Source organism: Nematostella vectensis, chromosome 11 (assembly GCF_932526225.1).
Source record: "Nematostella vectensis chromosome 11, jaNemVect1.1, whole genome shotgun sequence".
Taxonomy (NCBI): domain Eukaryota; kingdom Metazoa; phylum Cnidaria; class Anthozoa; order Actiniaria; family Edwardsiidae; genus Nematostella; species Nematostella vectensis.
The window spans coordinates 3,793,596-3,928,042 of NC_064044.1; the positions used below are offsets into that span (position 1 = coordinate 3,793,596).

Sequence of the window (134,447 nt, forward strand, 5' to 3'; positions counted from 1 at the left end):
CCTACAAAACACCCAAAAAGCTGACCACTTCACTGCCATAAGATGGTCATGTGTACCTACAAACACCCGAAAAGCCGACCACTTCACTGCCATAAGATGGTCATGTGTACCTACAAAACACCCGAAAAGCTGACCACTTCACTGCCATAAGATGGTCATGTGTACCTACAAACACCCGAAAAGCCGACCACTTCACTGCCATAAGATGGTCATGTGTACCTACAAACACCCGAAAAGCTGACCACTTCACTGCCATAAGATGGTCATGTGTACCTACAAACACCCGAAAAGCCGACCACTTCACTGCCATAAGATGGTCATGTGTACCTACAAAACACCCAAAAAGCTGACCACTTCACTGCCATAAGATGGTCATGTGTACCTACAAACACCCGAAAAGCTGACCACTTCACTGCCATAAGATGGTCATGTGTACCTACAAAACACCCGAAAAGCCGACCACTTCACTGCCATAAGATGGTCATGTGTACTTACAAAACACCCAAAAAGCTGACCACTTCACTGCCATAAGATGGTCATGTGTACCTACAAAACACCCGAAAAGCTGACCACTTCACTGCCATAAGATGGTCATGTGTACCTACAAAACACCCGAAAAGCCGACCACTTCACTGCCATAAGATGGTCATGTGTACCTACAAAACACCCGAAAAGCCGACCACTTCACTGCCATAAGATGGTCATGTGTACCTACAAAACACCCGAAAAGCCGACCACTTCACTGCCATAAGATGGTCATGTGTACCTACAAACACCCAAAAAGCCGACCACTTCACTGCCATAAGATGGTCATGTGTACCTACAAAACACCCGAAAAGCCGACCACTTCACTGCCATAAGATGGTCATGTGTACCTACAAAACACCCGAAAAGCCGACCACTTCACTGCCATAAGATGGTCATGTGTACCTACAAACACCCAAAAAGCTGACCACTTCACTGCCATAAGATGGTCATGTGTACCTACAAACGCCCGAAAAGCCGACCACTTCACTGCCATAAGATGGTCATGTGTACCTACAAAACGCCCGAAAAGCCGACCACTTCACTGCCATAAGATGGTCATGTGTACCTACAAAACACCCGAAAAGCCGACCACTTCACTGCCATAAGATGGTCATGTGTACCTACAAACACCCGAAAAGCCGACCACTTCACTGCCATAAGATGGTCATGTGTACCTACAAAACACCCGAAAAGCCGACCACTTCCCTGCCATAAGATGGTCATGTGTACCTACAAACACCCAAAAAGCTGACCACTTCACTGCCATAAGATGGTCATGTGTACCTACAAAACACCCGAAAAGCCGACCACTTCACTGCCATAAGATGGTCATGTGTACCTACAAACACCCGAAAAGCTGACCACTTCACTGCCATAAGATGGTCATGTGTACCTACAAACACCCGAAAAGCTGACCACTTCACTGCCATAAGATGGTCATGTGTACCTACAAAACACCCAAAAAGCCGACCACTTCACTGCCATAAGATGGTCATGTGTACCTACAAACGCCCGAAAAGCCGACCACTTCACTGCCATAAGATGGTCATGTGTACCTACAAAACACCCGAAAAGCCGACCACTTCACTGCCATAAGATGGTCATGTGTACCTACAAAACACCCGAAAAGCCGACCACTTCACTGCCATAAGATGGTCATGTGTACCTACAAAACACCCGAAAAGCCGACCACTTCACTGCCATAAGATGGTCATGTGTACCTACAAAACACCCGAAAAGCTTACCACTTCACTGCCATAAGATGGTCATGTGTACCTACAAACACCCGAAAAGCCGACCACTTCACTGCCATAAGATGGTCATGTGTACCTACAAACGCCCGAAAAGCTGACCACTTCACTGCCATAAGATGGTCATGTGTACCTACAAAACGCCCGAAAAGCCGACCACTTCACTGCCATAGGATGGTCATGTGTACCTACAAACACCCGAAAAGCTGACCACTTCACTGCCATAAGATGGTCATGTGTACCTACAAAACACCCGAAAAGCTGACCACTTCACTGCCATAAGATGGTCATGTGTACCTACAAACACCCGAAAAGCCGACCACTTCACTGCCATAAGATGGTCATGTGTACCTACAAACACCCGAAAAGCCGACCACTTCACTGCCATAAGATGGTCATGTGTACCTACAAACGCCCGAAAAGCTGACCACTTCACTGCCATAAGATGGTCATGTGTACCTACAAAACACCCGAAAAGCCGACCACTTCACTGCCATAAGATGGTCATGTGTACCTACAAACACCCGAAAAGCCGACCACTTCACTGCCATAAGATGGTCATGTGTATCTACAAAACACCCGAAAAGCCGACCACTTCACTGCCATAAGATGGTCATGTGTACCTACAAACACCCGAAAAGCCGACCACTTCACTGCCATAAGATGGTCATGTGTACCTACAAACACCCAAAAAGCTGACCACTTCACTGCCATAAGATGGTCATGTGTACCTACAAACACCCGAAAAGCCGACCACTTCACTGCCATAAGATGGTCATGTGTATCTACAAAACACCCGAAAAGCCGACCACTTCACTGCCATAAGATGGTCATGTGTACCTACAAACACCCAAAAAGCCGACCACTTCACTGCCATAAGATGGTCATGTGTACCTACAAACACCCGAAAAGCCGACCACTTCACTGCCATAAGATGGTCATGTGTACCTACAAAACACCCGAAAAGCCGACCACTTCACTGCCATAAGATGGTCATGTGTACCTACAAACACCCGAAAAGCTGACCACTTCACTGCCATAAGATGGTCATGTGTACCTACAAACACCCAAAAAGCCGACCACTTCACTGCCATAAGATGGTCATGTGTACCTACAAACACCCAAAAAGCTGACCACTTCACTGCCATAAGATGGTCATGTGTACCTACAAACACCCGAAAAGCCGACCACTTCACTGCCATAAGATGGTCATGTGTATCTACAAAACACCCGAAAAGCCGACCACTTCACTGCCATAAGATGGTCATGTGTACCTACAAACACCCAAAAAGCTGACCACTTCACTGCCATAAGATGGTCATGTGTACCTACAAACACCCGAAAAGCCGACCACTTCACTGCCATAAGATGGTCATGTGTATCTACAAAACACCCGAAAAGCCGACCACTTCACTGCCATAAGATGGTCATGTGTACCTACAAACACCCAAAAAGCCGACCACTTCACTGCCATAAGATGGTCATGTGTACCTACAAACACCCGAAAAGCCGACCACTTCACTGCCATAAGATGGTCATGTGTACCTACAAAACACCCGAAAAGCCGACCACTTCACTGCCATAAGATGGTCATGTGTACCTACAAACACCCGAAAAGCTGACCACTTCACTGCCATAAGATGGTCATGTGTACCTACAAACACCCAAAAAGCCGACCACTTCACTGCCATAAGATGGTCATGTGTACCTACAAACACCCAAAAAGCTGACCACTTCACTGCCATAAGATGGTCATGTGTACCTACAAACACCCGAAAAGCCGACCACTTCACTGCCATAAGATGGTCATGTGTATCTACAAAACACCCGAAAAGCCGACCACTTCACTGCCATAAGATGGTCATGTGTACCTACAAACACCCGAAAAGCTGACCACTTCACTGCCATAAGATGGTCATGTGTACCTACAAACGCCCGAAAAGCCGACCACTTCACTGCCATAAGATGGTCATGTGTACCTACAAAACGCCCGAAAAGCCGACCACTTCACTGCCATAAGATGGTCATGTGTACCTACAAAACACCCGAAAAGCCGACCACTTCACTGCCATAAGATGGTCATGTGTATCTACAAACACCCGAAAAGCTGACCACTTCACTGCCATAAGATGGTCATGTGTACCTACAAACACCCGAAAAGCCGACCACTTCACTGCCATAAGATGGTCATGTGTACCTACAAAACACCCGAAAAGCCGACCACTTCACTGCCATAAGATGGTCATGTGTACCTACAAACACCCAAAAAGCTGACCACTTCACTGCCATAAGATGGTCATGTGTACCTACAAAACACCCGAAAAGCCGACCACTTCACTGCCATAAGATGGTCATGTGTACCTACAAACACCCGAAAAGCTGACCACTTCACTGCCATAAGATGGTCATGTGTACCTACAAAACACCCAAAAAGCCGACCACTTCACTGCCATAAGATGGTCATGTGTACCTACAAACGCCCGAAAAGCCGACCACTTCACTGCCATAAGATGGTCATGTGTACCTACAAAACACCCGAAAAGCCGACCACTTCACTGCCATAAGATGGTCATGTGTACCTACAAAACACCCGAAAAGCCGACCACTTCACTGCCATAAGATGGTCATGTGTACCTACAAAACACCCGAAAAGCCGACCACTTCACTGCCATAAGATGGTCATGTGTACCTACAAAACACCCGAAAAGCTGACCACTTCACTGCCATAAGATGGTCATGTGTACCTACAAACACCCGAAAAGCCGACCACTTCACTGCCATAAGATGGTCATGTGTACCTACAAACGCCCGAAAAGCTGACCACTTCACTGCCATAAGATGGTCATGTGTACCTACAAAACGCCCGAAAAGCCGACCACTTCACTGCCATAGGATGGTCATGTGTACCTACAAACACCCGAAAAGCTGACCACTTCACTGCCATAAGATGGTCATGTGTACCTACAAAACACCCGAAAAGCTGACCACTTCACTGCCATAAGATGGTCATGTGTACCTACAAACACCCGAAAAGCCGACCACTTCACTGCCATAAGATGGTCATGTGTACCTACAAACACCCGAAAAGCCGACCACTTCACTGCCATAAGATGGTCATGTGTACCTACAAACACCCGAAAAGCTGACCACTTCACTGCCATAAGATGGTCATGTGTACCTACAAAACACCCGAAAAGCCGACCACTTCACTGCCATAAGATGGTCATGTGTACCTACAAACACCCGAAAAGCCGACCACTTCACTGCCATAAGATGGTCATGTGTACCTACAAAACACCCGAAAAGCTGACCACTTCACTGCCATAAGATGGTCATGTGTACCTACAAACACCCAAAAAGCTGACCACTTCACTGCCATAAGATGGTCATGTGTACCTACAAAACACCCGAAAAGCCGACCACTTCACTGCCATAAGATGGTCATGTGTACCTACAAAACACCCGAAAAGCTGACCACTTCACTGCCATAAGATGGTCATGTGTACCTACAAACACCCGAAAAGCTGACCACTTCACTGCCATAAGATGGTTATGTGTACCTACAAACACCCGAAAAGCCGACCACTTCACTGCCATAAGATGGTCATGTGTACCTACAAAACACCCGAAAAGCCGACCACTTCACTGCCATAAGATGGTCATGTGTACCTACAAACACCCAAAAAGCTGACCACTTCACTGCCATAAGATGGTCATGTGTACCTACAAACACCCGAAAAGCCGACCACTTCACTGCCATAAGATGGTCATGTGTACCTACAAACACCCGAAAAGCTGACCACTTCACTGCCATAAGATGGTCATGTGTACCTACAAACACCCGAAAAGCCGACCACTTCACTGCCATAAGATGGTCATGTGTATCTACAAAACACCCGAAAAGCCGACCACTTCACTGCCATAAGATGGTCATGTGTACCTACAAACACCCAAAAAGCCGACCACTTCACTGCCATAAGATGGTCATGTGTACCTACAAAACACCCGAAAAGCTGACCACTTCACTGCCATAAGATGGTCATGTGTACCTACAAAACACCCGAAAAGCCGACCACTTAACTGCCAGAAAGTCATGTGTACCTACAAAACACCCGAAAAGCCGACCGCAAATAGAAGCCAGCGAAGTGCAACCCAAATGTCCCACAAAAGTCCCACAAATTGTACATTGTACAATGTATGTCGGATGCGCACCGTGAAACTCTCGTCAACTATTATCAACTTTTCGCCGTCTTGCTGCCGTCATTCAGCAAACGAACGGAATTAATTGATTGATCGATAATATAAATTTGACCTTTTATTACGACTTTTTACGAGTGCTTTGTCTTATCTCTAATAGGATCTTTTTTTTCTCGTCCGCATTCTTGTGGGCTGTAGTTAAGATGTACCTGTTGTCCAAGTCTTTCTTAGTATAAAGCAGCTTTGGGTGCACAGGTAACTAAATTCTTGGCCTTAATGAACTTCTCCAGAGCATAAATGAATTGTTTCAATCAATTCGGAACAGTATTTAAAAAAAAAACACAATAACATCATGTCGGCTCCCAAGCAATAATGCTAACGATAGGAATACTTGAATTTTTTCTATTTTTAAATTAAAAAAAGTTCAAAGAGTAAATGGAAAACGAACAGCTAACTTGTCCTGATATGGGGCTTTGGTCGTATTATTTTTGCAAAAAAATAATAGTAAAAATCAACGCCGACTTTCGGCGCCAAGTGGATTCGCGAATGACTAGAGCACTTGAGGTCTCCAGGGCACCCAACGACCATTTTCGGTCAAAGATCTGTTCGGAAGCAAGGTCACCTACGAATTTCGGGGTCGGCCTAGAAATGTCTACTTTTTTCGGAATTTGTATTTCTAGATCATCTATGTTTCCCGGGAAGAGAACTGAATCACCTATGTTTTTCGGAGTTGCTTTTGTTACCACCATCATCAACACTTTTCGGAGACTGAGAAGTCTAGTTTGTCGATTTCGTTAATCGTAGCGAGCAGAAGCGGGGTTGGTTTTTGTTTGTCGATTACTTATTATTTCTTGGGAGGGGTGGTGGTTTCAGAGGGATGGGTGGGTGGTGGTTTCGAATTCCTAAGCGCTGTTTATAAGAACGCGATGGGCCACCTAGTTTTTATGCACGGGATTTTAAACTGCTCAGCAAATTTGTATCGCTAGAAACCCTTTGGTTTAGAAAAATGTTCATATATAAAGATAATATTCGCTGAGAGAAATGTGTGGGCGGGGGGGGGGGGGGGGGGGGGAGGCGACCCCTGCTCCTCCCCTTCCACCGCCCCTGAAACTAGACTCGGCGTTAGAAGATCGCGTGTGGTCGGACACAGTTGTTATTATTTTTCTTCTATGTAATTTATCAGATATAACAGAAAAGTTTGATTTTTGCAATTGATTTTATCGTGGACAAACCGAGACACAGTCTGGCTTGAAGCCAGACCCTTTTTTTGGATAACGGACGTAGTCTATTTGTCAGTTTCTTATCATACACATTTCTAAATAGGGTGTTTTACAATGTCGCACACGCAGCATGAATTGCTGCTCCGACTCTTTCTGATGATGAAATCTTTTATTATTCAAAACAGGCAAGCATTGTTCTTATCTCAGTTATGCTGCGTGCACAACATTGCGAAATTCGGCTACGTAGTTGTAGGTCATATTATATTGATGACCAGGAACTGCGCCAGGTCCTGCATAATTCAGTAAGGCGCACCGCGTCTGAAACTGACGGTTTTCCAATCCTATTTTCAAGAACGAAAAGAATCGCTTCATGGTCCCATTTCTGAGCGCAATATCCCAAAGGACCTCATTCAGATGACGAGAGCTCTCGAAAAAAGGTTCATGGTCTCGTTAGGTACGGACAATTTGATAGTTGATGGGGGGGGGGGGGGGGGGGAGGCTTATTCCCCCAAAAATATATAGGGCAAAAAAAGCAAGGCTGGCACATCCTTGTAAAAGAAAACGAGCAACCAAACAGTCTGGGGAAAATTTTCGAGCAAAAATTTAGCCACCCACTCCACAGTTCTAGCCGACAGGAACACCCTGTCAGCGATACAGTGAACCCGAACGATCAGCATCAACAGATGTGACATTTGAAAAAACACAGTGAACCCGAACGGTCAGCATCAACAGATGAGAGATTTGAAAAAACACAGTGAACCCGAACGATCAGCATCAACAGATGTGACATTTGAAAAAATGTGAACTTTAGAAGCACACTAGCATACACTAGCATACACTAGCATACACTAGCATACAATGTGTGTATGCTAGTGTGCTTCTAAAAGTTCACATTTATGTATACATACTCGCAAGGATAGTTTGGCTATCCGACGGAGTTTTAGACTAGCAAAGGTCGCATGCGTGATCCGCACAATTGGCATCACGCTAGCCCGGTCGCAGCTCTAGATCCCACATGGATCTGAGCTGTGGCTTAAAGCACTTCGTTCGAGTCGAAGTCGCCCTGCAGTTTTTTTGCCGATGAAGTTTAACTGAGGCAAACCGGCTATGCCATGCTGACGAGTCCTAATAATGACGAAACAGCTGTCCATGGTTGCCGAACTGCACGGGTAATAGACTGTGCTAGCGTCCCGTCTTGGCCCGACTGGTGCCAATGTGTGTATGCTAGTGTGCTTCTAAAAGTTCACATTTGAAAAAACACAGTGAACCCGAACGATCAGCATCAAAAGATGTGACATTTGAAATAACACAGTGAACCCGAACGATCAGCATCAACAGATATGACATTTGAAAAAAACACAGTGAGCCCGAACGATCAGCATCAACAGATATGACTTTTGAAAAAAACACAGTGAGCCCGAACGATCAGCATCAACAGATGTGACATTTGAAAAAACACAGTGAACCCGAACGATCAGCATCAACAGATATGACATTTGAAAAAACACAGTGAACCCGAACGATCAGAATCAACAGATATGACATTTGAAAAAACACAGTGAACCCGAACGATCAGCATCAACAGATATGACATTTGAAAAAACACAGTGAACCCGAACGATCAGCATCAACAGATATGACATTTGAAAAAAGTATACGTCCCATTGATCAAAGTTTATTTATTTATTTTTAAATATGTGAAGCTTTCGTAGCCCTAACACCCAGTGCCCTACCGCTGTACGGGCATGATGCTAAAAAGGTTAAAAAGCTGAGTTGTTTACTGCTGTGTGGTATATATAATAGTTTAAATTGTAGTTTATTTTCAGTTGAACAGTATAATTGTTTTTTTTATGTACGCATCCTAAAATTCGCTCATTTTGAATGGAGGGCGCGAAAGGCGAACGCATAGAGACTTTTATAGGGTTAGGGCTATAGTGTTTGGCATGTAGTTTAGGGTTAATTGAGGTACTAAGGATAAGCGACATTCTGGCCGAGTTTCTTATTGGCGGGAATTGGCATTTTCGACCTGTTTTCTCATATATGCTATATATCCAAGGCAGTAAAAAGGCCTCAATTTATAGGTACAATATTAAATATGGTATAGATATAGGTATAATATAGGTACAATATTAAATATGGTATAGATATAGGTATAATATAGGTACAATATTAAATATGGTTTACATCCTCAAAAACAGGCTGATGAAGTGAGAGCAGCGCTTTCTCCAAGTATATTAGGTGCGTAGCGGGATTTGCTTAGGAGGGGGGTAGGGAGGGGTGATCCTTCAATAAGGAATGTCCAACGTTTGGGCGATCGATGCGGGGGAGGGTGCGCCCCACCCCCACCCCCTTAGTCGCCAAAATACGGTTATTTTTTAATGAAGGATCTTCCATACATACCTACCTACCTACCTACCTACCTACCTACCTACCTACCTACATACGTACATACCTACATACCTACATACCTACATACCTACATACCTACATACCTACATACATACATACATACATACCTACCTACCTACCTACCTACCTACCTACCTACCTACCTACCTACCTACCTACCTACCTACCTACCTACCTACCTACCTACCTACCTACATACCTACATACCTACATACATACATACATACGTACATACATACATACGTACATACATACTTTTTATTTGGTACTTATACAGATTGTGTACATGAGATGAGTTCAAAAAAAAATTATAATACTTTCACATGCGATGAAGGACTACAACGTTATTGTGCTTCGTAACGAAGTGATTTTGGCAAAACATTTTGCTATCATTCTTTGAGTACTGTCGGTGGATTAATGAGGAGGAGGAAGAAGTCATTTCCTGACGTTCGATAAATATTAATGTTTATTGCCATTTGTATGTTTGTGAAAAGTTCGGCTCTTTTATCACAAAATTTGGGGCATCTCCTCAGAAAATGAACCTGGTACCTATTGGCTGCATACCCCTCCCCCCTGCCTCAGCTCAACCTGGGTACGCGACTGAGTCGAGGGTTTGTTTCCCCATTAATTGGTATCTCCAACGGCAACCATCGCTGGAATAATCGGTAATCGCCATTATATAGGCAAAAACCCTGTCACAACACCAACAATAAAACAATCTATGGTTTAATGACGTGCGCGTGGGTTATGGATCATTAGAGTCAATGCAAGTGTGTTTTTACTAACTTTTTAATTACACATTAGCGTTACGATATGTCCAAGAGACTCTTTTTGTATACATCTAATGTTCAGTCGAGGCTGGAGCATTTTAAGGCTGAAAATGTTCTTATGGATGTCCTTTAATTTCAGCGACATTGCATCCTGAAATATACACACCAACTATTTCATAAGACAATACCAATTTGAATGCAGAGTATCAAAACGTACGCATAATAGAAATAACAATAGTATTCTCAGAGAAGGATTAAGTTGTATCCTGTAACGATGTTTTTATAAATTGATCCAACCTTTTAGCCAATTTTTAAAAAACTAAAACGAAATCTTATCAGTAGTCACGTCCCTTTGAGAGAGCGCATCGTGCTTTATCTTCTGATAATACTGAATTACATTTTGCACTCGTTTTGACCATGAAAATTCAATTGCATAAACAAAGGTTAACTTGTGTACGGTGATACGAGCAACGAAATCATAAAATCTGGGTCTAGCATCAGAGATGCGGGTTGAGACAGTGGGATGAGTTTGCTGCTCGTATAACAGTACCGTTAAAGAATGTCGTTCAACAACTCCTTTGTTATTGTCGATGATTGAAATCATCGTTCATTTGCAAGAAAACTTAGCCATCCACGAATCAATCAGATACTTTATTAATGATATTTCATTAGTAATTTCTCAGTTACTTACTTAAATTAGCCGATTTAACTGGATGCTTTGGGTGACTCAGTATTGTGCGGGAGCCTCGAATGGCGGCGTGATTGGCTTTGTTTAGCAAGGGGCGTGGCAATTTGTTCTATCTATAAATGTGGCACAACAGTAAAGGTTTTTAGTCTCCTATGTTGTTGTTTTGACTTCCGTCACGCGATGCGCGTGGCCTAAACAACAGGGCTGAGTAACGGTGATCATCAAGCGCATTGCGTGACATTCTGTCCTTTGTCACGTTATGTACGTGAGCTAAGTAACTGGGCTGAGTAACGGTGATCAAGCGCATTGCGTGACATTCTGTCCTCCGTCACGCGATGCGCGTGGCCTAAACAACTGGGCTGAGTAACGGTGTTCAAGCGCATTGCTCGACATTCTGTCCTCCGTCACGTTATGTACGTGAGCTAAGTAACTGGGCTGAGTAACGGTCATCAAGCACATTCCGTGACAGAGGTCAAAATGAATGCGTAGGAAGTTTTAGCATATTGGAGCTAGTCGGTGTTGAATGTACCACCTGTTCTTAACCTTTGTAATGATATTCGATTTGTTTGACTGAGCTCGGCTGAATCCTCAGGGATACTGGACTTTGACCGTAGTGCTTACAGGGAACACAATCTATGGCCGATTAACGCGCCTATTTGACGGGGCGATGTTTTGTGTTGGCCCGACTTTTTAAAAATCGCTGCTACGGCTTTCGTCCCGAAAAATAGCGACCGTAAATGCTCTGGCCAGCAAACCAAAAGGTGCAAACTCGATGACGGTGCAATCTCTTACTCAGCGGTGGTTTCTTGAGGGCTTGTGGAGGGAAGGGGGGGGAGTCAGGGGGGAAGGGGGAGGGTGTTGGGGAGGTGGTGTCTGGCTTGACAAACCGTTCAAAACCATTTTAGCAGTTCCGACATTTCCGAGTTTGCATCACGCTATTCCGGCACCTGTGATCGCTTTCTTGAAAGAAAATATCACGTACGCGCTATTGTCATTCTTTCCCCCTGCGGCAAATGTTTTGGCGCGAAAAATCAAATGGACAGGCACGAGGTTACAAATGTGACGGGCGTAAAATTGAAAATACTACTAAATAGAAATACTCCACTCCGCACAAATGTACACTAGTGTGAAGTATGCGCCTGGCCTGTCAATTATCTATGTGGTGTGAGAACTTCTTGCACCCGAACTACTAAGCCCTTTGCATGATAAAATCAGAGCATTTAAGTATTACCGCGAGTTGATTTTTAAGTACTGTCTGAATACCAGTCGCGTCACAAAGACAAGAACAATTACGCACCTGCCACCTCCTTTTTTGGTGCTGAGGGGCGCAACCTTGCTGAAGACTATCTCTACTGATCTAGCAGAAAAAAACCCAGAAATAATCTCTTTCGCTTTTGTAGCGCGACGCGCGATAACTACCAGGCACCAAGACTATGTTACCCAATACATCTTTATCACACTAGAAACTGCAAACGCATCAATATAAGTAGAATTCAACGATGTATAAAATTGCACGGGCTTTTATTACCGTTCATACAGCCTCATCTTGGTGATTTTCCAACATCATTTCTTTGTAAAAAAAAATAATAATAAAGACTAATAAAGAAAAAATCGTAAAAAGCCATATTTCAGTCTCTTGTGGCATTTTTACTTTCGAAATTTTGAAGTTTTACTAATTATGACAAATGCAATTTGGGGTTTACAAAAATGAAATATTTTCAAGTACTTTTAACGTGATAGTGGCCTATTAGCATGTTAGAATCACAATTTAAAGATAGTAACTTTATAAATACGAGTCTTCGTTGGCGTCTCATGCGATTTTTGGGTTCGATAGTTATTAATTATGTCAATCAGGTATCACGTTTTTAGTACCCTTATTGACCATTCTCTCAATGACGGGGCTGAAATTTTTCAAAGGTCCTTCAATTTATAAAAACTAAAACAATGTTCTCCAAGCACCCAGTTGTCTGCCCCTAAGCATACATTCATCAATTTTTTTTAAGCAAAAGGCGGTTCTTTTGGATCCACGGAACCATCCCTCGGTAAGAATTATGATGATGACGAGGGGCTAGGGGGGGGGGGGGAGGTGGACTATCAGTTTCTTTTTTTTATTTTATGGTCCCAGAATGGTTCTCTGAAACTCCTACGACTGCTCAAATGTCAGAATTTGCAAATGCCTGTCATTCTTTTATAGGAAATTGCTCTTGGGATACTTTGAAAAGGAAAAACAAAAACAGGGAGAGAAATAAGCGCTTGTTTGTTAACATTCAAAATAAAGTGTCTTGCGTTTCGTGTTTTTGTGGCAAGATTGTGTGTGCTCGCTAGAAGGTTCGGTCTCGTTTCAAGGTCGTATAGTGGACTCCCTCATCAGCGTGGTTGAACGCCACCGCTGCGGTGCCGGGTTGAAATATTAGACCACTGCCGAAAGGCCGCGTCCACTTTACTTTAATGGTCCTTTTAGAAGCCACAACCACAATTAGCGCCTCAAATGAAGCCGCATGTCGAGTTTAATAACAATGAATGGAGATCTTAGGAGATACTTCCTAAAGTATCATCTATCATTTTCTGTTTACAATAAAAAAATAACGATTCTTTTCGTTGCTTCTTTATATGGTGCAAACTGAAATTGTGCTTTGCAACTTAAAGAAGTTGAATTTAATGTAGAAGCAGTGCTGAATAAAATCAAACGCGGATGGTTGGCTCAAAGTTTTAGATTTTGCGTGGTAAACAGGTCTTTGCGCGCGCAAGCATGTCCGCGCGCTGGTTTTTGCACGCTACATCTCGATTTCTTGATCTTTTAATCGTTCAAAGTGATTTTACCAGGAATTACTTTTAGTGATTGTTAGGCAGAGGAAAAATAACATATACACTTTGTTCAAATCTTCTTTTTATATATGTTTTGAAAATATCGTTGGCTTTTGATGATTTTGTACCGTATCTTCTAAACTGTTTACGACAACATATTCATATTTAGACCGCTTTGTGATGCGCTCTGTGTTCGCTAGCTTTTTGTTCTAGTTTTGCAGTTTGCAAACATCACCACCTGATAATAATCAAGTAGGCAGAAAGAAAAACTAAAGGTAGTCAACCAAGACAGTCACAACAATCCAGCATGCATTTGATATTTGCTTGGCGTGTGTCTCGGCGTACAAATGTCTTCTTGTTTAAGCAGGGTAGGTTTTTCACAGGCAATTTTATGCTATTCGCGCCGTTCACAAAGAGTCCATTGTATGAAACGGTTTATTCATATCCAACACAAAGTCAACAAACACTCCAGATTTGGTGTGAAACCGAAGCCACTCTGTTGTATGATATTTACGCGCGCAAAATACACAATCGTTAGTGACTCGAGATTAATTTGACAGAACCACGTGGACCTTCTAAAAATAAAAATAAAACGGGCGCCTTTATCATTAATATCTACATTTGCCAGAAAAAAGAAAATAATATCACTGTAAATGCAAAAAACGAGCTAAAGAAACATTGTTTTTATCTCAAGCTAAGGTAGTGGAGAGATTTGGAATTTTGAAGTCTACTTTTACTAGTTCGTCTAGAAATTCAATAATTTAAAACTATAAATCAATTAATTACTAGACCTTTCAGGTCCCTTGGGAATAGGGACTTTATAATGCATGCCTATTCCAGATAATAATCATATCCAAAAAAGATATATTTTTTAACGGATTACTCGGAAAACTAGCGAAATTATTTAACAAAACCCTTTGGTTATGTTGCAAATGTTATCCAACATTAATCAGTGCTAAGGAGTTCTACACTAAGCAGTATATGGGTCCTTAGCTTTTGATTTACAGAAAAACCCTTAAGTCATTTACCGATAGAGTGGTTATCCATAGCGTTCTATAAAATACATATAACACAAAGATGAGAGTTGTTTTTAGTATCGGTGGGCAGATATGCAGTATCGAAGTCAATTCGCACGCGTCTTGGTCAATGGGTAGTGAGTTTGTGAAAATTTTTTTTGTGTTTTCGATTCTCTAGGGTATAGAGGGGGTTGAATGGTTTGAATAAAAGCCTTGACGGGTTTACCGTTAACGTATGGTAGGTAATAACTAAGTCTATTTAAGCTGGAACAATAGCAGAGAGTCAATGGAGAACGATTGGGGGTGATTGGAGCAGCTTAGACTAGCACGCGTCCAACGCTAGCTAAGTCAACATAAGAGATGATCTATTGTTATGATAAATAGAGCGGACAGACATAGCACGCGCTCATACCCGAGGCTCGCATTCATACAAAGGCTGTCAAGCCAACAACGAGCGGTAGTATCGCGCGAATCAAGAAAACTCACCGGCTCTCAGCTGCTACTAGTATTCAACTATCATGACAAAAGGCGAAGGTACAGAAACTGTGATCGCTTGCAGCAGCGGTGAATGCACCGGGAAAGAAAAAGAAGACAGTACGAGATATCGCAAATGGGCTCTTTTGGATCGAAGCCGTCGGCTAAAAGCAAGCGCAAGAGAGCGAAAACGGCGGCATGTTTTAAACAACGCATTGGAATTACTGCGAAAGAAGGTGCCCTGCGTCGACCAGAATCCCCAGAAGTTATCAAAGATTGAAGTGCTACGATTGGCGATTGATTATATTGCAATGCTCAGTTGTTATCTGAACAACAGCCAGTCTGCAGCTGTGTGCTCTCAGCCCGCGCTCTCCGCATCTATAGGATCGCAAGCTGCTGCCATGCTCCTAGACCACGGAAATTCGTTCAACGCAGCTACGGCAGCTTTCTTCAACGGAGTCCCAACTAAGACCGAACCAAATGCTGCTATGATGATGGACGACTGCTCAAAAAGAGTAAGTCATTTATTTATCAAAACTTAAAAAGTTTAGCGAACTTTTTGAAACTTTTAATTTCCGAGAGAATACATTATATAAAGGCGGGCTGCTCAATTAATAATATCATGCACGAAATATAAAAGTTTAGCGAAACTAGGCTTTTACAGAAAAGAATGACTTTAGAAAGTTGTCTACTACTAACTTAGATGTCGTCTAGAGATTTAACCCAAATCATTTTTTTTCTTAGCAGGTTGCAGAGCACTATGGAATCACAACAACAGAGTTAGACGTTTACCTGCACGGCTATCAAGAACAGTGAATACCACATCTAGGCTTTTATTAACGAATTGTAAAAAAAAGACTACCTCGAAATGTAAATATGAACACGCTTTTATAGATATTAATATTTTATACTAAAGATTGTAATTTTTGAAAAAATAATATTATGGAAATGGTTTTGTTTCTATGGTGGAAAAATATCTTTCTATTTTGAACATTTTCGTGAACGCCCAGAACATTTGAACAAATAGCGGATCTTTTTTTCTTATAAAATGATTTCTCACTCTTTCTTTAATATTGTACATAAAACGTATTATAGTTTGTATAAAAGAAATAAAATCAATTATGAAGAGTTTTTAAACAAAAGTGTCCATTTTTTTTAGTTTCGTTTGATAGAAACGCCCGAGTTTGTTGGCGTGAAATGCGTGCGTGATTCAACCCACCAATAGACCAAGCGAATTTGTAACTCGATCAGGCCTACTTACAAATTTAGGATATATCACTTAAACCAGTTCACGCAAAGGATTTACATTGCTGCGGTCATTCTAGCAGTACACTATGCTAGGGAATTTAGCATTTTAACGACGAACAAGTGCGGACAACGGTGTTTAACAACAATGCGACGAGAGATCACACAGGCGTAACTGAAAATCGCTTACGATATAAATGAACTATATAAATAAATTTGTGGCTAAGTTCTCTTCAATGGAAAAGTTAAACGACGCCCAGTTTTTAAGACGATTGAATTTATCTAATGACTTGTCTAAATGGGGTAATAAAAGCGTAGATAAATACAAATTTACAATCAACGCACATGGGACTAGTAAGCCGTATTGTAATAAAAAAAAACTCTATTATCGAAGCGGGAATCTTTTATGTATAAAGACTATTAGCATACTAGAAGAGCATTTTCGCGGCAAACCGAGTGGTCTTGAGTATAGTATCAGGGCCACCAGCAAAGCATCTTAAAAGCCACCAATATTCAGACACAATTGTGAGGCTTTGACACAATGAAGATACCTGTTTTGTAGGCTGAAATTAGCGTGATTGAATTAGCGTACCGATTAATGCCGAAAACCTCAGCATAGAACAGACAGAACAAGAAACGATGAATGAAAGTCTATATCAATTTAGCTTTAAAGCATGTATGGTAATCTATTTGAAGTTTTGAGAGGGTTGCAAAGTTTAATAATGTTTGGCAAACTTTCAACGGTTAAATCACCACGTGGAAGTTTTGGCGGTATTGTTACAATGGGCTTTGTAACATCGTTGGAGACAGCGTTGTTGTTTCGCCGTAACTAAGCAACTTTCACGAAAAATGTTCCTTTAAAATAAACTATCAAGATAAAGAAAGTGTGAAAGCGATCAATCCACGACGCGCTTGTGCGTTGGTATTTTGCTCACTGGTTTGCGTGGAAGTTAAGGCGCCCTGGGGGTAGAGTAAAACAGGTAGGTATGGTTAAGCAGAGTTTGGCTTTAATTGGTTGGGTTCAGCGAGAGAAATAAGTCTATAGGGGAGTTTATTGACAAATGCATACACGTGTAGTAAAGAATGGGAAGTTATCCATTCACGCCATCACACAACACTTCAAAACAATGAGCGTAAAACCGGGGACGCGTCTCACAATGGTCTATTGATCTGGCTTGAATTCCGTATACTTTTTCAAATTTTCAATTTCTCCAAGTAAACAGCAAAATTAAAAATAATAACACACGAAAATTATTTGTGAGTTTAGGTTTTTTTAACGAACACCAAAATCAATGTTCTCTTTTGTTTGCTTTTTTTGTCTTTCTGAAAAAAAGGAAAGGAAAAAGAACGCACTAGCATCCATGTACACTTGCTGTGGATAAAAATGTATATTAAAACATCTATTGTAGGATATCAAAGTACATGGACGACGGTTACGAAGCAAAAGTTAGAGTGTAAAAGGAAAGTTTTGACTTATATAATGACAAATATTGTCTTTTGCGAAATCAGAACTAACAATTCGAAGTGTAGGCTTTAAAGAAACTCGACCATTGCGTGTTTTTGCACACTTCCCTGGTTTTTCTCGGAATTTTTTCCCTAGAACATTACAGCCTGCGCTTTATATAAAAAAATACTTCATTCATGCTTGAAATAACCTTTCTGGCAAGATGAGAACAATTTTTAGAGGGAAAGAAAGTTTTTTTTAATATTTGTGTAATTTGTTAAGGGACATCATTTTATAAAGCAGTTTAAAAATGTGCTTATTTTGTCAATTAAACAATGTTTTGGCTTTGAATTTGGCTTAATCGCTCTTGGAATTTGGCTTCTTGGTTTGTGGAAAGGTTTCAGAAAAGATCAGCGTTAAATGCAATTTTGGGTTTATTCATAACAATGAGTTTTTTGTGGTCCATGGATTACTAGATGATTAACACATAATTTTGAGGCTCTCTATGTCATCCGCTTATAATAGTGAACTTTTACGTGAACTTTGAAAATATACATGCGATAAAAAGGTGCACAACTGATGACGCATATTGAAAGACGTTTATGTCATTTTATATATTAATCACATAAACCCATTTGAAGAACGCGCGCCGAATGGGGTCCTTTTCCCAGGGATAAAGTCTTTAAAAAATGCATCAAACTACAGCCCGCATAAGCATTAGGTAGGAGCGAGGTTTGTGAGCGCGTAATTCTAGCATTACATGGATATAAGTACTCTATAATAGACATCAAAGGCAACAATAGCGCTCTTGCTCACAGTTTCCCGGTTTTACTGACGAAACAAATTCAAAGCCTATAATATTCTACTTTTCCCTTCTAAAAGTTTACACTTTTCAAACGCTGTTCATAATCACACTCGCAGTTTCGAAAAATGATTCAACCCAAACATTTAATCATATCAATAACCAATAAAATAAAGGAATATCGGGAATGGCTTAATACAGGCATATAAAAATACTTTTTATTCCTGTGATTTTGTTTTTTGGGTGACAAAAATTAAAATGACTTGTCTATGGAAGGGCGAAATAAGTGCGAGTTTTGTTTAGCTTTTGTACGAGATTGATCCTAATATTGTCTTTAAAGGTAGTTCACAGAACAATGCTTCAGTACATTAAAACAATAACGATTGATGTAAAAAAAAAGCACTAGAACCAGGTGGCGCGTGTTGTATAAGCATTAACAATGCAAGTAAGAATATTTTAAATGGCGGATCCTCTAAAGAAAAAAAAAACAAGGCCGACAAAATTATGTAAAGAAACATTTTGGCGGCCTTAATCAGGTTATTTTTACGGTGTCTGCTTTTGGCAAATTGGCAAGGAATCCATTCTAGTGCTAATTGTCGGGAAACCCTTTCAGTGCTTATGGCGGAAAACCCTAAGAATGTACTTCGACGCACGCTTTTGCAATGACACGCGTACAGAACCATTCAAAGTGTCAGGTTGTCTACCGCTTAAACAATATAGTAGACGACAAAAAGTCTCCATGGGATTATTAATAAGGTATTTCCAATCGGATCTTGAAATGTGTATAAACCTCTTTAAGTTGCACAAAACGTGTATAGTGCTAACGTTGGGTTATTTCATTATTTCTCGTCTGATTCCCGGATAATTCGTCAGGCAAAGCATTTCGGGTAAAGGGGGAGGGGGTGTAACGCGGGCTCAATCACCCAGAGTGGCAGGTGCCCCACAGTCGCCAACTTAACTTCAGTCTTCGAAAACTATAATTCTCTCGAAAAATGATGGTCTTGCGACAATCTAATTCTAAATGGCAGGTAACAGAATAACAGGCAGATCACCTATTGCAGACACCAATTATATTCTTTTGTATTTAAAAAACGTTTGCATGTTTTTTTTTTCATGCAATTGACCGTTCGTTTATACACCTATTTCAAATAAGATCGCAAATATCAAATTTTTATTTGCTTATATATTTGATACCTTTTTAGAAAGCAGGCGCATTGTATTTTCAGGTCCAGTTTTCAAACCTGTTTTTTCTACAGCATATGTATTTTATTGAAAGAAATCTCCCTCGTGCCGCTAAGTCAGGAATTTGGTTCAAAATATCTTTGCAAATATACTACAAAAAAATCCAAAGAAGCGGAAGAAGATTCCACGAAGATGTTTAATTCGAGATTCCAGATGACAATAAATCTGTGATACACTTCTGCTCAGCGTAGGAATGGAAAATATTTGCTGGTCAAATGTTCGATCCAATGTATGTTGCTGGCTGGGTTCCTAGAAAGCAGGTTAACATTATTCCATCCCAGGAATGAATGCCCCTTTTATCCAATCAAACGTCAAGATAGCCGTATTTATCTGTGGTTAGCACTACACTGCTATCTAGGAACCGGCCCGTGGGTATTGCTCAATAAGATATCCTAAAAAATGGCATTTAGCCGGTGTTTTTATAGCGAAAAACCGCCTTGTTATTGTTCACAATTGAAAATACAGCGGCTCATCTCTAAAATAACCATAAACGATCGAAAAGTCTGATACTTTATTAATGATATTCGATTTAAAGTTTTACAGTTACCTGCTTGAATTAACCGATGGAAATGTATTCTTTGAGTCAATCGGTGTTGTGTGGGTGGTAGCAGCTTGACTGAATGAAAATAGCGGTTATGGTGAGGTTTGCATTATTTGGGTAAGGATTATTCTCTAAATAGTTAGGAGTTTATCATCGAGAACAATAATTTGCCATTTTGAAATATATGAACTGCTAATTATTGTTAACCTAAATAGAAAACAACATCATTACCTCCTTCCTAGCTGAAAACTTATTTACATATGTTTTCATACCACCAATCTGAAAAGTTAGTAGGGGGGGGGGACATTAACATGAATTGAAATTTGTGAATTCAGTAATGGAAGTGTTAATAAAACAACTGAAAAAGATTCAAATAGTAGAAGCTACATCTTAGGGGATATAATGATTTTCAATGCCAGCCAAATGAAAATTTAGAACATTTTGAAATTCCAGAATTGTAGGAGGCTCGGAAATTGATCAGAATACCTGTTAAAAAATAAAGCCCTCTCCTAAACCCTGCATCAAAATTTGAGGCCCTCCCCAAAATCGACGCTCAAAAAATAGCAACCCTCCCCCAAACATAGCAGCTTAATTCTAGTGATTTAGTACTATGCTATATGCTTCAACCCTTGATATCAGTGAGATCTGGCTTCAGACACTATATGGGTTATGATATAAAAAGAGCTCAAAATCTTCTTCGAAAATTTTTAAAACAGCTTGAATAAGCGACAGTGGTAGCTGCGAAAGCAGGTCGGCGGTGCTTGGCATATGGCGCGCTTTCTCTATATACACGCTCTGTTTTCGCGGGTACTTTACGATCTCGCTCAAATTAAGTCGTCGAAGAATCTCGTCCGCATCCTCCTTTAGATTCTCGATTTTCCCTATGAAATCGTAGTCGATAGCACATGGCTGGCAAAGATTTTTGAAAGGCATCCAGTGGTTATCCATATCGGCCGGATCTCTTGTTGATAAAAACTTGAAAAACTCTTCCAAAGTCGCACCTTTTGAACCGTTGGCACGTTGATTTTCGGCGCGAAATTTATCTATGATCCAGTTTACACGGTAGGCTTGATAATAGTCATTATCTCCGGTGAGTTTGTCCTTGTAGGCCGAGATAATTCGGTCGAGTGGGTTCCTAACGAACATAAACTTCTTGTAATACTTAAGTCTGTACTCTACTTGCTCGTTTGAGAACTTGGTCAGCCTTATGGGGAGAACATCGAGTGGCTTCCCGCTAACAGTTTCTGCAAGACAAAACAATTATTAATTCTATCGCTATAGTCAAATAAGTCTACATCATATTATTTGCATTACAATCTGCATTTTCATTACAATCTTTTCTTTTCATATTTTAGGTCCAGAGTTTTTTTTTGTAGCGGCCGTTTGTTTTGCCTTTTTCCTCGGTGTTTCTTAGAATCCTGAATTTGGCCAGGTCCCCACTTTTTTTAAAAAAGCCGCTATTAGTACAGGAATGTCATTTCATCAGACACACTCCTTCTACGAGATGGTGTCCCTTACGAGAGGGGGTCCACTTACGAGAGGGTGTCCCTTACGAGAGGGAGTCCCCTTACGAGAGGGGGTCCCCTTACGGGAGGATGTCCCTTACGAGAGGGTGTCCCCTTACGGGAGGGTGTCCCTTACGAGAGGGGGTCCCCTTACGAGTGGGCGTCCCCTTACGAGAGGGCGTCCCCTTACGAGAGGGCGTCCCCTTACGAGTGGGCGTCACCATATGGGAGTATGGCAACTTACAAGAGAATGTCTGGGAGCGTATAGATTGATATCGAAATTTCAAGGCAACCAAGCTAAAAATGGCTAAAGAAAAGGTTGCATTTAGTTTTTTACAGGCGCATAGCCCTTGTCAACGGGTCTGGTTTTCGTATGCAATGGATACGTTTTTAAGCGCTTTTTTACCAGGATCATCGACCCAGCCATCTAGTACCATTATAACTCGTTTCCAGTTGGAGCAGCCGACTTTGGGCACATAGCAGAATAAAATACCGTAGTCGTCATTGACAAGCATGTGATGCAATACTTCTTGGCGTGCTCTATCGGACAGGTTCGCAAAGGGCGGATTCTCCCTTCGCTGACATGCAGCTTGTAGGGCTCTTCTTCTTTCATCGATGCTCTCTATAGGCACCTGTAATAAAGTATTTTAGCCAGGCAGACGGACAGAGGGACGGACGGATAGGCAGATAGACGGACATAGGTACGGACGGATAGGCAGATAGACAGACAGAGGGACGGACGGATAGGCAGATAGACGGACAGAGGGACGGACGGATAGGCAGATAGACGGACATAGGGACGGACGGATAGGCAGATAGATAGACAGATCGGCAGATAGACGGATAGAGGGACGGACGGATAGGCAGATAGACAGAGGGACGGACAGATCGGCAGATAAACGGATAGAGGGACGGACGAATAGGCAGATAGACGGACATAGGGACGGACGGATAGGCAGATAGACGGACAGAGGGACGGACGGATAGGTAGATAGACAGACAGAGGGACGGACGGATAGGTAGATAGAGGAACGGACGGATAGGCAGATAGACGGACAGAGAAACGGACGGATAGGTAGATAGACGGAAAGAGGGACGGACGGATAGGTAGATAGACGGACAGAGGGACGGACGGATAGGTAAATAGACAGACAGAGGGACGGACGGATAGGTAGATAGAGGGACGGACGGATAGGCAGATAGACGGACAGAGGGACGGACGGATAGGTAGATAGACAGACAGAGGGACGGACGGATAGGTAGATAGAGGGACGGACGGATAGGCAGATAGACGGACAGAGGGACGTACGGATAGGTAGATAGACGGACACAGGGACGGACGGATAGGTAGATAGACGGACAGAGGGACGGACGGATAGGTAGATAGACGGACAGAGGGACGGACGGATAGGTAGATAGACGGACAGAGGGACGGACGGATAGGCAGATAGACGGACAGAGGGACGGACGGATAGGTAGATAGACGGACAGAGGGACGGACGGATAGGTAGATAGACAGACAGAGGGACGGACGGATAGGTAGATAGAGGAACGGACGGATAGGCAGATAGACGGACAGAGGGACGGACGGATAGGTAGATAGACAGACAGAGGGACGGACGGATAGGTAGATAGAGGGACGGACGGATAGGCAGATAGACGGACAGAGGGACGGACGGATAGGCAGATAGACAGACAGAGGGATGGACGGATAGGCAGATAGACGGATAGAGGGATGGACAGATCGGCAGATAGACGGATAGAGGGACGGACGGATAGGTAGAAAGACTGACAGAGGGACGGACGGATAGGTAGATAGACGGACAGAGGGATAGACGGATAGATAGATAGACAGACAGAGGGAGGGACGGATAGGCAGATAGACAGAGGGACGAACGGATAGGCAGATATACGGACAGAGGGATAGACGGACAGAGAGACGGACGGATAGGCAGATAGAAGGACAGAGGGATGGACGGATAGGCAGATAGAGGGGCGGACGGATAGGCAGATAGACGGACAGGGGTACGGACGGATAGGCAGATAGACAGACAGAGGGAGGGACGGATAGGCAGATAGAGAGACAGAGGGACGAACGGATAGGCAGATAGACGGACAGAGGGATAGACGGACAGAGATACGGACGGATAGGCAGATAGACGGACAGAGGGATGGACGGATAGGCAGATAGAGGGGCGGACGGATAGGCAGATAGACGGACATAGGGACGGTCGGATAGGCAGATAGACGGACAGGGGTACGGTCGGATAGGCAGATAGACGGACAGGGGTACGGTCGGATAGGCAGATAGACGGACAGGGGGACGGACAGGCGGATGGACGGACAGAGGGACGGGCAGATAGGCAGATAGACAAGCTGTTGGACGCATACAAAATTATTGACAGACATTGACAGGCAAACGCATGAACAATGGTAGAGAGACGGTCAGACAGAACTGGAGACAGACAAACGTACGAAAAGAAATAAAGACAGATAGACTGATAGCGACAGACTGTCAGATAGACGGTTTCTCAGACGGACAGACGATCGGAGGAGATACGAGCAAGGAAAGAAAACAGACGGACGAACGGTAAAAGGACAGAGTGTAAGACGGGCGGATAGTTGAACGCTTGGTCGAGAATGTTAGACAACAAATTTATCCTCTTTGTCAATATCTCCTTACCTTTTTTACTCGCTTGGTTTTGAAAATCTCAGACATCTGCAGATTTGTCTCATTAGAAATAGATCTGATTTCAAACCAAACTGAAATATGAATACGACAATACAACTTAGCTTGGGACGCGCCTTTTTTATGATCCTAATTGTGTACTCGTTGTCGATGATAATGTACTTATCCTTTATCCCTTCCACCATTGTGTATTTTGTTCGATGGTTTAAAAGCAGTATCTACTATGCCCATAGTTTCTCTAGCATGACACAGTTCGATGGTGTTCTAATGTTTACATTGGGTTACATTGTTATCCATATGATCGCAAGCAATCGTTTACATTTATTATGGAAACCCACTCTGCGATCGTGTGCGATTATATGGTAACACACTCTGCGATCGCGTGCGATCATATGGAGACCACTTTGTTATCGTGTGCGATCGCACCAGTCAAATTCGCTGCGATTTATTGTGATCATATGGAAACCACTTTGGTATCGTGTGCGATCGCACCAGTCAAATTAGCTGCGATTTATTGTGGTCATATTGAAACCACTTTGCTATCGTGTGCGACCGCACCAGTCAAATTAGCTGCGATTTATTGTGATCATATGGAAACCACTTTGCTATCGTGTGCGATCGCACCAGTCAAATTAGATACGATTTATTGTGGTCATATGGAAACCACTTTGCTATCGTGTGCGACCGCACCAGTTAAATTAGCTGCGATTTATTGTGATCATATGGAAACCACTTTGCTATCGTGTGCGATCGCACCAGTCAAATTAGCTGCGATTTATTGTGATCATATGGAAACCACTTTGCTATCGTGTGCGATCGCACCAGTCAAATTAGCTGCGATTTATTGTGATCATATGGAAACCACTTTGTTATCGTGTGCGATCGCACCAGTCAAATTAGCTGCGGTCGTATGGAAACCAGGCTTTAGCCTCCACAGCGGGAATCTCAATAGAAAAGAGCAAAGAAAAAAGAAAAAAACAAGATAGCACGAGAAAGGAAAAAAAAGTACAGAAAAGGCTTAGCCATTCTTATATGAGCCTTCCTTTTGTCATTTTTCCACAGGTAGCCCTCAGTTCTCTCCTCTCTTTTCTCCTCCAGATTAACATGCATGAGTGGAGGCTAAAGTGCTCTCGTGAATGAAGACCTATTTGCTGTCATGGTGACATCAATCATACCATTGTTTTAGACGCTGACTCAGGCTCTGGGTTATGCTTGAAGCCCACAGACAAAATAATAAAATGCTTCATGCGTGAATATGGTGACCGGGCAACACATGAGAAGAAACTTAAATAAATGAATGAGTGAAATAAACCAACAAATTAAAAGTACCCAAAGGAAAAAAATGAAGTGAAAATGAAATGTATATAGTGAAATGTCTACAGTATAGCGCAAATAAACACTGCGAATTATGATCAAATGTGAGTCATCTGCGAATGACTTTATAAATACGGACTGTTCCTCTATACTCTCGTTGGGGTAGAGGAGGGGTGGGTTGTGCGCCGTCATGGATGTCATTTGGAGAAATAGATCGCGTCTGATGATCCTCATCAAGAACATGACGCGTGTTGATGCCACATTTGTAATAACGGCCAAATTTGTAATAACGAGAGAGAGAGAGAGAGAGAGAGAGAGAGAGAGAGAGAGAGAGAGAGAGAGAGAGAGAGAGAGAGAGAGAGAGAGAGAGAGAGAGAGAGAGAGAGAGAGAGAGAATTTGATTTCAAGCTCATGTTATGATTCCTATGTCTGCGTCACGGGCGCCAATAAAGGTTACATTTGTTTGATAGTTTGCCTTAGGTTCCTCGTGTAATATAAAACAAAATAAAGCTTTAGTATTTTTTGGTAGATGATCCGTTCTTGAAATATGATTGAGCGAAGTTGCCATAGATCATGACAAAGCAATAATTTTTGCCCAAATTGCAGCAAATTCAGACAAGAGTCTTCAATTTTCAAAATCTCAAGAACGGATTATCTACCAATTATCAACCTCTAGGGAAAAAATAAACAAATGTAAGTTAATACAACTTTACTATTTGAACTTGCCATTTTTGCTTCTGTCCTTTTGAGTAGCTTTGGTGTGTTACCTTTCTTTTTTCTATTTCTACTTCTACTAAAGTCTGAAAATTTGCCTGCAACCTGCCGTTTCAATGCGGTCGACTGCAGGCGAATTTCAAAACTTTTTAAATGTCTTCTTCTTCATTCCAAAGCGAAAAGTGAATCGTTTTGAAAGTGAAGGTTTTTTTCATTTTCCCTGTAGTTCTTTGTGATATGTACTCTCACACTTCACCCTCTCGTCCCGTGCTGACTCCACAATTTGTCAAATAGAATGATTAGAATAGAAAAAGCGCGCGTTCGTTAATCCCGCGTTTCCATTCCCATTCCACCCATTCCGCTATAGCATTATGCTGTAGCAGAATGACTCGAATGCCATACTGAACATTCTCTACCAAATTCCCATTACAGAATGATAGTGAAAAAACGCGCCCTAAGAGTGCAAGGAAAAATATAAGAATTTGTTAAATGGCACTGCACTATTTATCACGTACTACGAGACTTATTTTTAAAACAGCACGGATGTCCGCAAGACGTCTATGGTTCCTAAAAGTCACAGCACCGGATATCGAAGAGGAACAATCGATGTGTACAACTTACCAAAGAGACATAATAGCGCAAAGACCGCGATAAGCCAAGGACACGATTTTCCCTTTCTGAAGCCAGCCATTAGTGAAATGTTGTATGTCTCGGATTGAATGTGTTTAGAGTTTGTTGACAAAGTTCAATCAGTAATTGCATGTAAATAGAACTTTGTTTGACGAGCGCTCGTCACGTAACCGATAGTTTTGTTAAAAGTATATAAATATAAAATAAAAAATAAATACCATAATAGTGGCACTAGGGGCATGCGTATCAATCAATGGCTGTCGTTTTTCTAAATGGTCTAAAGGAGCCTGGGGCGGGAGAGATGTGATATTCTAAAACGTTAGGGACTAGGCTCCATTTCCAAGATGGGTGCCAGCAAAAGCGTAGTAAACACGAATTCCTGCAAGTTTACGTGGAAAATATCGACTTACAAATTTCTAGAGCGATAAAAATGTGAAAAAATCACTCCCAAATATGGTATGTAATGCCTAATAAGGAAATGACCGAGCGAGCTAGAAAAAACGAAAGTTTTTAAAACAAGATTGACTGATGTGTCCCCCCGAACATTTTCAAAAATTATAATGAAAAGACCACTAGGGGCGTGGCTTCCCCCCCAATATTTTCTACATGTTTCTGTATCCTACTAACAAGTGGCCTGCTATGGCTCTGCTATGAAAATGCTTTCTCGCACTTGGTATGTTGCTAGGATAACAAAATGGTGCAATAAGCGTCGGGCTCATTTTAGTAGGCTAACGATGAACAGAACAGGTCTGTCACAAGGCAACTGAGTGGTTGTATTTAATTTGTCCTTGCTTTAAAACTGCTACGGGCTATATACAATTTTTTGGCGTTAGTGAAACAGGGTTTTTTTTTTTATAACTGGTTGGCAAGATGACATAAGCAGATTAGAATTAGTTGTCAGAGGTGGAGACATTTTGCTCTTATCTTACCAAACCAGTGAAGGATATTTTCATAATTAAAGAAACTTGTGCGGCATTTGCATATTCGAACTCGAATTTATCAAATACAACATAATGAAAAAAAAAATTAACAAAAAAAATGTTAGCGCAAACGGCAAGATGCGATTGACAAACGGTAGTTCTACGACTGAAAGGAAACTCATCAATTTTTTACTCTCGCTTCGCGGTGCTTTACCAATAACCCTCATCCTTACAAACAGGGGCGTACGCAGGATTTTAACAAGTTGCAGTCAAAGCATTCAGAAGCTTAATAAAGGCGTGGCCCCTTATCCCACATCTCCGTTAAGAATTCATAAATCCCGCTTTTGGGTTTGAAATTGGCGTCAATGCGTCAGACTTTTCAGAATATTACAGGATCCTCTGTCATCCTCGATCTGAAATAGGACTTTATTCGTCGCGTGGCACCGAACGACATAACATTGTTTGGAAATCATCTGCAGACTAACATGATTAAGAAAATTATAATTTTTATCCTCATCATATATGTAAAACTACGTACATAAAAATGAATAAGCATTTGATTTTTTCCCCTCTTAATGCAAATGAGATCGCCAAATTCTTTTGCAGTCCAGTGACTGCAGGCTTATAGGCTGCGTACAAACAACAAACAACAGACACCATAAGCACCTAACACATGCGACTTTACAGGCGATGTTTGCAGGGAGAACTTTCAAAAAAAGGTGCATATATTTCATGCCCCGCGGCTGCAAAGATTCACGCAAATGTATTCTAAAGCAGACCAGTTTATTACAGAAAAAATAGGAGATGTATTCTGAAGTAAATCAAGTCTGTGACTAAAAAACACCGATATTTGTTTCGATATTTGTATGATATTTGTTTCGATATTTGTATGATATTTGTATGATATTTGTATGATATTTGTTTGATATTTGTATGATATTTGTTTGATATTTGTATGATATTTGTATGATATTTGTTTGATATTTGTATGATATTTGTATGATATTTGTATATTTGTATGATATTTGTTTGATATTTGTATGATATTTGTATGATATTTTTATGATGTTTGTATGATATTTGTTTGATATTTCTCAAATCATCGGGTAGGTTTAACATAAGAAGTACCATTGGAACGGTTCACATTGATGACAATTTTATATTAAACCTGTTGGGAAATTGTTTATATTTGAAGCAAAGGTACTGATAGACTGAAGCTAAGTACAAAATGTATTGAAAGTATTTGCTGACATGATACGGGAAAGATGTCTCATTCACACTTTTCTCAAGGACCCATAAAGAAGTTTGATGTTTAGTTCACATTCACACTTCTCTTGTCCAATATCTCAAGGCGTTTCCTCGATGTTTGGGTATTTTTCCCACATCTAACCGTAGCCTTGGTGTTTAAGTCTCATTCACACTTGTCTCTAATGGCCCATGGACCCATGAAGACATAACCTTTATGTAAGTCTCATTCATACTTGTCTCTATAATATAGGCCAATAACCAGTGGCCTTTATGTTAAAGTCTCATTCACATTTCTCTCTCCAATGGCCCAATGACGCATGAAGACGTAATCTAGGTGTTTAAATATTATCCACACTTGTCTGTCTAGTTGCCCATGGACCCATGACGTCTCATTCACACTTGTCTCTAATGGCCCATGGAACCATGAAGACGTGGCCTTGATGTTTAAGTATCATTCTTACTTGTCTCTAATGGCCCAATGACCCATGAAGACGTGGCCTTGGTGTTTAAATTTCATTCACACTTGTCTCTAAAGGCCCATAGAACCATGAAGACGTAGCCTTGATGTTTAAGTCTCATTCACACTTGTCTCTAATAGGCCATGGACCCATGAAGACGTAGCCTTGGATAGGATACCTAGCAGCACATCGACCTTTATTTGTACATGTTATGCTACATGTGGGAAGGTAAAAAAAAATCTGTTTAGATACCTTCATGGCAAAATGAATTGCGGTACAATCGTGCAAAAACGGTCGCTTGAGACCATCGTCTTGGTAACGGAGTGCAGTGACCATGGAAACCAGACTCAATGAGCCTATTGTCGGAAACCTGTCATGTCGAGTTTGTTGCCGGGTCGTCAAAATGGATCACCGGATCTAGTGGTCAGCGGTTCTCTCAAACTATGGAGTAATAACAAGGGTAGGGAAAGGGGCTTGAAACCGAGAAAAACAAAGTGACCTTGTCGGCCTGCGGGCTCGTGCAATTATTTATAATTTTTGAAAAACCCGCACTCGTACAATTAATTCCAAATTGAACTCAAAGTCGCATGATTACCTATACTAATGGTGTGTCTGGCTAGGGTCCTTCAGAATATTGAAAACAATAGCAAAGTTGTTGCTGACTATGGTCCTTTAGAGAAAAAGGGATGTGTGGTGGCTGTACTTACCGATGCCAGCTAGTCTACTTGTAGGCTTTGATAGTTTTCCGGCACGAAAACCCCGAAAACACGAAGTTCGCATACCACGGCCGCCATCTTGGATTGGTATGCGAACTTCGTGTTTTCAAGGTTTTCGTGCCGGAAAAACTATCAAAGCCTACAAGTACGCCACAATGGCGCTGTTCGTAGGGCACTGTACACACACACGGCACGTTTATTGGCTGCTGGACCATTCAGTGCGACGCCTGCTACCGTGGCCACCTTTACAATTTCGTGAAGCCAATGAGAAAGCGAGAAACGTGCTGATTAACATCAAAGCCACTAGCCACAAACCAGAATAGCAAAGAATGGTTTCAGTGAACATCAGAGCACGATGGCATTCTCCTAGTTATGACGTGTCAGGCAAAACTATGATTCTCGCAAGCTAATTTACCCATTTTTTATGCATTTTAAAACTTTTATCGATAGCCACGATGGCTTGCCTCGGTCATTACAGGGATTTTGCCTTCCAAGAAAAGTTCTTTCGCCGGAGTTTTTAAGAGCTTCTGGCTTCCAGGGAGGCCTCGGGGAACTGAGAAGCACGAGAACCCGTACCTTGAGAGCAATGAGTTCTGCCAGCAGCATCACGTGACGCACATCAATACTCCTTCCGTGGTTTTTCATGGTGTAGATGATCTCATTGATAATGGTTTACCTGTCACACAACAAGTCAGGCGATGTCACGTCATCACTTCAAGTCACACAAAAAGGGCAAGCTATGTCATGCAATCACGCCTAGTCACATAACATAACAAGCAATGTCACGCAATCACTTCAGGTCACACAACACGACTAGCTATGACACGCAATCACGCTTAGTCACACAACAAGACAAGCAATGTCAGGTTATCACATCCAGTCACACAACAAGACAAGCAATGTCAGGTAATCACTTCAAGTCAAACAACACGACAAGCAATGTCACGCAACCACATCCAGTCACACAAGAAGATCATATCGCGTACTAGAACTTCTACCATGCAGCTTCTATTTTCAACAAACTCTTAGTGTATAAACACATGTTCTACAACTTCTAACAGGCAGCTTCTATTTGCAGCACTCTATCTGTGTATAAACACATGTTGTACAAATGTTACCTTGCAGCTTCATGTCACACACAGTTTATTATTACATCCCTACACTTCACCGTCTCCTCTAACTTGATCTCTATTTTCCCCATTTTCTTCTTTTATAAATTTCGAATATGCTTTTCTTTTACATCTGGCTAGATCGTAAACTCTTGTTCAAGAGGTAGCCCCCCCCCCCCCCCCCCCCCCCCCCGTAATAGTTCTAGTTTTGAAAGTTCCAGCCCTTTTCTTTAAAACCATACAGGTACTGGTATCAATTCAATAACGTTTCTTTCTAAAGAGTGATCGTTGTTTCGAAAATAAAATTATAGCCCATTTGTGGAATTACGCTTTAAATCGAGGATCTGGTGCCATACATTTACTGTATTTTTAGCACAAGGCCTCGATTTGAAGCTCTTCTTTAAACAAGGACCCGCACTATAAAATGGCCTGGACCAGGTCTATGAAAGGCTCAGTTGTCAGTAAAATGCGGAGCTCGCCGGAGTTCAGCAAATTTGTAAAGAATATTTGCTTCTCGATAATAATAAACTGTCGAGTGCCTTTCACTCCAAAGTCCAATATAAAACAAAAGGGCCTTTCTATGAACACAAAAGAAATCACAAGTATGAATTCGATTACGTAAAAGATAATAAAATACTAGATAAGATAATAAAATACTACTATACTAGAAACCCGAAAAAGCGAGACCGACTTTCCCAGGGACTTTCCTATAAAAAATCTGACCACCCCCGAAAGAACAAAAAAGGATTTTCTACGCCATTGCAGTATCTCCACGGGACGTTTATTAATTTTATCTAATTCGCTGATGCCTTATAGACTTGTCTACAAATAGCACGTCTATTGCGAACCGAAAGTGGACTTCCGCCGTCGTGGGAGGGGGGGGGGGGGGGGGGGGCAAACCTAGGGCCTTGATTCGGCTGCATCTCCCCAACTAATTGGGCTGTTTGCACGAAAACATTTGTTTTTTTCTGTTTTCAGAACGTGCGTTTTACTTCGGCTATCCGAGCAAGGAGATGCTACGACAATGCAGTTCACACAGGCGGCCTCGACCCGTACACGGTTGGCTCTCAAGTTTTGATAGATATCCTATTAATGTCGAAGTGTGACCTGTTTTTACACGCGGAGTCCAGCGTGGCGGCTCTGGTTACGTATTACAACCCTGATCTACCGACACACTTCCTGAAAATTACCCAGGTATGTACAATGGCGGTATGAAGGTGTGGTTGAACATACAAACTCTCACGGAGGCATGTTTTGTAAGGTGGTTAAACACAAACAACCAGGGGCCGGTTCCTAGAGAGCAGGTTAACGCTAACCCAGGGATAAATATGGCTATGGTGACATTTGATTGGATAAAAATCACCCCCAGCAAGTAAAGCCCCCCCCGAAATACACCTATTTCAAAAAAGGTTGCACTTTGGTTATCGCGGATGTGTGTAGTAACCCGAGGAGCACCATGGGAGAAATTAACTTTGTTCCAAACAGTGCTAAAAATGCCAGCTTCGTAGTCCCAATATCTTAGGTAGCGGGTTATTTGGATGAGATTTTTTATAGGCTTTTCTATTGATGAAGTGTGGTTTTATTCGGGAGGGTCAAAGTGAACACTGTGGCGATATTCGCAAAATTTGGTAGCATCGATTCACTCTGAATTTGCTCTATCCTCAGTCCATTACTACTTTTAAGTAAAAAACTTAAAAAAACTTAAACTTTAAAAAGTTTACGTGGTATCTGTAATTTTAGTCATTTGGAGTTTACTTGCAAAATATTTTAATTAATTCTATCAAATTTTGGATTAGACAGATAAAAAGACGAGAAGAACTGAGGGCGGATTACTGGGCAAATATCCTTATGTTTGACCCAGATATGCTGATGTTTTTGGACGAATCTGGTTTCGTTTTTAGTTTTTACTTAACACTTCGAAAATCGCGCGTTTACATACATTTAAATGGCTTCTCTCGTCAACACTATAATAATCAATTTTGTTTTGTTTTTCGTTATCGCTCAAAAATGCTAACTAACACTCAGTTGTTCTTTCGTTTAAGAACGTGGTTTAATATAATTATTATCTTCTAGGACAAAACGAATCAAAATAAATTAAGCCACAGTTTCATCGGTCTTTCCAGGATTCCAGTAAAAAACAAGTTTTCTTCCGCCAATAATCCGCTGTGTTGCGAAAGTAGAATTTTTTTTCCACTCACTAGCATTTTTGGACGTTTTCACATCCATAAATCTATAGCTGTCAATCTCAGACATTTGTCAGCCAAAAGAACTTATAAATCTATAGCTGTCAATCACAGACCTTTTGTCAGCCAAAAGAACTTTGAAGCAAATGTTGACAGATGCAATATTTTTAATCTCCCACCTGTCTGAAATTAGATCCCGTGATCCACCGCGGGTTACGACACACACATCCGCGATAAGTGCAACCTTTTTTGAAATAGGTGTATATTTCCCCTTGAAGCGGTTAGAATACCCAGTCCGGGGGTGGATGGAGTTTTTCGAAATTCATAAGGAGCAAAAAAATGTCTGCAAATAACCCACACGAGCCTTCGCCGGTCGCTTGGGCTCGAGACCGTTTCGCCCCAAATGGTAATTTTTTTTTACAATTCTCAGGCGGAATCTACCGTGACCTCGAGCACGACGCAGAGCGATGACGATGACGAAGAAGACCAGATTATTTTGAAAAAGACGTCCTTTAGTGTGTGTCCCATAACGGAGGAAACAAGATGGCTGGATACCGAAGAGGTTTACGAATTTATGAAGAGCATTAAAGGTCCATAGTGAGCCACGCATTTGGAAGACACATTTAGTGAAAGGATTCGGAAATAACAAGGCACTATAAGACGTCCCAGAGTATTTTCTCTTAATGATACTGTATTGGGTTAATTTCCCACCCTTCCCACCCCACTTCTTACCCCTATTAGGACCATTCCTTCTCCACCCTTCTAGGGTCGAGCCCTCCTTACAGCATTTCCCTTGCCGCCAATATTGCAGTTAGTCGAACCTAGATCTTAGGTTATGCCTCGGGGAAAAGAAAATGTTTCGTAAAATCGAGGTATAGTTAAAAAGATGTAGCGAGTTTGGGTTAATTATCAACTTTTATAAAATAATAATTTGCAACTGCACTCTGTGAAAGACTGTTCAGCTACTCTTTTTTACCAAATGTAGCGCTTTTTCCTTTCGTAGCAACGGTGTTTCGTAGCAACGACATAGTACCAAAGGCCCTTAAAGTTCATCAATTTCTTACTCTCGCTTCGCAGGCCTCCACCAATTACTCTTATCCTTATGCGACTTCACAGGCGATTTGCAGGGAGGGCTTTCAAAAAAAAGGTGCAAATATTTCATAATGCCCCACGGCTGAAAAGATTCACGCAAAAAGATGTTCTCTAAAGCAGATCAGTTTATTACAGAAAAAATAGGAAGTAAATATAAAGTAGATAAATATAAAGTAGATCAAGTCTGTGACTTAAGGTTGGTTCTCACCTGGACGTAAGCGCAAGCGCAACGCACGCTTTTTTCCGATTCTCATTGGAACGTAAGCGCAAGAGAACAAAACTTGATTTTTTTGCGTTTTCGCTTAAGGTTGGTTCTCACTAGGACGCTAGCGCAAGCGCAAACGGAAGCGCAACACAAGTGAGAATCAAGCAGTTGCGTTCTCTTGCGCTTATGTTCTAGTGAGAATCGGAAAACTACGTGCGTTCCGCTTGCGCTTACGTCCAAGTGAGAACCAACCATTATCTTTGACCGATTCTCACTTGTGTAGCGCTTCCGTTTGCGCTTTCGCTTGCGTCCTAGAGAAAAAAAACCTTTAAAAAACATCCATTATTTTCTTTTCGATATTTGTATGATATTCCACATATCATCGGGTAGGTTTTACATAAAAAGGTCCATTTGATCGGGTCACATTGAGTTTATATCAAACCATGTCGGGAAATTGTTTATCTTTGATGTACTGTTACACTGTAGCTAACTAGGTACAAAATGTATTGAAAGCATTTGCTGACATGACTCGGTCAATGTCACAGTGGAAAAGATGTCTCATTCACTCTCAAGGATCCATGAAGAAGTTTGATGTTCAGGTCGCATCCACACTTCTCTCGTCTCATAACTTAAAGAGCCATTAAGGCGTTGCTTGATGATGTGAAGTCTCATTTACGTCCTTTCGTCTTATGGCTCAAAAGCCCATAAACTCGTAACCGTGTCTCGTCTAATAATTCAAGGGCCCATGAAGACGTATCATTTATATTAAGTCTCATCCACACTTGTATTTCTAATAGCCCATGGACCCATAAAGACGTAACCTAAGTGTTTAAGTCTCACTCACACTTGTCTCTCTAATAGCCCATGTACCCATGAAGATGTAGCCTTGGTGTTTAAGTCTTATCCACACTTGTCTCTCTAATGGCCCAATGACCCATAAAGACGTAACCTTGATGTTTAAGTCTCACTCACACTTGTCTCTAATGACCAATGAAGACGTAACCTTGATGTTTGAGTCTCATTCATACTTGTCTCTGTAATGGCCCGATGACCCATGAAGACGTAGCCTTGGTGTTTAAGTCTCATCCACACTTATCTCTGTAATGGCCCAATGAACCATGAAGACGTAACCTTTGTGTTTGTTTAAGTCTCATTCACACTTGTCTCTAATGGCCCAATGACCCATGAAGGCGTAACCTTGATGTTGTCTCATTCATACATGTCTCTCTCATGGCCTAATGATCCATGAAGACGTAACCTTTGTATTTAAGTCTCATTCACACTTGTTTATAATGGCCCAAGGGCCCCTGAAGAAGTAGCCTTGGTGTTTAAGTCTCATTCACACTTGTCTCTAATGGGCCATGGACCTACGAAGACGTGGATAGGATACCTAGCAGCACATCGACCTTCATTTGTACATGTCAGGCTACATGTTGGATGGTCATAAAACTGCTGTTTAGATACATTCACGCAAAAATAGAGACCGAACATTTTGGCCCATTGTCTTCATGGCAAAATGGAAAGAATTCGTGCAAAAACGGTCACTTGAGACCATCGTTATCGACAGTGGAAACAGGCCACGATGAGCCTACTGTCTTGGTAACGGATCGCCATAGAAACCAGTATTAAATTGTCTGATATAGTACCGTAACCATGGAAACCTGTCATGTCGAGCTTGTTGCCGGGACGACCGGAAGATGGAAGTTGTTGTTGTCAAATATTAGGGGACGTCTCGATGGATCACCGGATCTAGTGGGCATGCGCAGAGTTAAGGATACCGCTGTCTGTGCTATTTTCAGAGGATGAGTTTAAACACCGTGTATAGAGTACTCAGACAAAAGTAAGCATTTGACACTTGATACTAGGACTATATGATATCAGGACCATATGATATTAGGACCATATGATATCAGCACTATATGATATAAGGACCACATGATATCAGGACCACATGATATCAGGACCATATGACATTAGGACCACATGATATCAGGACCACATGATATCAGGACCATATGATATCAGGACCATATGATATCAGGACCATATGATATCAGGACCATATGATATTAGGAGCATATGATCACAGGACCATATGATATTAGGAGCATATTATATTAGGACCATATGATATCAGGACCATATGATATCAGCACTATATGATATCAGCACTTTATGATCACAGGACCATATGATATCAGGACCATATGATCACAGGACCATATGATATTAGGAGCATATGATATCGGAACCACATGATATTAGGAGCAATTATATCAGAACGATATGGTATTAGGACCATTTGATATCAGGATCATATGATATTAGGACAATATGATCACAGGACCATATTATATTAGAACCATATGATATTAGGACCATATGATATCAGGACCATATGATATCAGAACCATATTATATTAGAACCATATGATATTAGGAACATATAATATTAGGGCCATATGATATCAGCACTATATGATATCAGCACTTTATGATCACAGGACCATATGATATTAGGACCATATGATATCAGGACCATATGATATTAGGAGCATATGATATTAGGAGCATATGATATCGGAACCACATGATATTAGGACCATATAATATCAGAACCATATGGTATTAGCACCATCTGATATCAGGACCATATAATATTAGGACCATATGATATTAGGACAATATGATCACAGGACCATATGATATCAGGACCATATGATATCAGGACCATATGATATTAGGACTATATGATATTAGGACCATATGAAATCAGGACCATATGATATTAGGACTATATGATATTAGGACCATATGATATCAGGACCATATGATATTAGAACCATATTAGGACCATATGATATCAGGACTATATTATATTAGAACCATATGATATTAGGACCATATGATATCAGGACCATATGATATCAGGACCATATGATATTAGGACTATATGATATTAGGACCATATGAAATCAGGACCATATAATATTAGGACTATATGATATTAGGACCATATGATATCAGGACCATATTATATTAGAACCATATTAGGACCATATGATATCAGGACTATATTATATTAGAACCATATGATATTAGGACCATATGATATCAGGACCATATGATATCAGGACCATATGATATTAGGACTATATGATATTAGGACCATATGAAATCAGGACCATATGATATTAGGACTATATGATATTAGGACCATATGATATCAGGACCATATTATATTAGAACCATATGATATTAGGACCATATGATATCAGGACCATATGATATCAGGACCATATTATATTAGAACCATAATAGGACCATATGATATTAGGACCATATGATATCAGGACCATATTATATTAGAACCATATGATATTAGGACCATATGATATTAGGACCATATGATATCAGGACGATATGATATCAGTGCCATATGATATCAGGACCATATGATATCAGTACCATATGATATCAGGACCATATGATATCAGGACCATATGATATCAGGACCATATGATATTAGGACCATATGATATCAGGACCATATGATATCAGGACCATATGATATCAGGACCATATGATATCAGGACCATATGATATCAGGACCATATGATATTAGGACCATATGATATCAGTACCATATGATATCAGGACCATATGATATCAGTACCATATGATATCAGTACCATATGATATCAGGACCATATGATATCAGTACCATATGATATCAGTACCATATGATATCAGGACCATATGATATCAGTACCATATGATATCAGGACCATATGATATCAGTACCATATGATATCAGGACCATATGATATCAGGACCATATGATATCAGTACCATATGATATCAGGACCATATGATATTAGTACCATATGATATCAGTACCATATGATATCAGGACCATATGATATCAGTACCATATGATATCAGGACCATATGATATCAGGACCATATGATATCAGGACCATATGATATCAGGACCATATGATATCAGGACCATATGATATTAGGACCATATGATATCAGTACCATATGATATCAGTACTATATGATATCAGTGCCATATGATATCAGTACCATATGATATTAGTACCATATGATATCAGTACTATATGATATCAGTGCCATATTGCACCAGCATTGTTGAGTCAGCGGCTCTCGACAGGTGGTGCAGTTTGCAAGGAGCTTTACACTTACACAAAAATATCTCAAACAATCATTAGTTCTGTCTAATTTCATATTATGTAAAGGATATTTATGAAGCAGTTTGAACATTCCTGTCCCTATATTCATCGGCATTCCCATAATGATGCACTCACTCACACCTGAAAACAAACAAAGTCACTCAAAGATGGCAAATCTCGCCACCATCAGGTCACAAATAGTACCCACTTCCATTGGCTCATTCACGAAAGTAACTGAGTAAGTTTCAATCACATATCGTTATAGCCAAATTCCTTTCTTCGTTTGGGAATAGCGCGTAGTCAATCAAACCAAACAATGAAAACCAGACAAACCGCCCCCAAGGTTGTGTCTGACTACGTGCTTTACCCAAACAAGACATGGATTTTGGATTCGTCGAGGTCGCGCAACAACGAATTTGGCTGTAATTTAACAGATTCCCACAGTTTCCCGTGGTATATTGAGGTATATCGTACTCGACTTATACACCACGATATTCGTCACGAGGTGCGGCGACACCACGATATTCGTCACGAGGTGCGGCGACTGATTCCGCAGTAAATTATGATAATGATGTGACAAACATAAAATGAGATATTCGTTAACAATGAAACTATGCCCGAATATTCCATTCTACAACTGTTAATTTAGATTTATAGTGTTTTAAAGTTTCCCTAGCTTTTAGAGATATGTCCCAATACCCTCAAGGTGGTGAATAATTGTGTTAAAATATACTTTGTCGAGCTCCTACGCATATAACTTTATGCAATGTTTTATATTATTTTGCTTCATTAAAAGCCGGACACTACAGCCTACAACAGTATATTGTACTTTCTCGTGAGTTACGAAAATAGCAAAAACATGGCCAGAATAAAAAAACATACGGGACACAAAGGCACTGATGTTACTACTTGAACGTGATCGACTTGCGTGACATATGAATCCATTGAATGAATGACTGTGTAACGCGTTCTTACCGTCAATGGGATCTTTACGTCCGTGAAGCGCGGCTTCAAACAAGTGGTCAGCGGTTCTCTCAAACTATGGAGTAATAACAAGGGTAGGGAAAGGGGCTTGAAATCGAGAAAAACAACTCTTTAGCGGGAGGGGGGGGGGGGTGGCTTGCAACCGAGACAAAAACATATTTGATGTCAGAGGGAGGAATTTTGTATTTGTGCAATATAAAGAGTTCAATTTCCTTAAGATGGAAGATAAAATGTTATGATATTGTCGTGACCAACTACTGATCCTGCATGCATATTTTGCGATCTTTATTGACGTATGGTCTAAACACGTGAAACATGATAAAAAAAAATCACCACTTCTCTAAAAAAAAAAAAAGAAAAATAAATAAGCGTATTTGACTTCACGATTTCAAGGTTTGCAAGAAAGTTTTACAAGTGACAACATTTCGCAAACATCGAGGATTTGTTTCAACATAAAAATAATGCGGGCAGCCTAAGGAGACACACGGAGAAAAGAAAAATGTTTACAGGTAGTTTGGCAGACAAGGGGGGGGGGGCATTCCATCTCAGTGACCTGCCTAAATTAGCCGATAGAAATATACACTTTGCGTGACTTGGTGTTGTTTTTGAGAGTAAATGGGTTTTGCCATCTCAGCAAAATACCAAATGTTAGAAAGCATCCACTCCCGTTGGCTGATTGGGGAAAGCTCTTCTATATTTTAGACTGAATTCGGTCACGAGCATTTCTTGATTTGGTCAATAAAGTGACCGGGCACGACAAGTTATTGGATATTGGATGAAAACAATAAAAATGGTTTGGCTGACAAGGGTTCTTTGAAAAATTGAAACAATAACAAAGTTGTGGCTGGCTATGACTCTTTAAGATATAAATGGATGCGTGGTGGGTGTACTCACTGATGCCAACATAAGTACACTCTCTTTCATCTTGGCCAAGCCATGCCTTGTTATACCGAGAATCTCACCCTAGGGAGATAATACAAGCAGAAATAAATACTGATTGATTGTGCCATGTCTTGCCATGTCTTGATATTAGCAATAACAATAAATACTTGCGAAATAAAACTGAATGAATCAAAATATTGTATCGTTAGGTGGCGCTCTTCGTTAGTTCGGTCATACAGGGAATGCCTTTCTAGGATAGTTCTTTACCCGGATTTTTTAAGAGCTTCTGGCTTCCAGGGAGGCCTTGGGGAACTGAAAAGCACAGGGAACCCGTACCTTGAAGGCCATGAGTTCTGCCAGCAGCATCACGTGACGCACATCAATACTCATGCCGTGGTTTTTCATGGTGTAGATGATCTCATTCATAATGGTTTGCCTGTCACACAACAAGACAGGCGATGTCACGTAATCACTTTAAGTCACACAACACGACAAGCTATGTCACGCAATCACGCCTAGTCACACTGTAACAAGACAAGCAATGTCAGGTAATTGAATCCAGTCACACAACAAAACAAGCAATGTCAGGTTATCGAATCCAGTCACACAACAAAACAAGCAATGTCAGGTTATCAAATCCAGTCACACAACAAAACAAGCAATGTCAGGTAATCACTTCAACTCACACAACACGACAAGCTTTGTCACGCAATCACATCCAGTCACACAACAAGACAAGCAATGTCATGTAATCACTTCAAGTCACGCAACATGACAAGCTACGTCACGTAACCACTTCCAGTCACACAATACGACAAGCAATGTCAGGCAATAACTTCCCAACACTCTATCTGTGTATAAACACATGTTGTACAAATGTTACCTTGCAGCTTCTATTCCCAACACTCTCTCAACTTCTATGGTGTTATTTGACGTGGTTCCATTTCCCTTGACGCCTGAGAAATAAGAGACGTTTGATGTAGCACACAGTTTATATTTTTAGCCGATACTTCGCCAAATCACCCTGGGTACCAGAGGCTCCAAGCTTCATCCAAAAGCGACCACGTTGTCGCCGCTTCTCGAGTCTTTGAAGTGAAGCTTGCGGAGCCTCTTATACCTAGGGTATCCGTAAATGAGAGAAATAAGAGGCATTAGATGTCACACACAGTCTATTATTTTATCCCAAAACTTCCCCATCTCCTCTTACTAGATCTCTATCTTCCCCTTATCCTTCTTTTATCACTTTTCGTGTCGGGATAAAATAATAAACTATGTCTGACATCAAAACGTAGCCCCCCCCCGTCGGAGTTCGAGTTTTGAAAGTTACAGCCCTTTTCTTTAAAACAGTAGAGTCACTGGTATCCATTCAATAGAGTATTTTCAATTAATCCGTGCAACAGTTAGTCCAATATAAAACAAAAGGGCCTTTCTATGAACACAAAAGAAATCACAAGTATGAATTCGATTACGTAAAAAGATAATACAATACTATTATAAGTAGGCAAAACGGCACTCTCATTCTCATGCGGAGAGTTGTTTCGCTATGAAGAGTATGGCTTTTAGGGGTTGTATGCACTAACACTGATCCACTGATTGACAAGTTTCCGGATCCGTTTTGCTGAAGACGCATCAGTTTATTCGCGTCCACACTATCGCTTTCGTAGCGTTTTTGCCTGGCTTCACACTAACACGGGTCTAATTTGTTTAAACTACTAGAGGGACTTGATTCACTGAAAACAAAGTATCACGTAAGAACTGGATAAAAGCTCTGAGAGCAATGAAAATAACTTCAAGTTGGCCTAAATCTATCAGAAACTATCTGTTGATTTACTGTTTGATAACTTTTATTCTTCTGTGGACACTCATAGAAATTATAACAGATGCACCCAAAGGCGCTGTAGTCAAACAACTAGCTATGGAAGGAATACAGGAGCGGATATTTGCAAGGGTCAACGACCTTGAGCCAGAAGCATGCGTCAATTCCACGTTTTGCGCAGCTGAACCTTGGTTGGCGACGAGAGACACTGGCTTAGCAGCTTTCCTCTTGGAAACCCTGGATCATTTTAGCGTATGTTATATCTTGGGAGGAATTCCGACGGTCTCGTGGAGGGCCTGTAAAACAATCTGTTCACCGAATGCGAGCGTGGATTCCTGGTCGTGGTACTTTGAGCCAGTTAATCCAGGAATTGAATTAAAAGTGGAAAGAGGTGTTTGTATAGGAGCGGCATTGCCTGCAGCCTTTTATGGAGCCAACTTTTGGAGGGAATTTGAAAAAAGAAAATATATTATTCCAAAATTGCTGGATTTGAGTTTTCAGAAAAGGAACCTGCCGCAATACATGAGGTCATCCGTTATTACAGAAAGGGATAAACACTGGGCACATTTCTTAATTTCGAAACACGTCAAGGTTCGCAAGAGCACTAAAGACACCGTGGATGCATTTTATAACAAAAACTTGAAAAGTTATCGCGTGTTAGCAGTTCATATTCGAAGAACCGATCACTATTTTGAGACCGACAACGGGAAGTTGCCCGCGTTACAAACGTGGATTACCAATGCAAAGGAGATTTGGACGAGTCTAGCGTCGCCAAAAAGAATTTTTGTTGCAAGTGACAACAGTGAGGCTGTAAACATCTTTGTAAATCACTTTGGATCCAAGGTATTGTAGATTTGAGGCGTCGGTATTAACCGGAAAAAGTATATCTCCCAGGTGATCTCCGGTTTTGATAAAAGGTGCCAATATTGCTGTCCCCACCCCTCTCAGGTGGCCACAAGACAAAGTAAATACTGACCTCTTCTCATCGTGAAGAAAAACAGTTTTGTCGATGCGGGGCTCCTGTGGCGAATAGAGGGGAAAATACCAATCTCTCGCGTCCTAAAATCACAAACACAGGTATCCCGAATCTGAATAAAGGCCATTACCACCGAGTAGAGTTGCCTGCGGAGGAGGGTAGACCAACTACCACCCAGCACTGTGTACAAACAGCACCGGGCCCCGCGCGCGTCTCGGCAGCTATTCGACAAGAATACCGGTACTGGCACCAGAAATAAAACAAAAAACAAGGGTGAACTAAAGCCGTGTGGTTTTTATATCGGGAAGCATAGCAGGTCCGTACCATCGGATTTTTCTTGGGGGGGGGGGGGGGGGGTGCGAAACCCGAAAAAGCGAGACCGATTTTTCAAGGGGACTTTCCTTCAAAAAATCTGACCACCCCCGAAAGAACAAAAAAGGATTTTCTACGCCATTGCAGTATCTCCACGGGACGTTTATTATTTTGATCAAATTCGCTGATGCCTTATAGACTTGTCTACAAATAGCACGTCTATTGCGAACCGAAAGTGGACTTCCGCCGTTGTGAGGGTGGGGGGGGGGGGGGCAAACCTAGGGCCTTGCTTCGGCTGCATCTCCCCAACAATAATTGGGCTGTTTGCATGAAAACATTTTTTTCTGCTTTTAGAACGTGCGTTTTACTTCGGCCATCCGAGCAAGGAGATACTACGACAATGCAGTTCACACAGGCGGCCTGGACCCGTACACGGTTGGCTCTCAAGTTTTGATAGATATCCTATTAATGTCGAAGTGTGACCTGTTTTTACGCGGAGTCCAGCGTGGCGGCTCTGGTTACGTATTTCAACCCTGATCTACCGACACACTTCCTTAAAATTACCCAGGTATGTACAATGGCGGTATGAAGGTGTGGTTAAATTTACAAACTTTTAAATCCTCCTCTCGCGGAGGCATGTTTTGTGAGGTGGTGAAACACAGACAACCAGATCTTTATCAGAGGCTTTTTACGGGACAACGAAAAGCTTTTATTCCAGAAAAAATCACCCCCAGCAAGTAAAGCCCCCCAAAATATATATCCCCTTGAAGAGGTTAGAATACCCCGTCCGGGGGTGGGTTTTTTTTTTGAAATTCATATAGGAGCAAAAAAATGTCTGCAAATAACCCACACGAGCCTCCGCCGGCCGCTTGGGCTAGAGACCGTTTCGCCCCAAATGGTAATAATTTTCCAAACTTTTCAGGCAGAAGGTACCGTGACTGCGAACCCGACGCAGAAAGATGGCGATGACGAAGAAGACCTGATTATTTTGAAAAAAACGTCCTTTAGTGTGTGTCCCATAACGGAGGAAACAAGATGGCTGGATACCGAAGAGGTTCACGAATTTATGAAGAGCATTAAAGGACCATAGTGAGCAACGCATTTGGAAGAGACATTTAGTGAAAGGATTCGGAGATAACAAGGCACTATACGACGTCCCAGAGTATTTTCTCTCAAAGATAATGTATTGAGTATATTCCCCTCACTTCCCACCCACTACGCACCTCTACTGGGACCAATCCTTCTCCACCCTTCTAGGGTCGAGCACTTCTTTCTGCTATATATTCCCCTCCCCGCCAGTTACAGTGGAACCTAGATTTTAGGTTATGCCTCGGGAAAAAGAAAATGTTTCGTTAAATCGAGGTATCGTTGCAAATAGGTCCTCGACTTTACGATATAAAGAAAAATCTACTGAAAATATCGTTGTAGCGAGCTTGGGTTAATTATCAACTTTTATCAAATAATAATTTGCAACTGTACTCTGTGAAAGACTGTTCAGTTACTCTCTATAAGACTGTAATCCTGTACTTAACAAGATCTCCCATGTCAAAAATAGAATAACTGTACTGTACGTGTGTGGTGTATTGAGTTTTCTCTCTATTTTGATAGACAGAATCAGTAATATGATTGTATGGAGGTCAAAATTGCGCTTGGAGAACAGATTTGTATCGTCAAATCGAGAAAATCGTTTTATCCAATATCGTCACATCCTATATCCCCTCCCAGACCCTATAGGGTTCATACCCACCCTACCCCTCTAGGGATCATATCCATCCTACCCCTACAGGGACCATACCTACCCTACCCCTATAGGAATCATATCCACCCTACCCCTATAGGAATCGTATCCATCCTCCCCCTATAGGAATCATATCCACCCTACCCCTATAGGGACCATACCTACCCTACCCCTATAGGAATCATATCCACCCTACCCCTATAGGAATCATATCCACCCTACCCCTATAGGGATCATATCCACCCTACCCCTATAGGAATCATATCCACCCTACCCCTATAGGGACCATATCCACCCTACCCCTATAGGAATCATATCCACCCTACCCCTATAGGGACCATACCTACACTACCCGTATAGGGACCATACCCACCCTACCCCAATAGGAATCATATCCACCCTACCCCTATAGGGATCATATCCACCCTACCCCTATAGGAATCATATCCACCCTACCCCTATAGGGACCATACCTACACTACCCGTATAGGGACCATACCCACCCTACCCCAATAGGAATCATATCCACCCTACCCCTATAGGGACCATACCTACCCTACCCCTATAGGGACCATACCTACCCTACCCCTATAGGGACCATACCTACAATACCCCTATAGGGACCATACCTACCCTACCCCTATAGGGATCATTCCCACCCTACCCCTATAGGGACCATACCTACCCTACCCCTATAGGGATAATATCCACCCTACCCCTATAGGGATCATATCCATCCTACCCCTATAGAGATCATTTCCACACTACCCTTATAGGAATCATGTCCATCCTACCCCTATAGGGACCATACCCACCCTACCCCTATAGGGACCATACCTACCCTACCTCTATAGGAATCATATCCATCCTACCCCTATAGGGACCATACCCACCCTACCCCTATAGGGACCATACCCACCCTACCCCTTTAGGAATCATATCCACCCTACCCCTATAGGAATCACATCCACCCTACCCATATAGGAATCATATCCATCCTACCCCTATAGGAATCATATCCACCCTACGCCTAGGGATAATATCCACCCTACCCCTATAGGAATCATATCCATCCTACCCATATAGGGACCATACCCATCCTACCTCTATAGGGACCATATCCACCCTACCCCTATAGGGATTATTTCCACCCTACCCCTATAGGGACCATACCTACCCTACCCCTATAGGAATCATATCCATCCTACCCCTATAGGGACCATACCCACCCTACCCCTATAGGAATCATATCCACCCTACCCCTTTAGGAATCATATCCACCCTACCCCTATAGGAATCATATCCACCCTACCCCTATAGGAATCATATCCATCCTACCCCTATAGGGACCATATCCATCCTACCCCTTTAGGAATCATATCCATCCTACCCCTATAGGAATCATATCCACCCTACCCCTACAGGGACCATACCTACCCTACCCCTATAGGGACCATACCCATCCTACCCCTATAGGGACCATACCCACCCTACCCCTATAGGGACCATACCCACCCTACCCCTTTAGGAATCATATCCACCCTACCCCTATAGGGACCATACCTACCCTACCCCTATAGGGACCATACCTACACTACCCCTATAGGGACCATACCCACCCTACCCCAATAGGAATCATATCCACCCTACCCCTATAGGGACCATACCTACACTACCCCTATAGGGACCATACCCACCCTACCCCAATAGGAATCATATCCACCCTACCCCTATAGGGACCATACCTACCCTACCCCTATAGGGACCATACCTACCCTACCCCTATAGGGACCATACCTACAATACCCCTATAGGGACCATACCTACCCTACCCCTATAGGGATCATTCCCACCCTACCCCTATAGGGACCATACCTACCCTACCCCTATAGGGATAATATCCACCCTACCCCTATAGGGATCATATCCATCCTACCCCTATAGAGATCATTTCCACACTACCCTTATAGGAATCATGTCCATCCTACCCCTATAGGGACCATACCCACCCTACCCCTATAGGGACCATACCTACCCTACCTCTATAGGAATCATATCCATCCTACCCCTATAGGGACCATACCCACCCTACCCCTATAGGGACCATACCCACCCTACCCCTTTAGGAATCATATCCACCCTACCCCTATAGGAATCACATCCACCCTACCCATATAGGAATCATATCCATCCTACCCCTATAGGAATCATATCCACCCTACGCCTAGGGATAATATCCACCCTACCCCTATAGGAATCATATCCATCCTACCCTTATAGGGACCATACCCATCCTACCTCTATAGGGACCATATCCACCCTACCCCTATAGGGATTATTTCCACCCTACCCCTATAGGGACCATACCTACCCTACCCCTATAGGAATCATATCCATCCTACCGCTATAGGGATCATATCCACCCTACCCCTATAAGAATCATATCCACCCTACCCCTATAGGAATCATATCCACCCTACCCCTATAGGAATCATATCCATCCTACCCCTATAGGGACCATACCCACCCTACCCCTATAGGAATCATATCCACCCTACCCCTATAGGGACCATACCCACCCTACCCCTATAGGAATCATATCCACCCTACCCCTATAGGGACCATATCCACCCTACCCCTATAGGAACCATACCCACCCTACCCCTATAGGAATCATATCCACCCTACCCCTATAGGGACCATACCCACCCTACCCCTGTAGGAATCATATCCACCCTACCCCTATAGGGACCATACCTACCCTACCCCTATAGGGACCATACAAAGCCCAACCCCCCGACATCTCAATCGGGACCATCCCCTCAATGTCCATGATGGGATTTTCTTATTTCTAAAAGAGTGATACCCCTTCTCCCCCCTTATGGAAGACCATCCTTCCCTCCCCCTATAGGAATCATATCCACCCTACCCCTATAGGGACCATACCCACCCTACCCCTATAGGAATCATATCCACCCTACCCCTATAGGGACCATACCTACCCTACCCCCCCCCGACATCTCAATCGGGACCATCCCCTCAATGTCCATGATGGGATTTTCCCCTTTACCCCTTCTCCCCCCTTATGGAAGACCATCCTTCCCTCCCCTTGTAGGAATCATCTCCTCCCCATCCTTATTGCAGTTAACCCCATCCTTACCCATAGTAGAGATGACAGCTTGAAGGTCGTCCCCTTCCACCAGTAGTTTGTAGTGTTCCTCCCCTCCTCGGCTCTGCTCTTCATCGATGTGAATTATAGCACGAGTGACATTCTTATAGCCCTGGTTTAAAAAAAGGCGTCAGAATGCTTGATAAAATGAGGGCTAATTTGTAATTTTACTCACTGCACAATGGCGTTATACTTTAGTTCTTGGTCAACTGTCAATTTAAAACAATCGTTCAGACAACGAACGCCCTCGTCAACGATGTATCAGATATCGAGTTCGTACTATGGACAAATCACTGTATAGCCTTACCCCGGTCATCTAAGAAGGGAAGTAACTTAAGGGCTCTATAAGCCAATTCAAAAGGGAAGTAATCTAAGGGCCCTAAGAGCCAACTCAGAAGTGAAGTTTTTGGGGCTCTATGAGCCAACTCAGAAGGGAAATTATTTTGGCTCAGTGAGACAACTCAGAAAGGAAGTTATTTGGGCTCTATGAGCCAATTCAGAAGGGAGTAATCATAGGGCTCTATGAGCCAACCCAGAACGGAAGTAAAAACGTTCAATTATGTAAACAATCTGGACTTAATGGAACTGGTTTCGCGGGATCGGAATCTCTGCTAGAATTGAAATAACAGCCGGAAATCGGATCTGAGTTTTTATTGAAATAATATCCGGGAGATGAGGTTATAGCGCAGACGTAATCTTTGTAACTTGGTAAGAACACCTGGGCGTTTGTATGGCAGTTAGGCGGTTATAACTCTAATGACGAACCTTGATTAATACACCCGGGAGATCGGATCTGAGCTGCTGCATGACATAATGTAGTGAGCTCTTGGCGCTCTCGGTCGGGTAGACACAAATGACTGCACTACTGTGTACCCGCACTTGCTGTGGATCAAAGGCGCAAGAAATGGGCTTATCAAGAATAGAGTGCGCCAAGCCATGCTCGAGGGTCAAGCACCTTAAGGCCTAGTACAAACGCCGTTCTTTTCGTTCCAAATGCAAATCAACATAGAGCAATAGAATCGGTTCATTTGCATGTATTTTCGTTTGGAACGGTTTTATGAAAACAACGGCGTATAAACTAGGTCTAAATCTTTAAGGACTGCTCTGACACACTACGTTTGGTAAAACATCATAACATACCGACTGGTTCAGCCTTAGCTTGCGTGAGGAGCAGATGGCTGCTTGAATCGTATCGGCATCTACTTCAAGCTGTTATGAGGAAAGAAATGCAATAATTGTAAGGGGCATTCTGGACCGTTTACAGCTTCTAATGCCCGCATACACAAATTTGATAATGTAGGCCTTGAACTTGAAGGCATAGACATAGAAATATAGGCAGATATACGGACGGACGGTCAGCTGTCAGAAAGGGAGATGGACGGACAAACAGACTGATGGATACCTTAAGCAGGCGGATTCTCTCCGTGTCTAGCTTAATCAACAGGTAACAATTATCAGGTAGAAACACTTCCTCGATGCACTCCGTCACCTAGGAACAGGGAAAGATAGCAAATGAGGAGTTCTATATGTTAAAGCTGCGCATTGTAATAGAAACCTTTAACTAAAGAAAAAAAGAATATACTAGAATCCGCGCTATTTAAGAAGCAATCTGCTCAATTATCAATCACATCCTCAAAGAAACTTCCAATATACACATTCACGATTTCGAAATATTTCCATAAAAAGTCATATGAGAATGTTACGTAATCGACCGGAAGTCGATTGACATTGCCACATTAACCGTTCTACATAGCTCATAAGGACCAAGTTGTATACCCCTTCCTCACTCTCCCAAGCTAACGATAGTATTATAGTATGTTCACCTCCCCTAAAAGCGTGCGTTCTATGCGACCCTTGACAGCTCTCGCGAGCTCCTGGTCGCGGTCGTCCTGTAGCTGGGCTGATATTATAGGCGTGCTGATCTTGCGCGACGCGTTGATGATCTCCTTGATCCGTGGGACTCCAAGGGTGATGTCTACATGCTGTTGTCAAGGAAACGGTGGCGGGTCAAGGGGTGGGGAGGGTACACTTCATGAGACTTAAGTCACGCGAAGCTTCCACTTTCACCACGTAATTCAAGCGAGAGACCAAAGTTACAGGGGCTCAGTGCGTTAGCGCATGCGTCCTTCCAGCTCTATTGAAAGTGTTCGATTCTCGGTGGCAAGTATATTTCTGTTTCTTGGCCATCAATTTGCGTAACATGTTGGCTTACTAGAAGCTTGTGTTCCTCAATTCCAACGTGGACATCTTCATACGTAGGAAGAGCTAAGAACATAGTTAATATGACAGATTTATTAAAAAAATTAATGTGTTTTAGAGCATCCTGTACACTCGACGCTCTTATATTTAAATCATAATACGCATTAAGAATAGTCCATCCTGGAACTGAGGAACACAAGCTTCTAGTAAGCTCACATACGTTCAATAATTCAAATTCAGGGCCTAGAAACAGAAGGATACTCTCCATGTCTCGAGCGGGAATCGAATCCCTATTCAGCAGACGCCCCATTACGCTGACGCGCTAACACACTCGGCCACCCGTGATCCTAAATGTTAATGCCATATTAATGCCATAACTTCATACTTGAAATCAAATATTATCAATAAAATCTTGAACAAAAACAACGTGACAAACCGCAGCTGGTCATCGTTCTTTAATTTTCCTAATTACAAATAATGACAGAAGGATACTCATAGAGGCGACGCCCGCGAAGTGAAAAGTCTTGAGAGTCATCTGAGTACCGGGTTCCCCTATGCTCTGGGCACAAATAGCGCCCACGGCAGAGCCCGGCTCCATACGGGCCCTCAGGTACTTTTCCCGGCACATGGAAAGGAACAGCTTCAACTGAGTCTCGGTGCAGCGGTTCACATAGTCAACAACTAGGGAACAGGGATAGATGTGGATTAGCGCATGTAGAGGAATAGCTTCAACTGGGTCTCGGTGCAGCGGTTCACATAGATCACAAGAAGTTCTTGGCAATACAAATTGTCCTTCAAATGTGATTTTCTTTTTTCCGAAGGTGCTTTACCTGCGGGATGTGTAGCTTTGCCTCTCCTATCAAAGAAAAAAATATATAAACAAATATGAAAACTAAGCACGTTTGACATGAATGACATTATTCTCGCGAGTAGCGAGATAGCTCAGTGGTACGGCCATTGCTTCTCAAGCAAGAGGACCAGGGCCCCGTTTTTTTTTATTGTCTCAAAACCTGGCTGTTATTACAGTTTATTACAGTAGCTTTTTTGGTTTCTGTTACTGATGTTGTTACTACTTTTATTTGAAGTAATGCTAATAATGCTATAAGAATAACATACCTTATTACATTTATTTTCGCGCCATTTTAATTTCGCGATTTTAAAAGATCCCCGAAAATAAAATGTCGCGAAAATTAGGATGCGCGAAAATTAAGTGAGTACACAAGAAGCCTTTGGGGGAATATTGGCCGTTTAATAAGCTTCATGGAAACACCTTGTCTATTTAGTCATCTAATGTACATATAGTACGGTAAGGGGTTGAGATTATTTATCTTTATTAAACTAAATTTATCCCACGTCTTTTTTTGTTACAAATTGTTTCAGTTTTGAAGAGTACAGCACATTTAATTCCACTTGTTTTCCTTGATTTTATTATCCCAAAATCGCGAAAATTTGGTGATCTGGTTTTTACAAAAATAGGAAAATCGCGAAAATGAAGGGTCGCGAAATATCGCCATCTCAAAATAGCGAAATTTTGACGTCGCGAAAATTGAGTTTAATAAGGTAAATAAAAATTGTCAAGCTGACCACCCTTGTAAGATACACCAAGGGCCTACGACAGTGTAGAGTCGATGGCACAGAAAGGCAGGCAACATATAGGAGGTGTGGAAAACATCTCATAGCAAAGGCAAGAACCAACGTCGGAACCGGGAATGGAATCGGAACACACACGTACTACAGAGCGATGGTCTGACAACTGTCCAACCCAGGCTACCAATAACGTGTTTCGTTTCTTACCTATGTGGCACGACCCCGTACTGCGCGTGTATCTTCTCTATTTTCTTTGCTAAATTTTCAACAAAGTCACTGCATAAAGACAAAAAGGTAAGAGCATTAATATAATTAGGCATCTAAAAAGGAAAAAAAAGTGAAATCTTTTCTTTGTAGACTTACACAACTCCTACAAAGAGCCTGGTGCTCCAGAACGTTTTTATCAAAATGGATTTAAACAGAGCACCTGGTTTCAGTCTTGAAATCTTTGCTACACATCTCGAACTCCGAGCTTTCAATGATGCCTTTGGCAATCTCACGAGCCCGAGAAGAAGTCAGCGGTCTCTCTTCCCTCATTACATGGTTACACTTGAAGGTAAAGAAAAGTGGTATTAACATGAATGTCATCATTTATCATCAGCATCAATATTATCATCGTCATAATTATCATAACCATCATTATTTTAAGGCTGACGGCATCATCATCATCTTCACCATAATTTTCAGCATCTCCATAATCATCACCATCACCGTCACCGTCATTGTCACCGTCATCGTCATCGTCATCGTCATCGTCATCGTAATAATAATCATAATCATTGTCATACCTGAATGTGGCTGAAGACACGTGAAAAGTCCAGCGGTTTGTCCTTGCCTTCCATATCAGTCGGGTCCAGGCCATCTCCACCGTACCGAAATTGTACAATATCGCCGGTGGAGGTGCGGACAGTGATGTCATACTGGGTGGAAAGATCCTCGAGGGACTGGAGAACAGAAGTCATAGGCAACCTATTAGTGAGAACCGGTCAAAGACAAGTGCAAGTGGAAAAAAAGTTCAACGATCAAAAAGCTCCAAGGCTTTAATTCTTGCCAGAGCAGGACGGAATCATCCTAGTCATAGTTATGGACTTTCGGAAAAATTATTCTTGATGGCCAAATCAGTGTGTGTAGCACGGTAATCACCTTGACTAGTCGCCTTTGCATGTACCCAGTCTCCGCAGTCTTCACGGCCGTGTCCACTAGCCCTAGAGAAATTAGACACCATTATGACGTCACCATTATAAGCCAAATCACAAGAAAGGAGATACAAGACTATCCAAAAGTTATAGGAAATGACGAGAGAAGACTTGGCAAAATGCACAAGAAATGAGAGACAAGTCTAAGATAGCAAAAGCCACGAGAAATGAGAAACAAGTCTAAGATAGCAAAAGCCACGAGAAATGAGTGACCAGTCTAAGATAGCATGGCCACGAGAAATGAGAGACGAGTCTAGGATAGCAAAAGCCACGAGAAATGAGAAACAAATCTAAGATAGCAAAAGCCACGAGAAATGAGAAACAAGTCTTAGATAGCAAAAGCCATGAACACATGCCATACACAACAACAAAAAATGCTCAATGGCTGAAATAGAAAACGTTTGTCTCTGGCTTTGGGTACGCTCTAACAAAGAGACTTTATGGGCCTTTCAGACAAAAGCAACATGTATTACCTTCCCGCCCGCCCATGGTGTGAAAGAAAAACTCTGTTGGCGTCAGGCCAGAGAAGAAGCTGTTCTTTACAAAACCTTTAGCGGCTGGTAACTTAGCTGAAAACAAAAACAAAACAAATGGATCGTCAACAACAGATAACAAAGCCACCGTTCACTCAAGCAACAACAAAAAACGACGATAACTATAACAACGAAATCAACAAAAAATACAAAAAGGCTTACTCGAATAAATATAAAAACAGCACCAACAAAGGCATATAAACGCTAACTAAAACTACTAACAAGGGATACAAACAAATCAACAGTCACATAACCAAAATCAACAACGACGACAATAGCAGGCCCGTGCCCAGGATTTTTCTTGGGGGGTGCGGAATCCGAAAAAATACGGTCGTTGTGTACGGTCGTGTGGGTGTGTGTGTGTGTGTGGGGGGGGGGGGGGGGACGGGATGCGTTCGCACCCCCTGCACCCTCCCCTTGGGTACGGGCCTGAAAAGAAACCACAACCAACAGTTATGGCCAATGCTACAGGCGCATTCATCATGACAAATTCAGCAACAACCACCAAAACACCACAATAACACGCAAATAAACCAAGACCAAGTCAACCTACAATGCCTTTTAAAGTGAGGGAGGGATCTGTCCTCAAAACCGTCTGGGATTCTTTTGCCAGAGATGGCCTGCTGCCCTACACACGCGATCATCTGAGAGATGTTGATGAAAGAGCCTTGAACCAAAAACACGGATCAGATATCGCAACGCACAAAACAGTAATAGAGGACATGCACTATGAAGTCACGTGATGTTTGAGATACAAACTCGTCCTCAAAATAAACAAAGAAATGGCTGCAGCAGACACGCCTATCTTTCATGAAAAAAAAACTTTTTTAAGCTTTGAGGAGCATGCTTCGTAAGCGCTGAATAAGTTGCGTTTTGTTGTGTTTTGTCATTTTGCCGCCAAAAGCCGGAACGCGCGCGAATTTGCAGCCCAAACTGTCAAGTTCCTTAGCACAAGCCATTTTCACCTTTCGAACCACAGACTGCCATGGTAAGCGGAGTGTTGGACTTGTGCAGCTCTCGTAGACAAGCCTTGCCTGCGTGGTCTCTGATGACAGACAGCTCCTTTAAGATCACCGCCTAGAAGAGCATGTATTTATGTGGTCATTTTCAATAATAAAACAATCAATTTGTAAAATTAATTCCCCTCCTTGATGCTAAAATTGTGAATTACGAGAGCGCAGACACAACGTGGTCGAGTCAGGCATAGAAGACGCCTCAGGCAGCGACTACTAGATATATGTCTGACCACGGAACAGAGATTAGATGGAAATGGCTCGTTTTTTGATAGAGGAAAACAAGAGAACCCGGAGAAAAATTATCGAAGCAAGGCGAGAACCGAGTAACTCAACTCACGTCGGAACCAGGTATCGAACCCGGAACCCAAGCTTCCCACGAAAAGGTGGTAGTTAAAGGCTAAGGTGAAAGGAAGGTTTGAGGTTTAGCGCACATGGTATTTCAACTCAGAAAAACATATGTATATATGCCACTAGTTTTCACTGAGCCACGGCTTACTAAACAATAGGTAAGTAGGTTCAGATTTCTTGGAATTCCAGGAAAAAGCAAGTTCCCTTCTAAGACACTGATGCGCTCTACCTCCAAGGTGTCCTCCGCGGAGCATCCCGGTTGGGTCTGAAGTTTACCCTCCCTGAACTCGTTAATGTAGTCCTCACACTTGGAGTATCTGCAGAAGAAGAGGTGCATTAACGGGTTAGTTACCCAAATAGTTTTTTAGTGGGCCACGGTTTACTAAACGACATTTTCCCGTACTAAGTAGAAGTTTGAAGAGTTTTATGGTATTTTATGATAGAAGAACTGCAACTGGACAGTTGACATTGTTTGCCATTTCCACTGACAATATATTTAGAAATAAGTGCATGTTATATAGGTTGTATGTTATATATACATACGTTATATGTTACGTTATAACATATGTATGTTATATATACATACGTTATATGTTACGTTATAACATATGTATGTTATATAATCATCAATATTTATAAAACATATAACATATGTATTGGTCCCCCCCCTACCCCTCCCCTGTGGTTGTATCGTTCTTACCCGGTGGATAGAAGGTCTTCCTTGGCTTGCAGGAGCCCATGGCCGGGCGTGACGTCACCAATACCGATAGAGAAACCGCGGTTACCTAGCAATCAGGAGTAAAGAATCGAAAAAAAAAAAAAAGGTCTGAGCAGTTAGGCTTACAGTGCAGGAATTCATGGCTTTTTCTAAAATTTAAATTCGAACAAAACAGAGGCGAAAATTATTACAGCACCGAACATAGTTCAGCCGGATTACAAAACCAAACTTTCAGTCAACTTTCGGTCATAAGATATGGAACCTTGTGATAAAACCCGAAGGCGTATTCTCATTGCAGGCGGTACTTTGTGTTCTTATCGCGGAAAGCCCGCTCCGTTGGGTGATTGTGAGCCATCTACGTCAGTTTTTTGCACTCGCCGCCAGGAACCTTGCCGCCCACAATACAAGATGGCGCCCTATCATTGAACGGAGCGGGTATTCCGCGATGATAACACCGAGTACTGCCTGCAAGCAAGCTACCGTATAAATTGTATTAGTTCTTATAAAAAACTGGTAGTTGATTGATCATACCCTGTGATTGGAGTAATCGCGTTTAAAAAACTTCGCTTGGAGCAATAGATTGTTTTAGTCGCAGGCATTTCCTGTATTGTACTTACTTAGAAAGAAGGGACAAATTCTAGCCACTCTCCACATGGCGTCTGCTGCAACCTATCGAGTGATTACGAATTAGTGCACTTGTATACAGCACAACCCCTTTCAATAAAATTTGAGCCGTTAAATATAAAATAAATTCAGCAAATTAGCCGTAATTTCAAAGAAAAGGCGAATTTACTGCAGTCTCTTGTAACTTCTACGTTAACGTCTTCTATGGAATTTTAATTAAGTTAAAACCTCCCAACATTAACCCGCTAAAATGCTCCGCTTATAGCAGCAAAATAACAACAACAAAATCAAGAATCAAGAATCAGCCAGAAAGTTTCTACGTTTGAAAGCGCTTTTTGGCGTGACGGCTGTATGCATTGGGTGTTCCTAGCTCACCCAAAACAGGTGCAAAACACACCGCTAGCACGTGACTATTCGTGAATGATCTCGTGACATACCTGTTGACCAAAGTCCCGCAGCAGTACGTAGAACACGCTGTTCTTGGACCCTGACCCCAACACGGCTTTGTCGAGCGCACCACACATCAGGTCACTGTTGTGTATCACAACAACTACAAGAATACAATTCTAAGAAACACATTCGAGGCAGGTCTTGTATTTTGACGTTTATTTTGAGTCCAAATAAATCAATGAAAATCACGCCTGCGATCAAGCTATGGACTAAACTAACGACAGCACACATGCTCTTGTTTGATTCAATAAAAAATTCTGTGAAAAATAGTCTACCAAAACAACTGAGCGCAAGCTGTACTAACGCAACTAGCAAATCTTACGCGCCACCTTAATGGCCAAAACACTTACATGAGTCATTGACGCAGAGGTCTTCACCGGAAGTGTACTGTTTACCGCGGGCTCGTAAGTTCATTCTGACCTTGACCTTGGGATTGGGTCTGAGCAGCACACTAAACACTTGCTTCCCAGTCCACAAACGACATGGCTAAACACAGGAAAACCATGAGAACATTAGGTGAACACCGGGCCGAGGAAACACAATCCTTTTTTGACCAGTACTCTTCTAGGTTATGACAGCCTTTCTCGGCCTCGTGACACGGATATCTTCAAATAACCCCGCAACCCTCGTCCATGGGAGGATACCTGAGGTATCACAGAGCATGTCACAGGATTACCATTGTGTATGGCGGGAAGCGGGATCCCTGTGGTTGAGCATGTCACATGATTACCCTTGTGTAAGGCGGGAAGCGGGATCCCTGTGGCTTTCCTGGCGAGATCTCTGTGTTTTAGCATGTCACAGGATTATCCTTGTGTTTGACGGGATCTCTGTGGCTATTCTCGTGTACTGCAGGATTCCTGTGGTTTCTCAGGTTGTACCTTGTGTATAGTGGATCCCTGTGGTTCACCAGGAGCTTATCACATGACTTACCTTGTGTATAGTGGATCCCTGTGGTTTACCAGGAGCATATCACATGACTTACCTTGTTTATAGCGGGATCCGTGTGGTTTGGCAGAAGCATATCACAAGACTTACCTTGTGTTAAGTGGATCCCTGTGGTTTACCAGGAGCATATCACATGACTAACCTTGTGTATAGCGGGAGGCGGAAGCTCTATGTCTACGCCTGTGTCTTTGCCGGCGAGGATTGAGGCGCACAGTTGAGCAATGTGACTACGGTCAAGAAATACGTCCTTGTACGTCAGTAGATAAGCACCTGGTTCAAACAGGATAAACTTAGGTTTCAAATAGGACTCAAATAGGATTCACACAGGATTCACACAGGATTCACACAAGATTCACACATGGTCAGTGTCTGCAGGACCCTTTTTGGTCCAACAAGGATATCAAGCAAAGCAAACGACTGGGACAAGTTAACGGAGTGTACAGATGCAGATGAAAATCAAAGAAAGGCACCTGTAATAAAGTCCTGTATGGCAGCAATCAGGGGTTCACCATTCCTTGGCGTAACTAGATTATTCTTCACCTGTGTGTACAAAGAGCGTTAATCGTACAAATCTTCATGAGAATGTGTGTGTGGGGGGGGGGGGGGGAGGGGGTGACACAAATATTGGTGCTAGCTAACCAGGGCCGTAGCAGGGGTGGGGCACTGGGGACACCCTCCAATATTTTCAAACATTATAAGGAAATGACCAGTAGGGGCGTAGCTGTGCACCCTAATATTTTCTTTGCCTTATGGGTGTGTCTCGTGAATGGTCCACCATGGATTTTGCTTTTTCAGAGACTTGTGGAGATTTTTTCGTAGCTGTTTGGAAATGCTTCGTTACTGTTCGGAAATGCTCGGCTTTTGCAAATGTTTCGTAGCTGTTGGGAAATGCTTCGTTACTATGCCGACTTACCCCCGTCAGTGTCAAAGCCTCGACTGTTGCTTCCTCGTTATATTAAGATTTTTCGTACATGTTTAGTAACCGTTCGGAAATGCCTCGTTACTTTGCCGACTTACCCCCATCAGTGTCAAAGCCTCGGCTTTTGCTTCCTCTGTCTGGGGCAAGTGAAGGTTCATCTCGTCGCCATCAAAATCGGCATTGTAAGGAGTGCACACACACTCGTTAAACCGGAATGTCCGGTGCGGTCGGACAGTGGCCTGGATTCGGACGAAGTGAAAAGTGTTTTAAGTAAAAAATACATTATCTGGCGGTACCTTTTAATGGGAGATGTGTTGTTGCAATTATAATGTTGATATAATTGCCAAAATAATGGCCTATACAATGTCTGTTAAGATAAAAATTACAAATCATTAACGCTGACAGCACGATTTAGTCGTATGCGACCTGACTACGTCATATTTTGACCTGAATTTACACACTACGACTTTCGTAGTCGAGCATCCTAGCGGAGTCGTTGGCTGATTTACACTCTACAACTCGAGTTGTAATGGTGTCGCGGGTAAGTTGCATACGACTAAATAGTGCTGCTATTTTCTTATTCAATTTGAAAGACCACTCGTTTGATGAAATCTCAAAATGATAATAAAAAAACAAAGTTTTATACTTTATTCATCACATTCAATCGGAAATATTCCAAAGCTTGCAAAAAAAAAGACACCGATGGAAATGGATACTTTCTTACACTTGATATTTTGCTAGGATAGTAAATTAGCGGCTGACAGGCACTCTTCCAGCTACCGTAGACATACCAGGTGAGCCATGATGCTGAGTTTGTGGAGTGAGGGCTGTCGATTGAACAGAACCACGTCTCCATCAATCAAATGACGTTCCACTGTATCACCAATCTAGAAAGCCACAATGTCAGATTTTAGGCATAGGTCTTAGACTAGCATATCAAAAGAAAAGTGCAGGAGCGCGAAACCAGTCCCCCGTGCCTCGCTTCGCCAAACATCTCCTCGTAACAACACATCTCGCCCCGCCTAACCATTACACATCTCGCCCCGCCTCACCACAACACATCACCTCTCGCCCCGCCTTGCCACAACACATCTTTCCCCGCCTCACAACATCACATCATATCTCGCCCCGCCTCGTCACAACACATCTCGCCTCGCCACATTACATTTCGCCCCGCCACAACACACCTCACCTCGCCACAACACATCTCGCCCCGCCTCGCCACAACACATCTGACCCCGTCTCGCCACAAAACATCTGACCCCGCCTCGCCACAACACATCTCACCGCGCCTAACCACAACACATCTCGCCCCGCCTCACCACAACACATCTCACCCCGCCTCACCACAACACATCTCACCCCGCCTCACCACAACACATCTCGCCCCGCCTCGCCACAACACATCTCACCCCGCCTCACCACAACACATCTCGCCCCGCCTCGCCACAACACATCTCGCCACGCCTCACCACAACACATCTCGCCCCGCCTCACCACAACACATCTCGCCCCGCCTCGCCACAACACATCTCGCCACGCCTCACCACAACACATCTCGCCACGCCTCACCACAACACATCTCGCCACGCCTCACCACAACACATCTCGCCTCGCCACAACACATCTCACCTCGCCACGCCTCACCACAACACATCTCGCCCCGCCTCACCACAACACATCTCGCCTCGCCACAACACATCTCACCTCGCCACAACACATCTCACCCCGCCTCACCACAACACATCTCGCCTCGCCACAACACATCTCACCTCGCCACAACACATCTCGCCCCGCCTCGTCACAACACATCTCGCCCCGCCTCGCCACAACACATCTCGCCCCGCCTCGCCACAACACATCTGACCCCGTCTCGCCACAAAAAATCTGACCCCGCCTCGTCACAACACATCTCACCGCGCCTAACCACAACACATCTCGCCCCGCCTCACCACAACACATCTCGCCCCGCCTCACCACAACACATCTCACCCCGCCTCACCACAACACATCTCGCCCCGCCTCGCCAAAACACATCTCACCCCGCCTCACCACAACACATCTCGCCTCGCCACAACACATCTCACCTCGCCACAACACATCTCACCTCGCCACAACACATCTCGCCCCGCCTCGTCACAACACATCTCGCCCCGCCTCGCCACAACACATCTCGCCCCGCCTCGCCACAACACATCTCACCCCGCCTCACCACAACACATCTCGCCTCGCCACAACACATCTCACCTCGCCACAACACATCTCGCCCCGCCTCGCCACAACACATCTGACCCCGTCTCGCCACAAAACATCTGACCCCACCTCGTCACAACACATCTCGCCCCGCCCCGCCTCGCCTCAACACATCTCGCCACGCCTCGCTACGCCACAGTACATCTCGCCACATCGCATCTCGCCCCGCCTCGCATCCTCGTCCTAACCTAACTTATACAACTCTGTACTAATCTCACACCACATTTCGTACCAAAACAAACCATTTCCCTGATAAATACATCATTCGACTGTCACATTACCTTCAATTGTTTAGCAATGAGCTTCCGATTCCCGTATTTCAGAAACCTGAGAATTTAGAACATAAAAGAATATAGAATATGATGAGCCATGTGAAAATGACACTATGTGAAACGTCATAATAGTATTTGTTAAATGGTTTTATTTTAACAAAATCTTTCCTAATGGGTTGCCCAGTAAATATTGGTTTTGTGCACAATCTTTGCATGGCCTGGTCGGTGTTTTGTGGGTATTTACATTGTGATAGTTTCTTCCTATAGAGGTTTCATCTCCCAGCAAGCTCTATGTATGGTGGCCATTGCAAAGATTCCAAAAAGTCCTGGAGCGAAGTTAGCGGGACTGTGAATAGCCCCAAATGCAGCATGGCGGGCCATTAGCCGATGCTGGATCGAATTAGATCTCCAGGATAAAACACCATCTAACGCCTGCAAACAGGCCACAGACTTACCTCTTGGTGTTTGTCTCACGCTGTTGAATGAAGTTCGCTCCCGGATGCTGGTCTGCGCCGTTCAACACTAGCTGCTTCATCAGCTTAAGATTGGATTGCGTTACCTAGAAGGTACAAGTCACGCAAGTAAATGCTATGGAAACGCAGCATCACGCAAGCAAATAATACTATGAGGATATAACGACACACAAGTAAATGGCGTGAAGCTGTAGCGTCACGCAAGTAACTGCCATGGAAAAGTAGAAGAAAATGCTATGGAAAAGCAGCGTCACCTAAGTAAATAATATAGGAATATAAGGACACGCAACTAAATTATATGAAGCTTTAGCGTCACGCAATTAAACGCCATGGAAAAGAAGAAGTAAATGCTATGGAAAAGTAGAAGTAAATGCTATGGAAAAGCAGCGTCACCAAAGTAAATTCTATAGGAATATAACGACACGCAAGTAAATTATATGAAGCTGTAGCGTCACGCAAGTAAATGCCATGGAAAAGTAGAAGTAAATGTCATGGAAAAGTAGAAGTAAATGCTATGGAAAAGTAGAAGTAAATGCTATGAAAATGCAGCGTCACCTAAGTAAATAACTATAGGGATAGAACGACGCGCAAGTAAATTATATGAAGCTGTAGCGTCACGCAAGTAACTGCTATAGAAAAATAACTTCACGAAAGTAAATGCTATGGATATGAAATGTCACGCAAGTAAATCTTATATATACAAAGAAGCGTCATGAATGTTTATGTTATAGAAATGTGACGTCACGCAAGTAAATGTTGTGGAAATTCAACGTTGTGCTGTAAAATGTATCGTCACGCAAGTAAATGCTATGGAAATTTAATGTAAAGCTACAAAATGTATCATCACGCAAGTAGATGCTATGGAAATTTAATTTAATGCTATAAAATAGTATCGTCACGCAAGTAAATGCTATGGAAATTTAATGTAATGGTATAAAAATGTATCGTCACACAAGTAAATGCCATGAAACGTCACGCAATATCTAACACAGACGACCTTCACGTGAGCATACAGCAGACCCCAAAAACATTCCGCGAGGAGCTGTGACAACAGACACACAAAACACAGAAAGATATTTGAAGAAGGCATCCTCACTCACCCGCTCTGGGTAGGTTAAGACTTTAGCGACATGTATCGGAACAGCGACCTGAAGAACAGATAGAAATAAAAAAGACTTTAAAAAGTTTTAAAAAGACGACCCAAGGATTCCAATACAAACAGGAATAAACACGATCCCCAAATAAATGCCATCCCCAGAATAATTTCCGCAGTTTATGAACCAATAAATATGGTACCTGGTCGATCCTGAGATTGGGATCTGGCGAGATGACTGTACGTCCGGAGAAGTCCACTCTTTTTCCGGACAGGTTACCACGGAAACGGCCTTGTTTGCCTTTGAGACGCTGGACAAAGCCACGGGTGCCTTTTTTAGGCTGCCAAAAACCAGTAATGTTTAGTATTTGTACAGCGCGAATTAATGTCGCGAGACATTGCTGTTCACATGTGATATACTTCAGCATAGATACGGGTTGCTCTACTCATTGAACATACACTAATACAGTTTACAATATTGTGTGATCTCTCGCCGACTTTTTGGCTTTCGTCATTTAAAATCTTTGAACCATTTTTTTATTTAACATTATTTGACATTTGCTGGCAAAGAAATGGTTCCAATTATACCACCTCTCCGCGAGGCGTTGACCGATCAAAAAAAGACCCAAATGTAATTCTGTTAGTTTGAATGACAAAATTCGGAAAACGTTTTAGCAGTTGGTTAATTTTATCACATTTATAGTCTTGCAATAATCTACAGCCCTTTGAAAGGACTTACAGATTAGCCTTGCTAGGCCATATCGCCCTCACATTAGCCTTGCTAGGCCATATCGCCCTCACATTAGCCTTGCTAGGCCATATCGCCCTCACATTAGCCTTGCTAGGCCATATCGCCCTCACATTAGCCTTGCTAGGCCATATCGCCCTCACATTAGCCTTGCTAGGCCATATCGCCCTCACATTAGCCTTGCTAGGCCATATCGCCCTCACATTAGCCTTGCTAGGCCATATCGCCCTCACATTAGCCTTGCTAGGCCATATCGCCCTCACATTAGCCTTGCTAGGCCATATCGCCCTCACATTAGCCTTGCTAGGCCATATCGCCCTCACATTAGCCTTGCTAGGCCATATCGCCCTCTAATAATCGGAGCTGGGTCGCAGGCTTACAGAGACAAGCCAAAAATCTATTGTGTTCAATAACTTGATTTCGTACCTGCATATTTAGTGGGATTCCTGACATTTCACTGTTGATGTAGAGAGCGCACTGGAGCTGAAGAAAATCCCAATCTTCCTGCAAATTTAACATTATTACACTGAGAAATGAAGACAATTTGTTTGTATTTTTGTATTTTTGCTCTCGTCGGGGATTGTGTCTGTAAAAACGAGGTGCCTGTAAAAGCAGGGTATCTGTAAGGTAAGGGTTGACCATATTGAGGTGTCCATAATAGCGGGGTGTCCATAAGGTAAGGGTTGACCATAATAAGGTGTCCAGAAAATGGTTGTCTTTAAAGGGGAGGGTTAAATGTAGCAAAGTTTCTGTAATAGTGGGGTTCCCCTGACGAAAGCAGTGAATGTAAAAAGGTGCCAACTACAGCAGGGTGTATATAATAGAGGCATGTCCACAAGGTGCGAGTTGGCTGTAATAAGCTCAAGTCATGTTTGTTACTCACCATAATCATCTGTACTTTGGCACCAACAGATCGGTGCTTCCGTATGACGTCATTGAGAAAGACGATTTCAGTAAGCTTCATAGTGACATCATCTTCATTACTGAAGAAGAAATCAATGAAGCGTTAGAAGGATACCCGGACAGATAAAGATAATCACAATGATTGCGTCTCTGTTGTGATGACAACAGGGGAAGCTGATTATAGCAATGATAATGATTTAACATTGAGATGTTATATCAGCATAACAATGAAGTATGGAATGATGATGATAGCAACCAGTGATTATATAAATTATAATTATAGTGATGAGCATGATGTTTATTATGATTCCATGCAAACTTTATCTGTAGAATATAATGATGTTAATCATGATGATGTTGAGTATTGTCATGGTGGTGGTATTGCAGTAAAGAAATAAATCAATTCCCCTCACCTCCCACTAGCCAGTTCACTGATGACTGACGGCCGGATACATACAGGCGGAGCTAAAATCCTGCGCATTATCAAGTCATGTGGATGACTCATACCAGGTGAGAACATGAGTAGAGGGTAGTCCTACAATGTCAAAAACAGCAGAAACATGAGCAGAAAGTAGTAAACTCTTCCTTAAACACTCTAAAAACAAGCAAAAACACGAGAAGAAAGTAAAGTATACTCTTCCTTACACACTCAAAAAACAAGTAGAAACATGAGCAGAAAGTAGTAAACTCTTCCTTACACACTCAATAAACAAGTAGAAACATGAGCAGAAAGTAGTAAACTCTTCCTTACACACTCAAAAAACAAGTAGAAACATGAGCAGAAAGTAGTATACTCTTCCTTACACACTCTAAAAACAAGTAGAAACAAGAGAAGAAAGTAGTATACTCTTCTTTACACACTCTAAAAACAAGTAGAAACACGAGAAGAAAGTAGTATACTCTTCCTTACACACTTTAAAAACAAGCAAAAACACGAGCCCACTACAGTGCCCATCTGTCCTGTTCCATTCATCCTAATTTCATTTCTCTTTCATCCCTCCTTAGCCCAATGTCTAGCTCACTTTTCCTTTGGCTCTTCCAATATCTAGGGTTTCCTTCCCCAAAAATTAAGAAATGCGCCGTTTAGTAGACTTGTCTGTAGTAGCAGTGACTTTTCCAATAAACAAAAACCTTCAAACATTTTTTTTTTCATTGTTTAAATATCAAGCAAGAGGTATACAGGATGTGTGTTTATATTGAGAAATGAGAATTACATCACACTACGATCCTATAACACTTTGGCGGGAATCCCAAGATATGATATTCCAAAAATACAGACCTGTTCTGGGATTTGTTGGAATATGTCCAGCACCCTTAGAGGATTAAGAACTTCCTATAAACAATAATCCAAAATAATCTGTGAGAAAAAGTCATGACAATATTAATTATCAAAACAATGGATTCCAAAAACTGCAATTCAAAAATGTAAATAATAACAGACATGCTGCAATACCCTTGCAGCCCTTTCCTTGCTAAGGGTACTCTCTACATAATAACCATAACCTTTTCAGCTCGGCAAAGATCAAGTGATCCTTTTTATTTTACAAATATGTTTGTCAAATCACTACTTGTTCTCCCTGAAAAGGGAAGGGTAGGAAATTTAGCATACTTTGAATAGAGTATATAGTGACTTATGCAGATAGTAAAGCTGATTAGGCTACTTAAGGGTCATTAGTAAGAATAGGTTACATTCAACCTTCTCTAATATAAAGATAATTGTTTTGCATTGCATCTTAGAAATGGGGCAAAGACTTCAAAAAATTTGGGACAAGACATCTTAGAAATGGGACAAAGACTTCTTAGAAATGGGGAAAAGACTTCTTATAAATAGGGAATAGACTTCTAAGAAATTTTGCATAAACTTCTTAGAAGTGTGGCATATACTTCTTGGAAAGGGAGCACATCGCCTTCTTGGCACACACCTGAGCCTTTGGTAACAATGGTGACAGTTCTTTGTTATTCTCCAAGGCAACGTCAAAGGAACTCTGGAAATCTGAGATGATTGGGTCAACAATTTTCCGGGTCGTTTTGTATTTCTCGTGTACGATCTTCATCAGGCCAACTTTCCTCACAAAGCCTAGTAGAAGCAGAAACAAAACGCAGAGCTTACAAGTATTGTACCTTACAGTGTAAATAGCACCATATTTTATTAATGAAATTACCAATTTTTACCTATACTTTTTATGTACTTTTAAGTTTGGGTCATTTTTTCCCGTTTCGCGGGGCATAAAAAGCTGTATTGTCCAAATATCACCCTAGGTCATTCAGCAAATATGCCTTAGAAATTCGGACAGCAAAACAGTCAACACCCAGAAAGTTTGAGAACGACGAAGAATAAGAACATGTCCCTTACAAACCTACAAAAATAGAAATGTGAGCTGACAATAATGAGATTAAGAGCAATGCTCCATTAACAGAACAGCCGTAAAACAAAGTCAAATGGTAAGGTTTCACTCGTGAACGTTGATAAGATCAATTTGCTCAATAAAGCGGTCAATATTATTCACAGACCATAATTCTATTATGCAACTGTAACCATCACTAGAATATCTGCTTTTATAGGTTTACAATCAATTGTTCACCTTTTTGGTGGAAGGCTTTTTTTTTTTTTTAAATAGGAAAATATTCGCCGCCCTAAACTAACTGCAATCTCGATCAACATTATTTTGCTCCCCAAAGAGTTAAATGGCAATGTCAATATCAGTAAAACTTTGCTATAAAAGAGCATAAAAATATGTTTGATGTGGCTTTAATTCAAATTACAACAAAGATTCATGAATGTTGTGTAATATTGCCAACAGCCACACCCGCCACAATTGTAAATACATCTGCTTTGATACCTAGTCCTTTATGGGAGATTGTGGCTCTGACTTATAAGTCTATAAGCGGTTTCTCCTTTCTTTAAGAGACTATAGGTTCATTAAAGATTCTAGCCGTATGAGGCTGAGATCCGTGATAAGGTGCCAGTTTTTTATAAGAATCTATAGAAGAATCTGTTAAGCCGGGTGGAACCTCATGACAAAATGTTTAGATTCGTTTATTTGATGTCATGTTTACGTTTAAACGCATTTTGCCCGTCCGTGAATTCAACACTTGCCCTTATGTATGTTGTGAAATCGGGTAACCGTATCTAGAATGAGTTGCGGATTTCGGCTTAGAAGGTGGCAAGTGAGGAATTTGTTCTCAACGGACGTAGGCCATCTCTCTGGACACAAACCCTTCTTATAACTGATAGGGTGGCAAGAGGAGAGAATGTGTATACTGAAAAGTTTCAGTAAGCTATGGACATCAAGGATATTTAAATCCATTAATCTTTCGCCCTTTTATAGACTTCTGATGAAGTAAACAAAATGCATGCAAACAAAATCACAAAGTGTCTTTGAGATTACACCTTTGCTTGAGATCTAATTTTCCCATGAAACATTCTTTGTTTCTGTTAAAATCTAAGAGGGTCGTTTTATTTAAGTGCAAAAACCATCGAATTAGTGTTTAAACCTATAGGGTAAATTTACTTCCACCGCATATTCAACAGGAAGTAAAATTGCAATAGCCAAAAGTTCAACTTCTAGGCCAAAACAGCAAAAACAGCCCGATATTTGTAATCCATGCCAGAATTTCTGTTAAAAATCGACAAAATAGTTTGTTTGATACTAGGGGTTTACAGGACCTTTAATCAGATGACCTCCACATAACAAAACACTTGCCAAGTCTATCTATAAGTCTATAAGTATCAACTTCAAGCAGACAATAATAGGAAATTCTTTTGAGCCAATATAAATAACACTTTTGTTTGGTATTTTATTAGAAACCCCAAACCTTGCTTCAAACAAAAAATATTTCCCAAGCCCCTGTCTGCATTCCTCAGTCCCCGCCTGCTTGCTTTGCGTATTATTCCCCATCTTACCATTTAGATCTTCGCAGTATGGGCAGTGACTAATCTTCTTGCACTTCTCGACAATCTTTTTCTTCATGCCTTTCTTAGCTAATGAGCTAATGTTGGGTTTTTTTAATGTGTCGAGAAATTGCTTCTTTTCAGCAGGAGGAAGGAGAACTCTGCAACAGTTCTAGGAAAAAAAGATGGAAAGTTATTAGGAATTTGTCAACAACATCATTTAAAAATATGTTTCAGAAACAACTTTTCAGTGACAAAACTTATTCCAATTATTTTACATGCTGGAGTTGCTGTCCCTATTATTTTACACTAAAAAACATGCAAGGTTCATAATAAATATCAATACTTATACAAAAACACATTTTGCTACAGTGCTATAAACAAGGCTTCTGGAATTACGCTGGAAAAAAACTCAAAATTAAGCGGGATTCTTTGCTAAATTACGCGCTAAATTACGTGGAAAATCAATCATTATGCGCTAAATTACACGGGATTTTGCAATACATTTTTCTTTAAATAATCAAAATTTTGCGGGATTCTTTACTGAATTACGCGCTACATTACACGGAATATCAACTGTTATGCCCAAACTACATTTTGTACCGAAGGAAAGCACGAAATAACTTGAAAAGGTAATTTTTTTTGGTGTGAAAATATCTTAGGCAAGTTTTCATTGGCTCCTAGCCACCAGCCAATTAAAAACGGTATTTTATTATTAGTCCTAGGCCTTCGAGGTTTAACAAAGAACACCTAGTTATTTTATTTGTTTTCGAAATTCAGTTCGAAATATCGCACTCTTACGAAGAATATCTCTCTTGTTTTTACGAAAAATAGGAGGTAAAAACTCTAAAAGAACACATCAGCTGTGCAATTAAATGTTTTGTCTTTCAAAATTTAGCCAAATTACGCGGGATTACGCTAAAGTTTGTGGATTACGCGGATTACGCGGAAAAAGCCAAATTACGCGCTTCCGCACAAGTGCGTAATCTTCTGGAATTACGCACAAGCGCGTAATTCCAGAAGCCCTGTATAAAGTCAAAACATAACCCTGTATTTTTTTTTTAAATGGTAATAGGTGAAAAATTCTGATTTTAAAATTATTCTGTTAAACTCCATAATTCAAAGCTGTTCAATGCATAAGACATGAACAATCTTTTTTCACAATCATTTTCATCTTCTGTAACAATTGTAAGACACACTGTACTTCTAGTGTCTTTTTTGTTATAAGAAAAGGCACATCACTAACTCTTCAAATGAATCATAAATTATATTATTTTGAAACACCATACCTTGCAAACACACTGCAGTATGATAATGGTGGATCTGAAGTGTCCCACATGGAATACTGGCAACTCCAGGTCGATGTATCCATAGTGCCCAACACAGTCAGCAAGTCCCTTACCACAGGTCTCGCACATGCGGTCCTTCGAGCATGTTCCCTGAAAAACATAGCATAGTTACCTTAACATGGCATTGCTTTTTTATATAAACTTTACTAAGAGGCTGATAAAATTTGAGGAAATAGATGAGTTTGAGAGAGGGTAGGGGAAATACTGTACATGCCCCATCTAAAAGAGTTTCCTGCATTGATTGTTCCAAACAAAAAGCCCAACTATTAATGACAAAACAAAATATACTGCACCACAATTACCATGATAAAAATTCCGGCCCAGCCCCCATCATACTATACCATTTCCTAGGTACATACCATATGTGGATCCAGTACACCATAGGGGACTGGCGTTCTTGTGTTGTCCTGGTTATAGAGGTTTTTACTGATGCATTGTAAATGAGAGTACTGTTGCATTTGCTCAGGGGAGAACATGCCAAAGTTTATGTGGCTTCTGTGGGGATATAATGAGTCTAGTAAGGTCTAGAGGAAATTGTAAAATTTACTGGAAACCCATACTGTGCATTTAAAATATTTATCCAAAAATTTGATAATCAAAACATCAACATAATCATCTTTTGCACAACATGGTAACAGAGTACTAGTGGGGACCACAACCCTCGCACCCAATCCCCCGCTACCCCCGCCCACTCCCCCTTTCACCACCCACGCTTCTCCCAATGATTTGGTTGGCTAGGCTACCTTCAAATGAAATTTTGATTACTTACATATAAGAAAACAATATTTTCCTTTAGTTTGTGTTTAAAGGACAATGTGCGCCTCAACATTGTTTATGGGCACAAATGACCTCCTCGTGGTTTTCACAATGTATGTAACTCAAAATAGAAGGATATGAATTTAATTGACTACGTGCGACTAACGCAATAATCCAATCCCTGACTTACATCTTCTTGGTAATACCAGTTTCCCTAAACTGTTCCTTCACCATCTTGACTGCTTAATTGACTACTAACGTGGTTCGTCTTCTTATATCTCTTTCTTCACGTCTTAGCTCTGATGGCCGCCATTTTGCCTGAGAAAGCTAACCACAGGCTTCCCAAAGTGATGCACTTGATAAATAACCTTTGAAATTGTTGAAGCACAGAAAAATATTCAAGCATCAAATCATAAAGAAATAAATCATGCAACGAATATTTCTCCAAATATGAGGGAATTCAGTCAAGAAAATATTTTGCTTCTTTTTATATTTCTATTTTAAATTTTTATATTTGCATTTTCACTCATCTTCAGTTCTTTGGGATTCCTGTGTTCTGATTAGTTAGACCATGATGCTCCACGGCATTCCCGCCAGTGAAAAACTCAAAATGGCGGTTGTTTTCAACTTGTTTTGTTTTTTCATTTCTTCGCTTATCTTGGAAGTATTTTGCTACGATATTCCATACGTAGATCCCAGTAAATGCTCCTCAAACCAGTACTATCAATTTTCCTCGCTGCGTTGTGTAGATTGTGGATCCGGACAAACTCAAAGCGATGATAAATTATCGTGCAATTGTCGCCCTGGTTTCAAGAAAACAAAGTCTGATGGCGGACCCAATTTATTGTGTGAGTCTTGCTCGACTGGATCAGGTGGGGTAAACCGCACTGCTTCTCTTGATGGCTGGTCTTGCGTTTTATGCCCGAATGATGTAGGTTTTGACGTGACAAATTCTAAGTGTAACGACTGTCCTATTGGTACTACCGCTGTCGACCGTTTGATTGACGGGACAAAACTCTCGCAAAGGCAATGTCTCAAGTGTGTGTCAGACACTTCGCCTGTAAGTAACGGAGGGGATTGCCAGCGCTGTCACTCAAGTTACTTAGTGTCCAATGCCAGTTCAACTGTGTGTGACTGTCCATCTTCTGAAAACCAGTATTTACAAACAGGAGGGGTATGTCTTGCAACCTCTAGTGTGATTAAGGCATCGTCAGAGCTTTACACTGTAAACTATGATGACGTGAAGAAAATCAACTCATTTTTCTTCGAGGATAATCTTCGTGCCGCTGTAGCTTTGTGCAAGCAAAACCAGAATTTTACTTCCTGTCAATTGTTAGGCAATTTATGTGTGCTGTTAGATTATAATCTTGATCTTTATGACGGAAGCTCAAGTACTACTGATGCTTGTAAGGAATTCCTGGACATTGTTGACATAAGGACTGAAAAGGTCACAGGTAAGACCATCAGAACCATTTTTGACTGGCCTGTAGATATGCCATGGTTGTACTACAAGACTGGGATTCAAGATGCAGTGGATGTTCTGAACAGGCGAGATATTACCCAAGCTTTCAGCGCAAATGGCCCGTTAACCTTCATTATCAGTAGAACAACTTTAAATGGGAGTTTTGCAGGTCTCTTAACCGACACCTCTGAGCTCCAACTTTGCCAGGAGCGGCTGTCCAAAATGGCTTCTGCAAATTCATTTGCTACTACTTACAAGTCATCATGCTCAATTCCAGTGAAATTCTTGATGCAAAAGCCCATGTATTTTTATGATGTTTACCTCAAGGTCCAAGACCCTCTGATGTATGCAGTTCCAGTCCTTGTGGAAAATTACAAAAAGAGTGGCGTTGCTGTCAACGCTAATAGTGACCAAAGTAGGTGGCAGTTATCACGAAGGTTCTTTCTGGTCGAGAATATAATTGGGCGTAACACAGGCTCGAACAAGGTGGAAGTGATTCGATATGCGGAGAGTATTGAGATGAGTATTCGCTTGCGGTCATCGGATGGTGAAATATACCCGCCATTTATCAAGATCAAGTATAACTCTGTGGAAGTGAAAGATGAAGCAATTGTTGAAAAGACCAGTAAGGATGTGAGCTTTTCTGTGACATACACAATGGATCTGGAGACCATAGACAGGGATACCAAGGTGAGGCCTTGATACTCAACACAGTAAAGTGTTGCTAGGGGTTACGGGCAAAGGAGGAGATGATTGCTCAAGGAGAGATGCCCCTCTGTCAGACTGCAATTTGGGTAGAAATGTATTGGATATGTGCATCATGATCATCATGATCGCTACAGTACTGGAAGGAAGGAAGGAAGGAATGAGAAGGGAGGTGGGTGGGTAGAGGATTTCGGCACACTCACCTACATTATAAATTGGATGCTTATAAATGGGATATTTACTACATGAATTTTTTCTAATTCCTTTCTTTAAATAATTCCTATAGCTTTTTTTTCACTTATTAGATTTCATATAAAATGGACAAAATTATCCATGCTTGTCTTGTTTAAACTGTATATTTTTTTTGCTTAGAGTGAAATAAGTTGCTAGAAATGGTCAAATCAAGCCCCTTGCTATATTCCTTTATATAAAATGTTCTTGCTTATAAGATTTTGTATAAAATTAGTTAAAGTCGGTCGTGCGTTTATCAACAGATCACAAACTGAGCACGCTGATACACACGAGATCATATGGTGTTCTAATGTAAAGAACAGCTCATGCTTGAACTTTGTCTTTGCTTCCCCTTGACTGATGTGTGCATTTCCAACACACTCTCGATTTGCATACCGCTGTGTGGCGTGAAATTGACAACCCTTGCCACCACAAAAACACAATGTGAGATAGTACCTCACTTTAAAAAATTCTACTGCCCCTAAAAAGCGCTTCTGTGCAATGTAGTCGATCATAGAAGTTGTCTATAGGACCAAATTTTATCATTGACAAATATCTCTAAAATTCCACGTTTGATTGTTGAAATGTTGTGAAAAATTGTTTTTTATCAGTTTTGCTGAAAAATGTTCTAAAAGGTAGTGTGATTCAAAATGTTTTTTTTTCTATTGAACATAGCCAAACCAAATTTGGCATGAGTTATTGTACACAATTGGCAGTTGTATTTGCAAAAACTCGGGTAATAAAGGCTAACATAAAATCTTTTCGAACGGGCTGAACCTCGCAGTCAATTTTTCGGGTCCAAATGCTAAATATACATCTGACTTTTTTCCCCTTCCACAGATTTTTTTCTAACCTTCACAGAGGCTGTATCACCACATATTGAACTGATTTTGGCAATATTGTCAAAAAGCTAATGCTCAATTTTGCGTCAGTCTCAAATAAGTGCAAAAAATGTTGTTTACTTTTTAAGTGCTACTACACTTTTTAAATGTGTGCACTCTCCATACATTGAGTCGTTTTTGTTAAAAAATCTAGAGCAGTGGCCTAAACATTGACGCTTCTGTGCGAAGTTTAAAAATGATAACACCGTCTTTTTATTATCTGTCAATTAACGCACAAGCGGCCTTAATTCTGGTCTTGTTTATGGAAGTTCTATGTGTTTTTAGCTGTTTTTTAGAATAAGATAAGTTTAGTAGAAATGGACAAATCAAACAGTTGCTGTATTTTATGTTCTTCCAGCTGCCTTTAACTTCAGCTTCTGTTTTATACTTCTCAGACTGCTATTGGGTGTCTGTCTGGTCTCGCAGCAATTTTTGCGCTTGTCAAGGTGGCAAGCTGGCGTCGACGGCATGGCTCAGAGGCTATAGACTGCTCCACACTCATCAAGCTTCTTATGTATTCCTTTGGGACTTTTTCCACCATGTACTTTTGGATTCTATTTGGGCTCTCTTTGCAGTGGCTGATTTTCTTCAAGCAGCAGTCTGTAGTGTATCGACTCTTGCCAATGGGCTCTCAGGAGAATCTCTTCAGGGACTTACTCATAGTTGCCTTCACTTTTAAAATCTTAGACCTGTTTCATGTGATCTGGTCACAGATTTCCATTGATATCTTCTTCATGGACTGGGAGCGACCACGAGGACGTATCACCCAGCCCAACCAAGCAGGTGAGAGTGCAGGGGAGGAGTCCCCTGTCAGCATATGGCGTACCTTCTTTGTAGCAAACGAATGGAACGAAATCCAGACCATGAGAAAAATCAGCCCTGAACTGCAGATCTTCGCTACTCTGTTTTTCCTTAAGGTGGTTGGGTTTGAACATCTTGCCACTACTGATCCCATAAGCAGGTTTACTGTTAACCCCAGCACTGGGTACATCGGTGAGTACAGTGCCACTTTGCGGTTCGCCGTTCTGACCATGGTGTACCTTGTCATCGAAGGCGTACAGTGGTTCTACTTCGCGTTCATCCATGAGAGGTTCTTTGGGGACTCTTTGGGAGACTTTGTTGATCTTTGCTGCATGGCTAATGTCAGTGTCTTTATCATGGAGAATACCCTCTATGGCTATTACATCCATGGGCGATCAGTGCATGGCCGTGCTGATACCAACATGAAAGAGATGAATGAGCAGCTCAAGCGAGAAGAAGAGGATCTGTGTGGCAAGCGCGGGCTGGAGCCTAACACGGAGAACCAGACGTTCGAGGTAGGGCTTCCACAGAAGTTCAGACAGCAGTATGACAAGGTGGTGGAGCCTTTGACAGCAAGAGGACAGCAAGCTCAGAGGAGGAATGTGCCTTCGGGTGGAGGTAAGGTGTCTTATAACACTTATAACACAGGACTTAAATCAAAAAGAGAGTTGACACGAAGAAATTGCAGTGAAATCTTGATACACTGTCTAAAACCAAGGGACTAGATTATGTAATTTCTTCATTATATAAGAGCTGTCCTACATTTACTTGAGTAAAAAAGTGAATCAATGCAGGGCCGTAGCCAGCATGAGGCAAGTGAGGCACTCGCCTCGCTTGATGTTTAGTGATGATTAATGTTTCACAATTGAAAAGTATGAGATAAAACACCTGCTTTTGTTGGATTTATCATCTAGTGGCTAGCATTGCCTCGGTAAGATTTTGATTCTGGCTACAGGCCTGCGATGTGTGACAAAATTAAAGTGAAACCTTGATATAACCACGTAGCAAGGAACTGGATGTGTGATTGTATTGTTATATGGAGAAAATATTTTTTATTTATATTTTTGTATTGTTTGTAGTTATATACCATGTACATACACCAAATTCAAACAGACCGTGCTAACTTTTACTGAGGATGATCATGGACGTGGTGTTGGGGGCTTATTTCAACTTTATTGAGTCAATGATAATAACTACTACAATAATTCAGGGACAATACAATACAAACACATAAAATCCAGTAGTTTACTTAAAAGGGAAGGTGCAATGTAGCACATGTTGAGAATAGATTTCCGTCATATTGTTGTGATTTTGATTGACATTTAGTAATTAGACACGTGCAAGATATCAGATAACTCTTGTGAGCGCTTGCGATCGTAGCATGAACAAAACAATGTGATTAAAGTGATTTATATTAGGAAGCGTGTGTTCTATAGTCATACGTTTTCTTGTGTCATATGGTTCAACACCGTTAGGTGGTTAATACTTATGAACAAGTGAATGAACAAGACAATTTAAAACTTATTTTTCACACTATTAAACCAAGAATTGAGAGCCTGGCAGAAGATTACAACTATATTTATTATTTGTGATACACAAAAAGCCTTGGTTCAAGCCACCTACTCCAGCCTTCTTTCTTGATTTCCTACCAGCATCTGGGTCCCTCCCTGTGGCAGTTGAGCGGAGCATCAATGCTTATGCGGCAATGAACAGGTTCCTGTGTGGGTTTATTGATCACTCCCTGCGTGACCTGGACTACCTGATTCAGGACAAGCTGTTGTTGGAGCGTATTATTGACATGGAGGTGCGCGAGCAGCCTCTCGACAAAGCTGTGCTCTTCAACGACGATGGCAGGTAATTGACCTTTAGCAGCCCCCCCCCCCCCCCCCACCTCCCTATTAGCAAATGTCGCTTCGCCCTGATAATGATAATAATGATAATCGTCCCCCCTCTCTATTCAGCAAGTGTGACTTTGCCCTGATAATAGATTCCACAACAAGGAACAGCTTTTTCATTTACTGTTAAACCCCCCCCAAAAAGTGCAAAATCTGTTGCAAAGTACATTTTTTTGTGTATGTTGTACGAGGAAAGAAATCCCCCCTATAAGCAAATGTGGCTTCGCCTGATAATTTTTTATCACCACCCCCACCTATCAGTAAATGTGGCCCTGATAATGGTAAGAATGGTAACCGTTGTGATTGTGTAAGCGAGTAACTGCAGGTCTTCGTTCCTTTTTTAAATCTGACTATAGAAATCCTTTGTGTTCCCTATACAGGTCTTTTAACTGCGTGCTGTTTTACGGTAACGAGTGGACGCTGTTGTTGTTCGAGCTCTTGTTCTTCGCCTTTTGTGACTACTTTGCGACAGACTTCATTCTTGCCGGTGTGCTTACTTACATAGTGATTACAGTCCTCGCGAAAATAAGAGACATCTTTGGCAGACGGAACCTCGCGAAAAAAACAATGGTCGATGAAAGATTCTTGATCTAAGGGCGGATCTAAGAACTCTGGCTTTTTGTTACGTTGTCCTTGTTTTCAATCATTGTACATAGACGCTAGCTCGAAGCAGTTGTAAATAAAGTAAAGTTTGGTCTTAAACTTGCCTGCTTTTCTCCCGAACTAAACGGATTAAACGCGGGCAAGTCTTGTAATATAACAGTTTTGCGGTCCTTAAAGATATCCATAGCGTGTCGCCAATTTAGTAGATATTTATTGCTAACGTACTTTACATTGTTGTTTGAAAACCGCAGCCGAACTGTTTAAGTTTTGTATTAAAAATAAATTAGTGTTTTCTTCTGTCGTCGTTATAAATACTGTATTATATAAAATAATTATCCCTTCACTTTCGTGGACCTTTCCGCTGTCCTTGTCTTTCTGTACAATTCAGTTTCGACGTTACCTTCCTGTTTCACTGCTTAATTTCGCGTTTCTTTCCCCTTGATTTTTGTTGTTTTGTTGTTTTTTAGAGGAGGGATACGGCTTGCTAAAGTCACATTAGGAGATATCATCATTGCAGTTCTTTTTTGTCTTTATAATTGTACTTTCGTTAGTCCGTATAATATATGATTTATCCGCTAGCTCTTTTGATGCCGAATGATGACACCGCTACCCTTCGCATGTCCAAGTGATCTCTTCATCACTACCTCCTTCTTTTTCTTCTTTCTCCTCGTCAAACACTACCACAAGTTCCAGGATAGACATCGGTCGCTTGTCAGCGGCTGTGCAATAAGGGCAGGTTTTCAGTGCATCGTGAGGGATTTCGCAAACTTGTGCACGCATATCAGGATGTTCCATTTCAACTTCAGAGTGTTTTCTGTTGATTGAAAATTCAAAAAGTGATTAAAAGTCGCACTAACGATCTCCAGCAGCGCTTTTGTGCAAACATTAAATGACTTTAAGGGGCGATCTCATCATTTACGCATCTAGTTTGCGCATAGATTTTGAAGTCGTCTGCTGGACAAATGGACCGACCATCTCTAGAGTAACAGACTTTTTTTCTGCTCGATATGAGGGTAATGGGGGAACCGGTTAACGGTTGGAAATAGGCGTTAAATGGTTGAAAACCATGCGTTTTTCGGTAACGGCTGACCCCGTTGTTCTCCGATATGGCTGGTTTGCTTGCTTGATTATTTTTAAATCTCGCTGTGCCAAGTTGCTCGTTGTTGTTGATTTTCTAGAGATTTTTGCTTGCTCGACTTTTTTTCGTGGGAATTTTGGTACCAACCCGTCAGGTATCAAAAAAGGGTCAAAAGAAACTCATAAGAACAACGTGCAGATTCGTGTCCCTGACGCAACCTTTGGCATAGCCACAAATTGAAAAAAAGCTCAACAACTAAGCATACAGTTGTAAACATGTGAAGGGAAGAGTTATGTCATGTAAAAAGTAAACCAAGTTTGCTGTGTTGTCATCTCGAGTCTATCAAAGTCAGCAGCGTTGTCATACTTTAGCTTGCTTACCTCGTATACCGTCCTGTTGTGATCTTGCAGCCTCAGAAGATTTGATACTGATATGAAGTATGCCTCTATTTATGATAACCATTGACTATGAGTTTTCCTGTTTTGCCAGCATGGTCCAGTGAACCTCAGCGGACATCACGGGTGTGATTTACGTAACGGAATTGAATTAATACTTCATTTGGCACGTAGCGCGCAACTATAGATTGGGACTATTGGGGCAACTCCCGGTACTTGTAACAGAACTACAATAAAATTACCTATGAATATATAACTTAAATAAAGATAAATAAGAGGTTCCTTTAGCTGTCTTATTTTGTGTGATGTTTTGAAAGAAAAAGCAAGTAGCTAGTTGAAATCAATCTAAATAGAAATAACTTCCCGTGTCTAGGTGCGCACATAATCTTTGTCTCTAACGAGCGGAGCGTAGTTCCCATGGTGCCCATTCACCCGTCAAGTCACGTGCGTAATGAATGCTCTAATTCAGGTTCTATGTTGGTCACATGGTCATCATACTTCCTGCAAAAAATATGAGTGTGAAGGTCAGGTTATTGTTGATTTTATGCTGTGTCACTACTTTCACCGAATTTCCTTATATTTTTCACTGATTTTATATATTTCAACATTCAATATCACCCACAACGGTTTTCCGCAATAGCACTTTCACCGATTTTTGATATTGCTTTCCACAATTTTCGATATACTTTTACCGATTTTTTATATTGCTTTCCACAATTTTCGATATACTTTTACCGATTTTTGATATTACTTTAACCGATTCATAGTATTCTATTCAATAATTTCAAAATGCTAAACCACTCTCTGGCATCCAAAAGCTGGTCCAGACCGCACGATTTAGTCGTATATGGCCTTAGCACTACACCTATTTCAAGAAACGTTATCGGTGCAAATGGTAGTTGCACAGGCGAACCAGGATAAGAATCAGTCCAGAGTATTTTCTCTCAAGGGACTAAACCCTCTTTCTGAGCCACAATTCCCCTTAAGAACAACAAACAAGGCTAATATAGTAATTAAACTAGCTTTATTGAGGAAACAGTCAAGACACGACTTCACATTATTTCGATTACCCGATTTCTTCGATTTCCCGAAGGATCACGAGGGACTGATTTTTTATCCCTGTTCGCCCGTGGTAGTTGTAGGACTAATCGCGGCTTGAAGGTATAATCACCCCTAAGAGTAAATAGTAAGTAATCTAATCGCACGAGTTATTCACATTTTCCTGCTTTCAGTGAAATATGAGGAGTCCCTTGTACTTTTGATGGAAGCACTGCAATTGGAAGCACGGGTGGCCTAGTGTGTTAGGGCGTCGGCCTTTCACCGCTGTGGCCCAGGTTCGAATCCTGGCTCAAACTGGGGATTTTTCCGGGTTCCTGCCTTGAATCAATTTGTCACAAGTGAGTTGAAGTTATTCTCCCGTGTTTCCAGTCTTCTCGGATAAGGACACTAAACCGAAGGTCCCGTCTCTTCAAGCTGTACTACACTAAACCTGAACCGAAGGGACGTAAAAGAACCACTTGGGACGCAATAAACCCTCTGGCAGTGACCACCCCCAGTGACAGTGCTTACTAACCGAGGTTACACTTGAGTTGGAGCCGTGCTCTGTTGTGTCAACCTTACCGCTATTTCATATGTGTAATAGTGGTAGAAGCCTTATAAATCAGAAATCAATTTGGCAATTGCCATTTGCGCTGACAACGTATTTTGAAATAGGTTTATACAATTTCGTAGCTGAGCATCGTAGCGGAGTCGTAAGCTGATTTAACTCTACGACTCGAGCTGGAAAGTTGTCGCGGGCAATTCGCATACGACTAAACCTTGCTGTCTAAACCAGCTTATTAACGCAATTATAGATTAGGTTCTTTTTGATTGGGCAGCGACTTTCTGGGAGCTGGCGTAAAAAAGAAAGCAGCATTAGCAGCATTTCAATGCCAAAAAAAACTTCAAACTTTTTGAAGGACGAACAAACCCAGCAGGCGATTTAGCTTGTGGTGGAATATTGTAACGCGCTTCATTTTATCATAGCGGTCATCCTGTGGGATGTGGAGTGGACTGGGATCTAATTACTACATAGCAACAAGAAAGGTAAACTTGTTCGCCATCTTGGTTTCGCGTATATGAAAATTTTAAACGATTTTCTCGTTTCTTTTGTTTTAACTTCCTCAATCTCAAAGGTTTTTAGTATGTTTAACTCTACTAGAAGACATTGAGATTTAAATAATTCGCAAATTTTAGTTTTGAGGTTCTTGTTTTGGCGGAATGTACACTGGTTGTTGATGTGTGATTTGTTGAAGTTGAACCTGTTGAACGAAGTGGTTTTATCAGAATGAGTAAATCCCGGCAAGAAAAGACAAAAACTCCGGCTCAGTCGGCACCTCCACCTCCTGTAAACAATGATATCGTCCCAGGGAGATTTACAGAGGCAGAATGGTAAGATCTTAGTCAAGTATAGATCACTGATGTTCAATGTGTTTCATACAAATGTAATTCTTCCGACCCAAGATAATTGAATAATTAATTTAAACTGTGAGCATTTGTTGTGAGAATAAGATCATGTTTTCTTAAAAGGAGATTGATTTGGTAATCTAACCCTCAAGGTTACCTTAAATCGGTGTATACTATTGTACTTTATGCCGTTTATAAAAGAAAGGGTTGTGTTCACTAGCTTTTGTTCGATAGCCATCTCCACTCACCATTACCACAGCAAATATTTTTTCGCACAAAATTTGATCACAAAGATGATCAGCATAATTTGAGATTACATTATAAAATTCACTTGTTTGGTGTGGTTTAACAGTACACATTTGTTTCTAAAACCATTGCTATGTAGGTAACCTTATGGTAGTAAATCTGGCTTTGCAACAAACATTTGTTTTCAACCCTTTATTGCGTATAATAGGAACCTTATGGTGGAAGGCGAGGAGGGGGAAGACTTTGTTTGTGACATTGTGCAAGAGATTGTGGAGTCAACCATGCAAGTTCTTCATGATCGCTATATTACCAGCCAGACATTGCCGTACACAGTCCAGGAAGCCAGAGACTTGCTTCTTCAGATGATAGAGGTCAGTTGAACCAAATGGACCAACTTCAGAATACCCATTCACAAAGAGTTCACAATGGGACTTGAATTCTACAAAGTGCCAGTAAATCCAAGGGAAATGCCAATAAGTTAATGGGTTTTTTGAAATTTGGCCAATCAAATAATCAAGGGTTTATGTATTTAGCCTGGCCATAGCATGAATTGTACTGCCTGTCAGCTAAATAATGTAAATGAACATCAATAGATAAATTTTTCATACCTAAGATATTGCAATACCATACAATGAAGTGTATTTATAAGGAGTTGCAATATAAGGTCAGTGGTTTTCAATTAATAGCCCTACCTTTTACTCTTTTCTTTCTCTATCCTCTGGTTTTACTTTTTTGATAGCTTGATTGTTCTGTGCTCTACCCTGTGTATTTGTAGTTGAGAGTTCATTTCCCTTTTCCTTTCTTGTTCCAATGATTTCTTTACCTCCCCGTCTGATTATCAACATCGTTTTATTCAGTGGTGTGTTGGATTCAGGGCTGCCCCAAAGGCATTTGTCTACAAGTTGGCAAGCAAATTGCACGTTTTAGTTCTCCGGCATCTTTCCCCATTTCCTGTGTTCATGTTTCTTAATAGTCAACTATGTTATTCGCAGTGGCAGTTCCTAGCGTGTGATGGTGGTGAAAACAACCCTGCTATTGATGCTACGTGGCTGGAAGAAGACGGTATGTTTTACACTATTCGATTCAAAAGGCTTAAAGTTTGTAAAGATATTTGTTAGTAATCTTGTAGGGTTCTACAATAGTGAGAAACACAGTGACTCCAAAAGTGAACAGGGGTCTCATTAGGCCCCGTTGGCCGGCGGGAGTGCCAGCTTTTTTCACTGGGCGCTGGCTACTTTTCTTTTAAAGTCGACTTAAGTTTTATTTGAACTAAAAAGATCGTATGACTTCCACCCCCTACTTATCAATCTCCACCGCCCACTCTGAAAGTTAATTAATGAAAGCCCAGAAGGATCGTCAAATATTAGGTCCCTTTTTCCCTATGACTGCACACCCCTCTCAGCCAATCCTTGGTATGTGCCTGCTGAGATGACAGTTCTCGTTATTGACATTGTGTCCAGCTGGAGTCTCAAAGCCTGATATTTCACTTGGTTTTTTGACTGCAGCATGCTAAAGGTTACTGTGCATTAGACATACAGTACACAGTATTACCAATCACTGAGTTCCAACTTTACTGTGTATCACTGTTAAGTTCTCTTACTCTCTTTATTCACCTTTCTACTAATAGCGTCCATTACCCACCCCTGCAATTGCCTGCTTTTAGCCAATAACTTCTTTTTATCATTCACAGAGCCTATCGCACCAATCACAGACTCCTGGGCACAAGGTTCAGTTCCTGTCTTGCTCAGGTCGTCAAGTGCTGGCTCGTCGTCTGTCATGTCAGATGCTAGCACTGACAGCAGCTGTTTGGTGGAGGAAGAGAGACCTGGGTAAGAATGTTTGTACTACCCTAACATCTTGATATCAATCAATGAATCAGTGAAGATTTAAAAGGTATGCTCACTGTCCTATCCAAACACACAGCGCACCACAGCCACCATTTGAGAACCTGGAAATCCCAGATACCCCGTTGTCCACAAGTAGCCCTGCACAGCCATCCAAGCAAGTCACACCAAAAACTGCTGGCGAAGAGATTAATCCCACACCACTGCCAAAGAAAAAGGTGAAAACTCAACACAACATTGTGTTTGTTTGGTAATGAGCTTAGGCTTTCAAACCGGATAATGCATTCTATAGTAGGATAACATAGATGATATAGTGACATGCAAATGAACATTAGGCATTTAATGTAACTAGTAACATTTTATAAAGCCTCTTATTCATTTCCATTTCATTGTACCTCTATTTTACCCCACTAAATTCCTGGGGAGGATCCCTACCCAGGCTTTAGAAATATACAGTACATTGCCTGGTGTAAAAGCCTACTCCTGTGTCCAAATAGAGTCATCCGAATGGTCAAAGTGCCTTTTGAATAGGTTTTTTGAATGTGGTTAGGAAACATCATTTTGCTGAAACTTTTTTTCTGTACCCCTTTCGAGAAATGATTTCACAACAGATCTGAAAGCCTGTTATACATCTTATATATTGCACTATGTACTCATCTCTGATCTGAATTTGCTTGTCATACATCCTTCTTCATATTTAAAATTAGACCGCACCCCGAAAGCAAAAGCGCCCATTCAAGCCACACAAAGGGAAACTGCCAGCCTTCTCAGGGGTTGACCTCACATCTTTGACCGACACCCGAATTATGGACCAGCAGGCCACAGTGGACGGAACAGCACCTGCCTTGGATGGGAATGGTCTAGCTTTATTCTCTTCTTCAAACTCTATTTTAAAGGTCAGACACTGAATAGCATGCAATTAAAGTACTGACAGAAAACAATTAACTATCTTATCAGATGGGACTCAGTGTAAAGAGTTTAACTACTCTTTACACTGGCTTCCAGTTGATAAGGTAGTTAAGTGACTAAAATAACTAGATAAACTAATAGGTCTTGATGTATGTATCAAAGATTTGCCTTTTTACTTGCTTTACATTTGTCAAAAACAATTAACTAAAAACCATAAACTATTAAAGAAGTAGAAAAAATGTGTATCGGCAAAGATTTGTTTGGTCATTATCTAGGGTTTAGTACCCTAAACAAATTTGACTTGATTTGACTAATGGGTATGATGTTTTTTTAGGTGTTCAAAGTTCAAAGTGTTCAAATTTAGAGAGCTTATGGGACCTGAATAAACTTTAGAAGTGAATGACAGCGAAACTCAAATGCGTTTAAAAGCAACAAACTTGTTAAATGTTTTTGCTAAAGTATAGTTCTACGTTCAGTATGTACAAGTCTCACCAAGCGGAATCTGTCTTGGCCAACTGAAAATAAATTCCTATAGAAAAAATCTTTCTTTTTTAACAAAGTGGTCACAATAAATGCAGCCATGATAACATAAAAAAACTCATGTTACTATGTCACTGTGTACCCTAAATTTTTATCATTTAATCTATTTGTCTGAAAAGAAATGCATTTCTGAGTGCATTTCAAAAGAATTACAATCCTATAGTACTTAAAGGGGCAGTCACACGTTTGTTTCAAAGTGAAAATACACAGTGGAATCGTCATTCCTTGAGAGAGTAATAGACGACTGAAAGAGAATGTAGATGTGGAATCTGTTGCGTCGCGCCAAATTTACTCACAAGCAGACAATCACACAGCTTTTGGATAGTATTCAGTAGCTATTCTCTGTGCTGGTTGGTGACGGTAGCATTCTTGAAAAAAAACGCTACCGGCGTGACTGCCCCTTTAAGTCACAAATTTAAAACCCATCTTTAACCAAGGATCGTAAAATATAACATCAATATAAAATATTTCCGACTTATTTGTCATTTAATTTGTACCAATAAAATTGATAAAGATCGGAAGCACACCCTACTTCTCCAGTGGAAGCAGCTGGGGTTACCGCAGCAACAATAGCCATTACCTTGGCAACACTAGTTCACAGACTGCTTATAGTTCGCAGGTAAAATCTTAAAGTTAAATATACAAATATAAATAAAGGTCATATATTTATATTTACATAATAGAAAGTAAACCTTCATAAGAGTGAAATCTGGGTTTGCTTAATTTTAACCACACGTAACACTTCTTGGGGCTACTGTCGAAATATTTCTAACTTTTGATGAAAGAAAAGGTGGCCTTAAACATGTACGGTTCCATTTAACTTTTTTAACCCCTAAAACCAATTTGCTGTGAGTGCATTTTGTATTGAAAGTGACCCTCCTTTAAACCTTTCCTGATACTATATATGCATATTTTTGTAAAAAAAACTCTCCCTCTTTAGATGGTTTTTGATTTGGAAGCTGTTTTTCAGTAACTAGTTCAGAAATTCACATTGTCTTGTGTTCAGACACAGTATGGAAGACCACCAGGCAACAAGGATGTTGTGTATGATGAATGGGGAAATGTGATCGCTGTGATGAGAATCAACCCACAGAAGCTTCCCTCACACAGGTACTGTAACAAGCATCATAATCATCTCCACATTTAGTCTTACTAGCACTACCACTCATATTTTAGAACTGTAGGTTGCCTTGAAAAATATTTTGGGGAGTCAGGCACAATACAGAAACATCAAGTACATGGGGGTGGAGGAGGCATGTGCCCCAGTACACCCCCCCCCCCCCTCCTAAAGACCTGAATTTAATTTCCCAGCCTTTGTCAGTCAAAAACCCACTTAAGATGCTGTGAAACAAGCTCATAAGTTTTTATTGCAGGAATAATTTTGATCACAAAACAAAAACACAAATCAAGTGAAGTAGAGTTCCCTAGTGAATCAATAACACTCTGGATCTTGGTGGGGATGTCAATGGAACATTGTAGTTTGCTCTTATTCCAGAGTGCGCACAAAGTTCAAGATTGTTGACCCAGAGGTGGAGGCCATGCAGTTGCGCACTAAGAGCAAGTCCTCCAGAGCTGTGCTCTACAACCTCACCAAAGGGAGCTCTAAGCATGGGGGGTCTAGTGACAGGGACGCTATTCGGAGTACTCAGATGGGCCCTAACCATATCAGGACCAGTGGTGGAACAATCTACACTCAGACAGGAGAGATCACACCTCTACCTCCCCCACTGGTAAGACAATATTTCTTTACCCCTACCCCACCCCCTCTGGTAAGACAATGTTTTAATATCCCTACCACTCTCCCGCTGGTAAGACAATTTTTCTCAACCCCTCCCCCTCCCCCACTGGTCAGACATACTTCTACCCCTACCCCTCCCCCACTGGTACAACTTAACAATGTTTTTCTACCCCTATCCCTACCCCACTGGTATGAAAATGTTTTGACTATCCCTTCCCCTATCACACTTGTAAGACAGTGTTTTTCTTCCCCTCTCCCAATGGTAAGACAGTACCCCCATGCCCTTACCACCTGCTAATACAGTATCTTTCCAACCATTGCCCATCCACCCCACCCTTTCCCCCAATGGTACATCGCACCTGGTTGTGACATCAAGCTTGTGATTGTTTGTTGTCTAGGTCGACTCTATGGATATCAATGCAGGAGTGGTTGTACGCGAAGGAGGTGTGGTCAGACGTGGCCCTATCCAGGTGGGCATAACAATGTGGGCTAAACGTTTAAGTTACACCTACATTACAATGTGGGCGTAAGGTTTAAGATAAACCTACATTACAATGTGGGCGTAAGGTTTAAGATAAACCTACATTACAATGTAAGCATAAGGTTTAAGATACACCTACATTACAATGTGAGCGTAAGGTTTAAGATACACCTACATTACAATGTGGGCGTAAGGTTTAAGATAAACCTACATTACAATGTAGGCGTAAGGTTTAAGATACACCTACATTACAATGTGAGCGTAAGGTTTAAAATAAACCTACATTACAATGTGGGCGTAAGGTTTAAGATAAACCTACATTACAATGTGGGCGTAAGGTTTAAGTTAAACCTACATTACAATGTAAGCGTAAGGTTTAAGATAAACCTACATTACAATGTGGGTGTGAGGTTTAAGATAAACCTACATTACAATGTGGGTGTAAGGTTTAAGATAAACCTACATTACAATGTAAGCATAAGGTTTAAGATACACCTACATTACAATGTGGGTGTAAGGTTTAAGATACACCTACATTACAATGTGGGCGTAAGGTTTAAGATACACCTACATTACAGTGTGAGCGTAAGGTTTAAGATAAACCTACATTACAATGTGGGCGTAAGGTTTAAGATAAACCTACATTACAATGTGGGCGTAATAAGCGTAAGGTTTAAGATAAACCTACATTACAATGTGGGTGTGAGGTTTAAGATAAACCTACATTACAATGTGGGTGTAAGGTTTAAGATAAACCTACATTACAATGTGGGCGTAAGGTTTAAGATAAACCTACATTACAATGTAAGCATAAGGTTTAAGATACACCTACATTACAATGTGGGCGTAAGGTTTAAGATACACCTACATTGCAATGTGGGTGTGAGGTTTAAGATAAACCTACATTACAATGTGGGCGTAAGGTTTAAGATAAACCTACATTACAATGTGGGCGTAAGGTTTAAGATAAACTTACATTACAATGTAAGCATAAGGTTTAAGATAAACCTACATTACAATGTGGGCGTAAGGTTTAAGATAAACCTACATTACAATGTGGGTGTAAGGTTTAAGATAAACCTACATTACAATGTAAGCATAAGGTTTAAGATACACCTACATTACAATGTGGGTGTAAGGTTTAAGATAAACCTACATTACAATGTGGGCGTAAGGTTTAAGATAAACCTACATTACAATGTGGGTGTAAGTTTTAAGATAAACCTACATTACAATGTGGGCGTAAGGTTTAAGATAAACCTGCATTACAATGTGGGTGTAAGGTTTAAGATACACCTACATTACAATGTGGGCGTAAGGTTTAAGATAAACCTACATTACAATGTGGGTGTGAGGCTTAAGATAAATCTACATTACAATGTGGGTGTAAGGTTTAAGATACACCTACATTACAATGTGGGCGTAAGGTTTAAGATAAACCTACATTACAATGTGGGCGTAAGGTTTAAGATAAACCTACATTACAATGTGGGCGTAAGGTTTAAGATAAACCTACATTACAATGTGGGTGTAAGGTTTAAGATAAACCTACATTACAATGTAAGCGTAAGGTTTAAGATAAACCTACATTACAATGTGGGTGTAAGGTTTAAGATACACCTATATTACAATGTGGGCGTAAGGTTAAAGATAAACCTACATTACAATGTGGGCGTAAGGTTTAAGTTAGTTATGGGTAACATGAAGTATGGATATAGATTAAAGATAATCCATGGTGGTTTTGGGATCTAGTTTAGACGCCCTTTTTTGTTTCACGTGCAGTTTCAAGTGTATATGCAAATAAAGTCGGATGGGTTGTAATGCCTGGATCAGCTGGATGATTATGTACGGCAGATTTTGTTGTAATGGTGTGCAATTTTGTTCAGACAACTGACTTGAACTATCTCGTTTCAGGCCCCACCCAAAATCGATAAGCGCCCGTCCAACACTCGGCTTCAACCGCTGGACTCGACTGCCTTGGCGCGGGCGCGCCCTGAGCCGGTATCCCGGATGTCCCCTATTATCAGGCCCTTGCACTTGGCGGATCCAGTCCCTCCAATAACGTCCCACCACTCGCAAACACAGTCAGCCCAGTGACTACTTCTGCGCCCTACCCATTCTACTTGTATATACTAAACTTAACTTAAATATACTGGATTATAGTCGTGAAAAGGAGGGGATTCCATTCGTACACTTAGTGTGGGCATCTTTGCCCTTGATTTAATTTTGTGTTTATCGCGCTAAATTTGTACTGCTTTAAAATGAAAGTACCACGATTTAAAACTGTTTTCAGATATTAAACAAAAAGTTCATTCCGTTAAAGTAATAGCGCACCAAAACATGGAAGAGTAAATGTGCGGAAATTTAGGTTTATATAACATATAATTTAGGTTTATATAATATATCTTCCTACTCACAATACAATTTTAAAGTTTGTCTCCGATATAATGGCATGTTCCTGTGATAGCCTGTGACACTCGGCCGTATTATAGCAGCCTTGCACAAAACAAGAAAGGTTACTTGCACAACATTTCCTTTGGCCCAGTAGAAAATATAAATACTTTTTTGACTGTAACGCTCACAACGCGCAGTATTTAAATTACATGAACCGAGTCGAATTGATGGTTTCTGGAAAAAAAGATAGTATTTCCTTGTACAATGTTTTCGTGTAATTAGCCTGTGGGAGAAATAAGCTTTATTAAATGAGAGGTCGAGCGTTTCGTCTCATATGCTGTTATGGAAATAAGGTTTTACTTTAAATGGGTGATATTTTCTACGTTATTGGTGCAATCACAACGCTGAGGATGCTAGGAAAAAAAGAAAACTTGCTGGGCCTTCGGATCTCGATAGGCTCTGTGTGTAATACTGTGATCGAGTCCGGTAAAAACCTACACACTTTACCAGTCTTACACTTTTGCAAATGATTTTAAATAGCTCAGTCCACAACTACCTGCTCATTCTGAGCCATTTTAAAGTTGTACCTGAGTTTTTGGTGTTATTTGGTAGTTTTAAACACCGTTTGAAGATACCTGTATTTGTAAAGCCAAAATCAAGGCTTTTATCCTGGTAATTGTACATCATAGAATAAAAAGATAAAAAAACGCTGTGAGAATATCCATGTTTAGTGAGTTCGTTTGCAACGGTACAAATTTTGCCCTGATGCTCTTGTCATCGCCAAAAGAGTTCTTTAGCCTACCAGGCTAAAGGGTCACAACCCATTCCCTCCTAGAACACTAGGTATGCCGCGACGGAGAACACTCTCCCTTTTGCCGGGCGAAGAAAAACCCCTAAACTCTCCTTTCCGGTGAAAGCTAAGGAAACAATGGCTACCCCATAATGCACTGCGTTTTTGGCGATCATTCCTTTGAATCGTGTATTGTGTCAGCAATAAAAGCTATATACTTTCAAGGCATGGAGGGGCCACGCGCATACTTTAATCCAGAGCACCTTCGATACCTTTGTTCTTTAGGCTCTCTAAGGCTCTCTTAGTCTCTTAACTTTAGGCTTTCTCTAAACTTCGTAAATATAATTTAACGAAGCTGCGATATCACGATGGCTAGGACGATACAGGGCCGTAACAGGCCTCGAAATTTTTGGGAGGGGGGCACAATACAGAAACATTAAGAAAATATTGGGGGACACAGCCACGCCCCTAATGGTCATTTCCTTTTAATTTTTCAAAATGTTAGGGGGGGCACTTGCCCCCAGTGCCCCACCCCTTGCTACGGCCCTGCGATGGCGATAAAGTGGAAGCACGGGTGGCCTAGTGTGTTAGCGCGTCCGCCTCTCACCGCTGCGGCTCAGGTTCGAATCCTGGCTCAAACTGTGGATTTTTTCCGGGTTCCTGCCTTGATTCGAATTTGTGTCACAAGTGAGTTGAAGTTAATCTCCCGTGTTTCCAGTCTCCTCGGATAAGGACACTAAACCGTAGGTCCCGTCTCTTCAAGCTGCACTACACTTACCTGAACTGAAGGGACGTAAAAGAACCAATGGGGACGCAATAAAACCTCTGGCAGTGACCACCCCCAGTGACAATGATTACTAACCGAGGGCCATATGTTAGAAAACTGTATATGCACTGTGTATCCCACGATAAACAAAGATTAAACTTAACTAAACTAAACGATAGCTGGGTGCAGCGACGCTTTATTTAGGAACTGAGTCAATACTCATCCGGGAATGAAGCACATTTATACGTGACCGCGTGACGAAAGTATTTTTCAAAAGCTGTTGTAGAAAATGTTTTTACCCATCCATCATATCCGTATCCCGTTCCTAGTGTAAGCACTTGGGCGCAATAAAGTAAGCAATCTAGTTTGCGCGCGAAATGGATTACGACTCTTCGCCAGATAATCGATTCTCGTTAAATATTCCCTTAGGGATGCATGTTTGTGATTTGCTATTCAAATAACTCATTTACATGTTAGGCCAGAAGCCTTTGAGTTGCGCGAGCTAATTAAGTTTTGATCCCCTATTGAAAAGGCGCTATTGCGCTAAGCCGAGGGCCCGTATGACTTTACTCTAATTAGTTCCAACATGCTTTGTAATCACGTCACGGCCAGCGCTTCGCTACACTAGGCACATAACTCATTGAATCGCACTCTCACAAATGATTGAAGGCTAAGTTTAATAATATAATTTGAGTAAAAAATTGCGTTGACGTTTTGTTGAGATAATTCTGTAGATCGAGTAGTAGCGTTTTTGGCACAGCAATGTCGTCAGGTCTTGTTGAAACTTTATTACAATTATCGTTTTATTCTTTTTTCTGTGAAATACTATAAGATAATATTAGGTGATGATGGTTGTTAAGAGCGTTTAGTGGAAGGGTATAGATTTTGGCATTGGAAACTCATCCGTTTTTTCATTATTACCATTATAACATATTTTTTCAATGATTTAATCTCACAAATCAAAATGTTCACAAAGGAAAAGTAACGCCTCAGTTTCCGACAACAAAACTGCAATAATCCGCGGCAACTAATCTGCATTCCTAGAGAACATGAAGTACCACTTTGTCTACACGGAAACCCTTCAAAATGCTGTCATGTTCTCGTCAAACTGAGCAGCCATTCAAAAATGGATGGAAATTGATGAGATTTTGATCCATCTCCTTGGTGAGCATTCAAGTTTGACGGAGTTCAAGTCACGCAGTTGGCCGTCTTATGCCTCCTAAACAGAAACGTCTATGAGCTTCTGCCTTCAGGATTCCTCGCCTTGGAACGTCAAAGAAAAGCCATATGGATCATATTATGTAACCTCGAGTTCGCCAAGTGTAAAAGGAAACTACGTTCAAAATTATCTAACGGGAGCCGATTTGCCTAAATCAACTCGAGCCAAAATCAATATCCGAAATCACGAAAGTCGAAGCAGACTAAGGGACAAGCATTTGCTGGTCTAAGTTTACTATCGAACAAAGGAGAAAAGAATGTCGAAAGCACTGCGACAAGTTACTTTTGCCGATGATCTAGTATCTGAATTTCGTGTGAAGACTCAATTGGATCATCATTTGCTGTGCCCAGTTTGTAAAAAGCGTTACGTTTCACCGCTTTTGTTGCCGTGTCTTCACTCGATTTGCAAATCGTGTTTGGATGATAACCGTGTTGCGCCAAAAAACGGTAAAATTCCGCGCTGCCCTTCATGTCCGCAGCCGTTGGATTTAACCCGCGAATACCCAGTGAACTTCGTGTTGAACAACCTCGTCAATACAGCAGCGTTAGGTGACAATTCCCATCACCTCATTTCGTGTGATTCGTGTGATGCGAATGGCGAGATTGTAAGCATGAGATGCGACGATTGTTTCCAGTTTCTTTGTAATTTTTGCGCTACGGCGCACCGGCGAATGAGCGCAACCAGGACTCACAATTTAACGTCAGTTCATAAGCTTCGAAACCAGACTTTTACTAGTATATCCAGACCTTGTTTCTGCGCTTTGCACGCGGGAAATCAAATCATGTATCTCTGCGTAACATGTACCGAGCCAGTCTGCCGCGAATGCGTGGTAAGCAAACACCAGGAACACAAACTAGAGAAACCAGAAAAGATCTCTAAGGATCTTAGGTTCCATTTGGGTAACATGTCTGATAAATTAAAGCGCAAGAGAAAAGACGTGAACGACTCTGTTAATGTTATATACGAGGCGATAACAAAATTAGAAAAACACTACCAGACCGTGCGTAGCTCTATAGAGGATTATTTTGAAACGTTGGTTCTTGCGGTGAAGCGAAGGATGAAATCATTGCTTGCGGAATTGGACTCTAGAAGCGAGTCGAAGCTTGATAAGCTCCGTACGGAGAAGGTTCGTCTGGAGGCGTGCCTTAGGGGTGCACAGGGCTCGTGCGAATTCGCGGAAACTGTTCTCTCAGAGGGTAACGATCTCGAGGTGGTTAGCGTGACTCATATGCTAAATGAGAGGATTGCGGGTTTGTACCAAGACTTAAAGGACTCACCGACAGAATTTGACGATAAAGATGATATAATGTTTACGGCTAATGACGACGGGATACTTGAACGACTAGACAAGTCGGGCGACCTTGTAGACAATAGAATCCCCACGGACCCCTCCCTAAGTAAAATTTCACCGAACGCCTTGCACGTGACGTCTGGACAGGTGTCTCAGTTTGAATTGACAGCTGTCAATCAGAAAGGCTTAAACCAATCCAAAGGTGGGGATGAGCTAAGGGTTGTGTTGACGTACTCTAGTGGTCGTGGAAGCATCGATAATTCAGGATTTCGGTACAACGTAACTGATCACAACAATGGAAGCTACACTGTCAACTTCGTCGTCACAAAACCAGATAGCTATAAAATGCACGTGCTGCTCGATGGGGGTGCTGTGGAAAGCTCACCGTTAGTACTTACTGTGACTCCCAAGGACTGGATCGGGAGTGGATGTATTATTAGAGGGGAGGACTGGGGTGGGTTTGCCAACCCACACAGCGTTGTGATTGGTCCAAGAGAGAATATGATTGTCGCAGATTCCAATAATCACAAGGTCAAGGTTATTGGAGCAAATGGTCAGCTGATGGGCACAATTGGCACTCAAGGGGGAGGGGAAGGGGAATTTAATTTTCCTTACTGCCTCTGTACGGACCAACAAAAGAATTTCTTGATCGTGTCAGATGGACATAACAACCGTGTACAGATCCTTACAAGCGCAGGCAAGTGGGAATCCGGCACGGACTAAATCACAGGTTGCGCGCACCCCCCCCCCCCCCTGGTGGCCAAAAAGTGGGTCATTTTTTATTAAGGAATCTTCAAATCCTATGCTTTTCCAATATGATACCTATGACCGCCCCCCCCAGCCAATCCTGGGTTCGTGCCTGTAAATTCTTGGTTTGCTTTACTAGATAAGCACTAGGTCATCACTATCATCATCACTCTTACTATCACTTTTATCATCACTATCATCATCACTCTTACTATCACTTTTATCATCACTATCATCATCACTATCATCATCACTCTTACTATAAGTAACATCATCACTATCATATCAATATCATTACTATCAGATGGATATTATCAGATGTGCACAGTACTTGTCGTGTACACCCAATAGATGATGTGCGCAGTGCTTGTCGTGTACACCCACTAGATGATGTGCACAGTACTTGTCGTGTACACCCACTAGATGATGTGCACAGTACTTGTCGTGTACACCCAATAGATGATGTGCGCAGTACTTGTCGTGTACACCCAATAGATGATGTGCGCAGTGCTTGTCGTGTACACCCACTAGATGATGTGCACAGTACTTGTCGTGTACACCCACTAGATGATGTGCGCAGTGCTTGTCGTGTACACCCACTAGATGATGTGCACAGTACTTGTCGTGTACACCCAATAGATGATGCGCGCAGTGTTCGTTATGTCAACACTACCGTGTTTCCACATGGCTTGTCATGTATTTACTATGTAATGTGTGCTCGTCCAAATGAATCGCGCGGTGCTCGTTATACTTTATTTGTGCAGTGCCCGTCATATAATAGTGCTACGTTATTTGTGCAGTGCGCGCATATAGTGCTATAGTTCTCGTTCATTTAGAGCTACGTTATTTGCGCATTTCTTCTTATACGATTTGTGCAGTGCTCGTCTCATTTTACTTGCGCAGTGCTCGTCAAAAGTAAACTAAAAGTCCGGCTGAGAATATTCACTTTTTGTTAATTACAATTGCCTTTTTTTTGTTAGACTCATAATGACACCATTTCAAACCTTTTCTTGACGACCTACAGGTCGATTTGTAAAGAGCTTTGGGATTGCTGGTGGTGGAGACGGCTGTTTTAATCTCCCTCACGGTGTCGCGACGGATCCAAGCGATAACATCTACGTCGCGGACTCGGGAAACAGCAGGCTGCAGATCTTCACCCCAGAGGGATACTACATGAGGAAGGTAGTGTCCGATCAGCTAAACCGACCGTGGGGCGTGGCTATCACCCCAAGAGGACAAATAGTGACCACGGATTACAACAATCATAAGGTCTTTGTGTTCCATAGAAATGGAAAGCTGGACTTTTGCTTTGGTAGCAGAGGGGACGGGGACGGGGAGTTTAATAACCCTGCTGGTATTACTATTGATAGTGATGGACAGTTTGTGGTCGCTGATCGCAGCAATCATCGGGTTCAGATTTTCCAGCCGGATGGAACATTTGTGACAAAGTTTGGCGGAAAAGGGACTGGGGATGGGTTGATGAGGTTCCCGACTGGGGTCGCTGTGGACAAGGCGGGGCATCTTTATGTTGCTGATACCTTCAATAACAGGATTCAAGTCTTTTCTCTTGCTGCTGTGTGAAATTACCTGCAACATTCTTTGCAACACGCACGTGTGCACGCAATACAGACAACATCTAAATTGTTAGCAACAGCAACCTTTTTTCTTCAGCATGTGGAGTTGCATGCAATACACATGCGATATGAACTGTAAGTCAATTTACAATTTTATAGCTTGATGCTGCTGTATTACGACACATTGTGTATAGGTGAGATGTAGTTGCAACATACTCTTTCGCTGTATTGAATGTAGACTAGACATCTATGGATAATTGTATGAGCATTAAAAATAACAGACGTTAAGAATAATATTTGTACACTGATTTATTATGTTAGAATGCGCTCAGGAAATCTGGATGATGATAAACTTTATTAAAGTGTCGGAGACCGTCTAGCTCAGGAAACGAAGTCTGGACTAATATGGGGCCACAACCAAAACATCGAAATAAGAGGAAAAATATATATATATATCTATAAATACTAAAACTAAGAGCTATATATACTGATACTTTATATTGATACTACTTTATAACTAGTTTAATTAATATAAGATAGAATAAAAAAAATAATTAAAGAATAAAAGAAATTAAAAATAAAAAATATTCGTATAAATGTAGATTTTTAAAATAGTTATTAATTTTTGCACAAAGAGCAGCATTTTGACCCATCATCAATTAGGAGGGAAATGTCGATTTCTGTCGATTTTGCGTTTAAAAGTATTTAAACTTTTTAAACTTTTAACAACTCGGTCAAGGGCCGTGACGAAGATGCAATTTTAACCCCAAGGGATAGCATTTTGGGCAATTAGCCTTACCCCTAACCAATCCCTTACCCTCACCAATCCTTACCCCTCACCAATTGTTAACCCTAAGTAAGATGGAAAGACTGAAAACTGGCTTCAAATTCCAAGCAATATTTACTTCATCCTTTGGTGGTTTATCTATTTGGACTTAATTTGGAATTTCCTTATTTACCTGGGGCAGGTTTTCTCCCGAATAATAATATTTTTTAGTGTTAAAAGGTAAAAATTCGTGGGAATTCATAGGGTGTTGATAACCTCCTTTGCAGCCACTCTCTGTGTCGGTCCCAGATCCTCCCCCCCAGTCGGTCCCAGATCGTCCCCCCAGTGGGGAGGATCTGGGACCGACATAGAGAGCGGCTGCAAAGGAGGCTAGGTTGTTGACTGATGATGCACGAATTCTCCTTACACTAATTTATGCCGCGTCATCGCATGACCTTCATCATGTAATGAAAGTGACCAATCCCACCAATCAGAGCGCCTGTACTCAATTATTTTATAACATATTTTGAAATTGGTGTATTTAAAAGATATCTCTTTAATTTCACATAATTATCTGACATTTTTAGGACATTATGTAAATACATTATCATTAGGGTAAATTTGTTTGGTTTAATGACGTTGATCAGTTGATTTACAGTTATAACTTTGCTTTCGACTCGTGTAATTTGAAATGAAGGACCCTTGCAGCTTATCCTGTTAAACCATAGGTCAATAAGTGGTGAATATAAGCCATATTTTTTTATTCTTTATTGAAATTTTACTTCAACAATTAGAATATAGTCTCAACATGTCGAGGTTGTTTTGAATAAGGACCTCAGAATGTTTTCTTGGTCTTTCAAAATATGTTTTAACAGCTCTATCATAACAATAAGATAAAACTTTTTAATATATCACTTTTTACCTTATATTTCCTGTTTACTATGGTAGAACTTATTTTGATATCATATAGGCTTATCAGTTCTCGTGTTATCTTTTCACGTTTGGCTCTCCGCGAACTTATATTATTATTAGTAGTACTATTGCTATTATTCTCCGCCCGGCCTTCCCATCTTTACTTATATCAATACGTCTGGCAGATTCAGGGAGAAAAATAGAAACTACAAAGTGGTTGTATTGGCATTTATTGATAATGACATTGATAGATGTAAAATCAGTGAAAGAGCCAATGAAAGATCCAATACCATAAAATATGGTAGTTATGGTAGTATTAAGGTAATTTGTCGATTTGTCAGTACCGACAAAGTTGACAAAACAAGACTCCATGTTGGTGCAATCTGGCGATAAACGGCGAGAGTAGTGATTCATGTTGTGCTTTGAGTGAATTTGTCGGAGAACACCAATTTGGTGCTTTAGCTAGTGTTGATGGACACCATCTTGGTGAAACTAAAAAAAAAGATGCAAATGCATGTCTTTTGCATTATATTATTTAGCATTTACACAATTTATCTAGACTCAATATTTCGACACTGTTGGTTATTTTTAAAAGAGGCTTATATATTAGTTTGTGATTCCCTTGCTAGGATTTTTCCTTCATTTACTAAAACTCTTGCCTCGCGTTTATTTCCTCCTTTTTCATCATCAAGGTGATACTAGCGAAAAAATCTTTCACAAGCAATTCATTTCCTAAAGCTCCATTTGTACAAGTGCCTCCCTTATTAGTATCCTTTTTCTTGATTTTCTCAAACTCTCCCCAGACCAGCCGCACCACTCCCTTTCAAGTTGTTCGCAAATTCCACCGCGTCGATGATACGAAGACAAAAACAAATGTTTGTGTTCAGTGACTTTTTGATTTTCTGTCGTTAGCAATAAATTGCCTTCTTCCTCGAAGTCCTCCTCTCCTTGCAATATGGAATATCCTCGTTTTGATTTTTTCCAAGTGGCTTTTAGTATTTTCCATTGGTACTTGTTTGCCCTTCTCTCGTCATTCATGGCTGTCATGTATTTTTCTTTTTCGCTAGTTTTACTTTTGTGCTATGGCCGTTGTGATGTGAAGTTACGCTAACACTTACTTATATAACGGCAAGTTTGTTGTGGTTGAAGATGGATTTCCTTATCGAGCTTTTGGAAATAAACACACATTTGTTTAAACTGATCCGAGAGATAAATCTATCTTATATGAATCGACAGTGTTCTGACATAATACTCTTTGTCCATATGAAATCATGATATTTATAACTAACCCCCCCCCCCCCCCCCCCCCGCCGCACAAACCCTTATTACGTGCGATCTCTCAATCTTCAGAAGGTTCTCAACTGTCGTTGTTGTTGTTGTTAGATAGTTTGTTTTGCAATCGAAAAACGTCAATAAAACGTAAACAAAATATAGCTTCATAAACGCTACTGTCAGAAATTGCTGACTTGACGTGACAACAGTACTTTGGGGGGACTGAGGTTTTTCATAGACGCCGAAACGCCCCTCCGGGCCTCCCAGCCGCCCCATTTTAGGCTTGGGAGGTGCGCTGGGCCCCTTCGACCCCCCCCCCCTCCCCCCCCCCCCCAGCCCCATTTTAGGCTTGGGAGGTGCGCTGGGCCCCTCCGACCCCCCCAGCCCCATTCCAGGCTTGGGAGGCGCGGCGCGCCCCTCCGAGCCCCACAGCCCCGTCTTATGCAGATGAGGCCCCGCGTAGATTAATATATTATTTTCATTTTTACTCCACTCAGAGAATAAAAACTACTCTTTGCGATGGAGTACTTTTAAAGGAGTAATTTTAACTCCTTTATTGGAGTTAAAACTACTCCACTGAGGAGTAATTTTTTTGTTTACTCCCTTAACGGAGTAAGTTTTACTCTGCTGAGAATTAGTATCGAATTTTTATTAGAAAAAGAGTAATTTTCACTCTTGTTGGTCAAATAATGGAGTAAAAAGTATTCTTGTCTGGGAGGTAATTTTAGCAGAGTAAAAGCTACTCCAACTATCTCAAGTGAAAACAGTTATTTTTACTCCAGATGGTCAAGAAATGGAGTAAAAAAGTACTCCTTGAGGGGGTAGGTTTTGAAGAGTAAAAACTACTCCAGCCATCTCGTGTTCAAAGAGTAGTTTTTACTCCAGCTGTATCTTTTTAGAGCAGTAACAAAACACTCCAAATATATAAAATAAAGGGAGTTGGTTTTTTTTACTCTGAATTAGCTGAATTTAAAAAGAAAACGATAGTCTTTATTATATAAGACAAAAGATAAAAATAATAGTTTATCGCATTTATTTAAAACTCTAATCGTGCCTAGGAGTATCCTAAGATTTCCTAATTTCGATCAAAACAACAAAATATGATTAAACTTCCTAAAAATTCCTAGGATTTCCTAGTATAAGCAGTAGACCAGTAAATCGGAATAATATGGATAAGAAAATCTTAGGAAGAAGATTTGAAGTATTCTACAATTTAGGAACTCTTAGGAAATTCTTAGGAAATCCTAAAAGAACATTTTCAATACAAGAACAGGCCTCACCATACTTGCATATATTGTCAGCTTTACTACAACAATAAGAAATGTAATCAAAGACAGGCATTGGAATCGAACTTGAGTTTTATGTGACCTGTACTTTCAGAATTCGCTCAGAATAATTAGTACTGTATTGAAAAGAAAGATAGGTAGGGTGATAATTGTATAAAATTCTTAGATCCGATTTGAACATTATAAAATAATATACATTGTTTCTAATAGAAATGCTACTTGAGATTAAAAAAAAGAAGTCCCGCTTTGCAGATAGAAGACGGCTCACGAGGGCCCGTAAAAGCACAATGTGCCGGGCGTCCTTTGCTTTAGTGGCCGAGAGGGGCTTGGGCCCAAGGCGCAAAATCATAACGGTCGAACGAAAGCCATTGTCACAGCCTCCAAACGGATAGCCGTTTATTCCCGTCTTTTCTACGCGTAATTCACCTTTTTTAAGGATTTGATGGCAGAACATGGATTGAAGTTAAAGGTTAGTGTGTAAATGTAAATGTGATTTTTGCGACCAACTTTAGCATCAAATCATCGTTCGTGAGCGGATTTCTCGAACTAGGCTGATATGTTTTGTGATTCTTTGTTATCTTCCAAAGCAATACTACCTTCTCATGTGTTTCTCTTATTATCTTCACAGGACATTATGATAGAGATAGTAAAATGTGCTCGAGTTGCAAAGCCAGAAAAGAAAGAAGTTTGAGGTATAAGGAATGTATCAATGCGTAAATCGCAAGAAACGAATAAAAACTTTGTAAATTAAGTTATTCACTAATCACTGTACTTACATCTAAAGCGCCTATGCTTTATAAACTGTTACTTGAAGCACAAAATTGAATAACTTAGCTTAGTAAAAACCTAGTAATCAATCTTGCACCTAAAATTTGTCCAGATATTTATTTTGAATATCTGATGTTACTGTAGTTGGTTTTTGTCCGTATATTCTGATCACAGTAAACCCTGCATATGAAGAACCTAGTTATCTTTTCAAGCTAGCCTACCAGGTTCAAATTTAAATGGTGCATATAGAGGCATTAGGCTTCTAGCTTCTTATCTGAATATACAAAGATGGAGGAGGAGGCAGTTCTTTTGGAAAACCGTAATGACGCAAAAAAAGGGTAATGTTCAAAAGCTGTTATAGAAAAATAATATTGTGTATGTTTGTTTCAGCTTTGTTATGTTGGGACATTTGTTAGTAATGTTGTCCTGGATACCTTATGTCAAATGACTACTATTTTTGAAACATTTTTTCAACTTATATTTTTGTTATTTTTAAACTGAATTGTTCAATTAAATGATTTGTCAAATTCATAATAACGTCTTTTCCTTGGTGTTTCTAAATTAATCTAATTTTTTCAGTATTAACCCCTGAAGTAGGTGGAGTTTAAACGGCCATTTTGTAAAAACAGGGGGGAGGGGGTTGAAATCATCCCTTTAGTTACCCAATTAGTAGGGGGAAATAACAAAATAGGGAGTAAAAATTGACTCCCATTTTGAGGGTGAATTGTACTCTTTTAATGGAGAAACTACAAGCAAACTAGTAAATTACTCCACTTAGCTACCCCCTAAAGTGGGTAAAATCTACTCCCCTGAGAGAGTAGGAAAAAAAGGAGTAAAAAATAACTCCATTTTGAGGGTAAATTGTACTCCTTTAATGGAGTAATAGCAAGCAACCTAGTAAATCACTCCCTTTAGTTACTCCCCTACAGGGGTAAAATCTACTCCCTTGAGAGAGTAGAAAAAAGGGAGTAAAAAATTACTCAAAAAAGGGAGTCATTTTGTACCTCGGTTTTTTACTCCCTTTTTGGAGTTAAGACTACTCTCGAAACTAACAGTGATATAATAAACAGAAACAAAGCCCTGCTACGAAACAATTAGAACTGTTAATCCCGTCACCGTTAAATTTTAGCGCTATCTATTTTTCACACGTTCCGCACTGTTAGCTTTCGCCCCGCATATTTAATGTAACTCGCTATTGTTCCTCTTACCGCCTTAGCTAAAACTATCAGTCTATTATTATGTAAATTTCAATGTTAATAGTATATATACGATGGTAGGAATATTCTCATTAAATCCCCTGATGAGTGGGCAACCACGAAACAGACCTGTAGGGAAACCTATGTAGTTTGTATTTTTCTCAAACCAACACTATACACCGCTCTACTTTCGAGTATTGAGCACTTTCTATGAAAGCCTTCAACCATCATTTTATATATATATAATATATATAATATATATAATATACGTAATAGGAATGTCAGTCAGCGATAAACTTGACCCCCAACGAACACCCAGAACTCCTCTGGGGTTGAAAGCCGAGAGAACTGTTCACCGGGTCACTCTCAACCCGTCGATGGCTTCGCCCGGCGAGACGCTATATGTGGCGGTCCCAAGCTATCGTAAGGCGTCACGCTTGTGCCTGGCTCCTTGAGGGTTTCGATCTCTCCATCTCAGGCCAAGCGAATAATACCGTCGTGAACAACGTCGGCCGAAATCTCGTGAGCCGCCTGAAAATCACGTTTGCAGGAGAAACGCTCCAGGACACCAGGGCTACGATGTCTTTAAGACGTATGAGGAGCTTTACCTGTCCAAGGTCGAGAGAGAGGACCGCCTGGAGCAGGGCATACAGTCAAAAAACATGCGCAAGCTTCACTCCAAGGCTGGCGATAAAGCGACTAGTAACGCCAAGGAGAAAGCTCTAAACGCCGCCCACAGGGCGAAGTACACCATCCCGCTAGACCATTCTCTGCTGACGGACCACGGCGTACTGTACCCAAGGACGCTCTCCGAGGCGCTGCTCTTCGAGATAACGCTCGCAACGGTTGACCAGGTAGTAGTCGGAAGCGATGCTACCAAATTATCCTACGGCATCAAAAACCTAGAGCTGGAATAAGAAAGCCTGAGGAACGACAACCTCGCCCGGTCTGCTGCCGCCGCCTACCAAAAAGGCACAACTTTCTTCTACGAGCAAGTGAACCTCCACAAGACCTTCGTGATTAGCAAAGGGACGGACAGCATACTCAACGAGAGTGTCAACCTGCCGCGAAGGTCTATGAGTGGTCTGTTGCTCCTCTTTGTGGAGCCATACACGGCAGGGGCTCGCGACTCTGAGAAGTTCGTGTTCCCCGACATCAAGAGCGTCCGCGTTACAATCGACGGCATGCCAAACAAGGTCTTCAGCCAGGGACTACGCCCCACGGATTTTTGGAGGGAGGCGAAAAAGCGGTTCGTCCGCCCCTCCCCGGGGGGGCACAGCGGAGCGCCTGCCGCCCCGGCAGTCAACCCCGAGTCGTTATATGGCGATAACAAGTTTGCTCTGTGGGTCGACCTTCAAACGACGGACGACAGTGCTATCCATGGGGGTGGTCTCCGATTGGCCAATACCCGCGACGGTGTGCATCTCGAGATAAAACGCACGGCAAGCGGCCAGGGTACCGTAAACTGTCACGTGTTTGTGGTGGCCGACGCCCAAATGAACCTTATGAACGGACAGCTAGAGTCCATACACTACTGAGCACAGACACGAAGTGCGCGAAGCGCTGCGGCAGCGCGGTATGGACCCGAAAAACATTCCATTTAACGCTCTCATCGTGGGCCCAACGTCATGCGGGAAGACCCGATTCATAGTGAACCGGCTGCGCGGCCCTTTCCGGGGCAAGTTTGACTACATCGTACTCGTGTGCCCTACGTTTGTCTACAACAAAACATACGACGGCTTTGGCGAGGGCGACAATCGTCTGTTTGTCGTCACACCTGAGGCGGGTAAGATCGACATACTGCTGAGGTTTGTCTCCGCTGTCTTCGAAGGCACTAATACCCTAATCATACTCGACGATTGTGCGGTCTCGAAAGACGTAAAGAGGCGCTCTGACCAGCTCGTCAACTTGGCGTTTAGCGCGCGCTACGTGGGTATTAGCGTGTGGGTGATCACGCAGCAGCTCACCAGCATCACGAAGCCGTTCCGTGAGAACATCGCGGCCTTGGTGGCCTTCTATACGCCGAGCAAGGCGGACATGAAAGCTATCCTGCATGACTACGGCGCGGAGCTCTCAGAAGATAAGATGAAAGAGTACATGAAGGCCCTCAAGACGAAAAAGTTCTCGAAGTTAGAGTTTTGCTTGCGTCACCCTTATACCATCGCCCTAGTTGAAGGGTAAGCGCAGTAAACCACCGCCCACGTATACGTATATATATATATATACGCATCGATCACACCACCCTCAAGGCACGTGAATACGTATACGTATATATACACACGTGTTGCACCTTAGCCACGGCAGGGGTGCATGATGAGCGACGAATACTTTGAGAGTCTTCTTGAGGGGGACGCCGCCGGCCTCCCGGCCGTCGAGTCGCTGGGCTGCTCGACGCAGCCAGCCGAGACGGCTACCGGAGGTGAGCAAACTGAGATAGCAGACGCGAGGGAGAAACTCGCGATTCTCGTAGCCTTGGGGAAGTCGAGAGAAATGGTAGGCAAGGCCCTGACTCACGACGACGTCAAACGCATGAGCGCCGAGGAGGTGAGGAAGTACGAGAAGCGATACGAGACCGCTCTAGCCAGCCGGACTACAGACGCCCTGGCAGACAGTGTGGTCGATCTCCACAATGACCTAGTGTCCGACTACATCATCAACAACGAGCTCCGCACATTGTGCGAAAGCCTGTCTCTACGCTGCGGTCGTTTGATTGCTTTAGCCGTCGGGGCGTTAGCACGTCATGTAAACACCGCCGGAACGGCAAGCGCTGACACGCGGTGCCAACACCGGTGCAGTCGCGGACCCACCAGTGGTTTTCCCCCCGAAGGGTACGCACACTGGCGAGTCTGCCATCCCAGAGTAGACGTTCATTTGAAAGCTTGCCACTTCTTCAGCAACCAAGTAGTTGCACCACAAATGGAGGGACCTCAAGGAAGTACTAGTGCTCAGCCTGCCGGAACGGCAAACGGGTCAGCGGAACCTGACTAACAAGCTGCTGATGAGCATATTCAACAAACTGCTCATGAACCTGCACGTACGCCTTCGGCGTTAGTGGAGAGAATCACGAGCCCCGAACAACCCGCGACCAGAACAAAATACTCTGGACGAGTCGAAGCTGGAAGGCGCTTGGCAAAGTGGAACCGACTTAACAGAGCGAAGAAAGAGACACTTCGTGTCGTGCAACACGTTGGGTCGCCGGTCGCTAGCGAGTCGCAGGGACGCGAGGGCTTGCGCGCACGCGCCGAAGATGCCTTCGGCACACACACACCAGTCCCGGAAAGCAACTCTGCTTGGTCGGCTAGCTCGGTTATCGGGGTCGCTGGTTCTCTGGTGTCATTGATCGGCCTCTACACACGTAGGCGGGAGCTAGCTGCCGCGTTCACTCGTACACCAGCTGTTAATCAGCGAGCTACCGATCCACTTGCTACCGAAGGTACCGACGACGTTACTCCGCCACTTCGTGTCTATGCACAGCAGATCAAGGATCGACCACTTGCCTTTCCGGCGAGCCGACCCGGACAGTGCAAATCTCGACTGTTAGCAATGGAGTAAGTAGACATTTAAACACAAGGGCCCCACCCATATCCGCACGTCCGTGCATTTTATACGAATACGTACACGCGTATATATGTCGACGACGCAGCAATAGCTGCCGCGTTTACTCGTACACCAGCTGTTAATCAGCGAGCTACCGATCCACTTGCTACCGAAGGTACCGACGACGTTACTCCGCCGACACTTCGTGTCTATGCACAGCAGATCAAGGATCGACCACTTGCCTTTCCGGCGAGCCGACCCGGACAGTGCAAATCTCGGCTGTTAGCAATGGAGTAAGTAGACATTTAAACACAAGGGCCCCACCCATATCCGCACGTCCGTGCATCTTATACGAATACGTACACGAGTATATATGTCGACGACGCAGCAAAGCAAGATTACAAAGACCATCACCGACGCCGCAGTCATAACCGGCCCCGTCGCCGGTATCGGCTGGGTTGGGCGCAAGGTCTTACGCGAAGACTTTACCAAAGACCCCTCCGCGAACGCCATGAACTACGCAAAAATGACTGCCGCCGTTGCAGGTGCCGTCGCTTTGAAGGGTTACCTTGAGGACCAGAAGATCCTGCCCATGTAGTAGTGTACTACACTACATGTGTAGGCCATATATTAGACTCGTGTTCACGTACACACAGCACGTGAAGTGTGCGAAGCACACACACACTACTCAATGGCCTCCATCGCGATTTTGGTTGGTGGCGCCGTCCTAAACGCGGCTGCATTCGTTGGTGGCAACTACCTCGCAAAGTTCTTGTCGAACGATGAGAGCCCTGCCTTAGCTGAGAAGGAGAGGCACGACAAGGCCCTAGAGAAATACCAACAAGACTATGGACGCTACCAACAGCGGCGACAAAAATTCACCGATTGGCAAGCGCAAAGTCGCGAGAGAGGGGCCCTCGCAAAGCAAAACTTCACCGACACGGACTACGCGCTCAAACTCTACAACCAGACCCGACCAAAACAATCCCTGGAGTCGATGCGGACTACTGAGCTGTCCGACTACTACATCCCCAGCAAAACGCAGAAAAACGCCGATTTGGCGTACATTGGCGCCGGCGCTCTCGCCATCGGCTACACAGCTAGCCGCTTGCTGTGATGCAGCTGCCGTTCCGGCGCTGCATCTAGGCGGCCTTTTTCCATACTGCGCGTATACGTATGCGTATACGTATGCGTATACGTATACGTATAAGATGATTACAGACCAGTGGAGTGATATGCACGAGGTAGCAGCCGCTGCTAAGCGAGTGACTTCGAATGTGCCGTCGATGGGTGAGTTATGTAGCTTTGGTGACATTGCTAACCGAAGCCTCGAGTTGTGGCGCGCAGAGGTTAAGAGGTTCGCCAATGTCGTGTTCCGAGGGCCTACCGACCTCAGAAAGACCGCCTCGGCACTACACGAGCAGACGGCAACTGCCTGTTGGAGACTGATACACCTGTTGCAGTACATTGCCGACACGTAATGGCGGCGAAGCGCATGTCCGACGAAGAACTCGATGCGTTCCTTCGTCCTATATACTACGCCAGAGGTGGCTTCCAGGGAGTGACCGCTCTGCATGCCGAACTTCCCAAGGGCTCAGCCTCCATAGATCGAGTGCGCAAGTGGGTAAGCTCGCAGCCCGTCGGGGGTTACACACAGACACCCCCTCCTCCGACTACCTACGCCCACTTCTCGGAGCAGATACCAAACCGTATTCACCAGTCGTACCTGCTATTCTTGCCAACCGACCGCGAGTACAAGTATGCCCTGACTGTCGTTGACGTTGCTTCACGATATAAAGCCGCCCGCCCACTGAGGACTAAGAGCGCGGCCGTCGTCTCCCGCGAACTCGCTGACATCTATGCAGAGGGACTTCTCACATGGCCTAAAGTCCTCATGGTTGATGACGGCACGGAGTTCAAGGGTGCTACCACAAAGCTCCTAACAGACCACGGGGTGGAGGTCCGACGGGCTGAGCCAGGGCACCACAGGAGCCAAGCTTCCGCCGAGTCTTTCCATTGCTGGCTGGCACAGCACCTATTTCGTGCGCAGTACTCGAAGGAGCTTGCATCCGGCGAGACAAACCGCGAGTGGGTTACTGCTTTGCCAATCGTCATCTCGGACATAAACGCAACGAAGACTTGCATGACTGGCTTTGCGCCTAAAGACGCCATAAAGCTGAGGCGCGTGCCTCTCAAAGCCGAAAAGCCCCCCTTAGAGGTTCCCTTAGAGGTCGGAACGGAGGTGTACATCGCCGTAAACGAGGAAGACCTTCAGGACAAGGGCCGACGGCGAGCGACGGACCCGTGGTGGACAAGCAAGGCATACCCTAAAGAGGGTCATGGAGCCCGGACAGCCAGTGTTGTATTACACGGCGTTTTCTAAGCACGGCTTCACGCGTTCGCAGTTGCGTAGCGTCACGCTAGCGTCACGCTAGCGTCACGCTAGCGTCACGCTAGCGTCACGCTAGCGTGATCAGCGCTTGTGCCTTCTATTGCAGCTAAGGCACGGGATTCTGACATTCCACTTGTAGTGACCCTGACTGTCGTCTAGCCGGTCGATACTGAAGCATTGGGGATGTCTCTTGGTGTACCCCTGAAGCAGAAGCTGAGTGCCACAGACCGTGCACTTCTTTTCCGCGTCAGCAATCATGCCGAGTACGTGGTCTACCGTCAGAACGTGGTGCGGTCCCGTGTACTTTGTGCGACCCTTTTGCCTGTCGTCTATAGCGTATCGCTTGATTCGCGCTATAATGAGCTCTTCACTGGGCGTAGCCTGCAGCCTGTGGGAACCAAGGCACCGGGAGTGTTATCGGGGGGGATCCGCGGACTATCTGGTCGGCGCGCCGCACGCGGGAGATGCCGGTGTATACAGCATTCGTGATCCAGCCCTCTAAGCTGTGGTCTATGATAAACAGACGTCTTGGAGTCTGGATAGTCTTGCCCTGCACCCGGTGGACTGTCCCCTAGCCCGCGTATTTCCACTCGAGGGGATCCCGTTAAGGACCGCGTCGAGAGGAACCTCGACTACCGTGCCTTTGTACGCGTCGACCTTCTCACCCCTTTTGCCTGGCACGGGCACCGGCCGCCCTTGCTTGCGATAACGATGCGCGACGCTAGGATCGGGGTCAAAGCGGATGGTTGCTGGCAATCGGGGGTAGTTTTTCCTGTGGTGCTCTACCAATCGCTGCTGAACAAGGGCCCCCATCTTGTTGGTCGAGCACACCCACATATCGCTTGGGTGGGCCTGCTCGATCACCGCGTCGAACGCCACCCCATCCCACTCCCTTCGAAACACCTCAAGCTGTTGGGAATCTGGCTGACACTAAATCCGGCCCTTTATGTTGTGGAGCCTGGAGGAGGGCGCGGCAGAGCCGCAGTCGCATGTACTGTACGGCTTTCCGCAGTCTTCACACAGGCAGCTGTAGTCGGACTCGAACCAGCGGATGTTCCCTTGTGCCCACTCCTTGAGCATATCGTGAAGCCCCTCTTTATCTCCCCAGGGCGGGACCTGCCCATAGTCGCCACAACACACTACCTGACACGGCCGCGTGGCGAGATACCCTAGGATGGCGCGTAGCACTTTAGTCTGTACCTTACAGCACTCGTCAATGATGATTACTTCTGCGAGACGGTCGAGTTTGTGCCCCAGCTCGGAAGGTCTCCGCTCCTCTATCGGCCTCTCCGCTGGTATCCAGAGGTAGTGGTGGTAGGTTTGAGCCTTCACCGCGAGGCGCGGGTTGTTGCGATGGTTGTGGGCGAGGTCGTTCTCGGGGGTGAGCACCACAACGTTGCGGCCGCGGAACATGCTCACCGCCCACTTGGTCTTCCCCGGTCCTCCTTGGCCGGCTAGATACATCTTTGCAGAGGTTGCGGCCACTAGATCGCACGGCAAACTCGGCGACTTCTTCGGACCCCAAGCCGCTTCGGGTCGCCACTCGTACCCAGGCTTCTTGTGGCGCCACTCTCCATACCTCGGATTTCGCACCACGCTTTACACCACTGGGCACCGCCTTTGCGTATATGGCATCTGTGCACACTCGGAGGACGTCTTCGCGAGGGATCCGCCTCAACATGCGTCGCAACGCTATGTTTGTGTACGCCAAGACGAAGGCCCTGATATGGTACCATTATGAGCGCCGGACACCGTCTTTGTATTGGATCAGGTGAGCCCCGTCGGCATGCTCGAAGTTAAGTAAGTGGTCGGTGCCCGCAAGGAGGTTTGTCAGATACGCGGCTTCTTCACGGTCGCGGACTACGATCAAGGACTCGTCGCCATGGCAAGCGCACTTGCCTACGAAACGGATAAACGAATGTACGCGATTAGAATACTGAAAAGATCAGGTGTGCATGTAAGAGACATTGTCGAGGTATACTGCACCCTTATTCGCTCAATCTTAGAGTATGGTGCCCCAGTATATTCTAACCTCACTGAATTTCTCTTTAATGCTATTGAGAGGATTCAACAACGAGCACTTAAGATCATCTTTCCCAGGGTACCATACTCCGATTGCCTGATGAAGGCCGGCATTAGATCTCAGAAGAGCCGAACTCTGCAAAGAGTTCATGAGAAGCTTACGTAGGGACAATCTATTACACCAGATTGCCTCGTCGAGAACCACAAAGCCACTACACCAATATAATTTAAGAGCAGATAGAAAGATCGTACCCGTCCTTTGCAACACTATCTCTCTCTCTCTCTCTCTCTCTCTCTCTCTCTCTCTCTCTCTCTCTCTCTCTCTCTCTCTATCTCTGTCTGTCTGTCTGTCTGTCTGTCTGTCTGTCTGTCTGTCTGTCTGTCTGTCTGTCTGTCTGTCTGTCTGTCTGTCTGTCTGTCTGTCTGTCTGTCTGTCTGTCTGTCTGTCTGTCTGTCTGTCTGATCTATCTAAACGGACAGCGAGATCTCGACCCTTAGGGTACTGCGAGTCTTCGCCGCCGGGGCGGCACGCGATGGAGTGGGGAAACTTGATGGAGTCCTTTTTTCCGACGCTATACAACACCTCCCTCGCCGTGGCCATGACCAGGTCACCCGAGTCTAACAGGTCCTTAAGCTCTGGTGTGGTAATCCAGCCCTCGTTTTGTTCCAAGTGCTGCCCTACCCTCCCGGAAGTGTAGGGGTGGCAGGCCTCAGAGAACTCCCACTCGGTCAGCTGAATGGCCCCGGTTAGTTGAAGAACCTCGCTCAATGGCCGTCCCACAACATCCGCGATACGATACACGTTCGTAGGGAAGCTGTATTTCCGTACCAAATCAATGGCGTCCGGGGCGCCGCCGAAGACGCTGTCCTCGCATCCTAGGTACGCCGCACGCATGTCGATGTGCGCATGAGGCTGCACCCCTAAGTTTTCCTTGCTATTCCACACTTTGGACTCAACCTGCGCCGCTCGCCAGACGTCCCTGTATTTAAGAGGCTTTGGCCTGATGTTCTCTCTTTGAGTCCACTTCTTGAAGCGATACCCTATTGCACCGCCCATCGAGTGCGTAGCTTCGGTGTACTCTTGGTAGGCTGGGTGGTCATCAGGGAGCCATTGAGGATCATATCCTGTCTCGTCTGTAAACGCCCTGTCGATAGCTCCTCCATCTTGTCCCGATCGGTATAGTTTGCCTTCGTGCGTGACTATAACACGCCCACACAGCCAGATCCTCGTGCTTCTGGGGATCGCCCTGTTTATAAAGCGAATGAGCACCTCTGGCACTTTTGCCTCGCGCGTTTTTGTGGCGGCACTGGTTAGAGCCTTCTCCTGACATAACGAACGAAGCTCCCCCTCAGCCTCGAAGTCTAGGCAGTGGACGCTCGCGATCGCAGGTGGTTCAGTCGGAAGCTCCACCCAGGCGTGGTTATTGTGGCGAGGGATGCGGATTTGTGTGTACCCCCTCTTGTACTTCCCCGAGTTCCACAGGACGTTGCCCAGGGCGTCCACGGCTACCAGCTTTATCCCGAGCTTCTTTTCCATCTCAAAGAGGTCTTCTTTGGTGCATCCCGTAGTGGCCAGCTTCTTGTCAAATTGCTCGAGGATCTTGCCTCGTGTCTTGGTTAGACCAAGGGATTCCTCAAGAAGAAGGCAACATAGCTCACAATACAGTTAGCGAAGGCGTCACTCCCCTCTCGCTCAAACATTGGCCCAGGCTCCCTATTTTGCTCATTTAAAGGGCGAAGCTCGTATCTCACGTAGACGAGGTACTCTCGTCCTTCCTCCCAAATACCCGCATCGATGCCTTCCAGGGCGCCGACTGCGATTTGGTCCCCTCTTTTGACTAACGACCCACCAATCTTGTGCTCCGAGCGCCCTTCCTCCTCCGTGATTGGCCCCAATGGCTCTGCGGGGGCCTTACCAACGACCGTGAAGAGTCCGTAACGCCGGTCGGGGTCTACCGCCTCGAGCACCAGCGGCAGCACTGCGTTTGCCCTCAGTGACTCTCGCTCGTGCGAGACCCACCACACCGAGCCCTCGTCATTAATATCAGGCCCCCGCATAAACCGGCTTTAGAGCAATGACACCTGCTCTACCAAGATCTCGTATCTCCTGGTAAACACCGGCGCTTATGTCTTGGCCCCGAAGAGTGGCATCCACGCTTGGGAACCGAAGATGGGCGCCGCCGACGAAGAGAGAATAGTACTCCTCGGGGTCTAAGCCCTCTGGGCCCTCTTGCCGCCGTTCCAGCAGCAATGGGTCGAACTCGCGCCAGACTTCCTCTGGCCGCGAGCTCGCCGGCATGAGCGGCTTAAGCAGCTTGCGCTTGGCATCCTCGGGGATGCCCTCGTCCAGGATGTTCTGGACCAGCCCTGCCAGTAAGGCGGGCGCCTCTTTGTCAGGCATGCTATTGAGAATCTCCTCTATGTAAGCGTCCATGTTTGGGTATGCCTTGTGCCACCCAGTCTCTAATTGCCCGTATCACAGCCGGCGGGACGAGTGTTTGGGTATGCCTTGTGCCACCCAGTCTCCAATTGCCCGTATCACAGCCGGCGGGACGAGTGTTTGGGTATGCCTTGTGCCACCCAGTCTCTAATTGCTCGTATCGCAGCCTGCGATGTCAGACAGGACGAGTGCGAACCATTCCCGAGCGCGCCTCTCGACGCCGCGCATCCTCTGCCCATCACGATTCGCTCCGCAGGGGCGGCACAACCGCGTCTCCGACTGCGTCCCTATACCGCAGATCCTGCACGGCACGGGGAGGGGTCTGCCCTTACGGAGCCTTTGAAGGTGCACCTTGCAGTAGATTTCCATGCACCTCTGGCCGCACGTATTTGCATGGCCGACCTTTAGCCACCCGCAGTAATCTTTTCCGCACTTCATCCTTCGAACACTCGGTATACCACAGGACAGACGGAGGTCTAATTGCAAGGTTCCCACACGTTTCTACGAAAGGCCCCAGTCAATCATTGCTAATCATTCATCTACGTGGAGTGTGCTTTGCGCAGATTTACTTCTGCTAATTATCCATCTACGCGTAGTGGCCCGACGTAGATTAATAATCAGCGATTATTAACCTACGCGAAACGCGTTTCGGTGTCACTGAAAGCCCCCAGCCTGAAATGGGACGGGGGGGGGGGGGGGGGGTCGGAGGGGGGATTCCCACTCGTTACACTGAAAGTCCCCAGTCCCCCCCATAGAGCAAATACTTTTCAGTTACAACATATTTTGAATTGTTAAACGATGATAATTTTCCTTCTAGAAACACAGAAACCCATTTGAGTGCCTATGAGTACCTTTTTAGCCAACGAGAAACGTGTTTGTACAAAAGGCCGTGCGCGGCCATGCGGCGTTGATTGGGATCCAAATCTCCCTGTCGATCTTGTGTTTGTTTCTTAGATAAAATGTTTCGTTGCGCGGCCGTTTCGAATTTATCTGGAATGTTTTCTTTGGCATTTATCAAAAACGAATAAGATATATTATCTTCTTTTTTGTTTATTTTTAGAACATTATTTTTAATTTACTTTGAACAATTTTAGTGTTCCTCGAGCGCTATCTTGAGCATTTGTTCAACGAAAAAATGTTTATAAAAGTAGAAGCCCAGGGTTTTCTCTTCCTAAGCTATTAGCTGAGCTACAAACTACATTTATAGAGCAAATGCTTATAACATTTTTGGGTATTTTTAAACAGTGATTATCTTCCTTCAAAAAACACGAAAATCCATTCGAGTGTCTCGAATGTTATTTTTAGCCAATCATAAATGTTTGCGTTATTGGCAGTCGAACATATAATCTCACGCTGGTGACTGGAAAACAGTCATTTTGATTATCGCAACGATGTCAACTCGGACAACAGCTGAGAAAAAAAGAAAAGTCCCAGGTAAAGCAACAATGACACGAACCAGGGACGTCCCTGCACGAAACAAGAAAACGCAAGATATTACGATGACAAGTCGAACGCCCGAAAGACAAGATGAGATAACGATCAAAAGCAAGGTGCTACTGAATCTAAAATGGAAAGTCAAACCTCTGAGACAAGATGGCGACACAATAAGTTATGTCCAAAAGCAAGGTACTACAAGTGAATCTGCTAGTCGAACGCCCGAGCGACAAGACGTTCAAGAGAAAAGTAGTAGTAACGTTGATTTGGCAACTCCTCGAACTCCCGAGAAGCAAGATAGAACAATCGGATACGTCCATGAATTATCCGATATCATCAGAAATAAGGCGGATACGCACGATTACTGTACTTTGAAGCTTCAGACTTCAGGGGAGAAATTAGAAGACGCCCTTCTTTACTCGCCCGGAAAAAGGAAACTGTTAGCAAGTAACGAGAAAAGTAGAACTCCAGTTAAACTCACGAAGTTGGCCTTTACGAACGACATGACTCATGTGACGTCGCCCGAGGTAATTGAGTACAACTTTCAATATACACCGTTCAATATAAGGACTTTCAGCTGAAGGAAGAAGACTTCTCCACAATCGGAAATATTATAGAAAAGGCAGAAGAGTATGATAAAGCCCACGTTAAAGGAAAAGTGTTCGAAGTGAAGCGAAAGCCATTACAAAACAAGAACTACGAATTGTCCTCAGGGCTATTGTCAGACGGAGTAGACACAATCCCTATTGATATATGGCAACCACATTGTTCGATTCTTGAAAACGAGTGTGCGTACGAATTTACAAATTTGGTAGTACGAGTGTGGAATGGGAAGAAGAAAGTCTCACTGGGAAGACAAAGCAAAGTCAACTCCTTAAATGATCCACGTATTATGGGTGTGGTGGAGGACCATGTGGTCAGACCTGCTGATGATGAGATAGCTATTGTGGACATCGATAGCGTTTTATCTGTAAAGAAAGTGGACGTTTACTTTGTATGCATAAACTGCAAGAGAAAGCTTGAGCAAGTTGGACAATACCAAATAGTGCACTGTCATAAATTTGGACATGCTATGAAGCTGAATAGATGTTCAAAGAGTGTCATTATCTCTTTTGTTGTGGACGACGGAATAACACTTACCGCTTTTAAGGAAAGTTTGCAGACCATTTTATCAGCAGAACAAATGGAAAAGAAGGAGACAGTTGAGTATAGCTTTCTTATGTTGACAGGTTATAATGTCTGTTATAACAAAAGGTCACATATTGTAACCGAGTTTATGGCTCAATCATAAATTATGAAATAGTTCCTGTAAATGGTTGACCGTTTTAACAATCTCATTTGCGATTTGTTGCGTTTGGATGTTGTTGTTCACATTGAAAAATTGTGATGTTTATGCGTTAGTAAAATTTTTGTATAATTATTGAATGGATGGATTCCAATAGGTGGAAATTGGCTGTAGTATAATGTACCTTAATCTAGTCAATAATAATGAGATACAATGAAAATAAAGATGTTGTGTTGGAATTGTGTTGTTTTAGTTGCAGAATGGGCACAAGACACCACCCAGGTGTGGTGTTCGGCAAGGAACAAAGCAAAAAGAAACAGACTCGTGGTCTTCCACATTTAATACAAGATGGCGGATCTCTGACATGTGTTCTACCATGGTGCATTGCGCACCTTAACAATCCATAATGCAACGCGGCGGACACTACATCCCCCCTTACTTAGCATTAAAGTCCATACTAGGAGCTAAATAACTATAACAGCTATAGTAGGGGTCCTACGCATGTATGTAAAACTGAAAAGAAAAATAAAACTAACAAAACTTATTGTAGCACATAATCCTTAAAGCGAACAGGTTGTTGCCTAGTGCGCGCAGGTCGCTGATTGGCTAGAGAACCAGGAGACGCTGGCATTTCAGCTGTACAATCAAGTGTGGACTGGTTCTGGGTCTCAGGTGCGGTTTGGTGTTCCTGCGCGAATTCAGGTGGAGTAGGCAGCATGTCTGCGGCGACTGCTTCCTGTGGTTTGATGAACTTCTTCATTTGTGCTACATTCCTCATCTTCCTATTTCCATCAGAATCCTCCAGTACAACTGCATTACCTGTCTTCTGCAAAACCTTGTAAGCTTCAGGCTCAAAAACTGGAGAGAGTTTGTTCTCGCGGCGAGTCTGTCGCAGCAGTACTTCATCGCCTTCATCAATTCCACTTGGCTCAGCATGTCTTCTAGCATCAGCATACTCTTTCTGTCTGAGTTTTGATAGAGCGTCTCTGTCCCTAAGTTTGTGTTGCCACTCTGACTCTGTCGCTCTATCCTTCGGAATCTTTACACTAGGTAGCTTGTCTCGGAGCTGCCTTCCCATTAGGAGTTCGGCTGGCGAGCATCCAGTTGCGGCATGGTTTGTTGTGCGATACTGAAAGAGGAAATCATCAAGCGCTTTCTTCCAATCATTTCCTTGCAAGTTTGCTATCCGAATCACTTTAAGAATTGTTCTGTTACATCGTTCCACTTCGCCGTTGCTCTGTGGCCAATATGGAATTCCTTTCTTATGTTCTATGCCTAAGAACTCTAAGAAATTCTCAAATTCTTTCGAGGCAAAGGGCGGTCCGTTGTCGCTGCGAACCGTGTATGGTATGCCATGTGTTCTGAATATTCCCTCCAATGCCGTGATGACGTGTGGCGCATCGGTTTTCTTAAGGAGTACTACCTCTGGCCATCTGGAGTAGTTATCCACAACTACCAGCAAGTGGTTTCCTCCAGGTATCTCAGTCAAATCTGTGGCGAGGTCCTCCCATGGTTCTTCAGGTAGTTCTGTTGATCGAACAGGTTCCGGTTTGCCACGTGGTCCAACTAGCTGGCAGGGGTAGCAGGCCTTGATGAACTGTTCAGCCTGTGCATCCATCTGCGGCCACCATAGTTTGCTTCGCAGGCGGGATTTTGTGCGCACCATTCCTTGGTGTCCCTCATGAGCTAAAATAATTGCTTGCTTCCATAGGGATTCTGGTAGCACAATTCGGTTTCCACGCATCACTAATTGTCCGGCAATCCACAACTCCTTTGACACTGCTTTGTACAAGGTACCTGTGAGGCGGGTGAAGTCTCCACTTCTAATTGCTTCGCGTACCAGAATAAGGGTTGGGTCCTTCTCTGAAGCAACCTCTACATGCTTTGGGGTCATGGCGACAGGTACTGCGGCCTTTGCAGTGCTAAACACATATTCGCTGGTTGCTTTAGAATCAGCTGTCTGTACTGGACCAACTGGTAAACGACTCAGGGCGTCGGCTGAATTTTCCTTTCCGGAAATGTGCCTGACCACATAGCTGAATTGCTGAAGGTACAACAGCCAGCGTTCAATCCTAGCAGACGGGGGTTTAGACGTTGGACCTAGGACTGAAATTAAGGGTTTGTGATCAGTTAGTATTTCAAAATGGGTTCCATAAAGGAACATGTGAAATTTCTCACAGGCCCATTTGACAGCAAGGGCCTCTCGCTCGAACTGTGAGTAGCGCTGTTCAACCTTACTGTAATGTTTGGGATTCCTGTTTGTATGACCGCAAGGTTTTCTGGGTAACAGAAATAAACAACGAGAGTCCGCCATTACTGTTTATTCGTTTTGATCCTAAGGTTTTTCTCAAATACATTACATTTTTTGGCGACGAGGATTTCGGAAATGGCAACCTACGGCAAAATAGACGAATTCGACAGAGATTCTGATTCATGGGAACAGTATATCGAGCGTCTAAACTTCTATTTTGAAGCAAATGGAGTAACTACGTCTGACGATGACTTGAAAATACGCCGTGCAATCCTCCTCAGTTCGGTAGGGAAAAAAACCTACAAATTAATGTCTGATCTGCTGGCCCCAGCGAAACCGGGAGAGAAATCTTATGCTGACTTGTGCACCTTGGTAAAGAGCCATTTCAACCCAAAACCGAGTGAAAGCGTGCAACGGCACAAGTTCAATAACCGTTTCAGATTGAGCGGGGAGAACGTGTCTGACTTTGTAGCGGCTCTACGAAACATGGCAGAATACTGCAATTTTGGTGGCAGTCTGGAAAATATGCTGCGTGATCGTCTGGTGTCTGGAATTAACAATGAAAGAATCCAAAGGCGTTTGCTATCAGAAGAGAACTTAACTTTCAAAAAAGCTTACGACATTGCTTCGTCTATGGAAACGACCGCACAGCACATGGCCGATCTTCAATCTGCTCCTTTTACGTTAAGTTCAACGTCTGCATCTGTAAAAAAGGTCAGTTCTTCGCCCTTACCGCGTTCTAAAAGCGAAAATAAAGAGTGTTATCGTTGTGGAAAAAATCACCACCCGTCAAAATGTCGTTTCAAGGAGGCCACGTGCCATTATTGTAAAAAGAAAGGACATATTGTTGCCAAATGTCTCAAAAAAGCAAAAAAGTCGTCCGAGACAACCAAGCCAAATTCAAACCACCATCCAAAACAAGGGAAACCAGCAATTCATGTCCTGGATACTGATAAAGAAATAGAAGATGAAGATATATATCCATTGTTTGCTGTCAGTCAAGGCAACCGCCAAAATCCGTATTTAGTAGATGTTGAATTAAATGGTCTGAAAGTTCAAATGGAACTGGACACTGGTGCATCACTTTCAGTAATCGGAGAGGACATTTTTGATCAATTGAAGAACATTGAGGGTTCATCTCTCAATCTGCAAGATACCAAGCTAACCTTGAAAACATACACCGGGGAGACAATTCCAGTTTTAGGAAAGCTTGTAGTGGAAGTCAAGTACAAGGACTTTTTTGAACACTTGCCAGTTATAGTTGTACAAGGCAAGGTGCCCAGTCTCTTTGGACGAGATTGGTTACAACATGTTAAGTTGTCATGGCCAGAGATTTTCCTAGTTCAAGTTGTATCCCCTGATGTGTCTGACCTGCTAAAGAAACATGAAAATTTATTCAAGGAAGGACTAGGGACAATTCAAGGAGTGAAAGCAAAGATATACGTTGATCCTCAAGCCAAACCCAAGTACTTCAAACCTCGCACGGTAGAATATGCACGACGTCAGAAGGTAGAGAGAGAATTGGACCGGTTGTTAGAAGAAGGAACAATTCGTCCAGTTCAATTTTCGGAATGGGCAACACCCATTGTGCCCATTGTCAAATCTGATGAGTCTATACGCCTTTGTGGAGACTTCAAAGTTACTTTGAACCAAGTTAGCAAACTTGACAATTACCCAATTCCTAAAACAGAGGATCTGCTAGCTCAACTTGGAGGTGGAGTGCAGTTTACAAAACTAGATCTGAGTCAAGCTTATCAACAACTTGAGTTAGATGAAGAATCAAAGAAGTACACCACTATCACCACTCATAAAGGCCTATTTGAGTACAATAGACTGTGCTACGGCATTGCCTCAGCCCCTGGGATTTTCCAACGCACAATGGAAAATTTACTGCAGGGTATTCCGAATGTTGTAGTACGAATAGATGATATTCTCATTGCCGGGAAGACATCAGCAGATCATCTCAAAAGTCTAACAGAAGTCCTGTCACGTCTGGACAAAGCTGGCGTCCGTCTTAAACGTTCGAAGTGCATTTTTCAAGCACCTGAAGTCACTTACCTGGGACACCGCATAGACAAAGATGGTATCCACCCCCTTGACGAGAAAATCAAAGCAATTCAAGAGTCACCGAGACCTTCTAATCTGAAAGAACTGCAAGCCTTTTTAGGCATGCTTAACTATTACGCTTGTTACATACCTAACATCACTACAATACTATCTCCTTTACATCAGCTGTTAGTCAAAGACACACCTTGGAACTGGAGTGAAGCACATGAAAAATCTTGGAACCAAGCCAAGTCCACACTTCACTCTTCACAACTTCTAGTGCATTACAGCTTGGAAAGAGAGTTAACCCTTGCTTGTGACGCATCACCATATGGTCTTGGTTGTGTTATTTCACATGTGATGGATGATGGGACTGAACGTCCTATTTCATATGCCTCACGTACTCTGTCCCCAGCCGAAAAGAACTATTCACAGCTCGACAAAGAGGCAGCAGCCATCATGTTCGGGGTGAGGAAGTTCCACTCATACTTATATGGACGGAGTTTTACCATCTACACTGATCACAAACCCCTGCTGGGTCTGCTACAGTCAACTAAACAAATACCGACCTCAGCCTCACCACGCATATTGAGGTGGGCGGTATTCCTGTCAGGCTACTCATACACTTTAGTATATCGAGAAGGCCAGAAAAATGGTAATGCCGATGGCCTGAGTCGGCTGCCATTGCCAAATGAAACCAGAAATGTTCCAGTGCCTGGCGACATTATGTTTGTAATGAATCATCTTGAAGTCAACACACCCGTTAAAGTCAAGGACATTGAGCGTTGGACCTCAAAAGATCCTATTCTTAGTGCAGTACGACACCAAGTAATGTCCGGTTGGCCCAATTCAAATGATCGCATTGAGTTCAAGCCCTACTCTTATAGAAAGCACCAACTTAGCTGTCAGGATGGCTGTCTACTCTGGGGCTCTCGCGTAGTCATTCCTCCTCAAGGAAGAGTCAAGCTTCTCCAGGAACTACATGATGGACATCCTGGAATGGTTCGCATGAAAATGTTAGCCCGAAGCTATTTCTGGTGGCCTGGCCTGGACGCGGATATTGAGCAAAAGGTGAAAGATTGCACAAGCTGCCAAAGTAATGCTAAGGCACCTTCTACTGCACCCCTACATCCGTGGGAGTGGCCCTCTAGACCTTGGTCTCGCATACATATTGACTATGCAGGACCTTTCGAAGGACACATGTTCCTGGTGATCGGTGATGCCTATAGTAAGTGGATCGAGGTATTCAAGACAAACTCCAGTACTGCTGCAGTAACCATCCAGAAGTTAAGAGAATGCTTCTCAGTACATGGACTGCCTGATATCATTGTATCTGATAATGCAACTGCCTTCATAGGTGAAGAATTTGCCCTTTTTATGTCTGAGAATGGCATAAAACACATCACTTCAGCACCTAAACACCCAGCATCCAATGGATTTGCTGAAAGATATGTTCGCACTTTCAAGGAAACAATGAAGAAGATGGGAGGGGAAAAGGAAAACTTAGACACGAAGTTAAGCAGATTTCTACTAAGCTATCGTACCACACCTCATGCAACCACTGGTAAAACACCTGGTGAGCTATTAATGAACCGGAAGCTGAAGACGCGCTTGGACCTGGTAAACCCCCTTAGTCAGGACACAATTCGCACTCGTGTAGAAGATAAACAGCTCGCACAGAAGAAACAACACGACAATCTAGTGCCACTCAGAGAATTTCAAGTGAATGACCCAGTATTTGTCAAGAATTTTTCATATGGTCCAAAGTGGTTATGTGGAACAATTATTCAACAGTCAGGACCGGTTTCGTATGTCGTTCAACTCATGTTGACCATCTTCGCCTGAGGACAAGCACACCCACAGTCGCCAATGATCTTCAGAGTTCAACAGAATTGGCCCAAGTTCCAATGCAAACAACTGTACCCAAGCAGATTCCAGAGGAATTTAAGGAACCTGAGATCACAGTTCCAGAACCTTCATTGGAACCGAAGAAGACAGAGCTTCCAGCTTCTGAACCTGCAAGTACTCTGCGAAGAAGTACTCGACTCAAAACCACACCTACTCACCTCAAAGACTATGTATGTTAATTTTAAGCAGCATATCACACACTGTGTACATTTTTCCGGATTTGATGGATTGACAACTTGTCAAGAACTTGTCATGGACATTGTTGTTGTTTTTTACTTATTGACATGTTGTGTGTATAAATTTGATAGTTTTACTGGCCTCAGCAAGCAAGTATCTTTTAGTTGTAAACTTGGGTGGGGCAGTATGTAATGTTTGGGATTCCTGTTTGTATGACCGCAAGGTTTTCTGGGTAACAGAAATAAACAACGAGAGTCCGCCATTACTGTTTATTCGTTTTGATCCTAAGGTTTTTCTCAAATACATTACACTTACTAAGCTTACGACTTGCGTAGTACACTGGTCGAAATTGACCATCACCAGGTTGTCTTTGCTCTAGTATGGCCCCCAGGCCAACTGGTGAGGCGTCAGTGATAATCCTGGTCTGGGCTCCCTGTGTAAAATAAGACATGACTGGTGCACATGTTAGCAAGTGCTTAATTTGTGCAAATGATTCTGCCTCTTTGGCACCCCATTTCCATTTAGCATTTTTACTGGTAAAATCCCACAGGGGAGCAGAAATGGTTGCAAACTGTGGAATGAATTTGGCACAAAATTGAGCAGAACCAAGGAAACTTCTCACCTCTGATTGGTTGGTTGGTGCAGGTGCCTCGACAATTGCTTCGACTCTTTTGTCAGATAACTTAAGACCATCTGCAGAAATGGTGTCTCCCATGAAATCCATACTCGAGGCTCCTACCACACATTTCTCATAGTTGAGGGTGAGCCCGCTGTCTTGCAGCTTTTGGACAGCTCTTTCCAGGTTCTCGTCATGCTCCTTTTGGTTCCTACCCACTATAAGAATGTCGTCATGCATGTTGAAGGCTCCAGGGCAGTCTTTCAAAACTTGCCATATCAGGTTCTGGAACTTCTCGGTAGCCATGTTCACACCGAAGAGCAATCGACAGTAGCGATATAAACCTGTTGGCGCTGCGAAAGTAGTTATGTCTCGGGACTCTGGGGATAACTCGATTTGATGGAAAGCCATGTTTAAATCCAATTTGGTGAAAATCTTTGCATCTGAGATTTCTTGTAGGGTTTCTTGCATAGTAGGTACTGGGTGTCTTTCTCTTAAGATAGCCTGATTGGCCTGGCGCATGTCCAAACAAATGCGAACATCTCCATTTGGCTTTTCGACTGCCACAAGGGGATTGATCCAACTTGTAGGACTGTTTACCTTTTCCACCACACCAAGCTTCTCAAGTTCCTCTAACTTGTCAGCGACCTTCTGCCTGCGACTAAAAGGAATCCTACGCAATGGTTGTGCTACTGGCTTAATATTCTGATCAATATGTAACTTGAGTTTAAAACCTTTAAGCTTGCCCAAACCATGAAAAACATTAGGAAATTTGGCCTTAAGCGCTGCTTTGCTGTTTAACTGAGTATTTATAGCTGAGGAATCTGAGCTACAACTATTAACCTGAACTCCTACTTTGAGTATGCCTAGAGCTTCAGATAATTCACGACCTAACAAAGTTGACGCTTTTCCAGAGACAATGAAAAACTTTGCGCGCTTATCCACATTTGTTTCTGGTACATGCACATTAAGCATACAACTACCCTTAAGATTTAAAGCATCACTAGACGAATATGCAAAAATTTGCTTGCTACTTGGCTTCAAAACAATGTCTCCTTTTGATAAGTCATTGAATGTCCTTTCTGACATAAGGTTACAGCTTGCACCCGAATCAATGATGACATTCTGTATAACACCTCCAATAGATATCTCCATAGTACCAGGCGGTGACTCTGTGTGCGTGCAGAATACATTAAAAACATCTTCTTCCTCTTCGCTATCAGTTTCTTGAACATCAACAGCTTCCACTTGTCTTACATGAGATGGCTTCCTGCCCTTTGATTTTGGTCCACTTGCAGACTTTGCTTTTCCAGATGTCTGCTTTGATTTGCAGCAGACCTTGAAATGTCCAATTTTCCCACATTTTTCACATTGGTGATTTTTGCTACATCTGCAGTCAGCAGCTTTATGAGCCTGCTTATTGCAACGATGACATCTGCCATCAAACTTGGGACCAGCACTGTCAGGCTTCTGTTGTACTCTCAATTGGTTAACACCACCTTGATCTGGCACAAGAACTAGTGCTTCTTTGTCATGGTACGTGTTGACAATTTCCAGGAGCTTGCTGAGAGTCAGACCTTCCTCACGAAAGAGTTTTGCTTTGAGGGGTTTATCCAATATGAAGGTCAAAATTCTATCTCGAATTTGACTGTCCTTTTGGTCGTTGTACTCGCAGTGTTCGCAAAGGGTTTGCAGTCTAATTGCAAATTGATGAATCCTCTCACCGGGTTTTGGTACCGCTGTCAAGAAGGCTTGCCTGGCCATCGGTACGTTTTTCTTGAGTTTGAAGTGTTGAGTGAGGGAGTCCATGGCTGTTTTATAGTCTTCCCCCTGTTGTTCAGCCGTAAAAGCGTGAAAAATTTCTCGTATTCCAGCTCCTGCTAGGTGAAGAAGTATTGCTCGTTGTTGTTTCGAGTCTTTGATGCCAGATGCAGTGCAGTAGAGCTCAAATTCGGACTTCCAGATTGTCCATCTTTGTTCCAGCGTGGCTGGTTCGCCAATGCAGTCGAAGGCTTTTGGCGTTGGTAATCCTGATAAACAGACGGCCATACCGGCTTTTTTTGACAGATTTAACTTCAGTATGTGTTTATCCAGTTGTTGATCCCATCCTCGTCGCCAGAATGTGGTGTTCGGCAAGGAACAAAGCAAAAAGAAACAGACTCGTGGTCTTCCACATTTAATACAAGATGGCGGATCTCTGACATGTGTTCTACCATGGTGCATTGCGCACCTTAACAATCCATAATGCAACGCGGCGGACACTACACCAGGCATAGTGGGTGGACCCAGGACGCCTGGGTGACATGTGGTATGGTGAAGAAGGATACAAGGGAGAGGGATCCACTTGCAAATCTTTGTTACCAACTTTCTTTCCTCCATTCTCATAGAACACCCTATTAGTCAACATTATGCCAACCATTTCTAAATTTTATTTTCAAAAGAGTATAAATCAAATGATGTCAATTGATATCCTTTTTTTACTCTGTAGAGAAATACAATAACAATGTATTTTGGTGCATGTTCACAAGATTTTTTTTTTATTCTTGTCTCTTCACAAGACTTTGCTTCTAGAAATAACTGTTCAACAACATAATTAGCTGTATGATTAATTTACAAAAGAAGCATGGAATGGTGAGAATTCCAGCGTAAACAATCCATAAAAAATGTCTATGTACATCTTGATTCTATTGCTATCTCAATAAGAATCTTTGGAACTTGACATCCAAGGTGATTAGATAGAATAAAACTCCAGGGGCCAGTTTGGAGACTCATACTTGTCTATGTACGTCTTGATTCTATTGCTATCTCAATAAGAATCTTTGGAACTTTACATCCAAGGTGATTAGATAGAATAAAACTCCAGGAGCCAGACTCATACTTGTTGCTGTCCATGCATAAATCAAATCTTCTGATAACCCTGAAATTAAAAATAAAATGCAGATAACGACAAAGAATTGCTCACTAGAATGTTAAACAAAACAAAAACATCCACATACACATTTCAATTACCCTATTTATACACATACAACATACCTAATTCATGTACCAGGCATGCTACTGTGGGGAGGCACCCCAAAATAGTTATATTTTTTGTCACTGCAATAATATTGTGTTTTTTTACTATTTTTACAATTGTTTAATAAAAATTATTGTAATTATTTTTAAGACCATATTACAGTATTGAGATTATTCAGCAGCTTCAAGCGAAATATAGATGGGTTTGTGGTCACTATAGTAGGGTTCAAGAACACCTGATGATCGTACAAGATGTGGCACATTGGTATAAATATGATCTATTAGTGTATGATAGTCAGTAGTGCACTGCTTTATTAACTGTGTGTAGCCTTTCTCTCTTATCACACAAAACATTGTACAAGTTTTTTCCTTTCCTGGTGTGTTTTTCAATAAATCAACATTGAAATCACCAAGGAGAATTGTGGGAACTTCAGGATTTGTCAATTTTATATTATAAAGATGATTAAGTGCATCAATGAAGTTTGCCATTTTTACCTTTGTCTGACAACGATCAATAGTTTTAGCAGCTGCAGGTCTCAATGGAAATTGTCTGCGAAGGATTTGTACTTGTGTTTTTTTTGTTAATTCTAAATTGTCTGGTTATTTCTAGAATTGGGGTCCAGTTTTTTCTAGTATTACTCTTGTTGAACAAATGTGAATTTTCTTTTCGTTGTTGTTTACCAATATTAATATCTGGAAAAGATACCCATATTATACTTGGACGGTTTGAGTGCTCAATACGGTAATCTATGTTCTTTATGGTACATTCTGCACCATTGGTCAAACCATCAGTAACATCCACATTTGCTGTAAGATCATATTTTGCATCAGTTGCAATGGAGGTTAGTGTATATAGACCCATTGTTTTAGTTGGGTCATCTGGAATTCTATCTTTTATTTGTTTTTTTTTTTTCAAATCATCAGATATGTCACCAACTACAATGTCTATTGTCTTGACCTGAGCTTTATCACTATCAGATTGAGTATATATCATATTGTTGAGTGCATTTACAGATGCATTAGTTGTGTACAAATGTTTTGTATGTATTGGGTAATTGTTATCCTGTGGCCTTTGCTTTATAAGCCTTCGCTTTAAACAGTCTATGTCATTTTCAGATGCTTGCCTTCTCGTACACGATTTAGCAGGTCTGCAAAATGTCTGTCATCTTTTTGTCTCATAATCTCTGTTAGTTCAAAGAGAGTGAAAAGATCATTCCATAAATTACTTGCTAGTGTGGCATAGCATGTGCTTGAAGTTTCAAATATCTATTTGTCAAACACAGGTTTTAGTTGAAACAAATCCCCAATAGCTATTAAGCTTATTCCTCCAAATGGTACTTTGCTTCCCATTATCTGCTGCAAACGCAAATTAAGGAAATTAAACATACCACTGCCAACCATCGAGATCTCATCAATAAATAATACATGAAGTTTCCTCAATTTTGCTCTAATTGTATTAAGTCTGTCATTATCAAGTGCACAGTATTCAAAGCCTTTATTGGCAGGTATCTTGAATGCAGCATGTAATGTATTCCCTTTGATATTAAAAGCTGCTTTCCCTGTGGGAGCTGTTTTCAAAACTTTAATCTTGTCAGGATTCTCACCAACAATGCTGTTCAGGTATCTTATCAGTGCTTCATACAATGCATTTGTAACTGTTGATTTACCGACACCTGCTCTGCCTGACAAGAATAATCTGAGTGGCTCATCACTAGTTTTGATTGCGTGCAAGAAATGATAAAAGAATTGCCTTTGTTTCTCATTTAATGAACGAACAAGTGCACGGTATTAAAAATCTGACACTCGTTTTACAACAAGCTCCTCCTGGTCATTACATCTAGGAAATATGCCAATGTCATCAAGCAAGTCATACTGGTTGTGTTGCTTATTTTTGCCTGGGTCAAAGCAGCCAAACAGTTCACTTGGCTTTTCTTTTATTGCACGATCTTGTTCATTAATATTTTCTGAATTTGGAGCAACATTGTCACCAATATTATCACCTTGCTCAACAATTATATCTGCCAGTGCTTTATCTAGCATTTCACTGTGATACTCATATGGCTCCCGGTTACACAAAATGCTATCGCTCAGCTGCTCAAATCTCTCTTCGAAACTTTGTGAATCTCCTTGCAAATCAATGTCCTCCTTTCTCCAAGGGGTGAAAAGCATAAGTTGCTCTGTGAAAAAGTTTTCTGGGTCTTTCTCTCTATTGAATCTAACAGAGCGAATGATTTTAGGTCTCTTACGCTTGATAAGGTTTATGCCTCCTCTCATGTGGTACTGATTTGTATCACTTTCTTGTTCATTTACATCTTCAGTAATTGGGACGTCATCATCAGTGTTGTCTTCCAAGTTAGTTTCTGGCATAAAGCCATCTGGGCCCGTAGCAAAAGCTTTATCACTAGCACTGTCTGCATGCTTATCACTTACACAGTTAAACCAGGCAGCAAATTCAGCCAGGCAAAGTTTCTCTGACTTCTTGGGTCTTCTTTGGTAACGCTTGATAAGGTTATCTGACTCAATGTCAGGTAAATTATCTGGAAGTTCTTTTAGCTTGTCAAATTTCTTTAGCAAAAATGTCCTTTCATCTGGATGTGAAGTATTAATGAATTGAAATTCACGAGTAGATCTCCTCATTGGCATTTGTAAAACTAAATATGCTGCCTCTTGAGCACTTATTTCAACAACATTTAAAAACTTTGTTTCCAATGTGCCGTACTTTATTTGCAATTATCTCTGTTACCAGACTTGACTTCCTCAGTTCCTTTTTCAAGAAGTTTGCTCATTCCTCTTTGGCCTTTAGTGATATAAGACAAGATATATGTTGCACAAGCATATGGGTCTAGAACATATTGCATATCCATATTTGCTCTCCATGCTTGAAGCAAATGGGTGTTGTAATTATTCATTCTTATTTCTGAGGGCAGTCGTCTTAAAAACAGAGTAGTACGCTTCAGTGTGTACCTCAGAGCCAAGAGATAATTCTCCTCTGTTAATTGTATTTTACCTAAGAATTGATGAAAACTTATGTTTTCACCATATTTCATACTGCTGAGTTGTTCCCTAATATTTTCTGCATTCTCTTTAATCTGTTTCTGTCTTTTATCATCATAAGTTTCATATTCTTCAAGAGGCGTTAAAATCATAGTTTGTTTCATTGGTGGTGAAGGGAAATTGAACCTTCAAACATTGCTTCCATTCTTTTTACATATTTTTGCATGCCTGTGCATTTGCAAATTTACAATATGTCTTCCATTTCTTCACTACTTTCAGCCTTCCTACAAGTCACATACTTATTGACAAAACTGACAACTTCATCGTCACAATTTTTACCATACTGTGGTGCATCTTTAACCCAAAATAAACCATGAATATGGGGACTTCCTCTTTGTTGAAACTCAACTCTATAAAAATAGTCAGATATCTCTCCTATAGGCATTGCATCACTCTTTAAAACATTAGATATAAATAGCTGAACCATATGATCAAAGTTTCTTGCACAAGTTACTGGATCATTTTGGATAAGATTGGACTTTTTTTGCCAAGTCATGTTATCTATGTCATTATCAGAGTATTCTTTATTTCTCAACTATCCTACCAAGAGTTTTCAACAAATGTGTCCAGCTTGTTTCTGCAGCTGAGAAAGAGCAAAACCATGTATGGTTCCCGAGCTGGCGAATCATGGCAAAAAGGTATTTTTAAAATCGCTGAAAATAAGCTGGACTTCCCATTACATTTTTTAAAACTCTAAAACCTTCATAAGATGTATCAGCTTATTAATATAATCCTCTGTCTTGAGTTCACCAGCTGTGTACTTCTTTCCCTTCGTTTTACACTTCCTAAGAGAAATACAAGCAGTATCCTGGATTTGTTTTATCTGCAGCTTTTTAAGCTTACAAAACATGTTTGGGACAGATTGTGCAGCCCTTCTATCTTGACATCTTAATTCCCACTTAGACACTGTGCTATATGATACGGGAACTTCTCTTTGCTTGTTATTTAACCATTGTTTTCCACAGAATATTGTTGGGAAGGACAAAAATTCTGAATTTGTATCCAAAAATAATCCAATTGGTTTATTTCTCTCTCCTGGTGCAAAGCACATAATTAATATCATCACCATTATCAGTAAAATATGGCTCCTGTAATAAAGTATCAGTGACACCAGATGGCCGCTCTTCAACTTCACACCATGCATCATTGTCACAACAGTTATTTCCTTCAGTTTCAGAATCATCTGTTGTTTTTTCAGTAGTATTTAGGGAATTGTGATAGAACTCATCCCACTCTTCAAGGTTTTCAGATTGAGAAGTTACATCTGTTATGTTATTTTGCCATTGTTATGATCGGACTACAGGGTTCAACAAGCAACAACCATACAACAGCCATGAATCCTGAATTTCAATGCCCTCATTTTGGAATAATTCACTGGTTCTGACCAGATATTGTGCTGCCTCTAACACTTTGAAATTGATAATGGTGTTTATAACTTAGCCGCAGTTTAAGTTTGATTGGGATAGTCTGAGTTTTATTTATTGGCCGAGGAAGTGATTGTACAGTTGAATTCACATCAATTGGTACGTTTACTATGCTTCCATGAATAGTCAATTGACCACCACATGGAAGTTCACGGATTTGCATAAATGGAATACGAGGTGATATCAATCTCTCCTCCAGAGGGGTCAAATCTAGTACCTTTGGTTTCTCAGGGAAGCACATACCATTAGCTTTAGCACACTGTGGCAGTTTTTTGTTTTTTATATTGGAATGGCAAGTGTTACAAATCCATTCGGTGTCATCAACACTTCTTACTCCTGTAATACAAGACTTATAATAATAGCAACAATAGTTTGTTGACATTTGCTATAATTATCTAAATTGCATTTTTTTTTACTGAGGATTTATACCACGACTGATCACAGCAGGTGCATACATATTCTGGACCACATTTGATATTAGTATGAAAGCTGTTTACCATACGTGTAAATGCTAGTTTCATTATTGATTTCACATAAGTTTTCATAAGGATCACTAAGTACTGATATTCTGAAGTCAACATTTGCTCGTCGTTTTTGCATGTATGCTCTTTTAGAAGCTCTGCGTTTCTCAATCTGATCTTGTTTGTCAGGACTGTTGTAAGCTACTGATATGTTAGCTTTTTCCTTTTCTTCCTCCCTAAATGTCGTGTTCGCTCTTTTCTTCTGAATGTATGATCTCTTAGATGCTCTACGTTTCTCAATTTGAGCCCTTTTGTCAGGATTTTTGTCAGATGCTGATATTTTAGCTTTTTCCTTTTCTCTTTCTCTATATGCTGTGTTGGCTCGTTTGTTTTGCATGTATGCTCTTTTGCATGCTCTACGTTTCTCTGCTTGATTAATATTAAGAGAGTTATTATGAGATACTGATATTTTTTCTTTCTCATTTTCTTTATTTTTATATGCTGCTTTGTTTTTTGGTTTTGAATATAAACTTCCCTTGAAGCTGTCATTTCTGTGTTTTTGTTTTGGATTTCACTTTTCTGTTGTACATCATATTCTTTTACACAAGCTCTAACTTCCTCTGCTTTATTCAAAGACACAGTTTCAGATCTCTCTTGAGTTCCATTTGATCTAACTACTGTAGATACATAATGGTATTCACCAATGTGGCCAATATAAATACTTGTCGAATCTCTTTCAGTGCTCGCTGGATTGATGACTGTCATGGGAGAAAAGTTTCTACTTGAATCTGTAATGTTAATAGTCATATTTAAAGCATTAGCAACTGCTTGAATTATTATTCCATCAGCCCATGTGCCTTGTTGTTTCATATTGTTTAGGTAAGATTGCCATGATCGTTCAGTATTGCTCTCTATAAATAATTCTGGTTAATGTGAAAGATGCTGACAGCCAAGCATACGCATATACATATGTTAATTAGGCATGCCAAATACATGATGGGAGACACACTTAAAGAAACAGTCACCTCCTCCTCCAGTATCAAGTGCAGCTCTGCCTAATTCAGATAACCTGGTGTGTAATAATAAAACTGTACTAGCTGAAGAGGTGCACGCTGTGTTGTCAGTAGACCTCTTAGAAGGTCCTGGGTTCTTTTCTACATCTCCACTTAATAATATTGCACAGTGAGATACCCATAGTGTGTGTGTGTACGGAACAATTTTAACTGCCTCACCCCATAGTCATTGGTATAAAGGCAAGCAAGGGGCACTTTCTTGTGCTTTCTAAATAAATGGTTGCTTATTCAAATAATATTTTGATGATTTATTTTTATGATTTGTCACTGAGTAATGTTCATTTGTTAATTTGTGATAATAACTACTTTTTCTACTTATGTACCCATGCAGCTTTGAAGATTGTGGAACTGATTTTCGGAAATGCCTTTTTAATGTTCTTATTTCCTTTGTCTTCTTTTGTAAAACTCGTTTTAGTAGTGTTATTGGGATCCTTGAAGGTGCTCTTCCCTTCTTTCAGCTTGTTTTTTATTGACAACAATGTTTCCTTTTTCCAAGTTTATAGAGACATCAAGGCGAGATCTAAAATTAATTCCCTTATCTACCTGCAGAGTTGTTTGACAGCTTTCCTTTTCATCATGGTTATCTAATGGCGCATCGGCTGTTACGTTAGCTTCCTCGTGGGTAATCTGTTGTTCAGATTTATTCAACTCTCTTGGCTGTTGCAAGAGCTGACAAAACAACTAAGACATCTTATCAACAATTAAGTAAAACTTCGCCTTCAAGGACTTCGTAATATTGCTAATAAGAAAGCGGATATAACCGAGAGCCATCTCAAAGAGTCAATAATATTACATATATTATGTATATTTTTAGTAGTTTGAAGTGTTTTTCAGCAGTTTTTAGCAAATTTGAGCGGTAACCTGAAGTCACAGGTTCTCTTGATGAGATTAATATGAATAGCCCGGCCAAAAACGCTCAGAACAGATTTAGTGAGTGGGCCTATCGACTCGGTGTATGTGTTGTTTTGTTGGGAGCGTAAGTAGTTCAAAATATGACGATAAAGCATATGAATGTATACCTTCTCGGGTTGAGCAAATCCAATATGGCGATGTATTCATGCCCAATCCCCCTCGTCTGTGTCCACAGTCTACAGTCCACGCGAAAGCCCATATCGCAATAACTCATTCATTGCGCATGCGCATAAATGAGTTAAAAAGGGGGCGAATATGAGGACTTGTCTACTCGCTGTGGAAATTATGCGCAGTTTTGCCGTTCGCTAGTGCCGTTATATGCAAGCATCTTTTTCTTTTTTCGTTTTGTTTGTTATGTTTGTTTATAGCAGAAGTGTTCTAAGGTAACTGACTAATTATATTGATTATAAGTGTCAAAATGCCGGGGAACTCAAGATGCATACGCGTTATTATTATTATTATTATTATTATTATTATTATTATTATTATTATTATTATTATTATTATTATTATTATTATTATTATTATTATTATTATTATTATTATTATTATTATTATTATTATTATTGGGGCACTTGGGGCACGTGGTGAACCCTCCCCCCCTCCCCAAATCTTCCGAGGTCTGCTACGGCTATGCATAAAAATGTCCTTTTTTGTTTGAGTAAAGCCTTATAACAGCCTTTGTGTAATTCCTTCTTAACAGTCGAACCTCAACAGAAACATTAGATATTCTTATAAAATAGAGTGTTTTATACATGTGATATCATTTTCAGAAATAGGACCCTCCTAGTCATAGATAAGGTGATCGAAAATACAAAAAGTTGGCATTTTGTTGGTATTTTGCTAGGCTAACTTATGGTCACGTTACAACAATGATCATATTTTAAATGTCAACACCAGCTCTTAAAAGGAAATCTCAAACGACTTTAGAGTGGGGTTTGTATGTTTCCCCTTAGGGCAAAAGCTTCTAAATTATTTAATAACAAAGATATAATAAACGGTTTTGTCATATTAAGCTAGTGCTGATTATTATTTTTCCAAAGATTGTTGGTCTCTATCAACTCTTTGGGAAAATAGGAAAAAACAGGAAAAGCAAAATAAAAAATAACAATAGAGAAATGTTGAAAAATAATGATGATTTCTCGTTCCTTTCTCTAATCGAAGGTTATTCCCCAGGCACCACAACTATGCTAGGTCTCAAAACAGTATCAGCATAACCTTTATAACGGGAAAAAACGCCAAAATCAAAAGATCCTCGGCAAATTTAAAATAATACAAAATTTATCATTATTTTTAGAATAAGGTGATAATGCAATTGTCATCATTCCTTTCTTTTCAAGTAGTTTTCCAGAATCCTTGGGTATTAAAGAATAAAATTTACGTGTACAAATTTAAGCAATA

The 134,447-nt window shown here is 42.1% G+C and overlaps 8 protein-coding genes and 4 long non-coding RNA genes across 16 annotated transcripts; 7 read left to right on the top strand and 5 right to left on the bottom strand.

The window, feature by feature from the left end:
• The first annotated feature begins 15,284 nt into the window (after nt 1-15,284).
• On the top strand, nt 15,285-16,494 carry LOC116614881 (class E basic helix-loop-helix protein 22). 2 transcript variants are annotated; one of them, XM_032376422.2, is made up of 2 exons: nt 15,285-15,872; nt 16,105-16,494. In XM_032376422.2, exons 1-2 carry the CDS (start codon nt 15,402-15,404, stop codon nt 16,171-16,173), a joined length of 540 nt encoding a protein of 179 aa, XP_032232313.1. In that variant the 5' UTR covers nt 15,285-15,401; the 3' UTR covers nt 16,174-16,494. The 2 variants fall into 2 exon arrangements, with proteins under 2 accessions (XP_032232313.1, XP_032232312.1); XM_032376421.2 differs by having other exon boundaries at nt 15,288-15,872; nt 16,102-16,494.
• A 981-nt stretch (nt 16,495-17,475) lies between these two features.
• LOC125573892 lies at nt 17,476-26,237 on the top strand. Its single transcript, XR_007314251.1, has 2 exons — nt 17,476-17,582; nt 25,924-26,237. It is a non-coding gene; the product is annotated as an uncharacterized LOC125573892 (long non-coding RNA).
• On the bottom strand, nt 20,587-22,839 carry LOC5507697 (carbohydrate sulfotransferase 14). The gene is made up of 2 exons (XM_048734708.1): nt 22,543-22,839; nt 20,587-21,875 (listed from the first exon to the last, which is right to left on the bottom strand). Exons 1-2 carry the CDS (start codon nt 22,649-22,651, stop codon nt 21,283-21,285), a joined length of 702 nt encoding a protein of 233 aa, XP_048590665.1. The 5' UTR covers nt 22,652-22,839; the 3' UTR covers nt 20,587-21,282.
• Nucleotides 26,238-35,759: 9,522 nt separating the features above from the next.
• Nucleotides 35,760-72,110, bottom strand: LOC5507716 (DNA-directed RNA polymerase III subunit RPC1). 2 transcript variants are annotated; one of them, XM_032376444.2, is made up of 42 exons: nt 71,955-72,110; nt 71,368-71,503; nt 70,949-71,098; nt 69,672-69,831; nt 67,690-67,844; nt 67,047-67,100; nt 66,181-66,302; nt 65,748-65,847; nt 65,291-65,368; nt 64,320-64,457; nt 64,124-64,171; nt 63,006-63,109; nt 62,560-62,605; nt 60,817-60,912; nt 60,124-60,264; nt 59,577-59,646; nt 59,249-59,376; nt 58,512-58,647; nt 58,149-58,261; nt 57,705-57,756; nt 57,070-57,154; nt 56,599-56,686; nt 55,971-56,082; nt 55,559-55,672; nt 54,946-55,041; nt 54,420-54,481; nt 54,065-54,220; nt 53,704-53,825; nt 53,484-53,552; nt 52,520-52,545; nt 52,182-52,370; nt 51,314-51,465; nt 50,893-50,979; nt 50,631-50,699; nt 50,256-50,372; nt 49,482-49,602; nt 42,363-42,435; nt 41,816-41,915; nt 41,492-41,560; nt 40,589-40,652; nt 39,685-39,754; nt 35,760-37,172 (listed from the first exon to the last, which is right to left on the bottom strand). In XM_032376444.2, exons 1-42 carry the CDS (start codon nt 71,996-71,998, stop codon nt 37,079-37,081), a joined length of 4,206 nt encoding a protein of 1,401 aa, XP_032232335.2. In that variant the 5' UTR covers nt 71,999-72,110; the 3' UTR covers nt 35,760-37,078. The 2 variants fall into 2 exon arrangements, with proteins under 2 accessions (XP_032232335.2, XP_032232336.2); XM_032376445.2 differs by lacking the exons at nt 35,760-37,172; nt 39,685-39,754; nt 40,589-40,652; nt 41,492-41,560; nt 41,816-41,915 and adding an exon at nt 44,272-44,354 and having other exon boundaries at nt 42,400-42,435.
• On the top strand, nt 42,978-46,280 carry LOC116614892. 2 transcript variants are annotated; one of them, XM_048734368.1, is made up of 3 exons: nt 42,978-44,138; nt 44,938-45,151; nt 45,506-46,280. In XM_048734368.1, exons 1-2 carry the CDS (start codon nt 43,257-43,259, stop codon nt 45,118-45,120), a joined length of 1,065 nt encoding a protein of 354 aa, XP_048590325.1. In that variant the 5' UTR covers nt 42,978-43,256; the 3' UTR covers nt 45,121-45,151; nt 45,506-46,280. The 2 variants fall into 2 exon arrangements, 1 of the variants encoding a protein (XP_048590325.1); XR_007314162.1 differs by lacking the exon at nt 45,506-46,280 and having other exon boundaries at nt 42,978-44,511; nt 44,938-45,021.
• Nucleotides 72,111-72,351: 241 nt separating the features above from the next.
• On the top strand, nt 72,352-78,639 carry LOC5507710 (meckelin). The gene is made up of 4 exons (XM_032376430.2): nt 72,352-73,916; nt 75,439-76,462; nt 77,497-77,698; nt 78,120-78,639. The coding sequence occupies exons 1-4, from the start codon at nt 72,375-72,377 to the stop codon at nt 78,331-78,333; spliced, it is 2,982 nt and encodes a 993-aa protein (XP_032232321.2). The 5' UTR covers nt 72,352-72,374; the 3' UTR covers nt 78,334-78,639.
• LOC116614887 lies at nt 78,537-80,309 on the bottom strand. The gene is made up of 2 exons (XR_004294769.2): nt 79,801-80,309; nt 78,537-79,156 (listed from the first exon to the last, which is right to left on the bottom strand). It is a non-coding gene; the product is annotated as an uncharacterized LOC116614887 (long non-coding RNA).
• Nucleotides 80,310-81,320: 1,011 nt separating this feature from the next.
• Nucleotides 81,321-91,132, top strand: LOC5507698 (uncharacterized protein C2orf81 homolog). Of its 2 annotated transcripts, XM_032376431.2 has the most exons (11): nt 81,321-82,245; nt 82,715-82,877; nt 83,499-83,568; nt 84,197-84,335; nt 84,430-84,568; nt 85,058-85,246; nt 86,314-86,418; nt 86,806-86,909; nt 87,295-87,529; nt 87,936-88,007; nt 89,933-91,132. In XM_032376431.2, exons 1-11 carry the CDS (start codon nt 82,142-82,144, stop codon nt 90,113-90,115), a joined length of 1,503 nt encoding a protein of 500 aa, XP_032232322.1. In that variant the 5' UTR covers nt 81,321-82,141; the 3' UTR covers nt 90,116-91,132. The 2 variants fall into 2 exon arrangements, with proteins under 2 accessions (XP_032232322.1, XP_001628333.1); XM_001628283.3 differs by lacking the exon at nt 86,314-86,418 and having other exon boundaries at nt 81,850-82,245.
• Nucleotides 82,684-84,255, bottom strand: LOC116614888. The gene is made up of 3 exons (XR_004294770.1): nt 84,148-84,255; nt 83,199-83,401; nt 82,684-82,945 (listed from the first exon to the last, which is right to left on the bottom strand). It is a non-coding gene; the product is annotated as an uncharacterized LOC116614888 (long non-coding RNA).
• A 1,530-nt stretch (nt 91,133-92,662) lies between the features above and the next one.
• Nucleotides 92,663-97,093, top strand: LOC5507705 (E3 ubiquitin-protein ligase TRIM71). The gene is made up of 2 exons (XM_032376457.2): nt 92,663-95,175; nt 96,250-97,093. Exons 1-2 carry the CDS (start codon nt 93,444-93,446, stop codon nt 96,804-96,806), a joined length of 2,289 nt encoding a protein of 762 aa, XP_032232348.2. The 5' UTR covers nt 92,663-93,443; the 3' UTR covers nt 96,807-97,093.
• Nucleotides 97,094-100,342: 3,249 nt separating this feature from the next.
• On the top strand, nt 100,343-101,786 carry LOC125573870. The gene is made up of 2 exons (XR_007314240.1): nt 100,343-101,504; nt 101,664-101,786. It is a non-coding gene; the product is annotated as an uncharacterized LOC125573870 (long non-coding RNA).
• Nucleotides 101,787-126,792: 25,006 nt separating this feature from the next.
• Nucleotides 126,793-133,370, bottom strand: LOC116619447. Its single transcript, XM_048733989.1, has 2 exons — nt 132,678-133,370; nt 126,793-129,961 (listed from the first exon to the last, which is right to left on the bottom strand). The coding sequence occupies exon 2, from the start codon at nt 128,763-128,765 to the stop codon at nt 127,911-127,913; it is 855 nt and encodes a 284-aa protein (XP_048589946.1). The 5' UTR covers nt 128,766-129,961; nt 132,678-133,370; the 3' UTR covers nt 126,793-127,910.
• Nucleotides 133,371-134,447: the final 1,077 nt, after the last annotated feature.

Coding starts and splice junctions, on each gene's coding strand:
- LOC116614881 (XM_032376421.2), top strand. CDS start 15,402: ATGACAAAAGGCGAAGGTACAGAAACTGTGATCGCTTGCAGCAGCGGT. Junction 15,873..16,101: donor TGGACGACTGCTCAAAAAGA/GTAAGTCATTTA, acceptor TTTTTTTCTTAG/CAGGTTGCAGAGCACTATGG.
- LOC5507697 (XM_048734708.1), bottom strand. CDS start 22,651: ATGCTTGTCAATGACGACTACGGTATTTTATTCTGCTATGTGCCCAAA. Junction 21,876..22,542: donor TGGCTGGGTCGATGATCCTG/GTAAAAAAGCGC, acceptor TTTGTCTTGCAG/AAACTGTTAGCGGGAAGCCA.
- LOC116614892 (XM_048734368.1), top strand. CDS start 43,257: ATGAAAATAACTTCAAGTTGGCCTAAATCTATCAGAAACTATCTGTTG. Junction 44,139..44,937: donor TAAATCACTTTGGATCCAAG/GTATTGTAGATT, acceptor TTCTGCTTTTAG/AACGTGCGTTTTACTTCGGC.
- LOC5507716 (XM_032376444.2), bottom strand. CDS start 71,998: ATGGTGAAGGAACAGTTTAGGGAAACTGGTATTACCAAGAAGAT. Junction 57,757..58,148: donor TGCGGGACTTTGGTCAACAG/GTATGTCACGAG, acceptor ATCACTCGATAG/GTTGCAGCAGACGCCATGTG. Junction 41,561..41,815: donor CAGAACTCATGGCCTTCAAG/GTACGGGTTCCC, acceptor TTATCTCCCTAG/GGTGAGATTCTCGGTATAAC.
- LOC5507710 (XM_032376430.2), top strand. CDS start 72,375: ATGGCGGTTGTTTTCAACTTGTTTTGTTTTTTCATTTCTTCGCTTATC. Junction 76,463..77,496: donor GAATGTGCCTTCGGGTGGAG/GTAAGGTGTCTT, acceptor ATTTCCTACCAG/CATCTGGGTCCCTCCCTGTG. Junction 77,699..78,119: donor CTCTTCAACGACGATGGCAG/GTAATTGACCTT, acceptor TTCCCTATACAG/GTCTTTTAACTGCGTGCTGT.
- LOC5507698 (XM_032376431.2), top strand. CDS start 82,142: ATGAGTAAATCCCGGCAAGAAAAGACAAAAACTCCGGCTCAGTCGGCA. Junction 82,246..82,714: donor AGATTTACAGAGGCAGAATG/GTAAGATCTTAG, acceptor TGCGTATAATAG/GAACCTTATGGTGGAAGGCG. Junction 86,910..87,294: donor CAGAAGCTTCCCTCACACAG/GTACTGTAACAA, acceptor CTCTTATTCCAG/AGTGCGCACAAAGTTCAAGA.
- LOC5507705 (XM_032376457.2), top strand. CDS start 93,444: ATGTCGAAAGCACTGCGACAAGTTACTTTTGCCGATGATCTAGTATCT. Junction 95,176..96,249: donor ACAGATCCTTACAAGCGCAG/GCAAGTGGGAAT, acceptor GACGACCTACAG/GTCGATTTGTAAAGAGCTTT.
- LOC116619447 (XM_048733989.1), bottom strand. CDS start 128,765: ATGCCAATGAGGAGATCTACTCGTGAATTTCAATTCATTAATACTTCA.